This window comes from Pituophis catenifer, unplaced genomic scaffold (assembly GCF_029215685.1).
Source record: "Pituophis catenifer annectens isolate HBS135680 unplaced genomic scaffold, rPitCat1.0.hap2 SCAF_1, whole genome shotgun sequence".
In the NCBI taxonomy this organism is placed as follows: Eukaryota; Metazoa; Chordata; class Lepidosauria; order Squamata; family Colubridae; genus Pituophis; species Pituophis catenifer.
The window spans coordinates 36,987,666-37,095,132 of NW_027256881.1; the positions used below are offsets into that span (position 1 = coordinate 36,987,666).

Consider the following 107,467-nt stretch of genomic DNA (forward strand, 5'->3'; position numbering starts at 1 on the left):
ATGCTGAGGAAATTGACTATATTTTAGAGCCCAGTCTTTATTTGTAAATGACCAAAATGGAAATGAATGTATGTCCTATAAGTTTCCAGGACCAAAACATTAAACAAACAAGCTGTTTTCCTTTTCAGACTTTTTAGTAGAGGCATTATCAATCTAATACCAGGTCAAAGAAAAAATGAATATAATCTACAAATAATTCCTTCTCTAAGATGATACCCTCCAAATATCCTGTGGTAGCAACTCCCTACTGTCAGGGAGTTATATAGGAGGAGACCAGAAACAGCTGCCTAATCTCTGCCTCTCCCTAAATTAATTTTTAGGGTTGCCCCATACGGATGAGCAATACAACTTCATCTATCAAATGTAGGAAATTGTGACGACAGTTTTCTGAACAGACAGCAAATAGGCATGCAATAATAGCACCTCTCACTTAACAGGAGAAAGACTTTGTCAAAAACAGGTGACAGTTTTGTCAGAGCTGACACTGTGATCATCTGTTGAGAAGTTAGGAAAGAGAGCTGAGGCAGATCAATATCAATCAATAGCAGATTTATATAATGCTTCACAAAGCGGTATACAGTCAGCATATTGCTCCCAACAATCTGGGTCCTCATTTTACCAACCTCAGAAGGATGGAAGGCTGAATCAACCTTGAGCCTGGTGAGATTTGATCTGCCAAATTGCAGGCAGTCAGCAGAAGTAACCTGCAGTACTGCAATTTAACCACTGTGCCACCGCTAAGAGATCCTTTCCGCTATCCAGGACTAATCGATACCCATATCAATCTATTGGAATGGCATGAAACACAATAATTTCATAAATTTCAAGAGCCATAAAGAAACAAAATTTCAATGTTTGCGTTATTCTAGAAAACAACAAATTGTGAAAGTAAAACTGATATTCATTTTATATCAGTCTGCTGTATTTTTGTCTAACCAAAGTGGATGAAATTAAAGTAAAATATATGGTTTTCTACTTTGTGTAGGCCATAATTCACTAAATAACTGCTAAAAGTTCAGTTCTTCCAGGTTTATGCAACATTTAAGTATATTATAGAATACATTGGTATGTTTACAGCTATAGTACCTCATTTCAGATGAACTTTGGGGTTTTATAACTTATTAACTCAAGATGTTTGTAAGTATGTTATTCGCATGTTCAGTTTTTTTTTTTTTAATTTGCTGTTTGTGGTATATAGCCATACTTATACAATTGTAACTTCCAGGCTCGTCCAAACTAGAAAGATTCTTAGCACAAGCCAAGCTGTTAAACCACAATTTTAAGATTTATTTACAATTGTATCTTGTTCTAAAATTACTAACCATCATTTCTTAGCTGACAAAAATTGGAATCTGTGATTAATTGGAATCTGTTTGGTCTGATTGTAGCAATAGTTGTGGAGAAATTCCTACCAATCTGGGTTTATAAACTGAGATCATACCAATTTTAGTAGTAATTATTTTCAGAATGTTAATTGTGAAGGAGTACTTCATTTTCATAGCAATACCATCATATATCCATGTCATTCTAAGTTGTGTTCTAGAATGCCCATGCATTAATGAAAGACGATTAACTAGAGATTGGCAGGAACACATGTCTGCCACCCCGATTGGCTAACTGAGGAATTCCCAAAGAGCTTGCCTAATTTACTGTTTGAAAATGCCTGTCATAGAGTATCTTAACTTTGATCATGAAAAGCCCATACCATTGTGTTGCCTCATACTAGGAAGCCTTGCTTTTTAACCCTTGCAGATTCCTGCTTGCTAGACTCAAAGCATCTTAATTGGCACTTACAGATATTTCCTGTTTCTCAGATATAAGGCCCTCTTGTCCTTAATCATGAAGGGCAAGCATGCTCCAAATGAATAAAGTAGTCATTTGGAAATCAATCAAATATTCTGATGTTTCTTGAGTGGATTATATACCCAAATAATTACAAATGCAGCATCTAGAAGCCAGCCAGGTAAAGAAAAATCAAGAAAGATCATCCAGTACGTTAATCAATAGCAAGAATTCTACAAAACTATGAATTTGCTTAAATCCTTGGTTCTTGCACATTTTTCTCATGCTGACAAGCAAAAGTTCAAATCACTTGTTTTATAAAAGATTTATATAGCCTTTTAGATTCTTCCTTCGATATTATCAGTTAGGGGCCTAATCTGACTTTTATAGCATTGAAAATACAGAATCAAGCCTACTTTAAGGGATGACATTCCATCATCAGTTTATTAAAAATAAATAAATAAATAAAAATAAGTAAGTAAGTAAGTATCCCAAATTCATTGTAATAGTTCTTTAGTTAGCCTGGTCCTAATCCAACCAATAAGTGATATTTATGTCCTACTAAAGATGAAAGGAATGCAGTTAACTGTAATTGGATCGAGCAATTTCTTGGCCAATCGCAGAAAATAGGAATAAATCAGCAAAATCAGGGAACAGCTTTAAAATACTGACAATTAAGAGTTAGCTTTTAACAAACTGAAGGTTTGAATCGACAATTTCTCACTAAACACTTAAGTATGTTTATATAAGCTCAAAAAGTCTATCCTTTCCTTGGTAGCTGATGTAAAAAATGGTGTCACCTTAATTGTTTTAAGAAATAAAATTGTGCAGTTATATAACAGGTTCACAACTAAGAAGTAGTTGAATATGAAAGCTCTGTTGAAAAAGCATTGAAAAATTCACTGTATGTTATCAGGCTGCACATGAAAGCCATCCTTAAGTGCATTTAAGATAAGGGCTAATCTCTACAACACATTGTACCTATTAGATTTATTTGGTTGTTGCTCTTAGTAAATAACCATTCTACTTGCCTTCCATTGCATAGTCAATTTATTCCCACATTGAAGAAAATTGATTGGCCATTCCTGGTTTGAAGCTCATAGATACTGGATATTGGCTGGGTACAAATCATTTTACTCTGTTTTTGACAAAGGCAGAATATATGTAATGGAGGAATTCCAGGGAACACAATATTGTGTTAAAGGAATGCTGCTAAACGTTTTCTTCGATATGAATTGTTTTTAGGCTGATTACAGCTCAGTGTTCTCATGATTCATTTTAATGCTATGAAATGCTTCAAATAAGGAAACAAAGTTGATTTACTCTTCAGCATATACAGAACATTTTCCCCTAAATAGTGTGGACTGTGTTATTATTTAAATCTAAGTAAAGTATCACAGGTTTCTGCTGAGCAAGTCTTTATCATGTCTTGAAATTTGTGCATAAAATATTGCATGTTCGCAAGCATTCCCATCTCACATGTATTTTGCTTTACACTCTTAAGAATGTGTTGTTCTATTCCTGGTTATTTTTCTTAATGGTCTGTAAAACTATTGTGAGCAACACTGACTTCAGAGAGGCTATCTCTTCAAGCAACAGCTAGTCAGGCAGGAGGCTGAAGCAAGCAAATTAGCAAATTTACTGTGCTTGCTAAATAAATGTATTTGTCACAATCATGTCGTTTACAAAACTAATTTTGAGTTTCTTTTAATGTGTGTGGTGTGCTTATATGATATAGTACTGTTATTCTCCCGTGTTTTCAAAACATTAAACTTCCATGAACATTGCACTTGATTTATCTTTTTATTTTGGAATGAAATTACAAAATGACCATATTATTAAAGTCAGTGTAATAAGTATGATGTGATAGCTACAAGAGTGAGGTCCAAAAGCAAAGCAAAAACTCCATTATATGGCTTGGCTTGACTAAATAACTCATGGCCTCCGTCAGTTAAGAATGGTGGGAGCTCTCTTATTTACTCGAATTACTAGAACTGCACTGTCCATGGATGATCTTTTAATACTTGGTCCCTTAAGTAGTTTCTTTCTAAACTTCTCTCTCTTCCCACAGCAAATAGCAGACATAGGAAAAGTGGTCTGCAAATGAAGGCAAATATACATGTCCCAGGATAATGTTGCAGGATCCAATCTGGGTTGGTCACCAGGATCAGAGGTTTAGTCTTCCCAGCTTTTGAATTTGTGCTGGAGCCCATCTTTGGGGAACTTCTCTCTACTATACATTCTGGTAGAGGGAAGTGCCCTGAGGATGGGCTCCAGCATGAATCCAAAAGCTTGGAAAACTCTAGTCCCAGTGACCGACCCAGATTGGATCCTGAAAAGTGGTCCATTCCAATTGGGGTGATAAGGAGTGGTTGGAACCATTTCTAATGCCACAATCCCAACTGAAGTTGGGCTCCCAACTGCCAGTCTCTAAAATATCTAATATTGTCTAGTTTGACTGAGATATAACTGTTCTGTTTTTAAATTTTGTATTTATGTGTTTTATTCTGTGGCTGTTCACCGCCCTGAGTCCTTCGAGAGTAGGGCGGTATACAAATCCAATAAATGAAATGAAATGAAATGAAATGAAATGAAAAAAGTCCAACATTTTCACCATGGATATGTTAAATGGCCATTCTTAGGTTCAATATTCACAACAGTGGCATGGGGAGGGTATTATTCAAATGTACCCCTACACGATTGCAAGTTAGTTTACATAGTTGAACAGATAATAACTGGAGTTTTATATTGTATGGTTAGGTATCTTACAAGTCACAGAATATTTTAAAGCTCTTATAACTATTATTCTGTGAAGTAGATTATCCTGTGAGAATAGGATTGAACCAAGTTTGTCTAGTGAGTTTTACAAACTCAGAATCTTGGGCAACTAGGAATGAAACCTCTGATTTCTATTTATACAAACTGGATCCATACCACATATTTTAAGCCACTCATCATGAGAAAAATTAGTTTTGAGGGACAATACAATTAATTAGAAAAAGGAATATATTTGGGGTTTAAAGGTAGGGTGATGAAAACGTGAACACCACTTACTCCTCTAAGATACCATACATATATGAAATACAGCTAGCTTTATCCACCGATATTTTGATTAGTTTACTTGAAGTAAATTTGAATTTTATATCAGCTGGCCACTCTCCTAAACCACCTGGAAGGCACTTGTCATTTTAGGATGATACTGTCCTGGGTTTAGTTGAGAAGACTCTTATTTTGAACTCAGGGAAAGCCTGTGTTTCAATCTCCAGAGCTGTCTTGTGAATAGATCAGTGACTGATGTTCCTTTAACAACTCAGTTTATTTTAAATTTATCACCTGTACTATTTACAATTATTTCCTATTTCTTTGAATTATATAGCCAGCCAAAGACAGTAAAAACAATAAACAAAAGTATAAATAAATAAAATAGCAGCTGAGCAACAATAAATTCAATTATTTCAGCCAAGAAACCATCAGGTGGATGGTTTCCACTCCTTTTCAGTTTTCAAATGAAAGTTGAATGCATTGAGTAAGGCGGTGAACAATAATCTTAAGATTCCTTCCAGCTCCTACATTATGTGTTTCCGTTCACCATCACAAGGGAAGTTCATGAGAGATTTGAGCAAATTCCCTTTTTTTTTTGTCTCCTGTGCCATAGAAGCCTGAAGCAGTGGTTCTGGGTAGTGGTGCCTTTTTATAACTGGTGGAGCCAGACAAATAATTGCAAAGTAATTTTGGTAGATCCATGGAATGGCGTAAAAATAACAATGACAATAGTTCTTAAAAACTGAAACAATATATACACAACAATGTGAAGCCAGAGCTGCCTGAACTTTAGCTGGCATAGGTCTTCATATACATCACGTTCTTTCCAAGAATTTAGGATGTAGTCATGTATTGGTATGGTATATATGTAGATTTAAGCAGTGAGACTTTTTGTAATTGACAGATGGAAATTTATCAATGCCAGATTTCCTAAGTACCTAACATTTTTGATATGACATCCAGTATAGTGATAACCACTGGGACCACCATGAAAGATTATGCCATAAATTTTCAACTTTGAATATCAGATCTTGATTCATTGTGATATTTTCCAATTCTTTGTGTTCTATTTTACTATCCCTGGTATTGTCACATCAATTATTCACTTTTTCCTCTTTTCAACCAGTTAAATCTGGTGTGTATGTGTGTTATGTGCCAAGACTTTATCTGTTTGTATTCAGAAATCCCAAAATCCCACAACCTGCTTATTCTCACTTATTTTTCAATTTTAAGTTCCGACCAATTTTTCATTAGTGATACATAATTATTTTTTACAGATGTTCAAGTGAATCATTTTGGTGATCAGTTTGTTTGATCTTCTTGCAGAGTAAATGTTCTATTGCACAGGTGACAAACTTGCCGCATCACGTTGCCGCCACATTTAACTTTTTCCCCATTCGTGGAGCTGGGGTGGGCGTGGCCTGCACGTGACACATCCAGCCCATGGGCCACTAGTTTGACACCTCTGTTCTACTGTTTCTTCTGGTTCTTTGCACAATTTGTACTGTGATAATTTTTCAATTCTGGCCTTAATTGCATTAGTGCTGAATAGCTTGCTCTTGAGTTCTTCAGTTTCTTTTTTTAATGTTCTAGTTGTAAGCCACTCCTAAGGTTTTGTCTTTATCCACTTTCTCGATCTTTTGTAGAAATTGACCATGTAATGCTTTTTCTTGCCAGCATTCTGTTTGTGTTTTTGTTACATTATTTCAATATTCACATTTTGTTTCCTGTACATTCAGTAATTTCCAATTTTTTAATTTGCATTAATGCTTGTTCTTGGCTGTCTTTTATATAACCAACATCCACGATTTTCTGGAAGAGCTCGTGACAAATATCATGAAAATTCTACACAAGTTTATAGAGAATATCTATAGAACACCTGAGGGACATCTACTGTAAGCAAATAGTCAGATCCAAATGTAATCTCACTGAATGTGCAAAATTGGTCATAGAAAAATTGCCAAGTTATTGGGCACAATGGAACTCACAAATTACATAGTATATTTCCTCTGACAAAAAATAAAATGAAATAATGTGTTCCTACATTAGCCCAGAGCACCTCACAACATATAGAATTCTTTGAGTAGCAGAAGGTATGTATTCATATGCACATATCTGTAGTTGTTTGGATCCCAATCAATATTCACTGTTTTAAATTCCTTCTGACAATTTCTTGGATATGAGCATAAATGCCAGCAGTCCATGATTTATGCTAAACAAAACAAAGCTACCTCCAAAAGAAGTCAAAATCATTTTTTATTAAAACTACACACTGTTTTAGATAAACATTTCAATTTCAATGCATATTACTGGCCTAACAATTGAAACATATGTGTCAGAACAAATAGCACTGTGCATGCTTTGGAATATAGTTTTTGTTGCACTGGTAGAGTAGACATTGCCACATTAGTCTGTACTTTTATCAGTACTAAAGTAGTGACAGCAGGAGCAGCGCTACACAGAACATTCTCTTGGTTTTCTCAAAAGAGCTGAAACGGTATTTTTACCTTTCTTAAATGCAATAATCCTAAACGAGGAGGGGAGAAAAGATGAAATTTTATGTGGCACAATTCTTTTGCAAGTTATTGTGAATCAAAACTGATAGATTACTTAACTGCAGGAAGTCTCAGTGCAAAGAACAAGCTAATGTTTGCAGAATGAATCTATAAGTTGTTTTGATACATACCAAAAAAAAGTAATATACAGACAATATTAGTAATACCTGCTATATCTTTCAGTCTAAAAAACTATTTTGAACATCAGTACCTAGTCTATTGTGCCCAATATTGAATGTTTTAAGACACGACATATTTCAGGGCCAACTTCACAAAAAGAGGGGTCACTGTAAAGCGATCTGCTTAAGCCCATCAGTCACACTGGCTCATAATTCACTTTGCTCTAATTGCTCACCATGCCATGCCTGCACTGAATTTTGTTAGCAAAACAAAGTATGTGCAAACAGCAAAATATCAGCCTTCTCTAGTCTCCTCCCTAACATACAGCCTCTTCCATTCTTAGTTAATTTAGAACTGAAGTCCCAGTATATATGTAAGATTCCCAAGTTGAAGAAGACTGGCCTAAATGAACATCCATGCTATCCTTTTTGTCATAAGAGACATAGATTTTTCAAATCTCAGAAATGGATTTTGGTAAACACATGGCAATGTTTGTATGATCATGTCCCAGCTTAATAAACAAAGTTACACTGGAATGTTGTGCACTCATGAACAATCACTTTGTTCCTCCATGTGATCAAATCAACAAGTCTCAGTAAACCACAGCCTCTTACAACATCCCAATTGGGAATCAGTGTTAATGGTGTCTAATAAGATAGGATGTAGAATCCATCTTTAAACAATGCTTCATAATTCATCTCATTTGAAACATACTAGCTATAGTTTTTCAACCCAAACTATGGTTCACTGACATTTCTGGCTTGTTTCATCACATATAAAAAGCAAACCACTTATGTGCCATGATTTTATTTGGAAGAAGTAGTATGGAATGCGTAGCATTGCGAATTCAGCTCAGTCAAGAAGCCATCTCTGCTTCCAGAATTATATGGTGGCAGCAGAAACCTCCCTTGCAAAACTCATAGAGGCTTTAACGCGTCACCTCTTTCTAATCAAAATAGAAGCAATGCACAGCGTTGCTATTGATTAAACCATAACTGGGATAAGGGACTAAGTTTTCATAAAATACAAGATTTGGTCAGTCTCAAAAGCAGTACATGAAAGCCAGATTCTGTATTTGTTAAAACTAGTAATTATATTGCCTGCTCAATTCAGTATAGAAAGTATAATTTTAATATAATAAAAGAAAAAAAATATTTATTCATACCTTGTGTTAACTGAACGGAACATTTAAAGCCAGTAAGATAGATTTCATACATCACAGGTTTTAATGATATACATAGCAAACTAAAAACAACCTTCACTTTTTATAATAGAAAGTAATTACTTGAATGATCAGGGATGAAGTACTGTTAACATAAGAATGTGTCACTTTCAATACCTTTGGTTGACTTGGATGATATTTCAGCATTTCATGTGAAACTATGAATAATTTCACTGCTGAAAATTCAGAATGAGTTTTATTCCCAAAGAAAATGCACATCAAAAGAAATCAAAAGGTTAATTTCTTTCCCTTGTATTTAAAAAGGAAACTTTTGAACACCTCTAGTGTACCTGAGCATTTTGAAGGAAATGGTTAGGCTGTGATGTCTGAAGAATCACAATTATTTAAAATGGTATCATTTCTTTTTCACTCCCAAAGTGCTTGTATTTCTCTCTATGATTAGAAGAGATTGGAAGACATTTTTACCACAGCGAAAACACACATTCTCCTACAAGTCTAAACTTAAAAGACATCTGTTAACAGAAAAGTTACTTCAAACAACTTTCAAGGGTAATATTTAATTAATATGATGTACTTCACTAAAGGGATATGCATATCAAAAGAAAATGGTTTGAAAAGCAGAGGCAACATTTCAGCATGGATGTATGTCTGTAGAAGGAGGTATAATAATTTTTTGTGTGTATTTCTTGTCTGGGAGAGTTGAAAGCAAAGCAATAAAGAGAAAACTGACCACTGTTAAATTATAATATTAAACAGGCACCTTTTTTAAAAAAGTGAGTCATCCTTCAATTCATTCTAAAATATTGTCTTGTGTATCTGTTTGTCTCTGGTTTCTAAAATTAATTTAAAATCCACATTATCTTCTGCAAGCTACAGGAGAAAAATATCCCTTACCAAACTAAATTCTAGAAGAAAATCTGCAGCTCAAAAAAAATAGAGATAGCAAGTTGTAAGAATTACATTTTTGCAGATAACTATAGTCCAGCTATGTTTTAGAGTGCAAGTTCTTTTGTCTTGTAAAGAGCTGTTGTAACAATCCGGCACAATATTGTGAGAATGTTTATAATTTCTGGGAGAAAGCAGGGGTGGCGGCAGGGGAAGTTATAAAGTCTTTATTGTGCTTGAACTTAATTGTTCCAACATTTTGCTCCCTCATTCTTAATGGGGGGAAAAGACACAAGAAGCCAATTACATTCATTCTTCATATCTACTGTCCCAAAACTTGAGATTTCAAGGTATCTTTTAGAACTGAATCCAGAATCAGTGGCATATCCAGCGCTTGGGTTTCAATAATAGCAGACTTTTTTTTTCTTTTTCAAAGATGGTATGCTTTTAAGTGTAACATGTTAAAATCTTCAGTGATGATGATGATGATGATGTGCAGATTTTCCCAGGAATTCCCTAAGAAGGGAAAAAAGCCAGCTGTTTATTGTGTCAAATATTTTGCTATTTTAGGTTCATCCATTTCCTCTTCTCCCCATATCTGTCAGCATACTACTGTACTGTACTACTTCCTTTCCTGGGTGGCTCAATGGTAGGCCTTGTTTTTTTTTAATGCTATGAGAAGGAGAATACACAAACATCTTATCAAATCTGTGACCTGATCTTTTTTAACAGAAAACTCTTGTGGGAGTCCTTTGCCTTTACATAGCTGGGAAGACCCTGGAACATAAATAATGCAGTCTGGGGGAAAAACCAGGAGTCTACATCTAACAAGATTAAAAATAAAAGACCAGATACTTCATCTTGTCACCAAAGGTTCAGGGATTATTCCCAAGAGTTTGACTTGCTCTAAGACAAAAAATATGATATAAACTGACAGATCACAAGAAGGGAAGCAGACACACAAATTCTTCTACTCCTTCTGCTAAACATTCATGTCATAAAAACAATGTCAAAATATTCCACAGTATCGCCCTCTTATATCTCTGTAATACAAAATACTATTGGAAAAATTACCCTTCAGAAGTCTAGCAGACTACATCTGCTAGAATTGCCAATCGGCTCACCCCAGTACATATGAATTACCCCTTTAATTACCGTAATATTCGAGGTAGTTCTGGGCTCTTGTAGATGTATTTATGCCTGTATCCTAGCTCTTTGTGAAATGGAACAAACTGCACTTTGTAATCACGAAAGTTCCGAGATGGGGCAGCAATGTTGTATAGCTGTGAAGATATTTAAAAGCAAATGCTTTCACCATATTAAAATTAAATACAAGATAATACAAAATTAAATATAAGTGTTCTTAAGCTGGGGACTTGCTGTAATGTTCAAATTTTTGGACCTAAGAAGTTTAACAAAAGTTGAAATTACAGAAAAAGGGTCCCTTAGCATTAATCAAAATAGCACTAGCACTTACTTATAGAACGCTTTATAGTGCTTTACAGCCCTCTCTAAGCGGTTTACAGAGTCAGCAAATGGCACTAATACACTGTTATAATGAATAGTTCTTTATTATCTTTTCTTTACTGTGTATGCTGCTCAGTGCCACAAATTTGTGAGATCAGTGGCTATATAACTATGATAAACAAACAAACTAGTCATTCTGGCCAAAGGCCAAGGAATGATGAAAATTACTGTCTAATACGTATGACAGGCACAGAGTTAAAACTAAAGTTCAATTTTTCCCTTGTATACATTTTCCTGACTTTTCATTCTGTAGTACACAAAGACGGATCCTCTTTGATTGCACAGACTTAACTGTTTCTTTGTCTAGATGCAGGACAGCTGTCGGCTCCCATTTCACCAATTCCAACAATGATGACTAAAACCAAGTCATGGTGATAACTCCAGATTACAGGCGAATATAAAACCATGTACATGTCACACTGTATTTCACATTCTTCTCTGATAACCCCTAAGTGGAAGACACTGTACCAGAGGTGTCAAACTTGTGTCATCATGATGGCGTCACATGACATATCAGGACTTTTCCCCCCCCCTTCACTAAACCGGACGTGGGCATGGCCAGCGTGTGACGCATCCGGCCTGTGAATTTGACAGCCCTGCACTATACCATCTCATTCTCAGCAACTTTAAAGGCTACTGTGCAGAGATGGAAAGAATAATAGAGAAAAAGATTGCTTCGGGATTATACAATGACAGACAAGGCTGCAGCTTTGGATCTTAGAATAAGGAGGAGCAGAAGGATTATCAAGGAGGAATACACAGATCTGGTCCATACTTTTCTAATTCATCTAGGACAGTGATGGCTAACCTTTTTGCCATTGCGTGCCAAAAGCGAAGGGGAGCGCGGGGGGGGTCGAGCGCATGCATGCCGACACCCATAATTCAATGTGCTCCACCCCTCATGGATGCACGCGCGACCCCTGCCTTTGACACACAATGGCACAGTGGGCCCGGTAGGCCTGTTTTTTTGCCCTCCCCAGGCTCCAGAGGCTTTCTAGGAGCCTGGGAAGGTGAACGGCTTTCCCCACCTCCCCGGAGGCCAGAAACTGCCCATTTCCCGATTTCCGGTGGGCCCAAAAGGCCCAAAAATCAGCTGGCTGGCATACGCATGCATGCTGGAGCTGAGGTAGGGCAACACTCGCATGCCCACAGATATGGCTCCGTGTGCCACCTGTGGCACGCGTGCCATAGGTTCGCCATCATGGATCTAGGATAACTGATATTTGAATGAAAACACATTTTAGAAATAGTTTCCTTGACAATATAAAAGACAAGTAAGACAGAGTTAAGTTATTTGTCTCCACCAACAGTCTCTGAAAATGCATTTCTTCCAATAGCAGCAGTCAAGGTTTGATGTATTATCAGTGATTTGCCCCACAGAAATTAAATTGAAATAATTCAAGATCTGTTACTATTCTAGCTCTTTCAGGATATTTATAAAGTTATGGCAGGGGGAAGAGTTAAAAAAATGAAGCAGCACCTTTTTTCCAAGATGAAATGGAACCACAGGATCATCTTCAGCATGAAGGACAAGCAGAGAGCATGAAATATGCTTCACACTGTAAAGAAACCACACACCAAACAATCAGGTGAACAAAATATGAATACCTATGACTTTATTCAAGATTAACTGTTGGAAAGTTCAGAATCATAGAATTTTATGCTTCTGCACATTATTTTATTTCACTTTTTTGAGGTTTTGAAAAAATAAGTAGTTTCGCAAGTCTCCCAGTGCAGATTATTTGCATTTGTGCAATTACATTCATGGAAAAATAGTTAAAATAAAATACGCTGCAATTAAAAATGAAATAGCATGAAAGAATACATATCTTAATTTTCCAAGAAATAACTATCCAAAAGACTGTATCTCTGCTAGACAGAATGTTTTTCTTTGTTATAATGAACTGCTGGCTTTTTCTGAAAAATGTACATTTTCCTGAGGCCAAAGTAGCTGACCTGGAAAAGTAGAGATGGGTTCATCCATGACACAATAATTCTGTGTCAACCTTTCAGAATAAGTTTTTTTTCCTGTCACTGAAAACCTCAACCAGCAAGTGGTGGAGGAGGGAGTAAATAGATATTTTATTTACTTACTTCTCATCATTGGCAAACTTTATTCCACTTGATGTGATAGGGTCAAGGAAAAACCAGTCAAATCCTGGGAAATATCTATATATCTGGAAAAAATTTGCAAGATGTCACAGGGAAATCTTCTATTTATGATACAGGCATACAGGAGTATAAGAAGTATAAGAATTCATAAACACAACATTGTTCTGGTCACAAATTTTTCATGCCTTGTTTATATCCCAATTTCACCATAGGTAATCATTACTCATTGGCCCTAAATTGGGACCAGAATTTCTGCTGCTAAGTGAAAAAGTTGTTAGATAAAACATTATATGACTGTACCACTTAAGCTAATTGGCAGTCATTACTTGAGGCCTCATTCTTCTCCTGTCTCACTGTCTCCTCTCTGGTCTGGCCCAGGAAGCTTGCCCTGCCATGCTCACCTCAGCTTCTAATTCCTGCCATCTCAGCCTTTCTGTCTGCCCAGGACTCCACCACCACAACCACCACACCCTAGCTGACCTCTGCCATCTTCCTTCTCCTGCTGCTGACAAGGTATGCCCAGCCACGAGGTGTCACAGTAGCCTTGTAAGGAAGAAGATGGCAAAGGTCAGTTGGGGCAGCAGGAGGCTGCAGAGGTAGCAGAGTGCAGGACAGAGGAGTGCAAGGAGGAGTGTAAAGTAGTGAGGACAGCAGGGACAGTGGAGTGCAAGGCAGCCAATAAGGCAGATAGGAGAAATAGGGAGGTGAGTGAGGGGGGAGTTGAAGCACATGCTGCAATCATAAATGTGGTGGCTTGCCAAGTGCCTAAATTTTGATCACAAGGGTGTTGCAATGATTGCAACTTTGACAACTGGTCATAAATACTATTTATTCAGTACGCTTGTAAATATGAATAGTCACTAAATAAATGGTTATTAAGTAAGGATTACCTGTACCACAATACACTCTACATAGGCTCACTTTGCAAAGTGCCTGGAAGCTAAATTGGTAAAATATGGCTATTAGTTTGCTAACTAATGCTATTGGTAACTAATGAATAACAATGAGTTCACTTGATAGCCATGTTTAACTCTTTCAACTGACAATTTAACGGGATGCTAATATATTGGCTAAAAGATTTAGGGCCTGATAATGTGATGGGGCCATCTCTCCCACTATAAACCTGTACAGATATTTTAAGAACTACAGGACAGTCCCTTCTGAAGATACCCACACTTGCTGAGGCCTCTCTATTAGGCTGAATTGATTCTTTACATTTGGACCCATCCCATCTTTAGAAAAATGGTTAAGGTGTATTCCTTTAGCAACAACTTGACACATAAACTGAATTATAGTAATACCAAAACAAAAAAGCATAATAATGAATCTTATTGAAGGATACTTGGTGCTCTTTAAGCTTAGTTGTTTTCTTGCAGATGTTTCATTACCCAACTAGGTAACATTATCATGCAATGTATCTTACTGCGTATATAGTGTATATATATGTATATGTATATGTATATGTATATGTATATGTATATGTATATGTATATGTATATGTATATGTATATGTATATAGCTGCCCTTTCAAATAATTCAGGACAGTATATAATTTTTAAAAAGTACAAAAATGTCATATGAAATATAAGTATTTTTATGAAAATATTTTCAAAAGCCTATATCAAAATTTTGATTTTGTTATTTCATTAGACAGGCCCACATTTCTTGAGATTTCTTAGCCTTATGGGAAGGGCAGGAATTCTTACCCTATTTTTGTGCTTGTGTAGTAAGTGGTAGAATTAGGCTGACCTTGGCAGGGTCAAGCCTATTTACTACTTGGACATAAACATCCAAGAAATATCAGGGCTGAAGGTTAGATTGGGACATTTTAAAAAAACCACACACATTCTGGAGGATGGTAATGGCAAACCACTTCCATAGTACTACTAAGAAAACTAAATGGAGTTAAACTGGATTTGAAGATGATTTTATTCTCTTGTAGCAGTGAAGGAAGTATTTCTTGGGATCATATTGGGTCCTTCAGTGCAACAGGAAGAGGAAAGATTATAACTCTTTCTTCTAAGGTTAAGATTAAATACATTATCTTTATTGGGGGATTCATTCTGTTTGTAATGTGCCTTTTGAGGGAAAAAAAAGCTATGCTGTTTGAAAACTGACCAGTGTGATAAGAGGCAGCTTTTTCTTCCATGCTTTAGTTCTACTCTGTCTGATCACATTATACTTTCACAGTACTCCTTTTTCACACTTTCATTATACTAGAGCAGTAATTCATTATAAATGGAAAAAGAACTTTAAGTAGAAACATATAGTTCCTCCAACTAAGTCTAGAGGCAGAACTCTAATTATTATGTCAGACAGGGTTTTTAAATAGCACCAGTTATTCCAAGGATGTTAGCATTGATCTTGGCAGCATCTTTATTTTCAGCAGAGTCCTTCTTACAAGCTGCTACACTAGAAGATGCGTTTTAGTTTCTGGTGAACTATGAGGTTATGGGTTCATTAGAACTAACATTAGGAGGTTAGCTAATGTTTCAAAGTCTGTTCAAAGTACAAAGTAACACTCACTTATAAGTTCCAGTATATACATACAGAATGTATCTGTAACTCCTTCAATGAATATTTCTTCTGGCTATGAATTTGAAAAATGTAGAAATATCGAAGCATATCTCCAGAGTGTTAATGCTTATCATATATTCTTACTCTCCTTTCCAAATGACTTCATTCCGAAGGCCAATTACCTGGAACTATACTATCAGAAATCTCACACAGATTTTTTTTTTTCTGAATATATCCACTTCATACATGGAACTATTTCAATCTTTCTGGGCTGGAAAAGCAAATGGCAGAGGAAACAATATTTTGCACGTATGGGAAAAAATGAAACAAAAAATCTTGATATATGTTCCTTATTGGATATGTTGAAAATTCTCAAGTAAATCTAAATATGACAATATAATGGGAATTTTAACATGTAAATCAGTACTTACAACTGAAAAGGGGTGACTTTTTGCTTCTTCACGTATGTTTGTAAAAGGTGATTCTAATATCAGGGCATCTGGGGGAGTTTCTGAAAAATAAGGAACATTGTCCATTTCAGCCAAACTATTGGTGCATCCCTACAAAAATATGTCTTGCATCCACCTTGAAGGGCATCTGAGTAGTGCAGAGAAATGCAAATCCAGAGATGGAACTATACATAGAGACATGATTGCAAGAATACTTTCTGGCGTTCAAAAATTTGCCATTATTTTCAATTTCTGTATGGATGAAGCAGTATGTATTATTACATTATTTTTTAAAGCCACTTGGACAAACTACCAAGGCAGTTATCTGAAATGAATAAGCTCTGACTTAAAAAGAGTTCAGGAGAGTGTGATATCGTGAACTTTGATAGCATTAAAAACCTCTAAAATAAAATATCATAGGCTGAACAACTGGACTTATCTTTTGAAGATACAAATGCAGTTATGTTAACTTCTCTATCAGAATTGAAAAGTGTTAGGCAACATCCATCCATCACAGAAGAGCTGAGTAAAGAGGCTTTTTGCAGCTGCTAAAAACTGGAGGCAAGTACAGCCTCCACAGAACTTTGAACATTATCAAATTACATATGAGAGAAGAAAACAATGAAATGTATAACAAGAAAATAACTATGCTCGTTAATCAAATTTAAATAAAACATTCATTTTTCCGGCCTTCTCTTCCAATTGTCTTGCCATGTCTATCAACAGTCAAGTGTGAAACTTGGCCTGCAAAAAACTGCACACCATGATGGAGTCATTATCTCACTCTGACATTATAATAAAAGGGCAGTATTACTGCTAAATACTGACCTATTTAAACTCTTCTCAAAGGCAAGAGAAAATATGGAGGATATCAAATGCTCTTTGATAACATCATGTAGAAAAAACTATCTTACCTCTTTCACAAAGACGTCTTACTAGATTAGTTGCAACTCTAAAAGCAAAACAGAGTTAAGTGTTGATTACAGAGAGCTCTCACATAGTTCTCTTCTTAAACCTTCTTTACAACTCTACCCCATTTATCTTATCCCCTACTCTGAAAAACATGAGCTGCATAAAACATTAAGGTTTAATACATCACTTGACCATAAGAAAGCAGCAATGTGTAAAATTCCAGAAGCATAAACTGAAATAGTCCCTTCTCTGGGGGAATGAAATTGTGGAACTTTTAATATGAGGCCATAACATAAATAACAGCTATCTCTCTCTAATCTAAATTAAAGAAAGTATAAAGAGCATTCATAAATTGTTAATAAAACACTATTCATCAGATCAGTTTCATACATTGCTCCAGTAGAAATTAAAGTAGTAAACAGTAAACTATTGCTCAACATTTGTATTGCAAAGTTAATCAAATAATGTATAACCTCAAATCTAAGGTGCCTGAATGATATTAATCTTTTATTTTTCAATCTAAAGAAGCATTTGTATAAATCTAAATGCTTATGACTTTCTCTTATTCTAAAACTAAAATGTTTTGGATTCCAAGTTCTTCTCAGTCAACCCATACTGAATATGGGATATTTAGAGTATATTGTAAAAGTAATTCCCTGCAGCTGCTTTGCAACCCCACCCTACTTCTTTCGAGAACTTATGGATTCCATCAATAGAGAGGAGAGGAGAGGAGAGGAGAGGAGAGGAGAGGAGAGGAGAGGAGAGGAGAGGAGAGGAGAGGAGAGGAGAGGAGAGGAGAGGAGACTCCTTGACTGGAGTCTTTTTGTGAATGGAAGCGTCCTTCTATACACTGAAAGGCAACTTAAGTCCAACCCCTTGGCCCCAGGATGGGGGGGATGACCCAACACATTTATTAAATGACATAGGAAGAAACCACTACATATGGGATGTTTAACCTAAAACCTAAGAGAATCTAAATCTTTAAAAAGGGTATTTACTGGTTACATTTCTTATTTTTATTTTTAATGAGTATAGTTCCATTGGATGTGGCTCTATCTCTTTAAAAAAAATTTTTGCATATTTTTCCATTTAAACTCTGAAAAATCAATTTCCTCCAGCTCCTTTGACTATTAACAATAACAATTAAGTTTTGAATTTACCAATGTCTTTGGCAGCATCTGCACTGAGAATGGAATTCAAGCATGTGTGATAGAAAAGGAACTACAGAGACAATAGCTACAGCACATGCAAGTCTAAGCTCATTAGGAAAAGTTATAGCAATAGCACTTAGCAATAGCAATAGCACTTAGACTTATATATCGCTTCACAGTGCTTCACAGTGCAGAACTCTCTAAGTGGTTTACAGAGTCAGCATATTGCCCCCAACAATATGGGTCCTAATTTTACTAACCTCGGAAGGATGAAAGGCTGAATAAGCAAAAGGTTCCTGATATCAGCAAAGATATAGCTTTCATTAATGTCTTTGAAGCAAAGACATTAATGGGAAGATCAATCTATGGAAGTACAAAATATTCCAAAAGTATTCAGTTGACTCTGCCATCATCCACTTTCCTGTGGCAGGAACATTTTGTGTGTAGTCTTGGGGATACTTCTGCCAGCAGAATGCAAACCTTAAATGATGCCACTATTATTATTCTAAAATTTTGCTTAGATCATCTGGAAAATAAATGTTTACCCAGTGCCCAAGGAGTGTCCCCATATATAAACTGGATTGTCTCCACTTCTTGCTTTTATCCAGTCAAATACATGAAGAGCATCATAGGTCATCCCACTTTCTGAGGGAGTGCCTATAGAGTCTCCCCATCCTGAAAGAGATAAAAATAAATATTCCGAGAATCATACTTTAAGCTGCTAATCAAGATATAGGGTTTGGCTTCATGTTTCAATTAAGACCAAAGAGTACAATGAGTCAGGACATTGGAAATGAATAGGTAAATTCTCAATTACCTTTCATTTACTTGGAACAGGCTAAAATACACAATAAAATAAAATGGAGTTGACATAATGCAGGAACTAAAGTTGTACCAGGCCTATTCAACTGGATTCCAGTATGCCTTGAACTTTTCAAGGAGACTTTTCCCACTGAGCAGACTGTTTTTGCTAATGGAATTGGGTGTGACAATTTCTTTTACATCATCTCAAAGCTATAGCAAAAACGTTTTGAGAAATTTCCCTAATATCTCCAAACAGATTTTAAGGATTCTTGGGGGGGAGGGATGTAGTGGGGGGGAAGGTGCCATTACAGGATAAATTTTCTGCATTTAAAAAACTACCATATGAAAACAAACTCAGTTACCTGCCAGCTATGCTGGTTCTAGTTCCATTGGATCTAAAGCATCTTGGAATTCTTAGGATCCCAATTCCTACAATTCTCCCCCCTCAACACACACACTCCCAGCTAAGAATACTGAATAGGAATTGTGGGAATTGCCATCTCAACACATCTAAAGTGTCAGATGTGGGGGGGGGGTGTCACACTAAAAATATGACCTTCAATTGCAGCAAAAATTCTGGGAATATCTTTTCAATCATTTGAGTATGAGAAATGAAACTGACTTACAAGCTGAAATAAAATAAAAAAAAACTATCTTGTGAAAACTGCAAAGCTAATTGAAAGTTCATAATAAAGGGGTTTTTAAAATTAATTACTGCTCAAGAAAATTACGCTTCAAATAGACTGTTGTGTCCGTCTATGGCCTGATTCTTCCTGACAGGGAAAAAAAATATTCAACATTATATTGAAGTAGCAAATGCCCTACTTTAGGAACCAGACGCTTACTATGCTACTTTTTCACATTGAAACCTACAGATTTTTAGGAAATCTAAGATTATCTTCTGTTTTAAGCAATAATGAAGTTCACTTGTTAGCAGATTGAGTACATGAGGCTTTTTTCCATACAAACCAGCATTCTGGAGTGTTTTGAGCTAGGAGCAGAACTTTTCGGAGTTCAAAAAGTTGTTCTGGGCTCAAAATTTCCTGTTTCACATTCAAAATAGCAGCTTCAAAATAGGATATTTTGTGAACTTCTTCATTTGAGATCCAACATTTTGCACACTCCTGTCTAAACTAAACAATTCATTTGTAAACATTCTGTAATACATTTATAATTTACTTACAATTTAATTTATAAAAATGGGGAATTACTGAGTATTAACAGACCATGCACCATAATTGGGGGGATTAATAAAACACACAAACTCTTGCAAATTATGTGGTTAATGAAATTCAAGAAATAGCCAATAGGTTGGTTAAAACAAAACAGCCACCCATATTTGGGAACAAAATAACATTTCAGAAAAAAAATGTAGTCTAAGAATCTTACCTCTATAATCAAATGTGACTACATGGTAACCAAGAAAACTTAAAACCTGTAAGGGAAGAGAAGCAACTCCAAATAAGTTTAAGAAACTTTTAAAATAATAATCACTACATGCTAACAAATTTCTTCACTTTGACATGGCAATATACAAGGTTCTCATTTTTAATGCGAAAGTAGGAACTATTCAAGATGCAACCCTTCATTGTGGTGTGGTGTGGAATGGAACAGATCATAAAAAGTTTACAATATGATTTGACATTGTTCAGTAATGCAGAGTTTTGAGTACCTTCTGCTTATATTTCTTACTCTTACTTATTTCACCTTATCAGAGAAATGGATGGCATATAAATGAAATAAATGTTTCCTCACATATAAAATATGGAAAACAAATACGGATACATGTTGCTGTTAATAATATTGAATACTGAATAACAGTATTCAGAACATATGAGTAACAACACTGCAATTCCTACCTTGTAAAGTTCTACACGATGATCCCCTCCTCTGTTAAGAAATGTTGGGAAAGTAAAGTTAAAATCAATATAAAACATTGTGTTACATAATTTTCTAATGTCAGCATAAAAATGAGCTGGCTTTTAATGAAAAATCTGTTTGTTAGAAGTAGTTTAAGAGCCACTGATTTCAATAAACCCTTACTTAAGTCTTGACCACTTGCTAGGGAAGAAGCACTGTTAACTAGAACTTACATGATAATACTATTCATGTCTATTCAGAAGTCAGCCACTTCCTCAGAAATCAAAATTTGAACTGCAGATATTGAGCTAAATTGTGTCCAACTATAATTACAGCGCTTCACTCATATAGCCAGACAAGTTTCTTTCTATTCTTGCATTTGGAATGGCCTTCACAGTCCCTAGACTTCAGATCCAGAATACTAAGGAATATTTCTGAGCTAGAAGAGCTCTGCAAGGAAGTGTTTTTTTTAAAGCAAGAATAGAAGGCCTTTTAGCTGGCTATAAGAAACTTAAAAGCTATTACTTATGCCAAAGGAGATGTTGCTAAGAAGAGTGAAGAGTGAATATAGTTTCTGCATTTATCGTAATGAATGTTTCCTTATTTTGAATCTGTAAACAACTGCACAATAAATATACATTCAAATTTGTGGAACAATGCACAGTAGTATTGAGATCCAAAACATTCATCATGTTATCCGTAAATGCCAGCAAATCTATTAGGCCGGTGTCCCTTGCCCTAACAAAACCCAAGCCAGAATGATATATTAAAATCTATTTATATACACAAGTAAGGAAAGGTGCTTCACTCAAGAGAGGAGAGAAGCAGTTTACAAAGGCAGAAAATCACTTTATATACAGTTCAAACATATTGAGTTTGGAATGAATGTTTTCATTTGACGCATCTCTGATACAGCACACTTGCTCGTAACTAATGTGTAGCATGTAACATTCCATAGCATCCCATAATATTCTTAGTATGATCTTGATACTGCTCATCTTCACATTCAGGAGATGTGTTTCTCACATTTTGAGTTTGCAGGTAACTAAATTTCAAGTCAATGCCTTTCAAAGGTTTAAACCAGTTCTCTTATCAGGTTGTACATAGCTTTCTTTGTTCCTCCAAGAATTAGAAACATTAATCAAAGGAACTCCTAGTGACTGAAAACATTAATCAAAGAGGCCTGCTCTGCTGCTGCCATAACCACATTGTCTAATCTTGGGATCTAAACTGTGATACAATACCATGGAATCAGATATGATGAAAAGACAGTAAGAGAAATGTATTTAAAAATCAGCTATAGTAAACAAAACATATACTGGCTTCAGCATGAACATTCCAAACTTCCTGCGTACTTGCCCTGTTTAATGAAGAATGAGCCTTGAATAGATTTAAATTATGGGCATTATTTTTATTTTTGTGTTTTGCTTACCTAGTCCCTGCATTTCCGTGCAAATAAAGTATTACAGGGTTATTGGAACCCAAAATATCCTCGAACCACAGTGGGTCCTTCCCTTGAGCATCTTTCCATAAAAATGTGGGAACTGTGTGCCTAAAAGACATGGTAACAAGAATGTCATTGTTTCCTTGCATATTTTCATTCTATCTTAGTAACTTCCCTGCTTCAGAAGCCTACAAATGTGCAATAAGTTATATACAATATTTAGAATTAGAATACAAACCATTAACAACTGGTTGTGTGCTGAATCTTAAGCAATTCCTTCCAGAATTTCTAGAGTCTTAATTCAGCTGTTCTTAACTAAGGACCAAAGGATATTTCAAGGGAGCTACAAGTAAAAAATATGTAAAGGGGAGGCACAGAAATTGTATAGTAATACAAATACTGTCTTGTTGATGCTAGGTTCCCAGCATCCCAGTTAAAAATTAAGTTTGATCTGCAAATTGATGAAGCCTGGTTACCAGATAATACAACAATACTGCTGGCTTATGTAAGATATTTGGTCAATGACAAATTCAGAGAAGAAATGCTCTTCACTTGAAAATTTAAAACAGATACTAAAGGGAAAACAATTTTTGAAGAAGAATTATTTCAATAAGAATGATATCTCTCTTGACAATATTATAGCTTCCATGACAGGTACACAGAAAATGTATTGCATTTTTTAAACATGCTGTGCTATAAGTATTTTGTTTTTACTGCATAATTCACCGCCACCATTTGATTTCAAAAAATTTGGAAGGACTGGATATTCTGGCCTGGACAGTGGATCAATTTGCAATGGATACTGCTGACATTGACATTACATTGCAAGAAGTGCTCATCAAACTACAGAACAATATAGAAGTTGAAAATGAAAGGCAGTTAACTGCCTAAAATTAAATGTATGTCAAGATTGTCTGTTTCAACAGCCTTTCAATGGCAGTGATTTAAATACTTATCCATGAGCTACCACATATAATTTAATTTTACACTAAATAATCTAATTAACTGTGATCAAAGCTGCCATCTATGCATATTGCTGCTATATGAATATTTGAAAGTAAATAGGATGCATATACAGTACATTAGAAGCCTATTTAGTTTACACTAGCATAACTAATTCAGTTTTCTTTTGGAAAAAGAGTGCAAGCAATCTAACAAAGAAGGATAAGAACAATTCTCAGCAAACTTCTGCTTCCTTCCCTGCCATACTTGGGAAAAAGATGACTGACATTCTGTATTTTTTATCCTATTTAATTATATTAATTAAGTATGGCTTTTAAAATCAAAATTATAGTTCAGAATAAGTTAAGTGTGTAGCCAATAGCACAGATACATGAAGATGAATGCCAAAGATTTAGTAAGGGAGCAGCAGTTCAATACAAATTTGAAAATAACCTTTGAAATTAAAGAATTTGGAGACACTGCTTTGTTATATTTTATTTCCAGCCCCTATTTTCAAGCCTTACGATTATTGCAAGCAAATCTATTTATATTCCAAACACTTAAAAAGATCAATAAAGAAAAAATACACATAATGAGAACCAACTGTCTAACTTGTTTTACATGGAATTCATAAATTCAGAATCAGCATGGGTGGTAACTCCTTCTTACTTTCCATGGGGATATATCCCGTCTTCCAACTCTAACAGTACAAACTTCTAAAAATGGGTTTTCTTTAGGATTATACCAGGAAGAAAGAGTTAAATTTGTCTCTGCATGTCTATTGGGATTCTGTTAATTATCAGCATTCTTCCCACCAAGCTGATGCAATCGGCAATTTGTAAATTGTTAGTATTACACTGAAGTTCCTCAATATTTCACCAAACTGGCTCTTATTTCTACAAGTTGAAAACAAAGGAATGTTAAACAACAGTTTTGATACTTTTAAAGCAGTGGTTAGGCATATTATTTCAATTTCATGTTTACCTAATCAGTACTTTAAAATCATTGTTCTACAACTATGAAAATTGCTTTCATATAGGTAGATGAGACATGAAGGTGGGCTGGGAGTAAAATACAGAACAATGCAATCCTGGATATCTATAAACACTACCTATCATGAGCAGCAGCATGTGAGTCATTTTAGGACAAAGGTATCCCATTCCAATTCTTCAACAATCTTACAATATTCAAAAGACAATGGGGTAGATTTAAATATAACTGCCGCAGAGAGGATTCTCATGCTGATAATGTGTCTAATAACCATTATGTACAAAAAACTTAAGAGCTTTTGGCTTACTTCTCAAAGAAATTTGTATTCTCTTTGTTATGCTAAAAGTACAAGAAGAAAGCCAGAAATAAATGGTTCTGAATAGCTTTTACCAGGGTCCATATCTAAAAGCAAATTATTTGCCACAATTCTTTCATTATCATTTCAACTTTTTTTTTAAATAAATCTTATTAATCCAAAACTCAGAGAGAATTGCTTCTTTGCTGTGCTTTTCCAGTCTGGACTGTTGTTAAAGAAATCTGACAAGTGGTTAGACACACATAAACAGACTAAAATAGAAACAAGTTGCAAATCAGTTTTGAAACTCACTTTACTTCTATTAGTAGAATGCTGAATTAGCATTATGAGTTGCTACTCAGTCCTACATCATGCTTAGACTTTCAAAAATCTTCTAAGAGCATAAAAACAGTGTAGATTAGATGAAAGATTACAACAAAATGCTTCCCAAGAGCTAGTCCTGAGGAACATACTACCACAAAAACTGCAATCAATTAAATAAAACTTGAGTATCCATATTTTTAATCTCCTTTTAAAACTCCTCAAATCTTGAATTAACAACTTCAGTTTACTATGGGAGAAAAGGTACTTTTTTAAAAAAAATCTCAATTTCATATTCTTAATCTTAAACGAAGGATCCTGATCTAGTCTGTTAAGAAAGGTAAATACTTTTTCTCCCGATGCACAAAAAATAATTTCATATACCTTTATCATGTCATTCCATCTTACTTATCTTTTTTCTAAGATAAAAAGCCTGATACATTTTCCTCATATGAGGGCCCCTGGGCATTTTGTTTACTTATATAGAGTGAAGTATCAATATGCACTTGCCTATCATTGTTCTTTTAGACTATATTGTTTAAGAGATGTAAAAATTAGTTAGAATAATAACAATCCTACTTTTCCTTTAAATTGCAAGAGTCTCGGCCCATTGCTCATCACAATTATAACTTTATTGTTAGAAAGAATATGATTAATTTATGGGAAAGGTTTGGATATTTTATATTACATCATTAACTTTTATTTTATTGTTTGTATTTTATAGTCGTATTTAAATAAACTGGTGATTCTCCTATTGCTTTATTGTTCTTTGACTCATTGATCTGAGCAGTATGAAATTATCACAGTTATTTAGTGAAAAAGTCCAGACTGAATCCCTCAAACATAACAATTTAAAAAATACTATTGGAAAAGCAAAACTATTTTTCCAAACTAGACACCAGTATAATTGAAAAAAATGAAATAACTACAGAAGAATAAAACTGCTTTAGAAGAAAAAATGTAAAACAATAAGGAGGTGAAGACAAGAAAAATATAAATATGAATCCAAACAGATGAAAGGTAATGATGAAAAATTAGGCTGGTTGGGGGAACAGAATTGAGTATCCTTCAAAAGGTAGAATTTCACCCTAATTAAGAACACGGTAAGCCACAATGCTTGGTTGCAAGAGCAATTTGCTGAGTCTATTATTGTTATCTGTTCTATCTATCTGCTAAGGACCTGCTATCCAGTTTTCATTCTGCTCCCTAATAATCAATTTCATCTGACAGAACCTGATCTGCATCATAATTCTGCATCATGCTGCAAAAACATTTGTTAGTCCATCTGATTCTTAGAGAGTAAAAACTGGGATGAAGATATCAAGGTGGTGATAGCTTCTACCTTTTAGAATTAACCATCAACAGTAATTAGTAAAGAAACATGCTGCAAACTAGCACTATCACATGGCTAAAGCAGCCATGAAAACCTTGGAAAATTCAAATGCCATGATGTGTCTATACTACAAAAATCACAATTGTGCAAGTCTTATTATTCTGATACTCTATAGCAGTAAAAATTGGACTCTGAAAAGGCAGAATAGGAAGAGTATTGACACTTTTGAACTTTGGTGTTAGAGAAGACTCTTGAAAACAGCCAAGACAATAAACAAATAAATCAACCAGGAAAGTTTTCTCACTTGAAGCACAAATGACCAGGCTCAAATTATCCTATTTTGGAACATTATGAAAAGTCCTAGCTCTCTGGAGAAAGCCCCGATTCTGGGAAAGATGGAAGGAAAAAGAAATAGAGAATGACCAACAGCAAGGTGGATAGATTCAGTTACAGGGGCGATGAATGAATCATTTGGAAGATCTAAAATACCATATTAGAGACAGATCATCATGGTGAAAATCTATCTTTGTGGTCAATAAAAGCTGAAAACAAGTTGATGGCACATAATCAATCAAAGATCTGGGATACCTTCTACACAACAAGGAAGACAAAGATGAAACCTGAAAGCTATTTCTGCAAATATATCTGCAACTAAGCAATGATTCATGTCATCCTCGGGGTTATGTTTTTCTTCCTTGTTCCTATGCTTTGTTCTCAGAGACTAAAGAAAGTCACATGCTTGAATAATCCCACATGATTTATATTAAATTTACATTACTCTTAAATTGAATCTAAAGCATAACCTTCAGCATAATACTGCACACGGTTGCAATGTATATCACATTATTGGATATTTTTTTCTAAATTCACAAAAAAAGCAAAGCTTTTGTTCTAATTATAAAAGGACATCAATGTATAATGAGAGGAATAAAGTATTCCTTACCAAACTCCAATAGTTACATCTTCCTCTGGCTGCAAATAGAAGTTACAGGTATGGTTTAAGCCTTGATCCTGGGGTCTTTTCAAATCAATGAAATAGGGCACTCTTACTGAAATAGAAGGATAACATTCCTTTTACATTTTGTTTACCTGATGATTGAAATAATCAACTTCTGTAATTAAAACCAGCAACCATAAGCTTGCACAATACTTCTTCTACGGAATATACATCCCAATGCATAATTAAATTTGCTATAAATTACTAGACATGTTTAAATGTCAACAAGGAGGGGAGGAGTCTTTAACATTATTTCCAGTCTTCTGGCACCTCAAAGACTCACAAATGTGTAATGGCTTAGGTCTGCATGAATTGCAATGCATTTCATCAGAGGCATGTAAATATACACAGCCATTAGGGAGGAAATGCATGAACAGTAAATAGAGAGGCCAGAAAGAAACGAATGGTATTTTTAATAGTCATTTCCCTCTGACATCATTGTTCATTATTCCCAAATGTGCTCCCAAACATGAGTTTGTACAGTACATTCTCAGTTAATGTTAAAAGCCTCCAATTAAGACATTAGGCTAGATTTAAATGTATGTACCTTTAAGGTACAATAACACTCTTTGCTGTTTTTTTTTCTGGCTATTCATCTGGGAAAAAATTAGAAGTTAACCTTCTTTGGTTTGTAATTTGTTTTCCAACTTCTATTGCTATATTCCAAAACATACTTATTAAATCATAATTGTTAACTGTCAATACAGTTTACTGTTTGTCCTAGTTCCAACAGTCAATTATAGATTGTATCTTTAAAACTAATTTAGGAAATCCTAGAATTAGATTTGTAGGGCACAGTTTCGGCTCATTGAGTAATGCTCATTGGTTTTCTATTCCATCTTTGTAAAACATTTGCAAGGTCAGCAGCAAATTCTACATAATATGCAGACAGACATGATAATTAGAATACAGTCATACCAAGCACAGCAAGGATATTTTTGAGGAGTGCTGAAAGGAAACAATTGCTTGTTCACTGTCTGGCATTAGAACATTCTCTGCAGATGCCAACAGTAACAAAACTGCAAGCAGCAGTATCAAGCCTCTCCTTCATCAGCACTTCACAAAGAAATAATGACATACAATCAGATACTGACAAACTGAGATATCACATGCTTTAAATCTGAACTGAACATTGTGACACAAGATATGCAGGAACAATTGAAAAAAGTCAAATGCGACTTCAAATTAAGTATCTATATCAATATACTAGATTTTCTACCAACAAAAAAATAAAATTATTATAGCCAAGGCAGCTTGATGGCAACAGTTTCCAAGATTCTTGTGGGGTACTGACATTGACTTTTAAGTAACTAAAAAGAAATCAGTCTTTAAAGAAAGGGTGGGCTGACAAGGTATGAACACCTATTAATCTTGAATTAAAATATTAGCACAGAGTCAAGATAAAATAAATATTAAATGAAGCATTATTCTTACCAAAATTTAGGAAGACAAGCTTTGCCTGAATAGCTGGACAAATTTTAACTAGAAATGGAATCGCTATGTATATTCCCAACAACCAGATCACTACCTTCCGCAATCGAACCCACATTCCATGTCTCCTGTAAAAAAAGGTAGGGGAGGAAATGTAAATTTATCTTACGGACAAAATTCTTGTGAATACGTTTTGCTATAGGTTTAATTAAGATAACCACAGTGGATAATAATCATTACCAAAGTGTAAGCCACTTATTTGTGGCTATAGTCTCAATTATTACATAATCACAGTAATAGCTTCCTGTTTTTAATAAAGATAGTCTCCTCCAGATAAAGTCCAACTCACAAACTCGTTTATGTAGAATTTTTTTGACAATAATGTGGATGTATTTTTGAGAAGATTTATAAACTGCTATATTATCATTTATATACAATCAACATTTGACATTCTGCTTTGTAAAGTAACATGAAGAAGTCCTGTCCTCTGCACTTAGGAAATATAAAAAAATTGCACTTTGACTAATAAGGAGTCCTAAAGGAAGAGACAGAGGAGGACAATAATTAATATCAAAACAACATTTACAGTGATTCCCTCAATTTAATGTTTAAAAATCTCTAAATTTAATTTTCTTAAAGTTTTTTTAACAGATTGAAATAATGTAACAAAAATAGAAGGATCTCTTATCCAAATAACATATCTAATAATATACTGTGTGTTTTCTCTTACCATTACTATGATTAATAATGCTGAAAATGAATATGATAAAATTCATATAACTAAAGAGGGCAAATGTTATACAAAATGTTAAAAATATGATAATAAACAAATGAAACTAAAAGCTAATATCTAAATACCCAAACTGCCATTCAGGAAGTTTCCACCAACATTATTGCCCCTGCTCCTTTGATGTGCAGTTTGCAAACCAATACTGCAACTACTTTATAATTAACTTCCTGCTGCAATAAGTAAGAAAAATAACATCCAATTTTTTTTTCTCATTTGGAAGTAATTGCTTTCTTCTTTGGCTACAAATTATAATGTGGAAAGGTGTTATTAGTGTTAAATTAATCCTCAGTAGACTGTTATTAACTCTCAGAATTCTTGTAGAACTTTTAAGAAAGGAATACTTTATTAGCCCAATTGTTAATACTTTGGTGAGCATCCTAAACTAGAATCTACAATAGTAAATTCCAATCTCACTATTGTAATTTCCTTGTGCCACAGTAATCTTGTATGACAGGGTTTCTTAAGCTTTGCTGTGCCCTGGCAAAGAGCTTTTCTGGGAAAAGAGCTCCATGGACAACATGGCAGGTTTTTTGCCTAAGTTTGGCAGCAGGATTCTGGGCAATGATAATGAAGTACCAAGGATGGATGATGGTATTCCTGTTTCTGTATTTTGAGCAGGGAAAGCATTCCATTTCATAGCTTGCTTGTCACCTGGCCCCATTGCAGGAGGTTTATCAAGCGAGACTGCTGCCTCCTAAAAGGATGAACTACCTTCTTACAAAGAAAACAAGTCTATGTATGATAATGATTTGTTATTTACTTATTAAAAACACGTAATGAAACTCTAATTTAAGATGACTTGCTAATTACTGGAAGCAATGTGAAATTTAGAACTTAGACTTAGAATAAATTTATTGTTATTTTGAATGTCCACGAATGTCGAGCCCGGCATGCTCGGCATACGGAGGGGACGGGAAGGAGAAACGGTGGCGCTGCCGAAAGGGCTAATGCAATGGTGGAACGCTATTTAAAGAGCTATGTTTCATACCAACAGACAGACTGGGCCGCTCTATTACCTTTCGCTGAGGTGGCGTATAACAATGAGGTACATCGCAGCACTGGATATGCGCCATTCCAAATAGTTACTGGACAAGAACTCAGGCCTACACAACCAGAAATAGCGCCTAGCGAGTGGGGAGATAAAATACGAACTCTATGGCCGCAAGTAAGATCTGCCCTTGATAAAGCGGCAGCCGAATATAAAATCCAAGCCGACAAAAAATGAGCCGTATCAAAACCTTTTACAATTGGGGATATGGTCTACCTGTCCACTAAGTATATCAAACTCCGATTACCTAATCGGAAATTGGGACCCAATTACCTAGGTCCCTTCCCCATCGAAAAAATTATTAATCCAGGCACAGTCAGTCTGAAACTTCCGCCCCTGTTAGGGAAAATCCATCCGGTGTTTCACAGCAGTCTCCTTAAACCTGTAACTACTGTGAGACCCACACCAACCCCACCCCCACCAGTACATGGGGAACATTAAGAGGTGGAGGATATCCTAGATTCCCGAATCCACCGTGGTAGATTACAATACTTAGTGAGGTGGAAGGGATATCCACTAGAGGAAGCCACCTGGGGTCTAGTGACGGACACCGCAGCTGACCGGTTCCATAAAAAATACCCATGGAAACCGTCGGGCAATACTAATATGTCTACTTTGTTTTCCAGAGAGGACCCTGGTGAAGGGGAGCCACCTGTCGAGCCCGGCGTGCTCAGCATATGGAGGAGATGGGAAGGAGAAACGGTGGAGGACTGGTGGAGGATATTACTCACAACATTCTACGGCAAAGCAGCAAGACGTAGCGGTGGAGGTGGCACAGGGTATAGGCAAGGCGACACGCAAGGGGGTATAAGGGCGTCGGGTTAGGATAACTATGGGCGCTAGGAAGAACGCCGGAAACGCAATCCCAAACTACAACGGCACAGCTGATGGGACAACGCCCGATCATTACGAAGGGGAGTAATGAGTAATGATATAAAGCGCTACGAGGCGAATGCTCATAGCACCAACTTTGAAAGACTTTGTAGCTTGGTGTTGTCTCGTATCTGACGAAAGCATTAAACCAGCATTCACCATTCAGTTGATGCGTCCGGCTGTGTTTTATTGCTGTCTCCGTGCCGTACGGGACAAGGAGCTGAGAACTAATCGGCATACATTAAAATGAAAATTCATTGCATACAGCTCTCAAAGGGTTATCACTTCCAATATACACTATGTAAACATCACAAAACAAATTAATAAATACAAAATACCCACATATATTATATGACACAGAGAAACAACACAGTTCTCATTTGGATGTATATATGTACATGAGAAATTTATACATTACTACTGTTTGGCAGCATCTATTCCAAATATAATTGCTGTAGATTTCATATCTATAGCTGTCAACTGCCAGAACCACTCCTAAACTGTTTTGCTTATAAAAGAAACTTCAGTCACATGTCCTATTTAGTTTCAGAATAAATAAATGTGGATATTGTAATTTAGCTGATTTTCTCTGAGGAAAAAAAAGTTCTTTTCTGGTGAGGTAGCACTTATTGGACAATTTGCATAATTTGGTGAATTACAGAGTCTTCAGCATTTTTCAGATTTGTCTGCGTTAGGGCAGAAAAGTCAGACAATTTCACTGATAAATTAGCAAAATTTAAAACTTCTTTCTACAGCAGCCAATACATAAAGAAATCAAGAAAAAAACATGAAGATACATCATATGATTATCATAGCAACGTACTGATAAGGCCTTGTGATACTAATCAGCATTTGTACACAATTCTGCTTTGTTTTGATTTACTGTAAACTCAATTTGGGATACAACTTCATTAGGATCTGCCTTCACTAAATTAAGGCCTATTTTCATCTCAGTCTAACCAGCGCAGTGAGATTCAACTAACTAAAAAGAGTTTTAATTTGAGGCTACAGATCTGTTAGTTGCCCCCTAAATAATCAAAGCAATTTCTCCTTTGCAAGTAGATCATGGAAACATTTAAAACTCTTGGACACAAGGAATCTGTATCTGGTGCATAAGCTCATAGTGTACATGTAAACAGCAAGAAACAGACATAAACCATACTAGAACAACGAGAACTATATGGTCTTTCAGAAGGACAACAAGATTATTGCCATGCAGAACACAGGGGGAATGCTATTTCACAGTGTAGGAACAGTGACAAAGAAGACACTTGGTTTTGAATGAGATCATTCTATCCTTTTGGAGCTGTTTTCAAGAATTGATTATGAAGCATTTAGTTAATAATGCTACACCATTTCTTTTATTATTTTCTTTTCTGCAACAGAAAATCTGATGCTCCTCTGATGCAAAGTGATCTATTCCAGTTGTGATGGTACAACAGTCATAACTGTGAATACAGGTTGTAAGTCACTTTTTCCAAGGCCATTATAGCTTTAACTATTATTAAGCAAATAATAATGTAATTAATACAAATAATGATGTGAATAGAATAGAATAGAATAGAATAGAATAGAATAGAATAGAATAGAATAGAATAGAATAGAATAGAATAGAATAGAATAGAATAGAATAGAATAGACAGATGGACTAAACAGATATAACATTTATATTCTGTGTAATGCATTGTGTTTTTAGGTTGAAGTCAAATATTTTATTTCATGAACATATTTTGACCTTCAGCCTTGCTCATTCCTGCCACTCCTGACTATGTGTGCCTTTTCTATTTAGAATTCTCTGCCTCACCTTCAAAAAAAACCCTTGTTATCTTCCCTCTAACCCAATCTTTTCATTCATATAAATCAAAGGTTATTTTTACAAATAGTCAAGCTGTGCATTCCTACTTATTTCTATTTGTTTTTAAATTCTCTAACATATTGTAGTTCTTGAGACTCCAACAATCTAATCATTGTGGAGATTTTCAAACTTTGAATACCATGACAATTAGCTTTTGCTGCTATGAATGGCAAATTATTTTAAAAGACAGCTAGTTTTAGATGCCATCTTTCAAAACATGACCTCTGCTTGGATTATACAAGCATGGCTTACTGTTCGGCCTATACAAGCATGCTATAGCTTATCTAGGAAAGCAGGAATGAGTTTTGATGTTCTCATAATGTACGTGATGTACATTATGTACCTGAACATTGACTTTAAAATATCACCCCTTATAAATTAGATGCAACTCCCATCTTGAGAGCCCTTAATTAATAGATTTAGGTTCATTATTAGCCCTAATTTAGATTTCACATTAAACATACAAGGAAATAATTTCACAGAAACCTTGCCTTGTGCCAAACAGATCAACAATCAACAACAACAATCTGTTCAAAAACAGAAAATATGGGACCTGAAAGGTCACCTAATTTAGCTGTATAAATCATTCCAGAAATGTTACATGTATCTATATAAAAGAGGAGCTAACTTTAACACTTCTTTGCCTAGAGGTCTTTGCAACATAAAAATGATCACCAAATTTATGCTTATTCTTAAGTTTAAGGAAGTAGTTAGTAGTAATATTAAGAAGCACAGGCAGAGTTTTAAGTAGCAACTATGTAACATGGGACAATTTTTAAAAAATACAGAATCTTGGAAAACTGAAAGGGGAGATGAATAAAGATCTTTTATAACATTATACTCTTCAGCCACATTAAAAAGAAAAGAATAGAGACAAGATTCTCTTCCATATAATAATTACACGTATTAAGCATCAAATAACTATTTTCTTTGTGGCTTACCAACAGATTCCTGCCTAAACTGGGAGTAGTGCCACAATAATGACAAAATATGAACCTATTTTCATTAACTTTACATACGGTATAGCGTATACTTCTTTCTCCTATAGGACTATTAATGTATTTTCATGTCAATGTTCATCATTCCTTTAAGGATGTTTATATTTGCTTTTTTACCAAACTTACATACTGCTCCAAACTTATCACCCTCTCAGTAGCTTATAGATGAGGGACTGGGAGTGGGGGGCACCGTTTTGCGGTGGTTCTCCTCCTATCTCTCCGACCGGTCGCAATCTGTGTTGACAGGGGGGCAGCGGTTGACCCCGAGGCGCCTTGTTTGTGGGGTGCCACAAGGGTCGATCCTCTCACCCCTCCTGTTCAACATTTATGTGAAGCCGCTGGGTGAGATCATCCGTGGTTTTGGGGTGGAGTTCCATCAGTACACTGATGATACTAAGCTGTACATCTCCACCCCAGACAATCCCAATGATGCCTTGGAAGTGATGTCCCAGTGTTTGGAAGCCGTGCGGATCTGGATGGGGAGAAACAGGCTCCGACTCAACCCTTCCAAGACCGAGTGGCTGTGGCTGCCGGCGTCCTGGTATAGCCAGCTGGTGCCATCGCTGGTTATTGGGGGCGAATCATTGGCCCCCACGGAAAGGGCTCGCAACTTGGGTGTCCTCCTGGACGCACGGCTGTCTTTAGAAGGGCATACGACGGCCGTGGCCAGGGGGGCCTTCTATCAGGTCCGCCTGATACGCCAGTTGCGCCCCTTTCTGGATCGGGACTCCCTACGCACGGTCACTCAGGCACTCGTCACCTCTCGTCTGGACTATTGTAACGCTCTCTACATGGGGCTCCCCTTGGGGTGCACCCGGAGGCTCCAACTGGTGCAGAATGCGGCTGCGCGGGGGATTATGGGAGCGACAGGGCGCTCCCATGTGACTCCTCTCCTGCGCGAGCTACATTGGCTCCCGGTGGACTTCCGGGTGCGCTTCAAGGTGTTGGTGATCACCTTTAAAGCGCTCCATGGCTTAGGGCCGGGGTATCTATGGGACCGCCTCCTGCCACCAATTGCCTCCCACCGGCCAGTTCGCTCCCACAGAGAGGGCCTCCTCAGGGTGCCGTCGGCCAGGCAATGTCGGCTGGCGACCCCCAGGGGGAGAGCCTTCTCTGTGGTAGCACCCACCCTCTGGAACAATCTACCCCCAGAGATACGAGTGATCCCAGACCTCCGGACTTTTCGTCGGGCTCTCAAAACCTATTTTTTTTAGTTAGCCGGGCTGTCCTGATTTTATGATTGGTTTTAAATAATTTTGATATGGTTTTAATTGGAATGTTTTAAATTAATGGGCCAAATTTATTTAATTATTTTAAATTTATTTTAACTTTTGTATATAAAATGTTTTATTTTTTGGCTGTTCACCGCCCTGAGTCCGAAAGGAGAAGGGCGGTATAGAAATTTGAATAAAGATAAAGAAAGATAAAGATAAAGATGGTTGAAACTTAAAACAGGACAACATAACTGTAAAATTTCTCAGCATCAAGAAATAACCTTAAGCATTAGATATTTCAAAGGATAATTTCCCCAAAGAATCTACAAAAATAAGATAGGAAAGGTACAGCTTCTGGTTCTGGAAGCAAATAATAAAGATAAAGGGATCTACTACACCCCTTAAATGTAACAGAAGATGTGTAAGTATATATAAACTTCTCTGCTAGTGTCAGGGAAATATTTAGTGAATCACAAGGTACATGTCTTCATCCATCAGGAGCCGGGTTCCATTTTCGTCAGAAAGATTTTGACTATAAGGGGTAGGGTAAGAGGTCCTTGAATAAAAGTTTGTGAGGAGATGGTAAAATAACTTCTATGAAAAAATATGACTGCTTCCTTGCTGTAGTAGTATGTATAATCCTAAAGTCCAATTGCACAGCAAAGAATACTTTGGACAGCAAAGAGAACCTGAACTGAAATTCCCAAAACAACACAAAGGAATTCTGCTGTGCTTTGAATCAGTGCAGTTGAATATCAGCCTTCATAGTACTTACTGAGATTAAAATAGGCTCTCTAGAGATTCAGTTAGGTATGAGAGATTTTGGTTCTTTTTTTAAAACCAGGAGTTTACCATGGAATTGAACTTGTACATAGATAAGATGTGCCTACTACTAAGCTATAACACTTGTTCTATTTAAAATTATTTGTATAAACAGTGAATAATTACTCCCAGTGATGGTTACAACTATTATTCCTTTGAGATGGAAAGAATATAGCCACAGAGATTAGTGTTAGATTTATTTACTTTGGATCATCTTAGCAACCCAAAGACCTCTATTTTATGTAGCCTTTAAAACAGAATATGAAATATGAATGAAGATTTCAACAATCATAGACAAAACCTAAATAAAATTAGAAACAAAATAAATATAATTTTAAATATAAATAAGTTTCAGTGAGTTGAGTAGGGCTTATTTCCACGTAAACATTGATTATGTTGTGGCATATAGTTATGAATTCTTTATTAATGTTAATTTGTTAAAAAGTGAACCTATGATATCCTATGATTGGATCAATATTAAAAAGAAAGGATCTGAAGATGCAGAACACAGGTTGAAAAAAAAAAGACAAACCTTTAGGATTCATGCTATTTTTAAATGCTGGACTTCATAAAATTTCAATTCTTTAAAAATGGATGATAATCTCAATTTTTCCAAATCTCGCAGTATTTTTTAAATTTAGATCTTGCATGATTTGATAGTTTTACAACACTACACACAATTTTAAAATTATGATTCACCATTAAGGTACTGCAGATACTGTGTCTGCAGAACAATGGTAACAACCATTTCTACATCTGTGATCAAAGGTGATCAAAGGTTATCAGAAGAAAAATTAGCTTCTAACAGGGTAACAGGTAAAACCAAAAAAGATCTTTACTAATATTATGTTCTAATAATGGATCTAATACAACAGGATACATGGTTGGCCAACCACAATTCTCAGAACTGTCAATATTCCCTAACATTGAAAAATACTCATCTTTCTGGGTGTCTCCTGTATTAATGAAGAGTTACTAATCATTTGTTTTCTGATACCTCAATAATAGGAATGTCAAGTATGAAACATACTACTTTCTTTTCATAAACCAAATGTTCCTTTGCTTAACTATGCAGAAATAGTTGAAAGTTCCACTCAGTTCAACAAAGTATACTTTAAAATATAATCCTCAACCTAAAACCAATTCACTTAGTGACAAACAGCGCTGAAAAGAGTGACATGACCTTTTTTGCACTTATGACCATTGCAGCATACCCATGGTCATATGATCAACTGGCATGTATTTATGATGGTTGCAGTATCCTGGGGTCATATGATCGATCACTTTTTGTGAACTTTTGACAAACAAAGTCAATGGGGGAGCCAGATTCACTTAACAATAATATTACTAACTTAATAACTGCAGTGATACAACTGAGGCAGGAAAAGGTTGTAAAATGGGGCAAAACTCACTTAACTGACTTGTTTAGCAACAGAAATGTTGGGCTCAATTGTGGTCATAAATTGAGAACTACCTGTACACATGCATAGGATTATACTAAGGTTCCATATTATTCTGACATAGAGAACCTTCATTCCTTAACTCTGAAAAACACAGATTCAAATTTTCTCTAACAAAGATGACTAATTATAACATCAAGTAGCAAACGTTTTAAAACTGGCATTCCACATCAGGACTATGTACCTTTTTTTGCCTATTAAAGGGTTGCTTAGATTCACAAACAAAAAAAATAGGTGATAGGACAAAAACAAAATATGGCACCAAGAAAAAATGGTTTAAACCTAATTAAAATTAAATGAATTAAATGTTTTATTTATTAAATTTATACTATGCCCATCTCACTATCAAGCAACTCAGAGCACTGTTACCTAACCCAATTAATTTCCTCATTTTTGTTACAGAAAAATATATTAAAAAAACAATTCAGTGCCAATTCTGTATCCAGACCTTTGGGACTGTATCCAAGAATGGGAGGAACACATACCCAGCCGTATCACCCAAAGGAGAAAAGGAGCAGAGATTCTGAGGAACATGTTTTTTCATGTTTGTGGAAGATGGAAAAATAAACATCCTAAGTGTTTTTAAAACAGGGGGTTGTGTGTTTGCTTTCAAACAGCTGTGTTACTGGTGTGATCTGCAAAAAATCATAGGAGAAAGCTCCGCTGTGTATGCCACTCTGAGCTCAGGAAGGAAAGGTGGGTTATAAATTTAACAAAGATGAGGTTTTAAGAAATTTAATGAAAGACACAGATGTTGACAGACACACAAAAGGGCTAAAAACAGATACTGGTAGTTTATGTTTTTATATTCCTTCCAATTATCTTTAATTCTTTCTCTGATATCTAAGCCCAATCGCGAAAGCTTCAGGAGTTATTTCATCTCAAAAGTGAAGTAAACCGGTATGGAAGTACATACATATTTCTTTCAATCCCACGCTATAAACTAAAGACAAACTCGACCGAGTATCTATTGAGACTGTTCTGCTCTTTCTTTTCCTTAGGCTGAAGCTTTCCCATATGCTCCATCCCAGCCACCTTATCTCGCCCAGTGGCAAAATACAGCGCCTGACTGGCTATAAAACCCGATACACGGTACAGTATCGCCTCCTTGACCTGCTGCAGTCGCAGCCTGTAAACCGAATGCAGCACTAAAGAGCAGGGAATGCTCTGGAGTAAAAAAAAAAAAAAACCCAAACTCCACGGAGGGCCGCGGCGTTTTCGGTTCCTTCTCGCCGACCCTCCTCGGGCTGCAGTCGCCCGCCCCGCCCCCCCCAATCCAGCCTACTGCGAACCTGCACGGCGAGCCCCGAAAGGCGGAGGGACGAAAGGAGAACGCCAAGGGCATTCCTCCGCAAATTGCAAACTGGGGGCTACGCCGCGGCCAACCCGCCGCAAACAGCAAAGCCCCAAGAAGGGAAGAGGCGGCCGGCCAGCGGCTGTAAAGCCGAACGGATTGTCTGCCCGTTGCCAAGGAGACAAGACCGAGGTCGAGCTTGCGAGGACCGCGGGTGCAAGGACGGCAGGGAAAGGGTTGCTACCGGCTGCCAGGAGCCGAATGGGGTGGGGTGGGGGGCCGTTATGCTACGGGTCTCACCTGCCGAGTGCCCGCTTCATAGCAGAGTCACCGGCAGCCCGGGCGCTGCCTGCCAATTGCGGGCTGGATCTCAAGCTGAAGCCCTTATCCAGCGAAGGAGAAGAGGAAGACGAAGCGGCGGCGGCAGCAGCGGCGGCTGAAGCCGGAGCGGAGGAGGCAAAGCGCTCATGCTCCAAGGTGACGGACTCGTTCCGCTTTCTCATGCCGGCGGTGCCAACGCACGGGCGGTGCCACTTCCACTCTGCCTCAGGGAAGAAGCCTCTGACCCGAACTCGACGCCTCTTTCGCCTACATTATACCGACAACAACCCGACAACCGAGAGGATAGCAGCGCTTCCCGCTTGCTACCAATCAGAAAAGGACCACGTGACCTTCTACGCGTCGCAGATCAACGTAGCTGGAGCGAATGATCGTTTCTTCAGCTTTGTTACTGAATTGCCCACATCGAAGATGGCTCCTGGGGGTGGGGGTTTAAGGTACGATAGGATAAACGATGATTACTTTTCCCCTAAAAAATAATTACGAGCAGCTATGCAAATACAGCATATGGAAGGCAGGTGAAAACCCGTGTGCTTATTTTTGTAGAATTTGCACTTTCCTGTCTGTTGTTGAACCTTATAGCTTGCAGGTCTAGGATGCAAAAATTCGGATCACCGGTAGATGATAGCAAGAAATTAGTTGTTTACATCACCTTGCTATCTCTAGTAGTTGTGGGGATCTTTGTAGCCCGGATCGGATATCACTAAATATATAAACCATTAGATTTTTTTTTTCATTGCACAGTGGTATATTGTAAAGTGGGTCATGCTGCATACGATGCAGGCTGCTGCTGCTGCATGAAAGAAAAGATCTCTGTAACCTCTAATAATTTCCAATAAATTGCTGACAGTGTTTTGTGGATACTCTGTCACTACACCTAATAGCCAAGGGAAGTTATTAAAAGTACTTTTACTCTTGTATTTAATAGAAAGGACTCCCTACAAAACAATATATCATGGCTTATGGTGCATACAAAAAGATATCAAAATGGAGAAGTGATAAAAGTGCAAAAATTACAGTACTGAGAACATTTTATAATCTGCTTATAATTTGTATAATATAGTTAAAAGCTACAATAGGAACAATTATAACACCCAATCTAAATATCATTTTGGGAAAGTCAAACCCTTGGTGAGCCATTTGAACAGTGCTGCTTTCTTTCACTTCACTGGAGCTTAATGGAATTGTTGCAACTAAGCCCCAATTGAAGAAAAGCTAAAAACAGTTGATAGTTTACATTTTTAGAGCACCATGAAATTTGAGTTGTTTCACCATTTGTTAAAAGAAAAGATTCCCAAATATACTAAAACAAGTACTAGAAAAACACTCTCAAAATATATTAATTCCTTCTGAAAGACAAAAATACAATGAGTTTACAATAGTCATTAAAATGCATTAAACAAAAGTGAAAGGCTTATAATGGGAACTCAGAATTCATCCACAAAAGGCTTAATGTAATACATTATAATGTAATGTAACTACATATAATGTAGTACATTAGTTGATGTGTTTAGTGCAATAATGACTTAATTGAATTCATTTATTTAATCCTAATTAGCTGCAGAAATAGTGGCCTGGATCATACAGACTTGCTGCCAAACCATGTTGTTTGGTGTTATTATGACTGAACAGTTCATAAATTTGGCAGAGGTGGGGAGGGGTGGATTAATTGCATAGCATAGGATTGTAGTCAAAGATTTAAAATGATAGTTCATGGGAGAGAATAAACTTCACAGATTTCTGTTGAAAAATCCAAGAAGCTTTGAATTCTGATAGAACTGCCTATTTTCCATCTTGTTTGAGGTGCATTATTTTCTGATAAAATATTTGGTCAAATGTTTAGATAAGGTTACATATCTACAATAAAAAATATTTATACCTGAAAAAATTACATAAAATTTTATTTAAAAAGGAAGACAGTGCCATGAAAGTGGATTGATGGTAGGTTATCCTTTATGCAGGTAAAGCTAAAAAGACCCATGTCCAAAAAGACCAACGTCTTCAAAGAAAAAACAAAGTCCAGTTGCCTCTTGAAAAAGCATCTTTGGGACACCCATGTCCAGTACTGGAGCCACTTAACAATCCTGTTGGAGTTACTACCGAGCAGATTTACTTAGAATAGTGTGAAATAGCCAAGAACATATTCTTGCAAAGGTAACTTTGATATCAGTAAGAAGACCTTACATGTGTTAGAAAAACAATGAAGAGGTCTGTAGCATCTCAAAAACATAGAAGCTGGATCAAATTTAAAGGACTACTTAGTTACAGCATTCTATTCTCGCTGTAGCCAACCGGATGGTTCTAAAAAGCTTGTAAATACACGAGAGCTGCTTAATGTCATTGATAATATATTTGTAGCTAGATAGATCTATCCAGAAAAAATGGATTATTTTATCACATAGTATATATACTGTATGAGGTGGTTGGATGGATTCACTGAAGCATGGACTCCGGGGGTGATAGAGGACAGGAAGGCCTGGAGGAACGTTGTCCATGGGGTCATGATGGGCCGGACACAACTTTGTGACTAACAACAACATATACTGTACAATTCCAAAGGCTCTGGAACTCTAGCCTTTCCAGAGTGTGTGTTAAAAAAAAATCAGTACAGTTGAAATACATCAACCTGTGAACTTTTCATTGGGGAAGAAGTGAAAAACAATGTTTTTAGTGGAAATAGTTAAACGTTCGCTTAGGGTTCATAAATCGCAAGAATTCGGAGCGCATTCTAAATCTTTCCAAGTACCGCTCTGACTTTCATTGGTTCCTCAGTTTTTTGCGAAGTTCGGCGTTTTGTCCCTTTCCCTATTCCGTAATAAGTAGTTGCTGAAGGCGGAACATTTTCCGCCCCTCCCATTCTTCCAAGGAATCCAGTCTTCCTATTGGTCGAGCAGTACGAGGCGCGATTTACTACTCGCCCGCCCGCCGTCCGAGTTTTCGGTTGTTCCTGTAGCTGTCATGTTTTGCGAGAAAGCGACCGAACTGGTGCGAGAGCTCTACCGCGCGAGCGATGGGCAGCTTCCTGCCTTCAACGTAAGTTTTTGTCGCGCGCGCGCTTCGCATGTCTAACGCCTTGCCGTGGTCCGATTTGCGGAGTCCGCGGCAGCCTTTGAGGCGACTGGCGTGAAGGCGAGGCGCGAACCGCTTCGTTTTTTTCACACACAGTGGAGGCTCGGCCTTGAATTGATAGTATTCCAACGGTTTTTATTTTATTTACAGTATGTAATCACCTCGCTTCATTATTTGTGCAGAAGGCTCTCAGAGTAAAATCTTACACCCAGATCTAATACCGTAGCCTGGTCCAACCCAGCCTCTTCCGTGAGTTGGATTATTAGAGACCCATCATCCTTCGGCAGGTTCAGATTTTGGCTGGGTTTTCAGCAGCCGTTGGAGCCACATTTTCCTTTGTAAGAAATCTCAAGAAGCAGTTTATGAGTCCAAGTGAAGCAAAGCTGAGAGGGCTGGGCGGTTGGCACTAACTCACCTTTCTTTAGCATCCCTTCCTTCTCTCCCACCAATGGTGGACCTGGAGCCCAATGACTGAATGACTGTGTGGGTTGTTTTTGTTCTTCCTTATCCTTCTCTTCCTCCTCCTCTTCCTCCTCCTCCTTTTCTTCATTTTCTTCTTCATTCTTATTCTTGAGAAAAAGTTGTTAGGTTGCTGCTTCGTGTTCTGATCAAATTAAGAGTCTTGTTTCCATAAAATTCCAGCTTTAAAAAATGGATGCCTCACTTGAGAGATGAAATATTGATCTAAATTCCTCTTTTCCTCAGCAGCTAGGTCAGATGCTTCTGGAATTGTATATATTAATAATGCTAAACAGCAACGGGGCAATCCCCTAATTGACATAGAACTTTTGTTCTTATGAAACTTTAAAACAAGAATTGGCCCTTCACTTTGTGCTTGCCAGGCTTGCTGCCCACCTAACTTAAAAATAATATATTTTAAAATATTCAATATACTTAATAATTTAAAATGGATGCTGGGATATTGCAAATAGAATGCCATTTTAGCACATATTATTTTTTTACTATTATTTATTTATACATTTATAGATTACCAAATCCATTATGACTCTTGGCAGTTCTCAAAGATACACAAGCAGACAGATATCAAAATAAAAATACATAAGATAATGAAAACAGAATTAAATTGAATTAAAAAATCAAACTGTAACTAAACTAAGAAGGAATCAAGGCCCAAATACCCTTTGAAGAAATCTGGTTTGAGCAGTTTTTGGAAGGCTATCAGGACTGGATGTCCACTGGAAAGCTATTTCAAGGGATTGGCATAGCCATTGAAAAGCTACAGTACTGAATCTCAGTCCCTAAAGTGAAACATTGCTAATAGTTTTTCAATAATAAAACAAACTGGTTGGGTCAATTCCAAAGGATAATGCAGTCCTCCAGCTGTAGGGGTTTATAGTTTAGTAGCAACACTTTTAATTCACTAAGAAGCTTGCTGCCAACCATTGCAGCCCACGGTAGTTGTGTAAGGAGTACAGCTTACTGGCAAACATGGGCCACTGCAGCCTAACCAAATGGCAGTTTCTTAATGATCTCCAAAAGCTGTCACATAACAAAATATGTTGAATTAATTTAAGTGGATGGCAATGAGAATATGAGTCCTGCAGCAGCAAGATTCTCCTGCTCTAGATAGGTACTAAACGAATGATCAATTGGGAACCCCGTATCAAAACAACTTACCTTATGTGCGGCCAGAATTTGAAAACAACATTTAATACAGTACAGTACTTGAGCAAAATGGTTTGGTTGAGATCGGCATATGTGGGACTGATTGGGGTAGATTGTAGGGGTGACACTGAAATATAATTTTATATTTTATTTATCCATATATTAAATTATTGTATTTTATTCCAATCTCATTTTAAATTGTATTTTATTCCAATTTCATTTTAGATTGTTTTTATTGGATTTTAGTAATAATTTGTGTTTGGAACTGTGATATGGCCCATGGGCTAATCAATAAAGTAAACTAACTAACTAGATAGGGCTACAACTGGCACACCAGCTGAACCTGAAAAAAGCCTCTCTCCTCCCCCCCGACTCCATCTACTTGTACTAGTCTAGAAGGAGCTGATTTGATTATTTAGGTTTAATTTAAGAAGCAGACTAGAACTTTTATGTCACTCCACCAAGATAAATGCTGGGTAAACAAATAACGTCAATGGACAGGTGGTAACTATTGTAAGTGTTGGTTTGAATTCACTTTAAATCTGTTCTATCCAACCATATCCAATCCAAACTCCTGTCCAAATTCTAAGAACCTTCAGAAGCCAGAATAGGATTTCAGTGGCATTACTAGTTTGACCGAGGATAGCAGTTTAAAGCCAAGTATCATCAGCATATTGATGATATTGAATTCCAGACCACCAGATTAACTCTTACAATGGCTTCATCTAAATGGTGAATTAGAATGGAAAGAACTAACCCTTGTAACATCCCACAAGGGAGTAGCTATCCAGCCAATCTCTCCTCCTTATCTCCCCTGCCTATCAGCTGAAGCTGCACACTGAAGGAGAACCACTACAAAATGGTGCCATAATCCCCAACTGTTTGTGAAACAGTCCAGAAGGATATTATAGTTATCATTATCTAAAATAAACAGGATGGGCACATTTCTTCCAGGTCCAAAGGCAGCCATCTGCTAGTGCATCCAATTCTGTCAACATTTTTTCAATAAGATATCTTAATCAATCACTGTTAGAAATGTGAAAAACTTGAAAGGACATTTTATGATGTTTGATGGGCTTGTAAAATAGATATTGGACACAAATACATATAGTAATGCAGAGAATTTTATAACATTCATATGAAACCAGAATATTTCATATTAGGATTTATGGCTAGACAAGTAGAAAATTCTCATGGATAATTGTTTTTATATATGGAAACTGCAGCAAGGTTATTGTATGCACAAAGATGGAAAAATACAGAACCTTGGTACATAATTTGGGAAGGGGAAGATTGTAATCATTATGCTTTTAACTGTTACAAAAAAGATCAGAAGTGATCTTTTATTTTTCTATTTCCCTTTTATGTTTCTATAGTTTTTAGGCTTATGTAAAATCTTTAAATAAAATTATATTTTAAAAGTTATATTTTTATTTGCTGAAACATTTTACTTGAATTAATTAGGTTAAATTATATAAATAACCATTGTATTTGGTATTTTCCTTTCCCAGGAAGACGGGATCAGACAAGTACTTGAAGAGATGAAAGCATTGTATGAGCAGAACCAAATCGATGTGTAAGTCAATCTCATCAATAAAAGAATAATTTGTCTACATAAAATAGTTTAAATATTTTAAAAATGAAGACTGATTCACATTTTGCATGAAAAGAAATGCCGTTAAATATAGCTACCAGAATCCAAGCAGGCAGCAGCTTGTTTGAGCTCAGAAGTTAGCAGCATTGAGCCTAGTTAGACAGAACCCCTAGGAAATGTCAGGCAAATAAACTTGATTGGAAATTAAAAACAACAAAACTCCCAAAAGAAAGCAATGTCAAATCAATCAATAACTGTCTTAGTTTAATAATGACAAACGTATTGTCTCATCATCATGAACAACTTCACTACATCTTCTGATGCAGACTAACATTTTGGAGAAAGATAATAGTACAGATAGACCTCAATTTACAACAGTCCATTTAGTGACCATTCAAAGTTACAGTGGCACTAAAGAAAGTGACTCATGATCATTTTTCATACTTACAACCATTGTAGCATCCCCATGATCACGTGATCAAAATTCAGATGCTTGGCAGTTGATTAATATTTATGACAGTTGGTGTCCTGAGGTCATGTGATCATCTTTTGCGACTTTCTGATAAGCAAAGACAATGGGGAAGCCAAATTTACTTAATAACCATGTTATTAACTTAACAACTGCAGTGATTCACTTAACAACTATGGTAAGGAAGGTCATAAAATGGGACAAAATTCATTTAACAAATGTCTTGCTTAGCAACAGAAATGTTGGGCTCAATTGTGGCTGTAAGTCAAGGACTATTTGTATATACCCAATGTCACTTTATCTAGCAAGTGTACAATATGGCCTAGATGCCATGTCACGGTAAAGAAATATACTTTCTTTGTGCTGAATTTTAGAGAAGAATAAAAGTGGCGAGATTGCTTTGGGCTGCTTGTAAAGTACCTCTTTCTTTGCAAAATAAATGATTCTTCCCCCCAAATATCTGTGTCACAAAACCAGGCAGAGTACACTTTTTGTTTAGCTTTTATGAATGCAGAGCCTGAAAAAGTATACAGTAATTGCATGCTAGAAGAGCAATGTGGGAACAATCTTCTATAGATTTTTTTTTTCAGTACAAAAATATCCTTTCCTAAATTAGAAACAGAGAAAACTAACAGCAGAAAAAGATCTAGTGGTCCATCAAGTCTGCCCTTTGAGGTTTTTTTATTGCATTTTTTATTTTTTAAATTTTTGTCAGATGATGGGCATTTGTTTATCCCAACTAAAGATGGTTCCAAGCTTCCACTACTCTTTCTGTGAAGTAATACTTTCTAATGTTACTGTTGAACTTCCCTCCTGTCAGTTTGAGGTTATGCTGATTTGTTGATTTTTTAATTGATTTTTGTTTAATATTGAAAACACTGCCTTCTAGTCTTATTCACACCTTTTGCAAGTCTTTGCAAATCATAGCAAAATTGAGATGAAACTTGAAACTTGCTGTATATAATAAGTATAAACTAATAGCATGAACCAATCACAGGTTTGTATGTTCTGAGTTCAAAATATATTTAGCTAATATAGTTCTACTATTATTACCAGAAATGAAGCCAAGTCAGGTCACAGCGAGTTGATTACAACAATCAAATTTCGCCATTGCTCTCTGCTGAGAAACCGAAGATGTGTTGTTGCATACTTGTAAGTGTCTAATAGTACTCTGTGAAATTCTCAATTCTTCCAAGATCAGATTGTTTCACTTTTGAGATTGATATTTTTAATGGAATTGTACAAGACTTTAGATTCTTAACTGTATTGATAATCTGGCTGTACAGGTAGTCCTCGATTTACAACAGTTCATTTAGTGACTGAAGATACAACGGCACTGAAAAAAGTGGCTTATGACCATTTTTCACACTTACACCTTGACACTGACACTTGCAATATCCCCATGGTCATATGATCAAAATTCAGATATTTAGCAACTGACTCATATTTATGACGGTTGCAGTGTCCCAGGGGTCATGTGATCATCCTTTGTGGCCTTCTGACATGTAAAGTCAATGGGGAAACCAGATTCATTTAACAACCATGCTACTAACATAACAATTGCAGTGATTCATTTAGCAAATGTGCCAAGAAAGGTCATAAAATGAGGCAAAACTTAACAAAAGTGTTGCTTAGCAACATAAATTTTGAGCTCCATTATGATGATAAATCGAGAACTATTTGTAAATACTCTGTAAATAGCTTTAAATAAAGAAAATATGTGGGAGATGTATTTAGCTAGAATTTATCAGCAGTATTATTTAATGATTGAAGTGCTTGTGTACACAAAATTGTAAAGCACTCATTCACTATTAATTGTTCTAATGTTATTGGTCATATTCTACAGGTAAGAACTTTTGCAGGTATTCCAAAGAGGTGCAACTTTACTTGTAGTTTCTTACATAGTAAATGAACTATATACTTTTCTAACACTAGAACAAAATTTATCTTTGTGTAATAAATTTATGTAGTTTTAAAATTTCAATGTTTTTGATGAAAAATAGGGCAATGACTTTGGATTTGAAAGAAAAGACTGCTTCGGAGTGCAACAGAATGAGAATGTATCATACCAGTTTGCAACTTCTTAAAGCAGAAATGTCTAACCCTTCCCCGCCCTCCCTCTAAGATTGTGCAGCTACTCTTTGCAGCTCCTTTGAATCCCGTGGGAAAAATGTATTTGATTTAAGGAACTGCAGATAAGTTACATTTTCCATTCTACCCAATTCAAATCACCTCTTTTTCTTTCAAATTGAAAGTGATGCATAGCCCTATTAGAAATAGTGTACAGTAATGAATTAAATGTTTCCACTGTTACTATATTTAGGTATGATCGCTTACTTCGCCTCCGTGCACTTAGGTGGGAATATGGTAGTGTCTTGCCAAATGCTGTTCGATTTCACATGTCAGCGGATGAAGTAAGCGCTCTCTCTCTCTCTCTCTCTCTCTCTCTCTCTCTCTCTCTCTCTCTCTCTCCCTCTCCCTCCCTCCCTCCCTCCCCCTCTCTCTGTGTGTGTGTGTGTAGCTTCAGAAGATTATAGGAAATATAGGAATATAAGAAGAGTGTATTAAATACAAATATTAATTTAAAATCACCATATCACTTTAAACATAGAATTTTCACAAAATCTGCTTAGCAATTATATTAGGTCATTGAGGAAACGGTTCACTGAAGATGGAAGCTTTAGGAGTAACTGGTACTGGTTCTGTAAACCAAAATGTATGGCTTAGCCTCATATGCAACTATAGCTGGTTATGGTTTATTCAGTAAAATAGAGTTCAACAAACCCTAACATTGTGAAATGTGTAAACCTATTGTAACACTTATGCTCCAAAATATTCTGATTTTATTTAGTTAGGCAGATGGAATCACTTTTAATTCTCAGGTATACTAAGAATACATTGTTTACAGTTTTACTCTCATGAAGTTTAGTGACAATTATGTAGTTTTTTTCAATACATGACCTATAGAAACTAGAAATCATTATTAAGTAGAATTTCTGAGATTTCAGACTTCACACTATTTGTATTGTCTTTTAATAGTTTGGAAGGATATCTAACTTAACAGTATATATAAGTGGTACTTAACTTCATGATTAAACTTTTTATATTTAGATGCTTTGGTTTAACCAATATAAAAAGTCATTGGCTACCTATATGAGATCAATAGGAGGAGGAGATGGCCTTGATCTTACACAAGACATTAAACCTCCCAAAAACTTGTACATTGAAGTAAGTAGAAATACTATTTTTTTAAAGAAGAAAACCTTGGTTCATTATCAAACTTCAAAATATACAAAGTTATGTAATATAATCACTGCAATCTAAATTTAATTCATTATGCTGCTCAGAAAAGAGCCTAATTTATGTAACAGAAGAACTTCTTAATACAGGCTTATGCTTAATTTACCAATAATGCACTACTCATTATTTTTCCTTTAGGTTCGGTGTTTGAAAGATTATGGAGAATTTGAAATTGATGATGGTACAACAATTCTGCTGAAGAAGAATAGCCAGGTATTTATAAGTAGACAAGATCTATTATTATTTTTGCCCTATTAGTAAACAAATATTCTAAGCAGCATCAGAAAGTATTCTTTCCATTTCCCATAAATAAGAAAAAAAGTTATGTAGAAGAGAGAATTTGGTCAATCTGGGGCACAGCGCATCTATGAAACCATTTTTTCTTACCTCTGTTCCACCGCATTCTAATACCATCTTGAGCATTTAAATTGTAATTCCAGGTATACTTAATTAGAAGTTATATTAAATCCAACAAAATTCATTTTGAATGAATGCATATTAAACTAAAAATTATATAATTCTCTTTATGAACTAAATATTTTCTCGCTGGAAGATAATTGAGGGAAAACATATTTTTCAATGCCGAAGAATTAAATACACAAAATTTCATTCTTGTCCTTGAGGATTTCCCCTTAAAAATCCAATTATTGGCTAAGCTTTGGAGACTGATGTTAGGCTAAGTATCTAGAGGTACAGATACAGACAATTCCTACATAATTTCATATTACTTTTCATGTTGCCTTGTGGGTTTGGGTGGTGCATAAAAAAGATAAACATTTCCTTAGATTTGACAATGGATTCTTTTTTTTCTCTTTAGCATTTCTTACCACGCTGGAAATGTGAACAATTAATCAGGCAAGGAATTCTGGAGCACATTCTATCATAAGCTGTATTTACAAGACTGCTAAAATACACATAAATTAAATATTTTTGCAGATTTTAAAATAGGGTCAAAAATCATTTTTTTTCCTCATTTTATAATCTTTTTTTTTTTTTGAAAAAATAAGTTTAAAGTTTAAAAATAAGTTTAAAGTTATTATTAGAAGCAGACAAATAATATTTTGTGAAGAGGAAAGATGTGATATGTACAAGACCTTTCTCCAAAAACAAGTAGATTGTTTTTGTTCATTGCCTCAATTATTACCTCTATATTTGGATAGCTTTTGGGATTAAAGTTACTTTGTTTTGGTCTCTCTTGCCTTTTTGTATTAAAAAAAAATTAATGGACCAAATGCCATAATTCTTTCATTTGTAATTACTGTATATTGCTTTGTGCTATTTGAAATCATGTAATAATCCTTTGTAAATATTTAAATATTTTTGTACGATGTTATGTTGCATGTGATTTCTATAGTAGATGTGTTATGACTACAATCACTTTTGTAATGTTTTCAGTTACCATGCTAGCCTTAAAAGTATCCATGGATTTCTGGCAGAATCCACCCAAATTACAAAGTTATATAATAAAATTTTCCATAGTAAGTTTTTAACTAATCAAGATAATCTATTTCTTAGTAGTTTTCGTGACATTGGAACTATACAATTTGAGCAGCTTATTTCATTTTAGATGGAGGAAGAAGTATGTGCATTATTAGTGTACATTAATATAATGAAACAAGTTTTTAAAAAATCATGACTTCAGTAATTTCAAGCAGAAATTAAATGCATTAGGAAGACAAAAAGGAAACATGTTAAGGCATCTTTGAAAGAGTGTTGCACAGATTTTCAAAAATAATCTATTTCATCTTTTGAAAGTACTATATAAAACAATGTCTTCAATTCTCATTTCAATCAAGCAGTCCAGAAAATAGTAAAGATGGAGTTCTTGGAGAACAAACTTGAATGTACAATTCCCAAAGTATTTATTGCAATCAAAATGAGCTCCGTCTGTCTAACTCTGCCAAATGCTGGACTGAAATGGCAAAATTAATTTAATTATCAAAATATATTTAGGTTTGTATTCCAACTAGTAATATACTCCTATCTTGTGCCTGTTTGCTTATTTTCTGTATTTTTTGCTTTTCCCTCTTTTCATAGAATTTCCTCCATTGCAGAGGGAAGAGATTGCTTGAACAACCTGTCTCCTCCTAAACTGCTTTTCTTTGCAGCACGGCATTTTCCTTAAAGGTGATAAACACAGGAATCTCCCTTCCTGTTAACAAGCTCAGTGACCTTGATCAGTTACTATCACCCTGGGCCAGCTTCCACTGCTATCTGAAATTGGCAGGATCCTGATCAGTTTCAGCCTAAAGGTTTTATTTTGCCTTCAGCCAGGAGCTAAGCACAAAAGCATTCCTTTCAGTGTGTATTCCCCATTATGTGCTTGCTTACTGTCTTGTAATCTCTTCCTCTCCAATTAGTGCAAATACAGTACATTGATTTCCCCTTGCTAATTATCCCAGACTGAAATAGGGATTCCAAAGGACAGGGAAATAGGGGAGAGACAAGCTGTCTGTAAGATTTATCTCTTTTTCTCAGCTTCCTTGCAGCCAAGTTCTGGAACATAAACTTTCCTGCTGTTAGGGCTCATCCAGTTGTTTTGAGTTTGTATCCTTCTGATGCTACATCTGTGGGCAATTTCTTAATAAGCATTTCTCTAGATTTGTTATTGTCTTGGCATCCCCGTTAGTATTCTTTGTTCTCACCCTGCAAATTTTAAATCAAGTGTAGATGCAGAGATTGACAACTCCCTTCTTTGATAAGTACATAAAATATAAATTGGTCAGTTGTTTTTCTCTTCTTGCAAGCATGATTTGAGATAAGGCACAAATTCTACATTCCCAGGTTGAACTGAATGTTTCCATTTTAGTTAAGGAGCCAAGAAAATCAGTTAATGTGTAGAATGCTTTTTTAAAAAAAAAAAAGTGTTAAGGGAATAGACAATCTCACTATGCCTTTTTGTGCTTCCTAGACTGCATTCAGATTATCTTCTGTAAACAGTTTTCCCACACTGGGGTAGTTGATTTTATCACTCTCTGCAAGATATTACTGAAAATGGAGAAATGGCAGCCTGCATGATTATCCCTATTTGTCTCTGCCTTTCTTTGGAAACATTGCACATCTTGTGGATGATTTACGTTACCAGACATAGTATTACGGCATTTGAGTTTGCAATTCAAAAGTATTTAATGCAGCTGAGTGTATTAGGCCATTCCCGACAAGGTGATATCCAATTTAATGTGATTTCATCTTCTAACTTTGTATCCCTAGTCTAAGGACTGGTCCTTAAGTGCTATTGGCAAATGCAAGCTCTGTATGCAATAAGATGGTATCCATTTATGATTTGATGGTGGACAAGGAGGTGGATCTGAGATGTATTACTGAGACTTGGCTGGGTAGCAATGTTGCTTTCTCTGAAATCTATTCATCCAGGTTTGAGTCCTATATCAAGTCAGGCTGGGGATGGGAATCAGCTACAGCCCTTTTCTCCCAACCCCTGAGTAATACACATAGTAATCCCCTTTTGAACTCTTAATTGATTTCAATATTTTGCCTATAGTGACAGCTAGTCACGTCTAATGTTCCTAATTAAAATATAGCACTTTAACTTTGATGGAAAAGGGGAGCCTCACTGGTTTTTCAGGTGAAATCATGTTTTCATGCTAATAGCAGGAATCTAGCAAATTCCTTTTAAAGATATGAAGAGTTCATTGACAGCACAACACACAGTATCTGCTGTGGCCATTAAAGTCAGAGGAGGAATATGAGTATATTTTGCCATCCTAGCAAAAAGAACATATGTCTGCTTCACAAAGTCATTTATACAATTAAAAACCCTCAAGTGAGAACAAACTGTAGAGATGCTATTTAATTAAAATATCCCAGATACCTAAAGCAAAAAAAAAAAAAAAAAAGAGGGGGGGAGTTCATTGGGTTGTTTACAGTTCTGCTTAAATAATATAGCACATAATTCAATGAGTAATATTTTACACTTGCATAAAACTCTGTTTATGTACACACACACATTCATCCACTCTTTAGCCAGTGTATAGACAGACAGGGGGACAAGAAGTTGAAATCACAATAAATGTCCGGTCCCCAAATGATACAGTGTAGAACATCCTGTTTCTGTGCAATTTATCCAGAAGGCACTAAATGATTAAACTTTTCCATTGGAAAAAATTGTATTTTTATTGCTTGATCCTTTATAGAGTTGATCCTGTGTTTCCCCATCTTCAGAATGTATTTGCTTATTGTTCTCCTATTTTTTAGATAGCATTTGTATTTTCCCCACTCTGAAGTAGTGGCTATCTCATATAGAGTTCTGTTTGTGAGAATAAGAGTTTTTGTATTCAGTCTGAAATATGTAGAACAAACTTGACCAATTAATATCTTTACTACTGATTGCCATTTAAGACATCTTAATGGAAACCAATTCATTTGAATGAATAATTCATTGAGATGCAAATGTGATTTCTCCAACTAGCTGATTCAGGGAGGAAATTTTTTCTTCTAGAATTAAGTTCCTATTTTCCGTGTTCTTCTGCATTTGCTCTGTAACTTGCAGCATTTTCATCAGATGTGCATTCTTCACATACAGGTCCTTCAGCAATAGATTAGACTTGGCATTTTTTTCAAACTGAAAAGGGAAGGAACATTCCATTAAATATTATTCAGACACACCCATAACAAAACAGCTGATTATAATGGGTTTAATATTTATTTAAAGAATTAAAAAGACCTCTTTAACTTCATTGCCAGAATGATTCATTCTGAAGAGACTCCATATAAAGTAACCCAAAGAAATTATTCTATGCCCCTACAAATTCTGAAAAAGAGACACTTTATTTCTCAGCTTATTAAAATAATACTTCTTCAGATGAAATGTTGAGAATAATATATAGTAACCTAATTCAGTTATGAGAGCCAGTTTGGTGAAGTGTTTAGAGGCATGGGCTGAAAAACGGAAGGGCAGTAGTTTTCTTACTGCTTTAGGCCCAAAGCCAGCTGGTTGAATTTGGGCCAATCATTCTCTTAAGCCTAGGAAAAAGACAATGGCAATTTCTGAAAAATATAGGTAGTCCTTGACTTACAACAGGTCAGTTGGCGACCGTTCAAAGTTATAATGACACTGAAAAAAGGAACTTAACCATTTTTTACACTTACAACTGTTGCAACATCCCCATGGTCACATGATCAAAATTCAGACACTTAGTAGCTGATTCATATTTATGACATTTGAGTGTCCTGGGGTCGTGTGATCCCCTTTTGCAATCTGACAGCCAAAGTCAATGGGGAATCCAGATTCACTTAACAACCATGTGACTAACTTCACAAATGCAATTATTCACTTAACTGTGGCAAGAAAAGTCATAAAATGGGGCAAACTCACTTAAGGAATGTTTCAGCAACATAAATTTTGGGCTCAGTTGTAACTCAAAAACTACCTGTATTGCTCAGAAAATGACAGGCAGTACAAACAAAAAGCTGAAATGTATTAAAAGGAAGTAATAATGTTTGGATACATAATGAAATAAATTCTTCACCCTCTATTCTTTAATTTGGAACTTGTGCACATGAGTATATAGAGTGAATGGTTAGAAATCTGCTTGCACAATATTCAAATGTGTTCTGTTGATTGAGGGAAGACAAATACTTTAGGATAATTTAATGTATATATTGTAACACATTCCAGAATACTTTTGTTTGTATAGCTGTCTGTTTTAAAACTGCAAGCAATAGACAATGATAGTTCTATTTCTATTACTGCACCATTCACAGAAAGCAACAAATCCACCCTTGCACTCACTTGTTCCTTAATTTGGGACATTTTTTCCTGCAGCAACATTTGTGTATTCTTCAAATTCATCTCTACTTCCCCCAACTTCTCCTCCATTAATCTATGTGCGTTTTCATATTCTTCCTGCAGAAAGAAGAGCATAAATTCTGAGCAGCATTTATTGTATAGCCCAACACAATTTAACCATAAGTGAAAGTTAAAGGAATGGCCCAAGAACAATTGTTGATTGCAAAGTTGCTACAAGTTTCTTTATATATTTCAGAAGAAATAGCCTAAACTATTCAGCATACTTGTAAATTCAGTAGTGAAGGTAGTCACAAACCTCTCTGCACTATATTGCACTATAAATATGAGTCATTTTTGATAGGAAATATTAACTACAACATAAGTTACTCTCTGAGTTTCCTTGTATAACCAAGCTTTAGTTACCTACGATCTGTTTTCATTACCGGGTTGTTTTGTTCTTTACTATTAAGCAATTGCCTAGCCCTAGCACATTAAACCACAATTTAAAACCACAGTAAAGAAGCAGCTACTGAGATTGATTTGTAGATTTTTCTCCTGAGGAGAGGGAAAGGAGAATGTACCAGCCTGAGGCTTCTCTCGGGATGAGAGAAACCACATTGCTTCTGTGTCTATGGAGATTCTCGGTCATCCAGTCATTGTCCCAAAAGTGCTTTTTTCAAAAAGCAACTAGACTTCCTTGTTTTTCTTTGAAAACATCCAAAAAGCTTCTTCAGCTCTGACTGGATGGTTGGGAATGGAAGGATTTATATTCCTTACAGACAGCTGATCATTTGCATTCTTTTTAGAGAATCGTTGAGGACACTTGGAGTTTATCTGTATCCTCAAGTTCACCTGAGTAGTGTAAATGGGTGTGAAGCCGCCTTGGAACTACTGAAAGGACTGGTGGAGATAGATGATGTATCTCTCCCCCTCGTTTTAAGACGGGGCTATTCAATTTTGACATAGATGACCTCTTTGACCCCTCTTTCAAACCAGTGGTCCTCCCTGTCCAAAATGTGGACTTTGCCGAGTGGCCTTTGTCTTTTAAATGCGAATGACTGCTGAATCTTGTCCTGATGGGTTTGTTCTCCTATGCTGTGCCATGACTTTATGAAGTATTTGTTTTGTTTCCCCAATGTACAGATCTGCACATGTCTCACTGCACTGTATTGCGTATATCACATTGCTCAGTTTGTGTCTGGGTGTTTTATCCTTGGGATGGACAATCTTCTGCTTTAGTGTATTCTTGGGTTTAAAGTGTGCACATATGTTGTGTTGGCTAAAGGTCCTCCTGAGCTTTTCAAATATTCCTGCAACATGGAATAACAACATTGCTTTGTTTATTGTTCTCTTCTTTGTCTGTTATGGAGGAGCTACTGCTGGTCTTTTTTGTGATTTGATGAAGGCCCACTTGGGATAGCCACACATTCTGAGGGCTTCCTTGATGTGTTTTAGTTCTTTTTCTTTCCCATCTTTTCTGGTAGGCAGGCCTTCAGCTTGGTGGTGTGTAGATAACTCCGATTTTGTGCTCCACTGGGTGATGAGAATCAAAATGTAAATATTGATCTATATGAGAAGTTAAACAACTTCAAAGAAAAACAAGAAAATCCAGTTGCTTCTTGAAAAAAAGCACCTTTGGGACACATTGCTTCAGATTTAGTTTTTACTTAGTGTGTTGTATGAATCCAGTCACTGTAGTTGCAACTTTTGATTTAAGCCTTAGAGATATGTTAAAAGGCCCACTATGACTTATTCAACAAACCATGATAAAACAAGTTAAGCAGCTTATTTCTATTTATCATACCAGCAACTGCATTCTTGGTAGGAACCTAAAGGAAGACTAAAATAAACATTCTTCTTACTTGATAAATAGCCAGTTGCCATTTCATTTGTTCTGCCTGTAAGTCTAGATCTCCTTGCAACTTTCTGACTGTTTTCTGTTCTTCTGTCAATCTGGTTTGAAGCTCAACAAGATGGTCCTTAGGTACTGTATTGTCCATCTGGGTCTTCAGTTTTTGCAGCTCTTGTGTGTGCTGAGACTCGGCTTGGCTTAATCTGGTGTTAGTTTCCAACAGCTACATTGCAAGAGAAAAAGACACATTAGTACGCTAACATTAGCAATACTGCAGAAGAAAAACCTAGCAATCTGTCAAGATACTTGCATGCCAAAATTCATTCTAACAGTCAATTCACTCAAAATGTAACATAAATGCTAATTTTTAAAATTAACTTTCTATCTAAAATTAAATTTGATGTATAATTTATTCTTATTTGGAAATAATTTCTAGATTACAGTTCAATACATGGAATATTGCTACCCCCAAATTTGGATTCTAAGATTTGTATTTTAATCAGGCATATTGCCTAACGTTATTTACAGTATTCTTTTAGTGGACAGGTAGTCCTCAATTTACAATGAGCATTGGTACTGGAATTTCTGACACTAAGTGATGCAGTTGTAAAGCACCATTGCATTACTTAGCAACAGCAATCCTATCAATCCCAGTTGCTATTGTTAACTGAATCCCATAGTTGTTACGCAAGGTAACTTCCTGCCGACTTTCCACAACCTGTGGGGAAGCCAGGAGGAAGTTGGAAGGATCAAGGCAGGTAACTGGCTGCTGTTGGTGGGGGGGAGAGAAGGGGATCAGTGTGGGTTTGGTGGAAGGTCAGAGATGATGTGTGGGAGGCATGATGGCGGAGGGTAGGTGAGCAGGTGGGAGAACCTCTGCATTGGATACGAGGTGTGTGCAAGGATGCCACCCAAGTCAAGGAAGGTATGCAGGACTGCATGAGAGCATGAGATGATGTGTACAAGTTAGGGTGTGCCAGAGGCTTCACATAGATCGAGGGGTGTGTGCTGGCATCCATGAGGGGCACTGCACAGGTCAGGATGAGTGCACAGGGATGCAAGGGCACTTGGCAACCAGTCATAGGTGTGAACAGATTTCCCAAATACCCATATTACAATCATGTGACTACAAGGGTGCTTGGGTAGCCAGAAATCCAAGGACCGTTGTGATCACCATACATTTGTTGCTGGTGAAACTTCAACCAGTTGTAAGTTGAAGACTAGTAATATTTATTTTATCTTTGGCAGCAAATGTACCTCAATTAGCTGAAATATCATAATCATACACCATGTTAAAGAGCAAGGCTAAAAGTCAAAATAGACTAAATAGACTTAATTCAGGATCCCCATAACATACATGTTATCTAAATGCTGCCTTGGCTTGGCTAACACAACATAGATTTTTATACATGAAATACTAAAGCAGAGGCAAGCAGTTATTTGATGCCACAGGTGACATTTAACACTTGGGACAAAGTAGGTAGGGCCATATCACACAGGGATGGGAATTTGGGAAATTAACTGTTTCTCAGCTATAATGTGGCTATTGTAGAGCTTACACTAGTTTTCATCTGCCCTCCACTGAAAAATAGTATCTATGCAATCAGTTTTAAGAAATCATAACCAGGGGAACTAAAACAGCTGCAAAAGGAAGACTGAAGCTTTGTCTGCAGCCATGAGGCCACAGATTGCCCATCACTGTAATACATTATGTTATGTAGCATCACACTTACTTACAGCTGATCTCTCTCCTAGATCAGCCTTACCTTTTCCTTCAGTGATTTCAGCTCTTGAATTAGCAAGTCCTTTTCGCCCTGCCATGTCAACTGCTGCTGAAAATGCTCCTTTTTCATCTCAGCAGAGGCCTCCCGAAGTTGCTTGGCTACTATAGCTTCTTGTTCTTTTTGGCTCTCCAATTCAAGAGACCTCTGATTCAGTATCTTAATTGTTTTCTGACTGGCTTTATTCTTGCTGCTTAATTCAATGTATTCATGGCTTAGCTGAGCAGTTCTGGTGTTCAGCTGTAAGATTTCCTCTTTGTAGCATTTGTTCTGAAACAAGATTTCAGGCATTCAATGTCATCACATTCATCATAATCACGTTTGTGCATGCACAAAATAAGATTATAAATTATCCAAAGGATAAGGCAGGGATTTCCTAGATTCAAGTTCTAGATAAATAGGGGTTGTCTTAAACCAAATGTGTCATATTGCTACAGAGATTTCTCAGAGAAAGGAAGGAGGAAAGAGGAAAATTCTCTTACAACTAAAGGACTGATTGCTTTTTTTAAAAAAATACATTAACTGAATTTTTGGGCAGTTAATGTAAACCTATATAAAAGGTATTAAAGAAAAATCTACAATTCTTAATTCTCAAAAGCTCTTGTGAGTTTAGATGTGATTATTTTTAACAATTAACTTCTGAAAGTACACAGTGATCATTTTAGCACTAGAAATTCTATCAGAGTTCATCAGATAGCTTTACTGGGCAACACGTTGACTGTATTCATATAGTGTATGAATCCATTGATTGTTTAACCATGGGTTGTTCAATAAACTAAACTGTCAATACAACCTCAAACACCTTATGGCTTAATACAATGTGCAAATTCAGCCAATATTTTTCAACTGAACCTTGGTAGCATTGGTTACACGGATAAGATTAGAAATACTGATACTCAGATTATCTAACCATTCTCTAAAGTTGCCCAATTCTTTTTAGATTTGTTTGTGTCTGGATAATTATCACCTGACTTAAGATGCAGGAAAAATAACTGCTGAAATTTATCTAGGAACTCAGCAATCAACCTTATATGCACACAAGTTATTTTTTTCATAAAGTCCAGAGCCATCAACCCTTGGGAAGACCCATATACTGTATACTGCATGTAAAAGATCCCTGGTTCAATCCCTGATAATGTCCAGATATGACTGGGAAAAGCTTCTGTTTAAATTCCTGGACAATTAGTAAGACTACCATTTGAGGACATTAGCCAATTTCCATATTTCAATAACTGGCAGAAATTCTTTATGATTTCAGGTGCATCTCTTTTTCATCATTTACTACTGAATCCTATTTTTTTTAAAAAAGTGCCATAGATAGATCATGCAAACATGGTTTTGTCCTTCTAAAATGTCTCCCTGCCCCCTCTACCTGTTTTTAACTGAAATTTATAACTTCTTGGCTCTGTTGTGAGCTTTCTAGTACTGCACTGTTTCAAATTCAGGTTCTGTGAGAAGGCAGATCAAGTGGTACTCTAACCACTTACCGAGTCATTTAATTCTTTTATTTCATACATCATCTTCTCTCTTTCCATTTTCGATTCATTAATGTGCTTTCTGGAAAAAAAATAATTAACTGAAACATACTTTGTGCATCAATATTATAATGAGATTTGGAATCACTCTAGAAATTCTAATGGTCTTTCACGGATCTACTGTAGCTCTATAATTCTTGTTTATAACAGTGAACTGGCTTAAGATAGGTATAACTGAACCATGTCTAATTTTGAGGGAGCTGGCAGTATCCTCAAGTACCCCTTTGGCTAAGATTTCTATCTAAGAATGGGTGCTTCTATAAGACGAATATTCATGGAAAAGGAAATTAAAGATAAACATTTGCTCTACCCACCTTGCTCTCCTGAGTCAATCTTCAAGTTGTATGTTGAAAGCCTGTGCTTTCATAAAACCTAGGCTAACAATTGCTATACAATTCAGATTTCTATTTTTCCAGTGTTAACTGAGCATCCCCTATTTGCAAAATAATATTATACATAAAGTACCGTATTTTTTGTACTATAAGACACTCTGGAGTATAAGACGCACCTATCTTTTGGGGAGGAAAACAAGAAAAAAAAAATCTGTCTCTGCCTCCCAGCATCCATCTAGTATTCATCTGTGACCCATTTGCCACAGCCCATTCAACACCACCCATTTGCTTCCGCCTGTTCACCACCACCGCGGCCCATTCGCTGCCACCCGTTAGCTGGCGTCCATTTGCCACCGCCGCCCATTTGCCACTGCCCATTTGCTACCGCTGCGGCCCATTCACCGTCGCCACCGTGGCTCGTTCTAGAACAGCTAATCGGTGCCGCATCAACCCCTCCCCCACACTGCAGTATTTGCTGTATATGGTGCACAGACTTTTCCACCCACTTTTTTGAAGGGGAAAGTGCATCTTATACTCCGACAAATATGGTGTATTTCACAGCATTAGCATACTAAGAAACAAAGTATTTTCTGAGGTTGTTTCCTGGGGTCCAAATCTAAAACCTAGGAACTGAACCAGATTAGGAAGGACTAGCATAGCCAAATGGCATTTCTTTGTGTTATGATTCAGTAGCTAAGCTGTGTGCGTCTCTTTGTGACCCCAGAGACCATAGCATTTATCAAATTTTAATTTCTCTCCCCCTTGCATGTTTCTCCTCCTAAGTTAAGGCATTTCATGTGCAAACTTTAATATACAAATGAAAAGAAAAATAATTACCTGTGCTTTTGGTTTGTGTCATCAATCTCCTTTATTTCTCGCTGACATTTTCCAAGTTTATTTTTTAAGAGGATATTGTCTTCTGAAATCCTGTGCAGTTCCACTCTGCATAACAAAAAGAAAAAAAATGAAGTTGAATTAGTTCAGGATGTATAAGAAACTCTCGTGGTGAGTTAAGCACCATTTTTGTTGGGAAATGGACTTAAAATAAATAGATCATGCAAATAGAAAAAAATTTCAAGTAGCTAAATATCTACCAGATAGAAAGTTCTAATTTCTTCCTTGGAATTATGGGTAAGAGTAATCTTACTAAATCACAATTGTTTTAAATAAAATATTTTTGGATAACACTATTGTTAGCTACACCTTTTGCAATAAAGTACATTGCCAAACCAATTATGATAATGAGATGTTATGTACAGATTTTGCATCTTAAAGGTTAAATGCTAAAAATGCCACACGCATTAACAAGCACTGTGTTAAAACAGAATCAATAAGCAAAATCTCTTGTCTTTGCTATGTATCCCCAAAGTAGCTTTCCCTAACATGGCAATTTAAATATATTCCAATTCATCCAAATAAAGAAAAATTACTGGAATCTTGAGTATTTTCTGAGCTGGACTTTTTTCTGTAGAAGTTTCTTTATCAGGCTATCACCAGTGCAAGAGAAAGCAAAGTTTGCTTATTCTTTACATAAGTAACTTGATTTGCCAGTCTTGTTTGGGCTGTTTTTTTTTCCCCTTAGTGGTTCCTTAAGTAGGGTATTATTTCTTCCTGATTGTTGGACAAAAGGATTTTCCCCCCACAATGTGTAATTAAATTCTGGAATTCACTACCAACAAACTCACTTTCTCATGCACTAATATCACCTGTTCTGATAACAACCATGCTTAGAAAACACCAAAGATCCAATCCTGAGCTACATATATTCACCATTCTTTTAAGCAATAATATATAAAGCAATAAACAATTGTGGATCTCTCTCCTTTAGACTTCGAGAGAATACGGTTTCTCCAAGATTATTTGTAGAAACTATCCAATCTCAGGGAATTGTACAATCTTTAACCATCTCAGTTTTGTCTTAATGATTATGGACACCTCAGTTCACTCCTACTTGGTTTGTCAAAAGCATCAGGACCTGACACATATATCCATTTTCCCATAATTCTAGAAACTGAAAATAATGAATTTAATCATGTGAAATAAGGAAGGCCAAAGTAAACACCCAGACTTGTTTGTTCAAATGAACCTCCCTTAGCTGATAGGGTGCAGAACTGGTAACATAATTCCCAGAATTCTCAGCCAACCTGACTGAATAGTTCTGGCGGATACTAAGGCAGTTCCCAATGAGAAAGGGACACTTCAATTGGCAGTCTTAAAAAGCGCTAAGTGCTTTATAGAGTTAATTATAAGCCAAGGTAGTCACTATATGCATCATCTGGAACCACCTAAAAAAGGCAGCACATAAATGCACATAAACAAATAAAAGATAATTACTGTGAACTGGTTTTTGTTATTTTTGAAAATATTCAAGCTAATTAGGTTGCATATAAAGAATAACTCAAATACCAACTAACAGCTTCCTAGTTCAGATGATCACATTTCACAAAAATAGCCCCATCATTTTGATATACGATGAAAAGAAAAGTGTCTATACATCGTATACAAAGTTGTCTTATTACTAAAGAAAGATGTTGCTATGGTTTTTTATTGCTCTCTTCCTAAGATGTATCAGCAAATGGTAGCACCTGTTTGATCTTGATTAGGCTTTGAAGCCAAGCAGGGTTATGCCAGGTTATGCAACCAAGGAGGGTATCAAGAAATGTCAGGGCTATAGGTAGGCTGGGAAACTGAAAAACATTCTAAAAGAAACCAGTAACTAATTACTTCTTTATTATCGCCAAGAAAACTGCATCAATGGATCCTCAAAGACACCAGAAATTATCCTTGAATTAAAGCAGTTTTTACCTTTTACTGCTGTCAAGAGCCCTCGACAACTCACCGCAGCGTCCCCGACAGTCACACTCTGGACGCACCTGGGCTCGTTCGCTCGTTCGCTCATAGCAGCATGGATCGGGGTGGGGGTGGCCATGCATAATCACTGTGGTGAAGGGGGGTGTTGTTCCAGGTGTTCAGGCGGTCGGTCACCCTGCGGCCGGGATAGGGATACGTTCGCGCCCTCCGTTACCGCGGAGCTCTGGCGCATGCGCTGTGGCCGCCCAACCCGGAAGGGTGGTTCCTTTATCGGCGCGCTAGTTTAAAAGGCGTTGGAAGGCAGCCGCTCCCAACGCCGACTTTCTGCATTTTGCATCGACGTCACCTGCCGTTCTCGTTGTGACCCGGATTAAAGAACTTCGTGCATCCAAGAGCTGATTCGAGTTGTTCTTTCCTTGTGTGGTTACCAACGGGCGGGGGTTTGACAGAAAAGTCGGCGTTTCACCTTTCGTCCTGTACGAGCGACTGGAGCGTGCCGAGGATGGCGGAAGGCACGACAGGCGGTCTACCGGGACTTGACGACACAACAGAGACCGTCACAACGGGGCCCACGACCGACAGCCAGGCGGAGGAGGCTGAGGAACCGGTGGTCAGGCCCAAGGAAAAGGTACAGCAGCCGGCGTTGGTGGACGCGGAGGCGACTGGTACCGGACGGCTCGAAAAGGGGGAGTGGTGGCAAAGCCCCGCGATTGCTGAGGTCAAACAGCTGACGCCCCAGACCAACGAGCCCTCTTTCCAGGGGTGGAGGGAAAGAAGATGGCTGGAGGAGGACGATTCCGAGAGAAGCCATTCTACAGGACTGGGGGTCTCCACTTTGGACATACTGCGTGAGAAGTTCGGCGAGGCAAGTTTCAGAGACGCCCACTCGTGGCAGCCGTGGGCGCCCGTGCAGGACACATGGCAGGGGCGGAGTGAGGCCCGGGGTAGTGCTGACTCCCGATTCCGGTTAGCTAGCCCAAAACTGCGGCTTGACAACAGGGGCCCTTCGCTTCCTGCGCCTCTGCCCTCACAAGGGGGGGATCAGTTAGCTCCCCGGCGGCGGGGACAAGCCCAGGGAGACCTCCGTGGGCCGCCAGGGCAGCCTCAAGGGGGGACCGCTTTCGGAGCCGGTCAGGACGCCCGATTTGGGACCCCAGCTCCTATTTGGGCACAGGGTGTAGGCCAAACCCAGCATCGGTTTTGGGGCCCTCCCCCTTTACAGGCGACCTTTGATGGGAGTGCGGACAGAGTGTCCTTGTTTCTCAGTCAGGTCCTAAGCTATATGGACCTGTACGGCCACCTGTTCCCGTCACAATGGGCCATCGTGGTTTCTATTACGTCTGTGCTGACGGGTGAAGCAGCGGATTGGGTCGCTGACCTTCATAGCGACCATGCCAACGAACTGACTGATGTGGGACGCTTCTTAGAGGCATTGCGATTACGCTTTGAAGACCAGTCACGGACACAGTTGTTGGAAGGGGAGCTAGTGGCCTTGAAGCAGGGGGGACGCCCTGCACGACAGTACGTCAAAGAATTCCGTACTGTAGCCGGACGTTTAAGAGCATGGCCTGAGCGGCTGTTAGTGCACCAGTTCCGATTAGGCCTGGATAGGGAATTAAGGCAGGCCTGTGTGTACCGGGGATTGGGTCCTAAATTGTCAGACTGGTTCCATGCAGCAGTGGATCTCGATGTGGGCTTACGAGAGTTCCGTACCAGGGGGGTGGCTACCTATCCCCTATCGTCTCGACGTACTGTAGATAAGCTGCCAGGGCCTCCAGTGGCTAGTACGTCCCCCCCTCGTTCTATGGTGCCGGTTGGGCGGGGTTCGATCCGGTGTTTCCGTTGCAACCGGTTAGGGCATCGAGCAGCAGAATGCCCTTTACCTGCAGCACCGTCCACTAAGAGCACGCCAACGGTAGCCAGGGGCCGGGAACGGGCTCGCTCTTCGTCGGACTGGTCCAGAGCAACAACTCCAACCGTAGCCAGAGGGTCTCGACTGGAGACGGAGAAGCCACCCGAGCAGAACGCCACCCAGGGCCCCTCAGACAGCAGTGACGATGACGCTCCGACTGACCCTATGGTGAGTGATCCAATACAGCCCTTTGTTATACCTGTTGTGCTTAGGCACCCGCGCACTCAAAAGACGGTCCAACAGGGCGCTTTAATAGACTCTGGGTGTACTCGGTGTCTTATTCGAGAAATTGTAGCTAAGGAATTAGGTCTCCGCATACTAAACCTACCCACTCCCATCCGTTTTGAACAAATGGACGGTTCTTTGCTGGGGGGGAAACCAACAACCAGGGTCACTGAGGCGGTCATGTTGGGTATCGGGGAACATTGGGAGACCATTCGTTTTGTGGTAGTTGACACGATGGTAGAACCTGTAATATTGGGTCTTGCGTGGTTGGACAAATGGAGGCCCACGATATGGTGGGAAGGGGGGTTTCGACGGATTCGACTGACTGTGGGTCCAGACCCAGAGCCGGAGGTGCAGGCGGACCAAACAGTACCACAGGTGGGGGGTTTAGTTGGTCTCGCCCCAACCTATCCGGATGTATATAAAGATCTCGAGGCTGTCTTTAAAGAGGAGGAGTGTGAGGTGTTACCGCCCCACAGACCCACTGACTGCGCTATAGAGTTAAAACCAGGGGTTACCCTACCCAAACCACGTATGTATGCGATGACAAGACCTGAGTTGGAGGAACTAAGACGTTACATCGACAAAAATCTAGCCAGGGGTTTTATCCAACCCAGCCGTTCCCGCTTAGCTGCACCTGTGTTGTTCAGGGAGAAGAAAGATGGGGGCCTACGTCTATGTGTAGACTTTCGTGGTCTGAATGCTGTCTGTGTCGAGCATTTATACCCCCTGCCGTTAATGAAAGATCTGCTGGCTACTCTATCCACCGGGAGGGTTTTTACAAAACTGGATCTTCGCGAGGCTTATTATAGAGTGCGGATTAAGCCTGGAGACGAGTGGAAGACAACGTTTAATTGCCCTTTGGGAAGCTATAAATTTCGAGTTATGCCTTTTGGCTTGCAAGGCGCCCCAGCTGTGTTTATGCAGGTGATAAACGAGGTGCTACATGAACATCTGTATAGAGGGGTCCTCGTTTACCTCGACGATATCCTCATCTACACCAAAACGATGGAGGAACATGTCGCATTAGTGCGACAAGTATTATCAAAACTACTCCGAGCGAAGTTGTTTGTTAAATTATCAAAGTGCGAGTTTCACCGCAAGAAACTCGACTATCTAGGGTATCGCATTTCAGAGGCTGGAGTAGAGATGGATCCAAAAAAGGTGAGCACCGTGCTAGAATGGCAAGCGCCTACGACCCGGAAACAACTACAAAGTTTCCTTGGCTTCGCCAATTTTTACCGGCAGTTCATTCCTGCCTTTGCACACATAGCTCTCCCGTTAACTGACCTATTGCGCACTAAGGCATCGGGGGTGAAAGCAAGGCCAGGCCAGGTGCTCTGTTGGACTCCAGACTGTCAAAAAGCCTTTGAGGCGTTAAAAACATTATTTGCACAGGCACCTATCTTACGACACCCGAACCCTGCATTACCGTATGTGGTACAAGCGGATGCCAGTGACGTAGCAGTGGGTGCGGTTCTATTACAAAAAACTCCGGAAGGAGAGTTGCTTCCCTGTGCCTATACGTCACGCAAATTCTCCATCACTGAAAGGCGTTGGGCAATCTGGGAAAAGGAAGCCTTTGCAGTGCGATGGGCCTTGCTTACGTGGCGTCATTTATTAGAGGGCAGCGGTATTGCATTCGAAGTATGGACAGACCACAAGAATTTGGAGGCCTTGCAGAATCCCAGACGGCTGTCCCCGAAACAAGTGCGATGGGCACAATATTTCCAACGTTTTGATTTTCGGTTAAGGTATGTTCCGGGAGGTCGGAACTTCCTAGCAGACGCACTGTCTCGCTTACCACAATATGACAGCAAAAGGGAAGAGGTGGTGCAGGCGATACTGCCAAGAAGCCAACGAGCTTGCCAGACATTCTATACTGGTTTAGACTCTGTGTGGAAAGAGGAGCTACAAAAGCAATTGATCAATGATCCGTGGGTAATAGAACACAAACAAGCCACGACCCAACGGGATGGGCTTATCTGGGTGCGAGATAAACTGTATATTCCCGAGGCTTTACGACAATCCGTTTTGCATAGGTGCCATGATACAAAAGCAGCCGGGCACTTTGGTGTACAAAAAACCTTACATCTAGTGCGCCGTCAGTTTTGGTGGCCACGATTTAGAAAGGACGTGGAACAATATGTTAAGAGCTGCAGGATATGTGCTATGGCAAAACCCCGCACGGGAAAACCCCTTGGTCTCCTGCAACCCGTAGCGGAGCCTACACGACCCTGGGATGAAATTGCCATGGACTTCATTGTTGATCTCCCAGAGAGTAATGGTCACACGGTAATTTGGACCGTAGTAGACCTCTTTTCTAAACAGGCCCACTTCATTCCCTGTACCGGACTACCGTCAGCTCGCAAATTAGCCCGATTGTTTATTTGGCACATTTATCGGTTACATGGGGCTCCTCAACGTATAATATCAGACAGGGGGGTCCAGTTTACTTCGAAATTCTGGCGTATGTTCGTGAAATTGATAGGGTCATCACAGGGCCTGAGTTCCGGATTCCATCCGTGTACTAATGGAGCAGCGGAACGAGCGAATGCACTGGTAGAGCGATATCTACGTTGTTACGTGTCGTACCAGCAGTCTGATTGGTCTGAGCTACTCCCGTTTGCTGAAATAGCATATAACAACGCGGTTCATGGTAGTACCGGGTATACCCCGTTTCAGATTGTATCAGGTAAAGAGTTTCCTGCTATACCTGAACTGGACATCCAAAACCGGACGCAGCTAGCGCCAGATAAATGGGCTACCCACATCTGGAAACAGTGGCCAAATATACGAATGGCTCTAAACAAAGCAACAGAAACATATAAATGCCAGGCGGATAAGAAAAGGGCTGATCACAAACCATTTGTAGTGGGGGATCAGGTCTTTTTATCTACAAAATACCTTAAACCCCGTACCCCCAGCAGGAAATTAGGCCCGAAATATCTAGGCCCTTTCCCTGTTGTGCGCGTTATTAACCCTGTCACCGTGGAACTGAAGTTACCACCGTTGTTAGGTAAGGTCCATCCTGTGTTTCATAGTAGCCTGCTGAGACCACTCGAAGCAGTCCGAGACACCTTACCTAGGCCCGGGCCAGTGGAAGGGAATCACTATGAAATAGAGGACCTGTTAGACTCCCGGTATTGGAGAGGCAGGATACAATACCTAGTGAAGTGGAAAGGGTATCCGTTTGAAGATGCCTCGTGGGTCAGGGCCGATGATATACGAGCTAATCGGCTGATTAAGCGGTTTCATACCCGCTATCCACACAAACCTGGGCCCTGAGGGGGAAAGCATCTGCTTATCTATGTTGAAAGTAATACATTTATTTCTGTGTTCCAGGAGCAACACTGGTAGGGGGAGCCGCCTGTCAAGAGCCCTCGACAACTCACCGCAGCGTCCCCGACAGTCACACTCTGGACGCACCTGGGCTCGTTCGCTCGTTCGCTCATAGCAGCATGGATCGGGGTGGGGGTGGCCATGCATAATCACTGTGGTGAAGGGGGGTGTTGTTCCAGGTGTTCAGGCGGTCGGTCACCCTGCGGCCGGGATAGGGATACGTTCGCGCCCTCCGTTACCGCGGAGCTCTGGCGCATGCGCTGTGGCCGCCCAACCCGGAAGGGTGGTTCCTTTATCGGCGCGCTAGTTTAAAAGGCGTTGGAAGGCAGCCGCTCCCAACGCCGACTTTCTGCATTTTGCATCGACGTCACCTGCCGTTCTCGTTGTGACCCGGATTAAAGAACTTCGTGCATCCAAGAGCTGATTCGAGTTGTTCTTTCCTTGTGTGGTTACCAACGGGCGGGGGTTTGACAACTGCCTTTTAAAGATTCAACTTCATCTATTAACGTAGTAGAATTTTTCCTACTTATGCATAAAGAATTACTATTGGTACTGGTAAGTACCCATATTTAGAATCCTAAGAATATAAGACTTCCAAACCTCATAAAATGTATCTCCATTTCATGCTTCATCTTCAAGTCATCTTCCAATCTTTCCCTTTCCTGGGCCAGCCTCTGATCTAAGTTTGATAGTTCTTTAGCATAGCACTGCTCCATTTCTGCCCTCTCCTTTTCAAATCTCTTCATTTCTTGGATAGGATCTAGCTTCTGATCCTGGCTTTTCAAACCATCAATCACTTCCTGGCATTTCTCATTCAGTTCTTCCAGGGCATTCTTTTGTTCCTCCAATTCACTAATCTTGATCTTGAAACTTTGCTCAATATCCTTCCTTTCCTTCTCAAAATTATTTTTTATTAGTTCTATTTCCCGTTCATAGTAATTGACCTAGAACAGTAATTTTTTTTTAAATCAGAAACCATTTCAAAATATTTCTTTAAAATTTAAATGATTTCCTCACCCAAGAAATTTGACATTTCCAGTACATGGAATTTATATACAAAACTATCTTTTTTAAAAAAAGTATCTTGTTCTTCTGGAGTTTGCATGATTTGCAAGAATTAATTTAAAATGTGTTATCAACTTTAGACCAAGCTTGCTCTCCGTTATAAAATTACACTCAGAAGTCTTTTTAGAGCATGGCTTCTATAATACTGCATTTATTAGTGTGATTTCAAACTGCTAAACTGAATAATTAGCTTAAATGAGTTTATATATATAAATCTTTACTTAGATTGGAGAAATGATGATTGCCATTCTACCAACAAAACTTAGAAGACTGTAGATAACTCAACAGTGCCTCTATTGAAACTACTCTGTGGAGTTATTACATGCAAAAAAAGTTGAGTTCTGTTGATTATAAGTTCTGTACTTGTAGATTGTATACTAAATATTGAGTCTTTCTACTTACCTTAGTTTCTAGCTGTGTTTTTATAGTTTGATTCTGTTCTTTTAAGTCTTCCACCAGAAGTTCTGTTTCTATACTTACTGAACAGGGATCAGATGTTATAAAAGTGTCATCTGTTAAGTAAATTTATTAAAAAAACATGGAGACAAGAAAACTATTACTGATTAACCTCCGCCTAGCTACAAGAGTAGTGGGTTAAATCATGGAAGTTATATTACAAAACAAAACATTCAGGAGAAAAATAACCACATCCCTAAAAAAAGTTGTTTGGAAATAACATAGGGTCTCAGATTGGAAGAATCAAGAAAAAAAATGAATTATACTTTTGATACTGGTATCTTACTTATAAAGGAATGGATTGGATTAGATTAGGATTATTTAAATTCTATGGTGCTTTGGAGGTTTTAGACCAGTGGTGGGTTGCCCCCAGTTCGCACCGGTTCTATAGAACCGGTAGTAAAACTGGCGGGAGGCTCCACCCACCGACCCTGATGTCATCAGAATGCTTCTGTGCTTGCACAGAAGAGCGTGTGCGCTCGCTTTGCGCGCGCGCACACAGCCCCATTGCGAACCAGTAAAGGTAAGTAGAACCCACCCCTGTTTTAGACAATATATATTATTAATCCCTTTACATTTTGGCCTGTGGTTGGTAAGTGCTGATATCCAAGAAAGTGATCGTCCTTTTCAATGTTGTCTTAAAAGAAACAAATTCAATGATTTAATGTAGTTTAAAACTGCTGTAATATTAAAAGAGAACTTGTAGCCTTCATCTTCTAACTGTAAAGCAAATCAAGATTGGATGCAATAAATAGCAAAATAAATGCAGCTTTTGCTTTAGCACTGAACTGTAGCAGCAGGACGCCCAGAATTAAGCAACAGCAGTAACACAGCAGTGTCTGCGCTCAGCTGCTTTCCCTAACTTGAAGTGGGGAAAAACTGTCATAGAATAGAAAACATTAAAGCCCTTCTCACCATGCTGAAAGGCCCTGAATATCTTCTTGCATGAAGACTTTTTCCCATCCTGGTGAAGTCCAGATGTGTTGAATCATCTTCTAGAATTCCTCTATGTGGGCAATTCTGGGAGCAGGCATGCAATACATCCAGATTTCAGCAGGATGCAGAAAGCTGTTCTGAAGAACCATGCCTGACTTGTATTACCCACCTATAATGCTAGCTTTTTCATTTCCAGGCAAGGGCCTTTCTCCAGTGTTGTTGGTCTTCATTTTGCAGCATGCTAGGTTAGGCTTGTTTGTATGCAACAGGGATCTCAGTTTTTCCACCTCCATCTGTAGCTCATCATTCTTGTCATGCAGTTCCTATAAGTAGCCAGAAAACTATAGTGAAATACACAGAGCAGCTGATCTTAGATGTATGTGGTGAGATGAATTGCAATTTCAGGACTTATCCATATTTGCTTACAAATCATTCTTATACAAATGGGATAACTCTAGAATTGTTAACTCCAGAATTGTACTTAAAAACCTCCACAAAGAAGAGAGAAATTCAGCAACCACAAAACAAGTAGCCATATGTTTCATCTAAGTCAGGTGTGTTCAACCCACAACCCAAGGGTTACATGTGGCCCTGGACAGCTAGTAATGCAGTTCCACAAGATAATAAAAAATAAAGGAAGTTTATTATTTCTATACATTAAGTCTATTATATATTTTATATGCATCCTAAGACAACTCCTCTTCACTCAACTCCTCTTCAGGCAAGCCAAAAGATTGGACAAGCATGATCTAAGTTCTTTTAAATACAAGTGGTTTAATGATGGGAAATATTAGTTTAAGCAAATTTTCAATAGTTTGAACCATCATCAGTTGCAGAGTCTTCAGATAGGGTGACTGAATCCTTTCAAGACTGTAGACATGTTGATACTGTATCATAATTTCATTGAATCCAACAAAACAAGGTAGAAGATAGTGAAAACAACATATATTCAACTCCCTGTAATATACTTTAACATGAGGAAAACAGTAGCAATACTGCTTGAATCAAAGGTAAATATATCAAAAGGGGTGAATCAAGCTGTAAACTCATTGATACAACATAACATGAAGCCTTGCTTCTCCCTTTTTTTCTGTGGGCTGAATTTTAACAAGTTAGGTTGACCGGCAGAAAATTTTCTTTTTTTCTTTCAGGGTTGGGGGAATAAAAACTATGTTTATTTTAGGACACACGCTACAATTTTAGTGAGTCTAATAGTACCATCATTTTTGGCAATCATGTTCAAGAGGGGAACTGAGGGCTGCAAAGCAAAAAAAAAAAAAACCCTCCAGAGCCACAAGGAGCCCATTCCTGACACAGTATAGAGTAAGTTAAATCTGTGATAACCAAACAAAATTCTAGTTCGGTTTATTGTAAATATATAAGGGATGTTTTCTTTACCCTGTCAAAAAGGAAGCGTCCACTACTATGAGTGAATTATTGTTATCCCCACTCCAATGTCTTTCTTATTTACTATTACACATTAAGTCAATTTAGTCAAAATCTGTGTTTTAGGCTATAGTTCTGCAATCTGCATCCTCGCTTATTTTTTAATCTAATCTTGGAGACGCCTGGTTTATTGAGCCAGCTTTAAAATATTTTTTAAAATGAATCTGAGAACAAACCTGAAGAAGACCTGCAAGACACAAGATAGAGGTTGAAATTGGAGCTAAATTGGAGCTTTGCTGATGGCCAGTTTTTCTGTGCTACAAACACCAATCCTTGCTCAGTCTCTTGAGGAATAAGAACAAGCTCCAACAGGGCTGACAAAAATGTAAAGCATCTCAAAGCAGCCTTTTAAAAAAGCCTGTCATTTTCCAGTGGTTCTTTTTAATGTGTACACGAACATTATTTTTACTTATTAAATGTTGTGCTTGCTTTTTGCAATACTGTGTACTTTGTATATAACTATGTATATGAATATGGGGCAGGAATACATGCAAACTTCTGACCATTCTAACCTTTAACATCCACACAGAGGCCAAGATCCAAGAGTCCCATTGAAATAAATAAGCATTTCCCTTTGAGAACTAATATGCTGACCAGATATAGTGGAATGTAGTCTGAATTCCCAGATGGGAGGGGCTGCATTCCAGAGGAACAAGAGACAGCCAAGTTAGCTCCCCTCTAGAGGTTCTCAGAGTATACCTTTAAGTAGTTTGCTTTAGTTTGGAAAGATTTCTGACTATAGGTGAGGAACAATAAAGGAAACTACTTAAAAATAACTGCATGAGTTTCTTGATCTTTAGGTCTGATACCAAAGCACATAAAGCTTAGGATTCTACTAATAGCTACAGTTCAAAGCACATTTGCTAACTTTTAAAGATTCTATTCTGTATGTAGAAAAGCATTTCCCTACACAAAAAACAAAGATTATCTGTGCAATGAAAATATTGAATTGGGTCCAAAGAATTGCCTTCTAAATTCAAAAGCCCATTTTATACCATAATTCTACTAAAAGTTTGCACATCCATGCAAGAAAAAACACTGGGCTTCCCTTTTATTTAACATGCAATCTTATGGGATGTAGTACTATCCCAATTGTGCAACAATCCTGGATAATCATATTTCTTTAGAAGTAATGTATGAACATTACTAACAACAGATGTTGGACAGATCAAACATGCAAGATCAGATATAGCAATTCCATTTACAAAAGAAGTTCTTAAGAAACTGAGAATTCCATGCACAATATCTTTAGATTTCTTTTTCTTTTTTTCTTTGCAAAATAAACATTTGTTTCCATTTTGGCAAGTACTAACATTAGTATTACAGCTGTTGAACTGAAACACATATTTAAACATCAAACCCAATCAATTGTCAGAAGAATCTAAGCTTCCTAGAAATGCTAACAAAAATAACTGGTTATTTCCTTAGATAGCAAGGGACACATAGTTGGAGTTTCTGAACATTAAGCTGACTAGATTCAATGTAAAATTCAATGTAAAGAGTATTCAATAGTTGTGTATATCATGAGGTACTTATGTTATACAGAATTATTGAAATAAAAATAACCACGTTTTCAAGGTTATCATAACAGGTAGATTAAAAGAAATATTCATTACAGATATAGGAAATGAGCACACTTGGAAATGCAATGCTCACCTTCACTCTCTGATTAGATAGGCAGCACCAAATTGAATGTATGTGGAAACAAAAAAAGGGAAGGGAATTGAGTGGATGGTGGAATGCATGAAATAATACACACGAGGGATCTTTTTTTAGACGTCTCCATTAGCCTGCCACCTACCAATGGATCATTATGATTTTCCAACAAAAAGCAGAGGAATGAAAATAACAGTAATAGAATGTTCCCAGATATATATCAAGCAACTAGGCATCTGGTTATCATGATTCAGATGGACTATCTCAATAGGCAGGACCATTATGTTTTATATTATTGTACATGAGATTTATTAATTCAATAGTAAATGATTATTAAAAAGGTTCCAAACAGTAGTTAGTAAAGGGAAGAGGGACAAAATTGTGAAATAGGGACAATTTCCTTCCTGCTCACCTCATTTCTGGCTTTCTACTGTGTGTATTTATAAGGTTAAAAATAAACCACCTACCCGACATTGCAGCTCATACTCCTGAATGATTTCTGCAAAGCGTGCTTCTTGATCAAATAGTTCTGTACTGTATGGATCCAGTAATCCCAGCTGAAGCAAATAAGATTGTTTTTTTTAAAAAAATAATTTAATATATTGTTCCAAAATTGGAAAGAAAGCCTTTGAAGTTATCTCTAAAAACACTTTGGGTTACATCTTATTTTTAATTTATTTCATTTATAATACTGTCCAAATCTACAAAACAACTCTGGGCAGTGTAGAGTAAAATCAAATCTAATGTACCAAAGGTACAGCAGAGCTTCTATTGAGTTGTCATCATGAACAGATCAAACTTGTACAGAAATAGTTATGCCAGAGGGGCTTTTTAAATATTTTTATCTTTTTATTGTGCTTGCAGACATTTTACACCAATGCTTACATGAAAAGTTAGTGATTGCTTTATGTAAATAATATGTAGCCATATTCAGAATAACTATTTAAAAGAAATTATTAAAAAAACATTTTAAGAGGGCCTAGACCTTTTTTAATGCAGCCTTTTTCAGCCAAAAGGACTGGGAAAAAATGAAATTCTTCATCTCAAAAAGACTGAATATTTATGTAGGAGATACTATAGGCACAAGACTACACATAAAAGACTCTTACTCATTTGATTTTCACACTAGTCAAATGGACTTAGATTGCAGAAAGAAGAAAAAATCATTGTTCACCAATATGAAATTACCTTGTCTTTCAAAATAAAATTAAGATCTCCTTGAAGTTTCAAAACTTGATTTTCAGATTCACTCAGTTTTTGAACCACTTCAGCAACTTCATTCTGTAAGCGACTATTTTCCTTTAAAAATACATTCACATGGAAGAAAATGAAAGATAAAATCTAAATTTTGCAACTCTTCAGCAAGAAAGCAGCAGTACACTAAATATAGTATGTAGAAAAACTGTTCAAAACCAATATTGTCAAAAACTGAACTTTGATTAGTGCTGTGCGGCTACTTACCATACTAGTTCACAAAGCAGAAAAAGTATTGCATGTTTGAATGCTCTTCTGTGCAACAATGATCTACCATATCTGAACTGGAACTAAGGAAAAGCAAGACCAATATCTCTGTACCTTGCTACAGGTAATCCTTGCTTAATAATCCCAATTTGGCCCAGAATCATTAAGTTGTTGTGGTTGACTTGACTTGATTTTATGACCATATTGTAAAACAGTTCACTGTTGTTGAACCACAAGGTTGTTAAGCAAATCCAACATATTAAATGGATGTTTTTTAATGTTTTCAGCTAGAAATCATAGTTATATGACCAGGGACACTAACCAGTCATAAATTGCCAGGCACCCAAAATGCAATCATGTGACCCGAGAGTGTCAGGTGTATGAGAACATATCATAAGTAACTTTTTTTTTTGGTCTATTGTAACTTTGAATAAGTGCGGACTATGTGTACTTTTGCACCATTAGAGAGCCTTTACAATGAAAAACTGAGTAAATGATTCATTTCCCCCCATTCCTGAACAAGCCCAGCTTTTAGTCAATCAAAAAAACAGATCAACGTTTTATCTCAGGGCTGTTGACCCTACATATAACTGGCTGGTGAAATTTCAGAAGTGACAAATTGAAGATTTGCATTGTACAGGGAAAGAACTATAGTTTAGTTTTATCTAACTCATTTTTTCTCTACATTAACTGTGGGCCTAATTGTACACCTTGAAAGAAAATGGACATAGACTCAAATTGTTTAATTTCTAAGCCTTAGAATTCAACCTTCTTGGATATGATATTTTACACATGGTCAAGAATCTTCAATTTTAGTACTATGACTTAGCTGTTCTGAACATAAGACACAGCCCAAGCCCTTACCTTGATCATCAACGTCAGCTTTTTCCTTAAACTAGAGTCCTCCTCTTGAAGGTACCTGAAATCTGCTTCTAACTTGGTTCTCTGATGGTGCATTTGTTGCATGAGCAATTCCTGTTCCATCTTGACATCAGACTTTATTGCCGTTAGCTTTCCTTTGAAATCTCGCTCAAGAGCTCTGTAAAGTAGGAACATCACAGCTGAGATTGTAAGCCGGTTTATTATCTCATTTAAATTAAATTGAATTTATTAAATTGAAACACATTTTGCAAAAAACCTATCACATTTTGAAATAAAACAAATTATTTTTAATACTTTTATTTATCAGCCATAGCCTACCCTCCATTTCCCACCATAGGTTGGAAACAGTTCAAGTGAAGAAATGCCTATAGAAATCAGATCAGGTTTTTTTAAAAAATGGCAATACTTTTTAAAATTATTGAAACAAGAACTTGCATTTTGGGATGGTTAAATCAAATTCTCTTGCTTTCATTGATTTATTTTGCCATTTGTCATTATGTGATTTCCCCCATAAGTTTTATGAATTAGACATCTTAAAAAAACAAAATATTTATCCATTTATATTTATACTTTGTCATACTGTATAAATAATTAAGTACTTTATGAAATAGTTTTAACAGGAATAAAATATAATTTAATTCAAATTAAATAACAATGACAATGAATATTAGAATTCAGAGAAGACACCACAAATACTATTTAGAAAGGGGATAGGTATGGAAGAAAGACTGCCTTGACAGAAATACCACCAAACCAACTGAAAAATCATGCAATCATTATTTTTATTGTGGCTGTCTATAATAAGAACTTTTAGTATTTTTATTTGGTATAAGTTTATATAGCGTAATAATTATTTTTCCCAATGACAATAATCACCTAAGTTTACTCTCATTGTGTTGCTCCAGAGCACTATGGTTATCATCTACTTCCTTAAAAAGTTGGCAATTCCTCTTTTTAGCCTTTTCCAGCTCAGCTCTTGTTTTGTTTCGCTCACTGGAAATCCGTTCCACTTGTGCTCTAAAATGAAAGAAAATGTGTTACAACCCCTCAAAATTCCAGTTGTGTTGATCCTGTTAAGGTATCATAGCTCTGCAGACAATATATAAGTATAAATATAATATATATAATCTCTCTCTGCAACTGGTGACACGTGAAACTATTTAGCTAAACAACAATCTCATGTAACAGCACTATGCATTTGTGCATACAGATGTGGTCTTGATGCAAACAACAATGAGATGAACAGGCAGTTTACAATGATGACTCTGAAATTTCTACACATATACTATAACACCATTGGTCTCAAAAGCCAAAGCAAAAACTACTTACTGTAGATGATGAAGTTCATGCTTATAAGAGGCAACAGCTGCCTGTTGAAGTCCATTCTTGGAAGCAATTAATTCATCATCAAGGATCACAGAAAGCTCTAGAAGGTTAACTCGCTCCTCCACATTATAATTAAGACTCTATAAAAAGACAAAGTCTGAAAATCAAGAGAAACTAAATCCTAAGAGCTGGCCTTTAAACTATTATTAATATAACATTAGAATGTGGGCATTAAATAAATATTAAAGGGTAACAGTCATTGGGCTATTTAGTTAAGGGATTGGATTAAAAATTCAAGGCAGAATGGATGAACTATTTAGGAGCAGGAAAGATATTAAACAAGAGTAAAGGAAAGCAGGAAGTGCAAACTGGTAAAGCTGTGATGTCAGAAAAAACTGCAGATTTGCATATAAGATTATTAAAAACATCATAATGATTATGATAGGAAAGTGATGGCAAATGGGTTAAACAAATGAGCTTGTATGAACATGAGCAGAGAAGGGATTACAGGTAGTCCTTGACTTACTATAGTTCATTTAGTGACCATTCGAAGTTACAATGGCACTGCAAAAAATGACTTATGACCATTTTTCACAGTTACAAACGTTGCAGCATCCTGATGGTCACATGATCAAAATTCAGGTGCTTGGCAACTGACACATACCGGTATTTACATCGGTTGCAGTGTTCCCAGATCATGTGATCCCCTTTTGTGAATTTCTGAGAAGCAAAGTCAATGGGGAAGCCAGATTCGCTTAACAACCATGTTACTAACAATGATTCACTTAACAACTGGTAAAAGTGGTTAAATGGGGCAAAATTCACTTAACAGCTGTCTGATTTAGCAACAGAAATTTTGGCCTCAATTGTGGTTGTAAGTCGAGGACTACCTGAATTCCCTAGAATTTCTGAAGGTACCAAAATTAAATGACTTTCATACTAGTTTACCTTGTATAAGGTTCTGTCTTAATTCATATATAGATGGTCCTCAGTTAATTACCACTAGTTCAGTAACCAATCCAAATTACAACATTGCTGAACAAGTGGCATTTATGGCCAGTCCTCATAGTTCTGGCTATCCTAGCACCACTGTGCTCATATGATTGTGTTTTGGGGACTTGGCAACTGGCCCGGATGTCCTGCAGTCATGAGATCATAGTTTGTGATCTTCCCTGCCTGCTTCCCACAAGCAAAGTCAAGGGACCTTTGCAGGTTCATTGGTCAGACTGAGTGGCTTGTCCTTCCTTTGTTTTCATGTCCAGTCAATGGCAGATGCACTCAGTCCCAATCATATTTCCATCCATTTTTCTTATCAATATATTAAATCCATTATTATGAAAAACATCATGCTAAGAATTCCCAGGAAAACCATCAAAGAACAGCTACAGATACCTTAAAAATCTCTTTGCAGTTTTCAACCCCTTCCCAGGCCCAGATGGAGACAACTTGCTCCACACTTGCAAAACCACTGCCATCGTTAATGCTGGAGAAAAGATTCAAAGCCACTGAGTTGGATAAAAGAGATGGAGTTGCAGTTTGTTGACCATTGTCTTTCAAAATCTGCATGATGAAGGAATAAAATAGTGGTGGAGAGAGGAAAAGTAAGTGAGTCAGTTTAGATGAATGGGGAACAAACGGTTAGGAAAGAATTTAAAAACAACGTGTAATTACATCAGAAAATCCTAAACTCATTATTTAGCTACAACATCTGGTTGACTTTGTCCAGAATGGGGAACTCAGCAGGCTGTGCCTGTTAACTGCTTGATGAGAGTTAACCAGTGAATTCCAGGTTCATTGGAGAGATTAGGAACTTGGGAAAAAAACATATTAAAGGAAACTAATGGCAGTTCTGTATAATTGCCAAGAAAGTTGCAGAAATATCACCATGAGTCAAGCGTAATTTGAAATAGTTTTTATTTAAAAAAATTAATTTATAGAAACCTACTTGGACTCAATAAGCATTGTTATGCTGTGTGGGAGTGGTTTGATGTTTTTCCCCCGCCTTTTAAATCAGCTTTGGAAACCTGCTTTTTCTTAAGCAAAACACATAATCTGGAAATACAGTACTTTTCGGACTATAAGATGCTCCGGACTATAAAATGTACCTAGCTTTTGGGGAGGGGAAAAAAAATCTGCCTCTGCCTCCCAGCAATTTGCCTTCTTGCAGCAAACAGCAAACAGCCTGGTCAGCTTCAGCACAGCCTGATTTAGCACGAGAAGCTGATTGGTGGCTGGATCTGCCTCCTGAAATACCACCTATCAGCTGTTGCAGGATGCAGGAATCACCACCGCCCATCGCCACCGTTGCAGCCCATTACGCTGCTGCCTATCACCACCTCGGTGCACCCCACTTTCAGCCTCCGTGCATCCCCTTTTCAGCCTCCGCGCACCCCATTTTCAGCCCATTCCAGGTGGCAGGGATAGGCGGTGGGGATCCCTGCAGCCTGGAATGGGCCAAAAACGGGATGCGCAGAGGCCAAAATTGGAGCAATAGGCAGCAGCGGCGATGGGTGGTGACGGTGGCGATGGGCAGTGGTGATCCCTGCAGCCTGGAACAGCTGCTAGGTGGTGGTATTCTGGGAGGCCGATCTAACCGCCAATCAGTTGCTCATACTAAATCAGGCTGGGCTGAAGCTGACCAGGTTGTTTGCTGTTTGCTGCAAGGAGGCAAATTGCTGGGAGGCAGAGGCCAAAGGGTGGGGGCCGGCAGGTGAGTGGGGCTTCGACAACATTAGGTGTATAAGACGCACAGACATTTCCAACCACCTTTCGGGGGGGGAGTGCATCTTATACACTGAAAAATATGGTAAGAGAAAGTCCAATAATATTGACCAAAATTTTCCCTGCAGGCTGCTGGGCCCAAGCCACACACATTGGATCGCACCCAACACAAAGTCTTCTCTGACCCTGTCATGCTGTATAATTTATACCACTTCCCCTTTCTCCAGGTTGATTCCTATTTCTGTATATGCTCCTATTTCTGTATATGCTTCTATTAGCAATAAAATTTCAAGCTCTGCCTGCCTCTAGGCATAACACTTCGGAAAGTATGAAAAAATATGCCAGGATTGAGAAAGACTGTTCTAGATCATTATCGCTTAGCAAGTTATGCAAACCCACCTATTATAATCTACTGTTATACGTGAACCATGCTATTACAGCTTATTTCACAGACCGTGATTTAAAATACTTTCATAGTACTGTCTTTGAATCCAACCAATTCAAAACACAAGTTTTCTGCTAGGTCTCAGCCCTTATGTCATAAAAATCATAACACCAGTCTGTATGAAAATGCAACAACTGGAAGCCTTTTAAACATTCAAATATTTTCCCTTTAGAACCAATAATTTTATAAAGAAAATATTGCTCAGAATAATTACCTGATTAGAGTGTGATCTTTGCCTTTTCGATTTAAGTGGTGTGGAAGAAAAAGGACAAGGAAGGCAGATGTGGCTGAATAAGCCATGCTGGAATTCCTTTAAGCTTACTCTGCCATCTCCATCACTATCCAATTTGTAAAATAATTCTTCAAATTCCTATAGAAAATATAAGGTTTTTAAAGTGTTGTATCACAAGCATTTAATTTAATTTAATTTAATTAATTTTGAAATTGAACAGCACCTAAATCAATATTCCACAAGGTTTAGTTAATGCAACAGAGTCTGGTAATCATAACCTGGATAGAATCTAATATGGGGTAAACACAGAGGTAGGTTTCAACAAGTTCTGACCAATTCTGGAGAAGCAGTAGCGGAAATTTTGAGTTGTTCGGAGAACTGGTAGTAAAAATTCTGACTGGCCCCGCCCCCATCTATTCTCTGCCTCCCAAGTCCCAGCTGATTGGGAGGAAATGGGAATTTTACAGTATCCTTCCCCTGCCACACCCACCAAACCATGTCATGCCCATCAAGCCATTCCACACCCACCAAGCCACGCCCACAGAACCAGTAGTAAGACATTGTCTTCCCTCAACTGAAGAAAGAGGGGGTGAAATTCTCCAGGGGTGAAATTCAGCAGGTTCTGACAGGTTCTGGAGAATCGGTAGCAGAAATTTTTAGTAGTTCGGAGAACCTCTGGCTGGTCCCAGAGTGGGGTGGGAATGGAGATTTTGCAATATCCTTTCCCCAGGAGTGGGGTGGGAATGGAAATTTTGCAATATCCTTCCCCTGGAGGGCGGAGGGAATGGAGATTTTGCAGTATCCTTCCCCTCCCATGCCCACCAACCCACGCCCACCAAGCCACACCACGCCCACCAAGCCACGCCCACAGAACCGGTAGTAAAAAAAATTGAATTCCACCACTGATATTCTCTAAGGACTAAGATGTAAGACTTTCAGAGGGAAAAGCCATCCTTCTCCAAAGCCCCATTCCATGACCTCAAACTAGCTTTCTGCTAAAATAGGGACAATCCAGACTAAGGGCTTGAATCAATTTCCCACTCCAATGTAATCTAGATTCCAATCCACATTTGACTATGGAATTGACTGGATGATCATAAACCATTGCTCTTTCTTCCAGCCTTTCCACTGTAGAAGGAAGCTGCGAGAATAAAATACAGGAGGGAAATAGCAGCTTACAAAAGAGGCATGATATAAGTATAGCAGTGATGGCTAACCTTTTCCAGACAGAGTGCCCAAAGCACATGCGTGCCCGAACCCCCAAAGTGCAATGCACTCATGGCCCTGCGCATGTGTGTCCCCTGCATGTGCCCCACCCCCACGCATGCACGTGTGGCCCCTGCATGCACCCCACCCCTGCCCCCATGCATGCACGCATGGCCCCCCTGCACATGCCCCCTCTGCGCATGCACACGTGGGCCCACTGCACACACTACACCCCCTGTGCATGCGCAACAGAGACCCAGCAACCACCTGGCTGGCGGGAGGCACGCGCCATGAGCGCTGGAGCTGAACTGGGGCAATAGCTCGCGTGCCGACAGAGAGGGTGCTGCGTGCCACCTGTGGCACACGTGCCATAGATTTGCCATCACGGAAGTATAGCAGATATAAAACTTCTTCAGATTTATTTAAAATACTGATATACTATTGGGAGGCAATAATTACAATTGCTAAAGCAGAGAATGCCAGAGAATACTTTGTATATTTGAGGCCTTGCCAAAATGCTGAATATTCCATATGTAGCCACCATTTTCAAATTCAGTCATCAAGTAGACTTTCTGAGATGAGAATTTCCAAAAGTCAAGTTTAACCAACCTCTTTTTCCATCTCTTTGAGTCCAATGTTCTTACAAACAGCATCCAGCTCTTGTTTGTTGAGGTATCCATTATTTCCAATGCCAAGATCTTCCCAAATAACCCTAATCTGATTTTCAGTTGTGTTCAAACATGAGGTAGAGACTTCTCTAGGATTGTCAATGAGGTTATCGTCCCAGGTACACATTTGACCTACAAAGGATTACTCTCACATTAGCAAGCGCTGTACTTCTAATTACTCTGATGTTCTTATCAAAGACCACTTGTTATATAAATCCTCAACTGGAAATCAAATCAAATTTATATTCTATTCTGAATTTTTCTCCAAACCCTTAATTTGGCATTTCTATTATCCATGGAAATATTTTATATTTTTATATTATATAACATATATATTAGTTAAATATATAATTATTAATTAGATACATCTTTCAGTTTTAATACTGTATTTTTTCAGTAGTGCTTAAAAATATCAGAAACAGATTCTTTTATCTCCACTCTCTTCCTGTCTCTATTTAATTCTAAATATCTCTTTGGAGAGATGCAGGTGGATGAAGGTGAATGGAAGATGGCTGCCCAGTATTTTGCCTGTATTTTGCCTTTCCTAAAGTGTCTCTGGAGCAATTCAGCATACATATTTTGTATTACATAAAACTGCATCAGAGAAACAAAGGACATTAAAGGAGCTACAAAAGAACATCAAAAAACGCAAAGAAAGAATAGAGTTTCTCAGGGATTTTATGTGAAATAATTATGCATACTAAATGAAGCCACACTCAAAACTATTGTATTAGAGAAAAATGTGGAAGATAACTATTGTAGATTTCCTTTTTATATACTAATTCAGGGGTCCCCAACCACCAGGCCATGGCCCACTATCAGATCTTGAGCCTTTTGGAACCGGCCGTAGAAGTGGTGGGAGAGTGCAGGTATGCGCGCACACATCCCCCACTTGTGCACACGTGCTTGCAAACCTCTCCCACAGAACCATCCTCTCCACCCCCCACCTGCCCACTGGTCCATAAAGTCAGAAAGGTTGGGGAACTCTGTACTAATTCATTAGAAAACCTCGCAGTTCAGAACACTACAAATGCAATTCAAATTTATACCTATCTGTCCATTACTAGCTTAATAACCCAGCTTCCCAAGTTACATGTAAAATACAGATCCTATGACCTTTTCCCAGAGTCCAGAGGAAAATGGACTAATAAGTGTCAAGCTTGGCAATAGGGAATCTACTTCAGCCTGAGGGCTACCCTACAGTGGGTGGGATCAGTGTTCAAAGTGAGTGAGAGAACATCTCACTGCAGTTGTGTGATTTTGGGATTTACACACATTTTATACACAGTGAAACTTTAAAATGGCCCCCACTGACAAGGGAAGCTATTTTAAAGCCTTGCTGTAGCACCCATGGCAATACTTAAGAAAATGGTTGAGGAAAGAGGAGCTAGTTTCTTTCTGAGATTTTTTTCTTCTCTAAGAATATGAGTTCAGATTGGAGGTGGTATTCAGCAGGTTCTGACCAGTTATGGAGAACCGGTAGCGGAAATTTTGAGTAGTTCGGAGAACCAATAAATACCATCTCTGACTGGCCTTCCCCCCTCTATTCTCTGCCTCCTGAGTTCCAGCTGATCTGGAGGAAATGGGGATTTTGCAGTAACTTTCCCTGGAGTGGAGAGGGAATGGAGATTTTACAGTATCCTTCCCCTAGAGTGGGGTGGGAATGGAGATTTTACAGTATCCTTCCCCTGCTATGCCCACCAAGCCATGCCCACCAAGCCATGCCACACCCACCAAGCCACACCCACAGAACCGGTAGTAAAAAAAATTAATCCCACCACTGGTTCAGATGTGCAGAAGGGCTCTAAGATAAGAAAGAGAGCTTCCATATGGCCAAGATGGAAGATAGAGATTTCACATACTTAAACTATCTTGGATTGCCTTCCATGGATTCAGTCTATAAGTTTACCTTATCCATTCTTATGGCTGGAGTTGAAGAGCAGAATTTGAATCAGAGAAGCTTTGTCTGCAAGGAATATACTCTGCCTTTCCAGTAGAACTTTACCCTGAGCTCATCAACTGAACCAGATGGCAAATGTGGAAATTCAAGAAAAGAAGCAATAAAAAACATGTTTCAATGTTTGCTACACATTCTTTTGCTGAACCCCACCTTGGTCTTCAAAGGTCTGCTGCTGTTCTTTTGAGTTTTCAGCCTCTTCATCTGATTTGAGACTCTAAAAAAGAGAACGGAATTTAATGTTCCATAGATTCAGTCCAATAGCCAGAAAGAAGGATAGAAAAACAAGAAAAGACAAAACCAGGGTGAAGATTGTGTAAAGCTGCCAATACAACTTCAAATTAACTACGCTTCCCACAGACATCTGACTTTTTCCAGTGGCCTAACATAAGATACAATTATAGCGCAGTTGGCAATGTGTTGGAGAAGTGACTCTCCTTGAGACCGAACGCTGTGATGGTCATTAAATGCAAGGACTGGTTGTAAATTTATTTTTCAGCACTATCATACTATCAAACGATCACTGATAGAGGAATCATTAAGCAAGGACTATCTGTATAACTCATTTTTACAGATGCTACCGAATTAGAAACATCAAATTTGACTCTAAAGAGCCATGCCTTTGTTACTGAATATCAGCCAGATTTGGGGCATTCCTGAGCATCTGGAAGAGATCAGAATACAGAAGAATTCCAGAGACTCAGATGGCTATTTCGTCAAGTCCAAATGTAACAAAAGGAACAATTACAACACAACACAAGTGATAGTAAAATGTAACACATCCATTTCAAATAGTTTGAAGATAGGTGTGTAAATACCTCCACACTCTCCAAAGAAGTTGAGCGTCTCAGCTGACTTTTTACATTTATATTTCTCTGCTCCTCTTGTAAATATTTGGGGGTTTCCAACATGGCATTTTCAAGCTCTGGCCTTGTCCGGCAAACATACCCTTTGGCCTCTGTGATATACTTGGGCTCAGTCTCATCTGGAATAACTAAATTGGAAATACTTTCAGTTCTAATACAAGCAGTAATACGTCCCCTCCTCTAAACCTTCTTTTTGATCCCAAATAAAGTTTTTAAAAACATAACCAAGAAACTATGAATTCAAAAACTTGAGCTTTTGAGGCCAACTATACTGATTGTAAGCTACTTATACATGCTATTTAATACCGGTAGTAGTAGAAGTTTTCATTTAAAACATTCAGCATGGAACTATGCCCAGAGCTGGTGAGCGCAATTGAGAGGATGTCACAAGGTACATTTAAGAACTTAAAGCCAATCCACTTAGGAAACCTCCTAAAGCCATCTAATTCACCATGGTAGAACAGAATGATGGGTAGGTAGGCATTTGGATCTGACCTAATATTTTTCTTTTCTTTCTTTTTGCCAATTCTAACACTGTTGCCCCAATAATCGTTCAGTTTTTCCACTGTTGGTATAACTCATTCACAGTTACTGTTCCAAGGATTTCATGCCTTACAACAGTACCCAGTTGATGTCTCAAATTATACTTCTTTTTTTCTTTCAGGTGTAACTTGTAAGTTTACTTTCTTATACCTGTTATGCTAAAATAGTAGAAGATACGTTGAAATCAATAAATATAACTGTTAGAATAGGACTGCGGAGACACAGGTTTAGCTCTCTATTCAACCATGGATTTCAGTGGATCATTATGTACCAATCTTTCATTATCAGTGTGATCTACCTGACAGGAGTTTTGGGAGATAAAATAGGGGAGACCCAGATAAGTTGCCCGGGCATCCCAAAGAAAAGGTAGAATATACAAATAATTAGATAGGGTATGCCATTTATAAACTTTATAATAGCTAACTTATATGAAAGGACATAGAGGAAACCATTTAAACTTTTTGTTCATGAACTTGAGAAATGTATATCAACAAAATAACAACTATTATGTTTTTATCTCTGGGAATTTCATTATAGAAAGACAACTGATTTAAGTGCACAAAAGCTTACTTTTATCATTTCCTGAAATCAATCAGCACAGACAAACTCACTAAGCAATCTTTGCTTTGTTTCATTAGTAATCCATCAGGCAGCAAGTCATAATAAGATAAATCAATTGGTGGCTAATCTATAATACAGTCAAACTTAAAGCAGAAAATCCAAAACAAGATAGAAGGGAATATTTGTAACTCAGGGTTAAATTGTGGTAGTTTTCTTGCAGACGTTTCATTACTAAATTAGATAACTAGCCTAGCAGTGATGATGTTATCTAGTTTAGTAATGACAAGTCTGCAAGAAAACCACCAAACTCAGAGAGCACCAAGGATCCCACAATCCAAAACAATTTCATGCATCTCATTATTCATTCACCTGGCTCCAGATAGCTGCTCTCATCATCTGAAAGGCCAAGATTGATATTCGAAGACAATATGGTCACAAAACCTTCCTTAAACTCTTCAAAATTAACCTAGTAAGAGATAGGAAGAAAAACATTGTTCAATTGTCTTGAGCAGAATGAAAACTAATTTTTTTTCACTGCGGTGAGACTAGGTTGAAGCTCCATAACCTAAAGATGAAGCAGGCACTTAAGCAGAGAGGTCAAAAAACCAGGAATCCTGCCTAGAAGATCTCTTCATGGAGGAAGATACGAAAGAAACAAGTTAAGGAAACAAAAGGAAAAATGTCAACTGAAGCAGACAAAGGAAGCTGGGCCTGAGCAAATGGGGGGTCCTGAAGCTGCCTATTCCTTAGGTCGTTTTTTTTCATCCAGACATGGAAGCTTCTCTCCCTCTAGTTAGTGCTTGCAACCTACTTGAGAAGAATGTGGGAAAGGTAGGTGTGTGTGTGTGTGTGTGTGTGTGTGTGTGTGTGTGTGAAAGAACAAATGTATATTGCAACCAGTAAAGTTTTGCAGGTACTTTAAATTTGCTGGGTGTATTCATGGATTCCAAAGACACTGATGTGTCTCAAGTCTTCAGTTGGAAGTGATATGTGTGCATCCTTAATTATTTCCCAACAGGATCATGTCTGCTCTAGTTGTACCCATCTGGAGAACCTGAGTAGAATGTAAAGAGGGCTTACAAATCTCTGTGCTTTAATAGGCTGTAAGTATATGAGTGAGTGACTGTAAGCCAAACCTGGGAGCAGGTATAACACCACATGGGAGAAGAGAAAGTAAGCTAGCAAGAAGCAGGACAATGCAGCATCAAACCCAATCTTATTTTCAGTAGACCTGTTCAAAATACATATATAAACCACAGTTTTACAGGAGGAACTATGGCAAAACTAATTTTTGCTACTCTTGGATTTACACTATAGTGTCTTCTGTAATTTTAATATACCTTGCATTTTTCTTCTCTTCTAATAATTAAAGTCCTTTAGAGTTGCAGTACCAATGTTTACTACTTACACCAGCTATGTTCTATGTTCTATAACTAACTATACTACTTATGCCAGCTATGACTTTAGGGAGCACCACAGACATACTGGAAATATTAAGTTTACTTCTGCTTGCAGCAGTTTTTTGATGACACCTATGTATGTTCAAGAGGACAGCTTGCCAGACCACAAATTAGAAAAGGACAGACAATTAAAAAGGCAATTATTTACAGCTCCTTGGAAATCTTGCAGTTACTTACTCTAGCAAAGTGATTATTCCCCAAAAGTGTTTCCAGAAGTAAAGGGAGCTCTCCTTCCAGATGTAGTTTGTGGCACAACTCAGTCAGTTCCTCCTTGTCCAAATACCCAGTGCCTGTGGTATCACAGCTGTCATACACATCCTTGAGCTGAGAGGTATATCTGTTCTCTTCCTCACCCATCCCATAGTATATACCACACGATCTAGGAGGTTATTAAGGAGTGGGTTAAGATGGGTTATTTGTTGATCTTAAGAAGTATGATTGAAATGTATGTAAATGTAACAGTCTACAAATAACATCAGTCAACATGCACATTGTGCAATATTGTGAAACTCAAGTTAAAGATTTTAAAACAGCTTGAAAAGGTTTCTCATATTTTTTTCTTATTCTTCAGGACAACCTTCCAAACTTTATACCTACAAATATGATGGGTCAAAACCTCCCAGTGACACTAAGAACTTAAACATAATTCTATTTTTCATTTCCATTGCAAACATAGACATTTCACTGAGTTTCTGTCTTCAGTTACAGGTACTAGTATTCCCCTGAAGTCAGAGATCAATCTCTATAAGAAACAAGTGTTGCATAGTTATTATGACCTTAACCTGGAAAATTACTTGATCAGAACTGAATTCAGCCTCATGAATTCACTCAAGATAAGACAGACCATTCATGACTCTTTGTTTCATATCTATTCACTACTCAGCCTCTGCCAATCTCTCAACTAATGACAAATTAAAAAAAACAAATTAAGTAGACCAAACATTTTCAGCAATAGAATCTGGACCTAAATTAAACTGCATGAATGTGCCCAAACATTAATGAAATCCATATAAACATAAGGAATTGTCTTACACCAAGTCAGATCATTGGTTGATCCAACTCAATATTGTGTCTACAAGGACTGACACCACTTTATCATGGCTTCCTACAAGTCCTGGGTCCCAGCATGGAAGCTTTTGCACACAAAATTGCACTTTGTCACTCAGCTATTTTCCTTCTCCTAATCCACCTCTAGCTAATCTTCCAGCATTAATACAACTTTATTGACTTCCACTGCTACATGTTACAGGAATAAATTATGGTAATCCTTTTTAGCTGGTGGATGGGCTAATGCACCATATTAATCTATAAAGGTGAGTTTGGGGGAAAGATAATGTACAAATTCAGTCACGGGGTCCCTCTTTACTTTCTCTGTCATCATATCTTAAAATCTTTCAAAGCTGTGAATAAAAGATTAAAAATGAATGTAAAATGAATGTAAACAATGAAATATAAATGACACAACAGATAAAAATGGGATGTATAAATAAAACCCAGAAAACATATTCACAACAATGTTCAACTTGAACACTAATCAAACAGAAACAGCCTCTGTGAAGAGAGAAGATTTTGCTTAAAGTTTAGCAAAGCTGAAACTCCCCCACAACTAGGGACATTGATCCAGTGGCCCCTTCACAGAAGTCATCTCTCCTGAGTAATCCTTTATTAAGGATAATTTAGTCAGGCATTGTGCTAAATGGAGGAATGTATAAATGTGCAAGGCTGCCTGTTCCCCCCAATAAATAAATAAATGGCTGAATTAATGTGAATTACAAATCCAACTGGGTTATAGCTCAGACAAGATTCACTTATCAAAAGAAAATTCACTCTCACAATCTTTTGACATACTAGAGGAAAATAAGTGATTGGATAGGGGAATTAATACAAAAGAATTTATCGTTATTTTAACTGAAATAATGGGAGCTGGTCTCTTATATGCTGTCATGAGTAACTCCCACTTATCATCATTTTATTTTATTTATTTAGTTCAATTTATATGCCGCCTTTCTCCGGAGACTCGGGGCAGCTATTTTACTGATCTTTGGGGTGTTGTGTTATTTTACATTGGGGCAACTGCCTGGTTCAGTCCAAATTCACAGCACTGCATAAATTGTGTTGTAACAAAAGAGATCATAAATAGATCCATTATTTTTTTTTAAAACTGTGCAGTCTTCTACTCCAAAACTTTTTAGGATTGAAATATCAGTTTCTTTTAATTTGTAATATAACTATTTATTTCCAGAAATATAACCAAGAAAAACATGAGTGAGAAAATGGAAAACTCATCAGTCCATAACCCCCCAAATTCTCAAAGCTCATTCAAGCAGATTTTCATCTGATAGAGAAAAAAGGTTGACTCAGAAGTATTCTTGGCATACAGCAGCTGTACTAATGCTAGGAGGCATATTAAGAATGCCTGAATAAGCATTTCTACCACAGAGATGCTTATCACACACTTCTTTCAATGTTTTAGGGCCAAACCACAGGCTATCATTTATCTCTTATTCCATTTGGGGCCCAGTTTCCAGCTGCTGGCTGTTTTTTTTTCCCTTCTGAAGTTAAGAAAGGCAAAGTAAGAGTCATGTAGAATTAAGGCACAATCTATAAGGCACATTCTAAAACAGGCATGTCCAAACCATGGCCCACATGTAACATTATTACATGATTTTTTGCAAAAATAACTAAATAACTATATATACATACATACATACATATACAATATATAAACAAATGATATTATAGATTTTATATTTGGCCCAAGACAATTCCTCTTTACTCAATTCAGCCCAGGCAAGCCAAAAAATTGGATACCATGTTCTAAAAGGTATGTAAGTGTTTCCATTGAATCTGAAGTTCAGATTCTTAGGTATAAATTTAAATACAATTAAAATAATCTCCTTCTAGTTGAGCTTGATTTCTGATGACTTATACAAATGAACCTCTGAGTAGAAACACACAAGGCAGCTCAAATGTACAGAACTTTACAAATTGCTCTTAATCTAGTGCCTTCCAGGTGATGGGACAAAAGATAGTTCTTTACCAACAACTGTTCACTTAGTGATCATTCAAAGTTCTGATAGACCTCCCTCAGGATACTAATGATCCCGATTTGAAGTTCTGATGTCCCCCCCCCCATAGTCATATGATCGCATTTTGGGTGCTCAACAACCAGTCCCTACTTACAGCTGTTTGCAGTGTCCAGCAGTCACATGACCAGAATTTATGATTTTTTAAATGGGAAATTAGTATTTACTTCTGGTTTCTGGCAAAAAACACCTATTCACTTAAGAACTGACAATGTTCACTTAAGAACTGACACATTAATTAACAACACTGCAGTAAAGGTCATAAAATCAGGCACAGTCATCTGATGATCCACTTACAACCAACATGATTTACAATTGTAATTCCGGACTCAATTCCGGTCATATGCCAAGGAGTACTTCTATGTACTACTTCTTTAAAAAAGGGATCTGAAGCATCCACACTTGGCTTCTGTTGTAATAAAGCTGAGAGAGTGGACCATTAATCTGATCAATTGAAAACATAATAAACTGTTAACAGAACATTAAATGTTAATGTTCACTACACATGAAAATAATGTTGTACTGAAGTATATAATATTCTAAAACTGCAATATTAAAGAAGAGACAGACAGAAAATAATCAACTGATAAAACTATGCAAAAGAAGAAAAACCTAACCATACATTAAATTTCAACATGGAACTAAAAGAGAAATAGGACAAGGCAAATTTTATTAGAGTTCACAAAACCGCTTGGGTACGGCCAAGGAACAGGCATGTGCACATATATTCACACACCATATCTAACAGAGATGTCTCCACAAAAAGTTAACACTTAATTGTCTTCTCCAGTTAAACATGAGAGACAAATGGATTTAGGTTTTGCTTTTCACAGAATTCTGTCTTGTCCTTCAAAGTCAGAATTAAAATAGTTCTATTAGTTTCTGGGCTGAAACAAGATTTTTGCTTTCTTTTCCCAGAATATTTCAACATACTTCTAAAATGTAACATCAGAAAAATAATACATTTCTTGCCAATATTTTTTTCTATTATTGGAAATCCTAACTTCTCCCATCAGATCAGTTGTCTGGAAATTCTGCTATAAACCTAGGGAAGTTAGTAAAGTACCTTTCAGTTAAAACTCATTTCAAAGCTCATAGAAGAAAAAGTACATCTGTATTCATAATATGTTAAAAACAATATAGGAAACTGAGCACTTATCAGTGCAAATGGCAATAGTTCTTTGCAAAACTAATGTTTACTCTTTGGGAATTAAGTTACCAAGAGTTTAGGGCAGTTATCTAAGTGTGTTTGTACAACTTTAAATTGGTTTAAATCTCAAGTTCAGCACAAATGTTTTGTGGGTAATAGCTTCTCTCTCCTTTAATCATTACTATGGATAGAGGCGGTTATTTTACTTGTATCTGATAGCGGAGGTACCAATTACTCATGATTTCTTTTTATTTGATTTCTCCAAACAAAAGAAAGTCTAAGAGGAGCATTTCATATCCTGAAAGATAGCTACCTATATATATTCCCTTACCAGAAGACTTTCGGGGAAACCAAAAATTTCAGGAGTCTTCATAAAGCAAATGCCTCTGCTGAATGGTTTTTTATGCAGCATAAAGGGCTGCACAAACCATTAACCATCTGATAAAGGGATAAGCTAAGCATAAGATAAAGAGAAGCAGCCCCCGGTATATTAAAGGAGGGTAATTCAAACAGATTGGGTTAGAATTTGTCAAAACATGCTAAAAGCAAGTCACTGAAAAAGAAGAAAAAAACAACCTCCATATCCTTTCTGGAAAGTCTGGTTTTAAAGCAATGGATAAGCCACAGTTTTTATCGAGTATTGTAAAATAAAAAGTTTGAAGACGTGAAACCATAAGTAAAGCAAAAGCGGCGTTTTCCTATCTAGATGAAAGCCGGCGGACAGACCCACCCATCCAGGGGGGAATTAAAACTTTTCCTCTGAGGCCAATATTTTTCCACACTTCATTTCACTTTCCTGTCTCGAGTTAAGGAGGAATATCCGGATTCACCCAAGTCCGGCACCGCGCAACAGCACCTACTTTCTCCGGGGTCCTTTACTAGCCAAGCAGCATCCCCACCGCGCAGGCACCGCTGAAGAAAAGCTCCCAGCCTCTTTGTCTCCCGGGAGTCTGAATACCAGCGTGCGCTCGGTTTCTCTCCTCAGGCGCCCCTCCCCTAGCGGCGGTAAGGAAGCGGCCACGGGCTCGCAGGCGTTTCGGCCTCGCTGCCAGCTTCCTAGCCTCCTTCCAGCTTTCTCGCCCTCGTCTCAAGCGGCTACCTCTTGGCGACTGCTGCACGTTACCGGGAGGAGGCGAACTGGGCTCCAAACGGGCCTTTAAGTGTCTGTTGCTTCGGATGGCGAGAATTGAGCGCACCCGGGTTAGGAAAATTCCCCAGGATGGCTTCGGCTGCAGAAACGAGGGTGCTGCCCGGTAACATGCACGCAGTTAATATTTTCGTGTGGCGGGAGGAAAATCCGAAATACTGTTTACACAGAAGGAAAATATTCCGTATTCTATATGACTTGTTCCATATTGGATTTGTGCGGCTGTTGCCTTGACAGCTTCTTTGGATCTGACATTTTGATCCCCAAACCCCCAAAATTTTAACCTAAGACTGTCTACTGTTGACCTCACCCCATTCCTAAGAGGTCTGTAAGAGGCGTGCATAAGAGCACCAGCGTATGTTCCCTTTATTTGTATTCATTTTATGTATTCAATTCATGCTTATACTTATATATATTATTTAATACTACTTGACAAATAAAAATAAAATGAAAAAAAAAAATAAAGTCAGTTTTTACTCAGCTAGTGTTCTTCAGCCGTCTTGGACTCCAACTGCCCTGGTTGTTGGGGATAATAGGAGCAGTTGTAAATAGCCCAACTCATTTGGAGGGTATCGAGATTGGAAAGGAGGTTTTAACTTGTTAATGTAAAATGAAAATACCAACTGGAATGAAAGGTCTTTACCTTCTTTGTTATCTCCTATGCACGTGAAAAGTGTTATGATGACCCTTCTCAGCTTCCTCTTCACAAGGCCAATACATGGAGTTCCTAAATTCCATTGCAGATTCTATGTTCATCCTCACTGCCCTTTTCTGAACTTGTTCCAATTTTTTGAAAAGCTTTTTAAGGTAGTGCCAGAACTGAATGCACTACATGAGAGGGCTCTGATCAATGCAGAATATAGTGGAACTTTATTCCTCTTCATTTACTCTCTATCTGCCTCTGTTGATACAGCTTAAAATTGGATTGCTTTGTTTTGCAGCCACATGACATAGCTAATTTAAATTAATATTTGTATTTATATGTCAACTACTGTTCCAAGATCTTTTTCAAAAACCAAAATTCTCTTGATGAGAATTTGTTGAGAACATGACACACAAGCTGAGGTGAAATGATGGAAGGTGAAGTCCAATACATCTCAAACACACCATGTTGGGCTAGGCCAGAAGAAACACATCTGATAGTATATAAGAGAGCATAATTGAACAATGAGCTCTGCCCCTTTCTTATTTCATAACACTTGTCTATAAGGGATGGAACTTGCATTTCATAGACCCAATGCTATTTTTGTCATCCCCCCCCAACATTTACATGGACAGCATGTTAGATGAGAAATTGTGATCTAAGACTGGACTTGCACATAGATTATGCTAAGAAGTTTGTCGTCTAGTTTGTGATTCAGTTGCTATCAATGATCAGTTTCTGATTCTGTGTATGATACAAATTGGGAAATCAGGATACTGAGTTTTGGTTTTGCCTTAGGTATGAAAGCTGGGTGGGTGACTTTGAGCCAGCCATTTTCTCTCCCTCAACCCAACTCACCTCAATAATAAAGTTACTATTGTGGGGAAAATAGAGGAAAATGATATGTTTGCTACCTTGAGCAATTCATAAAAATAATAAAGGTGGGATTTTAAAGTCTAAAAAAGAAAAACATGGTTCAAACAGCCATAAATCTAAGTGACCCTAGTTCCAAATTATCATTTCTCAGCACATCTTGTATGTAAATTGCATAATTAGAAATTAATGTGTACAGAAGCAATTACTTTTGGGGGAATTTTTATATGTAGATTATTTTCTTCAATATGTTATTTTTTTATATTTGATTATTTTTTTTAATTCACAGCTTTAAAAATATTGTTTTAATTAATTTAAAATCTTTGATATCTATAGATGCTCAATTTTTATTTGTATTTTAATAAATAATTTTAAAGGGGACGTTGTGGCTCAGTGGCTAAGACGCTAAGCTTGTCGATCGAAAGGTTGGCAAGTTCAGCAGTTCGAATCCCTAGTGCCGCTTAATGGGATGAGCTCCTGTTATTTGTCCCAGCTTCTGTTAACCTAGCAGTTCAAAAGCACGTAAAAAATGCAAGTAGAAAAATAGGGACTACCTTTGGTGGGAAGGTAACAGTGTTCCATGCGCCTCTGGCGTTTAGTCATGCTGGCCACATGACCACGGAGATGTCTTCGGACAGCGCTGGCTCTACGGCTTTGAAATGGAGATGAACATTGCCCCCTAGAGTCGGGAACGACTAGCACATATGTGCAAGGGGAACCTTTACCTTTACCTTTAAATAATTTTTTAAAAAGATGCCTGCATGGATCTATTGTTAGAAGATCAGGCAGTATGCATGTTTATTCAGAAGTAAATTTTGCCAGGATCAATTAACTTTCATTCATTTAAAAAATTATAAAATTTCCACAACCACTTTTTTTAGTACCTAACAAAACAAAACTTTCATTAAAAAGTCAAACTCTCTTTTTGCAGGAAACAAAACGTTTGTGGCACTTTAAAATATATCAAATGCATTATGGCAGAAACTTTAAAATAAGTAATTGGAGCCGCTGCTCTTTAGCCTTTAAACTCTTTAACTCATTAAACCCACGTTGCACTTTCAATTCTGTTCCGCTCTGGAATGAAATAAAGCAGAATGTACTACTGAACACGCTCGTCGAAGAAAGCGTCTTCGAAATCGGCATTCTTGTCTCTAAGGCAACGAGCGTACGTCCCTGAGCGTAAGGCTTCGCTTAGCGTCAGTCTGTGCGTCACGGGGGCGCGTCGGAAGCGAGGTAAACACGCATGCGCCGCTTCGTAGTTGTGTCGCAGGAATTACGTAGGCCGGCCCTTTCGGCGCGTTGAGCGTTCTCGGTCGAGGCGGGCGTCGAGCGGTCTTGCGTGGTGGGCCAAAGCCTAGAAGTCGGCTCGAAGCGATGTCGGGGGCTACGGGAGGTGTGACGGGCTCAGCTCGGAAGCGGCTGCTGAAGGAGGAAGACATGACAAAGGTGGAATTCGAGACCAGCGAAGAGGTGGACGTCACCCCCACTTTCGACACGATGGGCCTACGGGAGGACCTGCTGCGCGGCATCTACGCCTATGGTGAGGGGGATGGGGTTGAGAAAGTGGCCGCACAACTTCAGAAAGCGGTTAATGGGGGGGATCAAGAGCGACAAAGGACGGGAGCTGCTGCCCGGCTGCTTTTCCGCTTCCCCCGCCGCATGTGGACCCTCCAGGATGGCTGGACCTTAAACATAGTCGCTGTGAAATGGAGCAAGGAAGGATCAGGGGCTGCTTCCCTTTGGTATTTGTTGATAATTTGAGGGAAGCCTCCGTTTAATGGCATTTCTAAATGATCCCCCAGCAATCTGCAGATGTTTGAAACGGTCAGATTCTGTCCTTCGGTTTTAAAGAAGTGAGTGAGATAACAATGAGATTCGTGGTTTTAACTTTTGCGAACACATTAAAATTCTTGGTAAATTCCTAAGTGGGTTGAAGTTTTCCTATGTTAAATCAATCTTAGAGATCAGTTAATTTCCATATTATTTCCCAAATAAGTCTAACACATAGGGTAATTGTTACTTTGTAAACAAGCACTGATGTATGAACCCCCCCCCAAAAAAAAAGTTATCTTCCTCCAGGCCTTGGGAATACAGAGTTAGAGTCTAAAGCAGCTGTTCAGGAATGGCTGGTTTCTAGGCAGTTTGCTTTTTAAAAAAAAGATTCTCACACACTCAACATGGTTAACAAATGTCAGCTGCAAAGACAGGAAAACCAGCAGAGATGGTTATTGCTGCTGTAATTGGAGTAGATCAAATCCTTTGGTCATTCCTGTAGGATCACTAAATAAGTTGTTTATTCAAGAATAGTAACAAATTTATTCAGACAGGTTATATGAATGCAGCCTTAGATCTGTATTACTCTTGATTCTGGCCTTATCTTATCTAATGATACCTTAAAGTAAAGTAGCCCACCCATTAGATTCAGCCCAAACTGTTACTAATAATTATGTGAAGCAAGTGGTAGGAAGCCTGTTTGTTTATTTTAAACTATATGTTAATTCTAGTTTTTATTGCACTTCTTCAGTTTTACTATATTTTAGTCAGTTTTGATAATACAGTTTGTGGAGGGAAAAATCTAAATTGTAATTTAAAAACAATTTTAATTTTTTTCTAGGTTTTGAGAAACCTTCAGCTATCCAGCAGAGAGCAATTAAACAGATTATTAAAGGAAGAGACGTGATTGCTCAGTAAGTGGAATTATAAAAAGTGTGAAGAGTATGCTTTGTGATACCATTTTGATAGTTAAAAAATAAATTGTTCTTGATGTTCTTGCTCATAAATAGTCAATCCTTTGGAAGCAGAGAAATAATAAGTCCTTTGGAAACTTATCTAACATAAGTTTAATGGTATAATTCTAAGCACATTTAATCAAAAATAGTCTTAAACTTCATGGGACTTTATTTTTCAGAAGTATATGTAGAACTGCAATTTCACAGTCCATCAGATTTTTTGTGTTCTTTTTTCTTTTAATGGTAATATACAACATCCATTAGTACATTTTATCATACATAAAATTCTAAGTAGTAGTCAATAATCCCTTAGAGAAATCAAATTATCTTCGTTTTGTTTTAATTATATTTTTCTCCAGTTAAAAAGTAGACAATTTCTCAGTTTTGTTAAGGGAGCTAAAAATGAGAATAGTAGTTGTGTTGAGCACTTAAGTTTTCTTCATTTGTTATGAATAATATTAATTTATTCGTTCAGTGTATTTGCCACTTGTCAGAGTAGAACTTAAATATTAAAGTTTTTTACATGTTTGTTTTTCTTCAGAAATATATTTCAGTGTAGTGTTAATATGTTTATTTTTTCCATTTAATATTGTCTACAAGGTATACTCCTTAAGTGTTTTTATAGAAAGAACATACTGTTTAATGGTACTATTTTAATTTTAGGTTTTATGCAACTTTAGATACTGGAGTTAAATTATATAGAAATATACAGTAAATTTGACTTTGTCATATATCTATTAATTTAAAGAAATGCTCCAACATAAACCACTTATGAGCTTAGAAACTGTGCTTGTGTAACTATCGTGAGAGGTTAGATCTGACAGATACTTAACATAATTTACATTCTATGTAAAGTATTTTGATTCATTAAACTTATATTAGAATAGGCTTATTTTTATCTTGCTGAATATCAAGTTGATTAGATTCAATCCTAGGCTTGTATTTCAAGAGCTACAATGATTTCATTGTGATTAGGCATCTATTTCTGTTTATAATGGAATCTAAATGATCTGGACAATTTTCACCGGGGTGTGTATGTGTTGTCATAGACAACAGAATTTTAGTTTTCATTGGTATCCATTTATGACATGAAAAAACTTTTTTGTTATGCATTTATATAGAAAATAAAATAAGTCATAGCAAGCTTAATTCTTGTTAATAAATGGGTAAGCCTAGATCAACTAAATTTTATTTGCAAATATCTACAAATACCAGTGCATTGTATGGTTAACTCTTAATCAGCATTAGAAAACATGGCTTCACTATAAATATAAAGTCTTATGAATCTCCCTAAATAGACCCATGCAAAGCTAATCTTATGTAGTAAATCATTTTTTGTGTATTTAATCAAATTTAGTTATTCAGTTGTTTCTTTCTAGATCACAGTCTGGAACAGGCAAAACAGCAACGTTTTCCATCTCTGTACTACAATGTCTGGATATCCAGGTAACTTTTGGAATATGTTTGTTTTATGAAGATGCATATATTATTTTGAGTGGAAAACATTATTTTATGGAGCAATGACTCTACCCTTCGGATTATATTCTAGGACCATACTTACACTTCCTTTGAAAAGGAGCAGTTGATATTTAAAATATATTTTTGGAGGTGATCGCAGTATTGAATATCATATAACTATATTTCATTCTTTCAATTAGGTTCGTGAAACCCAGGCGTTAATTTTGGCACCTACCAGAGAGTTGGCAGTACAAATTCAGAAGGTAAATGAATATTAGAGTATAATATTTGCAAAAGAATATTACATCACTTAAGCCCCTGGCCAATTCTTTCTTTGTTCCAAGTTGCAACTCAATAATGCCTAATGACTATTTAGAATCAGGGTGTACTATTAGATTGAAGTATTTGAAATGTCTTTGAATATTAGTAGCTCAGGTTGGTAATTGTTGGTTTGAGCTCTGAGCTTGTCGATTTGATAGCAAATGTTTCGTCCCCATTCCAGGAGACATCTTCAGTGTGCTTTAGATTGAAGTCTTAGTGGTTTGTGGTTGACACAATCTCTCCAACAAGTGATATAGTATACAAATGCCTTTAAAATTAATATTTGGTGCAGTGATAGTGTGCTCTAGCAATATAAATTCTGAATGCCTATAGGCTCAATATGCTGTTCCTTGAGCTCACTCCCAGATATACAGTGGCCAGGTTGGCATTGTGAGCAGCAATGTGCTGGATCTATGTGCTGGATCTAACAAAACCAGATAAATGCTTAACATTCCATCAACAGGATTCTTTGCCCAGATTCCTGTAGCCTTGAACTACCTCTACTAAGTTATTGAGTAACTCTTGGGACACATGCATAGCTTGATTTCAGCAGTACTTAGCAGAATTTATTTTGGGTTCCATGGTGAAAGAAACATAAGATATAAATACAATAATGGCAATTTATATTAAAAAGGAACCCAAACACAATTGTAATAATAGACATGAATCAAACACTAAGTTAGAAGGGGAGAAATGTTATTTATTTAGAATATGATGAGAACATGACAGAAGATAAGTAAACCTGTACACACAATCCCCATAATTATATACAAAACTTCTACAGAGGAACAGCTGTGGCCTCATAACTGGATGTCCAATTCAGTTATCCAGGGGATCACCTCTGGCTTTGGTTTTGTGTAGGTCTTCTAGGGAACCAGAAAACACACATTGTGACAACCTTGCACAATATCTTTAATATCGGCACTGGAGAGAATGGAGTCATATAAGGATTTGCCTATTCATTCTGTTTGAATACTGTTATGGATGTCATGATTCTTATTAGGACTATTGCCTCAATTACATTTCAGGAGATGTTAGAACTCTTAACTCCTATTAAGTAATGTATGGGCTCATTTTTACAGGGGCTGCTTGCTCTTGGTGATTACATGAATGTTCAATGTCATGCATGTATTGGTGGGACCAATGTTGGTGAAGATATCAGGAAGCTGGATTATGGACAACATGTTGTTGCTGGCACACCTGGTCGTGTATTTGGTGAATATATAATTATGTATAATACCATGTCAATAGCTAATGCTTTGGTTAAAATTCTGTTTGGATTCATGATAGTTTTCAGTTTCCCTATACTCTAGATTTGAATCAAAATTGTTTTATTACTTAATTCCCTTGACCTTTATATTTGGAAACTATCTGGAAAGATAACTACTAGTTATTTTAGACCAGTTGTGGCTAGTAAGTAGTCTGAAGGTCATATCTGGCTTACCTCCCAGTTCACATAGGATGCAAGCACTGTCTTTTTTTTGTTGTTGTTGCTGCTTTTGAATTTTCCTCCCAGCTAGCCTTCGTGCTGCTGATTCTTCCAACTTTACTTCAGAAACACATAGTTATTTGCATGATAATATGCCCCAGATGTTTTTCAGGAGATATTCTGAAATGATACCATTTTGGATTGATGGGTCAGAGAACTAATGAATATTCAATCTGTGGGAAATTGTTTTTAATACCTTTGGTGATTGTTGATAGAAATTTGAAATCTTCCAGATATGATTCGTCGCAGAAGTTTAAGGACTCGTGCTATCAAAATGTTGGTTTTGGATGAAGCTGATGAGATGCTCAATAAAGGTAAAGAATATGTGAATCCCAAATGTTCCTAGCCCTCTTTTAAAAAAATAAAACATGAAAACAAAACCTTAAAAGATACACAGTTTAGTTGCTGAGTCTTTGTAGTAGACAAAGTTAAACATGCACCCCAGTTTCGGTAGCTTTTTATGACAAATAACATTCAATCAATTGCCAAATGCCAACACTAGAGTTGAATGTCAGGTGCCTCTAGTGAGTACCAGCCTATGTTAAGCTACACACATAGTTCTTGGGCATGGACTACTTAAAGCATTTTTGTAATGTATGTTTTCATAAAAGCAAAATATAAAAAGCCTTCCAGATTTTATTCTATCATTTATTATTTTATTTGGCTTATGCAGGTTTTAAAGAACAGATTTATGATGTGTATAGATACCTTCCTCCAGCCACACAGGTAGTTCTCATCAGTGCCACTTTGCCACATGAGATCTTGGAGATGACCAACAAATTTATGACTGATCCTATTCGTATTCTGGTGAAACGGTTAGTAATTTTTAACATTATGTTCCAGCTTTGATTGGGGCTTCCTTCCATGTCAAGTTTTGAATTCAGATCTAGTTGAACAAAGAACAAATGTCTGAACGCATTTCTCTGTTTTTTTTTATGATCCATGACTTACTACTTAAATATTCTTTAATATTGATCTTCTTTTTTGTATTGCAAATAAAAAAGAAATAGTTCAGATCTGCCAATTGATTAATATAAAAGTCAGCCAGGTTAGGGACATAGAAAAGATCTGGGTTACCAATTTAGATCATGTAGCTTAATCCTGAACAAGCCCCATCTGGGAGCTTTTTGAGTTCAGGATTTTGCAAACTTGACAATATAATAATAAAGGCAAACTGGAAAAAAACATGTTGATTCCAAAGTTATGTCCTATCTCTGTCTTCAGAGGAAGGAAATTAAAAACCAGAGAAGTTGTCCCAGTATTACAGGTATACATCCTAAATGAAAGTTCCAGATTTAGTATTACCAGATATTTCTGCCCCAAAATTTATCACTCCCTTCCTTTCATTTCTGTGCCAGCAACATGGAGAAATATATTTAATTAATTGATGTTTGCTATGTTGTCAGCTTATACAACTGATTAAATCTAGTTAAGACCATTGAAATTGATCAAATTTTGAACATTGCTTTCACTACCTATTGATGTGAGTATTTCCATTGTGGTGCTTAAAGGACATGCCTGATTGAAGCTTTCTGTTTCCTTATAAATGTTGAAGAGGAAAGAGCACACAAACTATTTAGTTTATGTCCTCATGTAACCAATAAGCTTATGGCTAAAACAGAAATTTGGTAGCATATCTTTGCCATAGGGTATCAGAGCTCTTAATTTTTTTATTCCAGAGCAACAGTTCAATACTTAAAACTGCATTGCCTGTCTTCTCAAATTCTTTTCTCTGATTTAAAATATTATTGTAAAAATATTTACTCAGTTGTGAAAGTTTTTGTATCTTAAACTTAATGTCTAATAGATACATTAAGGTAGTCCTTACAACTATCACATTCCAGCAGAGGTGAAATCTAGCAGGTTCTGGAGAAGTGGAAATTTTGAGAAGTTCGGAGAACTGGTAGCGGAAATTTTGAGTAGTTCAGAGAACCGGCAAATACCACCTCTGGCTGGCCCCAGGAGTGGGGAGGGAATGGGAATTTTGCAGTATCCTTCCCCTGGAGTGGGGTGGGAATGGAGATTTTGCAGGATCCTTCCCCTGCCATGCCCACAGAACCAGTAGTAAAAAAATTTGGATTCCATCACTGCATTCCGGTAACCAATATATAAAATTATAAGAGGGGGGGGGGTGGAAATGGAATGGAAATAAGAGATACTTGATTCAGCCAGTAGCCCAGTGATTTCTTATCTTGTTATTCATTCTTATAAACTGTTCTAAAAGTCATTTTGACTGAAGAGTAAAATAAAAATGCTTTACATAAATAACAAGGTTAATTTGGATATATTTTTCCATTTTCTTAGTGATGAGTTGACTCTTGAAGGAATCAAACAGTTCTTTGTGGCAGTAGAGAGAGAAGAATGGAAGTTTGACACATTATGCGACTTGTATGATACACTCACTATTACACAAGCAGTCATCTTCTGTAATACCAAGAGGAAGGTATGTCAGCCAAGTATTAGTATAAGTTCCAAGATATCATTGCATAATTTCTTCTCAAGTTAACAAATGGATTAGATGCAGGGTGCATTATAGAGAAAGTTAACTTTTTCTAGGTTCCTCCATGTCAATATAAAACTAATTGTGGCTAATCCCTGGGTCAGGTTGATTGGCTGACAGAGAAAATGAGAGAAGCCAACTTCACTGTTTCATCAATGCATGGTGACATGCCTCAGAAGGAAAGAGAGTCCATCATGAAAGAGTTCAGATCTGGGGCAAGGTAAGAGCACTTTTGTTTCCTAATGTTCTCCCAAAATACAATTCAAAACCATCTTCTAGCTTTTGCTAGATGGTTGCTTAAAGTGACATGAGGTGGTTGTGTACATCTATTTTTGAATTTCTTTAGCTTGAGCATCAAAGTATCTTAGAATGACAGCTAATCTTCTGGGTCAGCTTTCATCATATTTACTTTTCTTTGTGTTTAAGATAAGCCTGGTATCTTGGTATTTATTTAGCAAGTGCTACCTCTGGTATTAATAGATATTGTGCAACCCATTGTGTCACCTTGTGAGTAGTAAATTTGTTGCTTTTTCTTTTTACAGCCGAGTTCTAATTTCTACAGACGTTTGGGCAAGGGGTTTGGATGTTCCTCAGGTGTCTCTGATTATTAACTATGATTTGCCCAACAACAGAGAATTGTATATACACAGGTAGGCATACATGTATATTTCAAGGGAAAAAATGCTTAGTTTTTTAAAATCATTTTTCTAAAATGTATTCATAAAATGTTAAATGTTTGAATAATAAAATTATTATCTGAAATGAAAATGATGGGGGGAAATGCCACTTTTTCGCCAATCCTGTCAGTTAACATGAAAGATGCTTCTGCCTTTAAGTATATACAGTAAGCAATTGGCCAGGCTCTGACACAAAAGTTCTTCAACTGTAGTTGGTTCTGCCAGGGGCAGTGAAGGACATGGAAGAATTCTGCACTGAATGTGAGCCGCTTTGGCTTCTCATATGTTAATTGGTTTGTAATCTCCCACCAGGATTGGTAGATCAGGCCGCTATGGTCGCAAAGGTGTTGCAATCAACTTTGTGAAGAATGATGATATTCGTATCCTGCGAGACATTGAGCAATACTATTCCACCCAGATTGATGAAATGCCAATGAATGGTGAGTGTCTTAATTTCTTGTAGAAGACGGTTAACCATGGGATATTAGAAAAATTAAGATTTCTTTTTGCCCCCTCCCCATTTTTCGTTCGTTTTTCAAAAGTATTGAAAAAATTAACAAAACAATATGTAAAAAGCACAAAAATCATATCAAACCTTTTTCCTCAGTGTTGCCTAAAACCACAAGATTTTATAGATATTACAATAATCAGTTCATTGGTAAGAAAAAATGTTACATGCAGAACAAGATACATTTAAAAGGATTAAATGCTGCCTTTTTGGCTCTTTCACTCGCTTTTTAGATGTTCCTGCCTGTGAACCACAGCAGCTGTGCTTTTAGTGCATCAGCAATGTTAGACACCAAATTAGAAATAAACACAAACAACCCTAACGTAAATTAAAAATCAACTGATTCTCCTGCCTGCTCAGGAGAATAAAGCAAGGCCAAATTTCTTCTACTGAAAGGAATTATTCCTTTTGGCTCTGACCCAAAAATGCTTTTTCAAGAGGCAACTGAACTTTTTTTTTTTAAAGACCTTTCGCTTCTCATCCAAAAAGCTTCTTCAAATCTGACTGGATGGTGGGGAACGGAAGGAGTCTTTCCATTCCCCACCATCCAATCAGAGCTGAAGAAGCTTCTTAGATGAGAATCAAAATGTCTTCAAAGAAAAAAAAATAAAGTCCAGTTGCCTCTTGAAAAAGCACCTTTGGGACAACCACAACCTGGATGACTGAGAATCTCCATAAACACTTTTGGCTCTGAATGTACTTAAATCCACAAAAAGAATGGCCACTCCGTTTCTTTAATAGGTTTTTTTGGTAGTTACATTTCACTTAAGTACTATCCAAACTATGGCTGAGTGCACCTATTGTACTGTAATGCTTTATTTAATAACAGAAAACAGCAACAGCAGTTGGTTTGTTCACAAGGCATGTTACACTTTTAAACCATGCAAATTAACAATGTTAGTGTTGGCTGGCAGAGCTTGCTTAATCTGAATCCAGCAAACTAAATAGGTCCACAGTTTGAGTCAAGCTTTGGTCTTTTCAATTAGCCTAGTGAACAATCTTGAATTTGTAGAAGAAATATTTGTGAGTTGTCTCTCAAATGCTGCCGGCCATGTGATCGATTTTTTTAGTAGCTTTGCCTGTATTGTGAGTACTTGCATAAGACTTGCCACCTTTTCATTATTTTCACACCACGATCTGTTTTTCTTTAATCTAGTTGCTGATCTTATTTGAAGAAACTTGACAAAAGAGAGAAGGTCCTCTTAGCTGTGATACATTATTATAACCACACCCAAGAGCTGGTTGGAACTCTTCTTGTTACTGATGCTGTTTGAAAACCATAATAGTGTAACTTCAGAATGGTTAGGCATCTCTGCATCTGCTAATCAGAATTGGCGAAAAGTAATATTGGAAGCAGTGCAAAGTGCTTAGTGGTTTTTATTTACTTTGTGTAATTGCAGAAACCTAGGAATTGTAATTGATGAAAATTGTAAAGAGGCATTTCTGTAAATAAGTTCATTGTCATCCTGTTTTCTGCTTTTTTCCTGATTAAACAATTATGTTTTCGTATATATTGTCCATTCACTAAATTTTGTTAAAACTGATCACTTTTTCTTCCTGTCTATTTAATTAGCAAAGTGAAAGGATTTATTTTTTAAAATGTTAATCTTTCAGATTCTTTTAAACAAGTCAAAATGAAATGGGAATTAAGAGTTTATGTATCTTCTTTATTATATGAATTAGAATATAGCCTCAAAGTATTATTTGTAGTAGTAGTTTGATTGAAACTAAATATTTTAAAAGTTTTGAGTTTTCAAATTTTTCATTTTAAATATAGAAAACAAGCTTAAAGTAGATTACTAATGATGGGCAACTATTTAGCAAATGTTTGTTATTTACATATTACTTGGTAAATTGGCTTTCTAGATTGCCAGTCAAGATTCAAAAGATTTGACCCCAAAACAACCTTAACTTGAAGAAATTGTTAAGAGACGAAAACTTTTTTGTATGACCAGAAAAATCAGTAAAGAAAACAGCTTGAGGGCACATAACCATTGCTGCTAAACTGTCAAAATTTCTGATGGAACTTTTCAAATTAATCCTGAGTAGGGACATGCATT

The 107,467-nt window shown here is 37.4% G+C and overlaps 4 protein-coding genes across 6 annotated transcripts; 2 read left to right on the plus strand and 2 right to left on the minus strand.

Annotated features, from left to right (window-relative positions):
* Positions 1-7,063: 7,063 nt before the first annotated feature.
* On the minus strand, positions 7,064-39,589 carry ABHD12 (abhydrolase domain containing 12, lysophospholipase). 2 transcript variants are annotated; one of them, XR_011600653.1, is made up of 14 exons: positions 39,307-39,589; positions 28,656-28,780; positions 27,168-27,273; positions 22,332-22,451; positions 20,899-20,929; positions 20,429-20,474; positions 18,781-18,910; positions 17,087-17,124; positions 16,155-16,234; positions 13,189-13,271; positions 12,575-12,653; positions 10,723-10,850; positions 9,012-10,083; positions 7,064-7,351 (listed from the first exon to the last, which is right to left on the minus strand). XR_011600653.1 is itself a non-coding variant. In XM_070947877.1 (13 exons), exons 1-13 carry the CDS (start codon positions 39,507-39,509, stop codon positions 10,038-10,040), a joined length of 1,215 nt encoding a protein of 404 aa, XP_070803978.1. In that variant the 5' UTR covers positions 39,510-39,589; the 3' UTR covers positions 7,064-10,037. The 2 variants fall into 2 exon arrangements, 1 of the variants encoding a protein (XP_070803978.1); XM_070947877.1 differs by having other exon boundaries at positions 7,064-10,083.
* Positions 39,590-42,301: 2,712 nt separating this feature from the next.
* GINS1 (GINS complex subunit 1) lies at positions 42,302-50,832 on the plus strand. Of its 2 annotated transcripts, XM_070947881.1 has the most exons (7): positions 42,302-42,378; positions 45,552-45,616; positions 47,160-47,255; positions 48,427-48,517; positions 49,215-49,331; positions 49,542-49,616; positions 50,221-50,832. In XM_070947881.1, the coding sequence occupies exons 1-7, from the start codon at positions 42,304-42,306 to the stop codon at positions 50,287-50,289; spliced, it is 588 nt and encodes a 195-aa protein (XP_070803982.1). In that variant the 5' UTR covers positions 42,302-42,303; the 3' UTR covers positions 50,290-50,832. The 2 variants fall into 2 exon arrangements, with proteins under 2 accessions (XP_070803982.1, XP_070803986.1); XM_070947885.1 differs by lacking the exon at positions 49,215-49,331.
* A 2,964-nt stretch (positions 50,833-53,796) lies between these two features.
* On the minus strand, positions 53,797-89,183 carry NINL (ninein like). Its single transcript, XM_070947889.1, has 21 exons — positions 89,004-89,183; positions 87,736-87,832; positions 86,215-86,390; positions 85,550-85,613; positions 83,381-83,571; positions 81,548-81,703; positions 79,560-79,727; positions 78,171-78,307; positions 77,718-77,858; positions 76,824-76,998; positions 75,687-75,797; positions 74,966-75,055; positions 71,566-71,719; positions 70,407-70,516; positions 69,540-69,883; positions 61,487-61,591; positions 60,270-60,339; positions 58,768-59,052; positions 57,012-57,224; positions 55,153-55,266; positions 53,797-53,982 (listed from the first exon to the last, which is right to left on the minus strand). The coding sequence occupies exons 1-21, from the start codon at positions 89,181-89,183 to the stop codon at positions 53,797-53,799; spliced, it is 3,267 nt and encodes a 1,088-aa protein (XP_070803990.1).
* A 7,833-nt stretch (positions 89,184-97,016) lies between these two features.
* On the plus strand, positions 97,017-106,916 carry EIF4A3 (eukaryotic translation initiation factor 4A3). Its single transcript, XM_070932280.1, has 12 exons — positions 97,017-97,265; positions 98,340-98,412; positions 99,834-99,900; positions 100,113-100,175; positions 101,316-101,448; positions 101,956-102,036; positions 102,396-102,537; positions 104,027-104,165; positions 104,327-104,442; positions 104,765-104,872; positions 105,212-105,339; positions 106,564-106,916. Exons 1-12 carry the CDS (start codon positions 97,100-97,102, stop codon positions 106,578-106,580), a joined length of 1,233 nt encoding a protein of 410 aa, XP_070788381.1. The 5' UTR covers positions 97,017-97,099; the 3' UTR covers positions 106,581-106,916.
* The last annotated feature ends 551 nt before the right edge of the window (positions 106,917-107,467 follow it).

What these genes read in the sequence shown, in the direction of transcription:
- ABHD12 (XM_070947877.1), bottom strand. Translation starts at nt 39,509, where the DNA reads ATGAGAAAGCGGAACGAGTCCGTCACCTTGGAGCATGAGCGCTTTGCC. An exon ending in AAAGTCACCCCTTTTCAGTT is followed by an intron (nt 13,272 to 16,154) that starts GTAAGTACTGAT and finishes AATTTTTTCCAG; the next exon opens with ATATATAGATATTTCCCAGG. An exon ending in CATTTCATCTTGGAAAAAAG is followed by an intron (nt 10,851 to 12,574) that starts GTGCTGCTTCAT and finishes ATATCTTCACAG; the next exon opens with CTATACAACATTGCTGCCCC.
- GINS1 (XM_070947881.1), top strand. Translation starts at nt 42,304, where the DNA reads ATGTTTTGCGAGAAAGCGACCGAACTGGTGCGAGAGCTCTACCGCGCG. An exon ending in AGATGTGTTGTTGCATACTT is followed by an intron (nt 47,256 to 48,426) that starts GTAAGTGTCTAA and finishes TACTATATTTAG; the next exon opens with GTATGATCGCTTACTTCGCC. An exon ending in TTCACATGTCAGCGGATGAA is followed by an intron (nt 48,518 to 49,214) that starts GTAAGCGCTCTC and finishes TTTTATATTTAG; the next exon opens with ATGCTTTGGTTTAACCAATA.
- EIF4A3 (XM_070932280.1), top strand. Translation starts at nt 97,100, where the DNA reads ATGTCGGGGGCTACGGGAGGTGTGACGGGCTCAGCTCGGAAGCGGCTG. An exon ending in CACACCTGGTCGTGTATTTG is followed by an intron (nt 101,449 to 101,955) that starts GTGAATATATAA and finishes GAAATCTTCCAG; the next exon opens with ATATGATTCGTCGCAGAAGT. An exon ending in AGAGAATTGTATATACACAG is followed by an intron (nt 104,873 to 105,211) that starts GTAGGCATACAT and finishes ATCTCCCACCAG; the next exon opens with GATTGGTAGATCAGGCCGCT.
- NINL (XM_070947889.1), bottom strand. Translation starts at nt 89,183, where the DNA reads ATGGGTGAGGAAGAGAACAGATATACCTCTCAGCTCAAGGATGTGTAT. An exon ending in CATGAACTTCATCATCTACA is followed by an intron (nt 77,859 to 78,170) that starts GTAAGTAGTTTT and finishes CTTTCATTTTAG; the next exon opens with AGCACAAGTGGAACGGATTT. An exon ending in GACACAAACCAAAAGCACAG is followed by an intron (nt 60,340 to 61,486) that starts GTAATTATTTTT and finishes TTTTTTTTCCAG; the next exon opens with AAAGCACATTAATGAATCGA.